General features: G+C 46.0%; 6 protein-coding genes and 1 long non-coding RNA gene across 10 annotated transcripts; 4 read left to right on the top strand and 3 right to left on the bottom strand.

Annotated features, from left to right (window-relative positions):
* Nucleotides 1-18,016: 18,016 nt before the first annotated feature.
* On the bottom strand, nucleotides 18,017-26,920 carry LOC133216351 (solute carrier family 2, facilitated glucose transporter member 3). Its single transcript, XM_061360985.1, has 10 exons — nucleotides 26,726-26,920; nucleotides 23,773-23,868; nucleotides 22,345-22,505; nucleotides 21,819-22,059; nucleotides 21,484-21,646; nucleotides 20,670-20,857; nucleotides 20,202-20,306; nucleotides 19,711-19,812; nucleotides 19,261-19,464; nucleotides 18,017-18,748 (listed from the first exon to the last, which is right to left on the bottom strand). Exons 1-10 carry the CDS (start codon nucleotides 26,738-26,740, stop codon nucleotides 18,533-18,535), a joined length of 1,491 nt encoding a protein of 496 aa, XP_061216969.1. The 5' UTR covers nucleotides 26,741-26,920; the 3' UTR covers nucleotides 18,017-18,532.
* An 18,763-nt stretch (nucleotides 26,921-45,683) lies between these two features.
* Nucleotides 45,684-52,391, bottom strand: LOC133216388 (uncharacterized). The gene is made up of 3 exons (XR_009726631.1): nucleotides 51,607-52,391; nucleotides 49,879-50,202; nucleotides 45,684-45,822 (listed from the first exon to the last, which is right to left on the bottom strand). It is a non-coding gene; the product is annotated as an uncharacterized LOC133216388 (long non-coding RNA).
* Nucleotides 52,392-57,566: 5,175 nt separating this feature from the next.
* FOXJ2 (forkhead box J2) lies at nucleotides 57,567-85,423 on the top strand. Of its 2 annotated transcripts, none has more exons than XM_061360943.1 (11): nucleotides 57,567-59,492; nucleotides 74,123-74,475; nucleotides 75,003-75,077; nucleotides 76,756-76,824; nucleotides 77,188-77,328; nucleotides 77,762-77,960; nucleotides 79,417-79,743; nucleotides 80,145-80,246; nucleotides 80,700-80,900; nucleotides 81,752-81,850; nucleotides 82,949-85,423. In XM_061360943.1, exons 2-11 carry the CDS (start codon nucleotides 74,143-74,145, stop codon nucleotides 83,035-83,037), a joined length of 1,635 nt encoding a protein of 544 aa, XP_061216927.1. In that variant the 5' UTR covers nucleotides 57,567-59,492; nucleotides 74,123-74,142; the 3' UTR covers nucleotides 83,038-85,423. The 2 variants fall into 2 exon arrangements, with proteins under 2 accessions (XP_061216927.1, XP_061216935.1); XM_061360951.1 differs by having other exon boundaries at nucleotides 57,570-59,492; nucleotides 77,765-77,960.
* A 941-nt stretch (nucleotides 85,424-86,364) lies between these two features.
* On the bottom strand, nucleotides 86,365-90,684 carry C3AR1 (complement C3a receptor 1). Its single transcript, XM_061360966.1, has 2 exons — nucleotides 89,459-90,684; nucleotides 86,365-87,885 (listed from the first exon to the last, which is right to left on the bottom strand). The coding sequence occupies exon 2, from the start codon at nucleotides 87,876-87,878 to the stop codon at nucleotides 86,760-86,762; it is 1,119 nt and encodes a 372-aa protein (XP_061216950.1). The 5' UTR covers nucleotides 87,879-87,885; nucleotides 89,459-90,684; the 3' UTR covers nucleotides 86,365-86,759.
* Nucleotides 90,685-93,622: 2,938 nt separating this feature from the next.
* On the top strand, nucleotides 93,623-97,717 carry NECAP1 (NECAP endocytosis associated 1). Its single transcript, XM_061360978.1, has 8 exons — nucleotides 93,623-93,883; nucleotides 95,133-95,233; nucleotides 95,384-95,488; nucleotides 95,900-95,981; nucleotides 96,365-96,473; nucleotides 96,556-96,742; nucleotides 97,189-97,282; nucleotides 97,403-97,717. The coding sequence occupies exons 1-8, from the start codon at nucleotides 93,786-93,788 to the stop codon at nucleotides 97,449-97,451; spliced, it is 825 nt and encodes a 274-aa protein (XP_061216962.1). The 5' UTR covers nucleotides 93,623-93,785; the 3' UTR covers nucleotides 97,452-97,717.
* Nucleotides 97,718-111,894: 14,177 nt separating this feature from the next.
* On the top strand, nucleotides 111,895-120,559 carry LOC133216280 (C-type lectin domain family 4 member A-like). The gene is made up of 6 exons (XM_061360879.1): nucleotides 111,895-112,762; nucleotides 115,917-116,033; nucleotides 117,729-117,821; nucleotides 118,723-118,874; nucleotides 119,100-119,218; nucleotides 119,936-120,559. The coding sequence occupies exons 1-6, from the start codon at nucleotides 112,696-112,698 to the stop codon at nucleotides 120,078-120,080; spliced, it is 693 nt and encodes a 230-aa protein (XP_061216863.1). The 5' UTR covers nucleotides 111,895-112,695; the 3' UTR covers nucleotides 120,081-120,559.
* A 6,161-nt stretch (nucleotides 120,560-126,720) lies between these two features.
* On the top strand, nucleotides 126,721-132,824 carry LOC133216291 (C-type lectin domain family 6 member A-like). 3 transcript variants are annotated; one of them, XM_061360895.1, is made up of 6 exons: nucleotides 126,721-128,046; nucleotides 128,917-129,003; nucleotides 130,066-130,158; nucleotides 131,335-131,486; nucleotides 131,712-131,842; nucleotides 132,121-132,824. In XM_061360895.1, the coding sequence occupies exons 1-6, from the start codon at nucleotides 127,998-128,000 to the stop codon at nucleotides 132,278-132,280; spliced, it is 672 nt and encodes a 223-aa protein (XP_061216879.1). In that variant the 5' UTR covers nucleotides 126,721-127,997; the 3' UTR covers nucleotides 132,281-132,824. The 3 variants fall into 3 exon arrangements, with proteins under 3 accessions (XP_061216879.1, XP_061216887.1, XP_061216873.1); XM_061360889.1 differs by having other exon boundaries at nucleotides 126,724-128,046; nucleotides 128,908-129,003; XM_061360903.1 differs by lacking the exon at nucleotides 128,917-129,003 and having other exon boundaries at nucleotides 126,723-128,046.
* Nucleotides 132,825-140,830: the final 8,006 nt, after the last annotated feature.

Genomic DNA, 140,830 nt, shown 5'->3' with positions numbered 1-140,830 from the left:
GTGCACAGCAGGAGCCACAGAAGTGCTGCTGAGCTGTAGTCTGGTTTGGGTTGTAGTTGGGAGTCTGGGGGTTTGAGGCAGAGCATGTTTTATGGGGTAATGTCATGGCATTCATGTTTCAGAGCAGCCCTGTGCTTTGGCATGTCAAGATTTACTTGTATGACCTATCAGTTGCTCTAAAAAATTGTTACTGATAATTACACTGCAGGTGAGTCTAAGCTTTGGAAGGAGAACTGGGGGGTGGGAGTGGATGACAATCATCTACAGGGATTATCACCTAAAGGTGAGGTACCTGGGAAACATACATGCTGCTAACATACATGCTGCTGGTGTGCTGCCACATAACCAGCCATGTTTCCATGCAACAGACAGGGTAACACAGAGTCAGCTCTCTTCAGTGAGGCTACACTTGGGCTGTGTTCCCCTTTGGGTGCTGTGCTGTAGCAGGAATGAGCAGTCCCAGGAGTAAGGAAGCAATTCAGGACCCAAAGGTAATCAGTTTGGGGGATGTAATACTAATTGGGAATACAACAGAGTGAAGGCCAGTGGCCTGTGGAAATCTGAGCGTGAAAATAAAACCCCAGACAACCCTGGGGAGTTTTTAAAAGGTTGTGATGTTCCTTTGGGACCCAGGTGAAGAGGTATCTTTTGCTCACACTAGAAAAGGGGTGGAGAAAAAGCACAACACCAAGCTCTGCCTTCAGCGGCAGCCCTGCCAGCATCCCCTTCAGGCACTTTCTTCTCCAACACAGCAGAAGGTGACATTCATATTGTAGAACGTCATAATGTGACCTTGCACTAGGGCCTGACTTGAAGTGTGCAAGGATGGCAGTAGGAGAATCCAATGGGCCATGGTCCCTGTGAGACAAGGCTTTGGCTTGGGTATAAGCTCAGCAGGTCTCCTGTGTCATACAGAGTTTGGGATGGGATTAATGCAAGTTTAGTCACTGCCCAGGATAACATGTCTCAAACCTCCACACCTTCCCCAAAGCTTTGTCCGCAGGGCTATATGTCTTGAAGAAAACTTAAGGCAGGGGAAGGACAGCAGCATGAAGCAGGGCTTGAAGAATGACTCTTTAAGGAGCAATGCGGAAGAGCAAAGGGGAAGCAGAGAAGTGGGGAAGAGCAGGAAGAATGGGCTGAAATATCAGGGAAAAGGTAATAGAATCCCAAAAGCATGAGGGAGTATAACGCTAGGTCACTCTCAGCTCTGTAGACAGGCAGACTCTGAAACACATGACATGAGGCAGAAGAAGCTACAGGAAAAACAGGGCCATCAGAAAGTGGGGCCATGAGGCAGAAGGTAGGACCAGGCGATGTTCAGGGACACAAGAAAGGGCTTGAGGTATGAGAGAGAACCCAAAGTTGGCCAGGTAATGCAAGCCCATCTCCATTCACACTTTGTGTTTATGGAAAGGCTACATCTGATGTGCTACTCTGCTACCCTCAGTCTAGCTGAGCTAGCTGTGTTTTGCATGCCCACCATTTCTCCCTGGCTGTGGTACTTAAAAGGTCATGAGCATTTAGGAGTTTGCCCCAAGCCCTTTATGCAGGTAGCTCTGAATGGCAACTGACAATAAATTCCAGCAGTTGATGCTCTGTGAAAAGCGTGTATTTTTACCATATTTCTCTTTGGGTTCATGTGAAAAATCTCATTCTGCAAATAATCAGGCATCCTAATTTCTACTCTGCAGGATGTGAGTAACTTTGTGCAGGCAGAGGCTGATTGCTCATATCCTGTGGGGCAACTGTAATCTAGCCTACATGGATGGTAAAATACAGCCTTGAAGGTGTTGCTTTCATAACCCAGTGAAAGTACAACTATGGTGTGCTTATTGCAAACGTTAAAGGTCACCCATTATCTCCCAGCACAGTCAGCTCCCTTACCAGTGGTGGTTGTTGAAACTTGACAGCGCTGAATTTATCAAATCTAGTACAATTTCTGTGGGAACATGATGCAACTACATGGCTGAAAAACTGCTGTGGTGCAGCTGGAGACAGTCCAGGCCCTTTAGGAAGCTCTCACTTAAAAAGAACCACAGCCATGAAGTATGTCATGCCTGTGTGCAGAAACTCAGTGAGAAATATGTGGCAATACAATATTTATCCTTCTTCCTGTCTCTCCAGCAGTGACCATCAACCCAACTGTAGCTCTGCACTTTTATTTGACAATGTCAAGATTTCATTTAGGCGGGCATGAACTTTTCTCACCAACTTCCTAGGGCCATCACTTTGCTCATTAAAATACCCAGGTGCAAGGAAGGGAGGTGGTTTGCTCAAGATCACTCAGCACCCAGCAGGAGAATGAAATGCAAGCTTTCCCTGCTCAAAGACCCTGCTCTGACCAGGAGATGGCAGTGCTAGCCTTTCTGGCTGAAGGCGGTAAGCTTTCTGGCTAACCACCCACCACAGCCCGCAGTTCCAGTTCGACCCCTGCATGCCAAGCACCACCCTAGGATAAGACCAGATGATTTACCTTGTTCTGTTCGTGAAACTTTTACCCTGATTGTCCCTTCTTCCGATGAGGTTCCAATCAGGCCAAAAGCCTGACCAATAATAAATAATAAAATGCACATTAGTACAACATGTTGTGCTCCTGAAATACCCATCCACCTACATCAGTCCCCTCCTTGCTCCTGTTTTCCCCTGCCTCACATATCAGACCCATCAGAAGTGCGTAGATGCTCCAAACAAGTGCTGTGTCATGCAGTATTGCTGTCTGCCTTTAACCAGCAGCCTCAGCACTTCACGTGCATATCCTATATATTTGCAAGCACACAGATGTTTCTCATCAGCTGCTGTCAAGCTCTGCTTTATCCACAGGATAAAGATGTCCAGAGCATGCCAAGTCCTGTATCTAGCTGCTGAATCATAGAATCTTTAAATAGTTGGGGTTGGAAAGGATCTTAAGATCATCAAGTTCCAACCCCCCTGCTTTGGGCAAGGACACCTCACACTAAACCATCTCACCCAAGGCTCTGTCCAACCTGGCCTTGAACACTGCCAGGGATGGAGCATTCACAGCCTCCTTGGGCAACCCATTCCAGTGCCTCACCACCCTTACAGTAAAGAACTTCTTCCTTATATCCAATCTAAATTTCCCGTTTAAGTTTGAACCCATTAGCCCTTATGAAATGAAACTAGCTTTCAGTATGCCCCTTACTCTAAAGATACTCTCATTTTTTTGTTCATCCCTACCACCTTACTATGCTTGGCAGCCATCTCTTTGTACCCACAGAGCACTGTTAGATGGGCATGTTTTGGATGGAGCATGGTGACAAAAAGCAGACTGCTGGGCAACAGCAAGTGCTGAGGTGTGCACACTCTTGGAGGGTATAGGCTAGAGTTTATTTACCTCTCCTGCCTCACAGCAGCCTGCTCCCAATCCACCCTGCAGTCATGATTCCTTGATTAAAAAAGTGGGGTCTCCAATTGGACAACTAATAACTTGCTAACACTACTTGGTGGCCACTCCACCTTGCCATCCTTCAGCTCCCCTCACAGCCATGCTGCTCTCAAGGATTCGCTCCTGCTTTTCAATCACTTTTGCCTTCAGAGACCTGGCCACTCATCACTTCATACTTCTTCCCCCTCCTTATCACACACAGCTTCCTCCTTTCCTTTAACTGCTAGCAATACTACCAGCAAGTGACAAGTCTGTGATAATCCTCCTGGCTAGTTCACTATGGTGGCCACCTCCTGCCTGCTCCAGGACACCATTCTGGAGTCACCTGCTGTCTCTGCCAGGCCTCCTGCTGCATCACCTCTCAGTGCTTCACTCCATTCCATCTTTCCTTGGCTTCCTCTTGTTCTGTTCCCTAAACATCACCTTCAATTTCAATTCAACCTTGACCCTCACCCACCAGTGCCACACTGTCTCTCCCGAGTCTGGACAGCCCTGAGACAGTGGAAAATGCTCTCTGGGCTTTGGGAATGCATTGTCCCTTGGCACGGACAGCCTCCTTGTTGTACACATACATGTAATACCAGGGAAGGAAGGTAGCTGGCTGCTTGTGTCCCAGAAATCCATAGTTCCAGTTCTGCCATCCGTCACTCTTCCACTGACTTTCAGCATCAGAGTTACAAGAAGACAGCAACAGAGCCTCAACAGCTGTCTGCCCTGGCCTAACATCTTGGTGGTTACAGGAAGATTAGGAAGGAAAGACAGCATCTTCAAAACATTTTGTTGTGCAGGGAGTCTAGAAATTTTGGACAAAAGCTATCCTGGCTAAGGAAGGAGCTCCACAATGAATTCAAATGCAAAAGGTGTGTATGCAAGAGGTGGAAAAACCTGGATATGCATGAAAAAGGACAAAAGTACTGCTTGGGTACTAAAGGACAAAATCAGACAGGTCTCTGATGCAGCAAAAACTTGAATGGGACAGGATGGGGGACAAGAGGGATTCTGTCATTATATTAGTGGGCACTCCAGGAAAAACACAGGTCTACTGAGGAACGGGGGACAAACTAGATGCCTCAGCCTTAGAAGAGGCTGAGGTACTCAAAGCCATCCTTGTAACAGCCTGGAGAAACAAAGCTTGCTTCCATTATCACCAAACATATCATAATGGTCTGGAAATTTGGAAGACAACCAGGAGTGGAGCAGAAAGAGGCTCAGTACTTCTCAGGCTGAATATATCACAGTGCATGCAATTAGACAGTATACTCTTCAAGGGTGCCGGGATATACCCAGAGCTGCTGAAAGAATTTCCTGATGTGATTATGAGACTGCAGTCCTTCATTTGTCATCCCTGGCAGCTGGAAAAAGAGTAATATGCCCAACAGCATAGAAAGCAAGCAGGATGACTCCAGGAACTCCATTCAAGTTCTGACCAGCCACCCTTATCTCAGTACCATGTCCTCTTGACACCCAGTGCTAAATGTGCAAAGGGCAAGAATGTAATCAGGAAAGGTTGATACCAGTTTACCAAGGGCAGACTGACTGCCTTTTAAAATGAAAAGACTATCTGTATGGATTAGGGAAGTGTGGCTGATATACTTTGATGTGAATTACACTGTAGGTACCATTCTGCACAGCATGCTGATTTGGAAGGCACCAGAAGTATGGCAGCAAATCACTACTTGGCATACCAGGAAATGGGAAGTTGTAAAATACTCCAGTGAAGGTGAATCACACCACCAGTAGACTAACTCTTGCTAATTCCATGCTGGTGTCCTGATAACATGACAGCGCCCTGAGCAACCCATCACCCTCTTCAACACCCTGACACAGGGTAGAATACACCAAAAAGACGAAGACTGGCACCTACACCAGCTGATTGTCCATTAAAATACTCTGGAGCACTGAAGGTTGAACTGGAGGCAGGTGGTCTATACAAAGCCATAACCAACTGGCCAAATATTATTAGGAGATTTCCCCCAGACTTTCCATGAGCAATATCTGCAAATGGAAGAAGCATTCCACATCTATTGCCACTATATACTTCTGATATTCTGCTGATGTACATCCACTAAATGATTTTCTGGAACATGTAATTTGTAGAGATTTATCTGTCCATGAAACATTTGGCAGCTCCAGAAGGCGAGAGGATATGTCAATGGAGAATTCATAACCAGGGAGACAGATTGAGGAAGAAAGTCTTCATACTAGCTTTAGCTCATGCATAATAGTTATGGGTTACGCCTTAACAAAAAATCCAGCAGTGCACCTATCTCGGAACAAGCTGCTGGGCCCAGAAGCCTGTTCTGGTACAGTGGTGGCAATGGTGGGACAGCCAGCAGGATGCTTCAGTGTAGAAGGCAGGAATTAAGAGAGTAGGTCATACAGGTTGACAAACATTTCCTGTGTATGAGGGTGTGGAACAGGCTAGAGCAATACTAGAAGTGGGTCAGATGCTGTGAGGTAGAAGGGAAAAGTGCAGCCTGCCAGTATCTGCAGGTTAGTATGGATCTGGAATGGCTGAAGACAGGACACCATAGTAGCTACTGCCCTGACCCATGTGTCATGGTGCTTCACAGAATAAGGCAGTGCTGTTTCCTCACGGCAAAGAAGTCCTATGTTCAGATTTCTGTTCCAGTCTGCTGAGAATGAGTTGCTGACATTAAAAGTACAGACAGGAAATACGAAGAAGAGGGAGCTTATTGCTCCTAGTTCTAGAGGGGTCAAGGTAGACTGGAAAACCACAGGTAGCAGGCCCATTTTAGAGGAACAGCTGATTTTAAAGGCAAGTAGGAAGAAGGGGACAGAGCAGGATGATGAGAAAGTCTAGTCCAGGTACAGACCTCCACAGAGTTCACTGATAAATCCCCACCACCCGTCCCTTTCACGCTTCCCTTCCAGAGAGACAATTGTTCTTCACAATGAGCACAGACCTAGCTATTGAGAACACGTGTCCAGTCCCTCCTCTCCCCTTGAGACTCTGTTCCTTCTCTGCCCATGGGACTACTGGTCACACCACACACACCTACAGTATTGAACCCTAACAGTGCAGTGTTGGCAATGAGGCTGGGAGGGATGGTAATGGGGTACATGCAGCTGGTCTTTATGTCTTTCAGTGGGATTGATTCATCTGTCTTCTCACTTACCTCTACCAAGAGGACATTGGCAATTCTCAGTCTCCAGGGTTTTGTAAGGAGAGGAAAACAGTTCTCAGGGTTTTATACCTGTCTGTCAAGATTTCACCATGAATAGAGGGGGAAAACAAGCAAGACATAAATTCAGATGACGTTATTTAAAAAACTCAGAGACATAGGACATATGGTTTATGCACAGAAACATCTTCTATCCCAACTACCTTGGCCTGCACTTTTAATGCCCTATCTTGAGCATGTTATCAAACTTACTGTATGTGTGCAAAGTATTCACACCCACAAACCACACATTAGATGTTCTATATCTCAGAAGAAAGACCCGGCTGCTAATACAAGTCTCAACTGGGGTTTGTAGTGCTGGTGCGAAGCCACGTCAAACATGGTTTTCATAGCTGTGGTCAAAAACCTGCCCAGGAGCACTGACAGCCAGGGAGCAGAGGGACCTTTGGCTCTCACACCTTCCCAGTCACCCAGCACCTCCTACAGCCTTTTTCACTGGCACCAGGGACAGTACAAGCTCCTTCTTCTGTGACCCTCTTTAACCACTTTCCCTCCCATGCCAGGCAACCTAGGTGGAGGATGAACCACAACCTGTGCTATGTCTCCACAGTGTCCTTGGGGTTGGGGCACAAGCAAATACACCCAGTGTCTGCGTGTCTGGTGCCAAGTGAATACGTTTGGGTGTGACCATTCCTATGCTCATTTTGGCCGCTAGTTCAGCAAGGACTTCCAGGGAACTGAGGTGTGTCCTGCCTGCTCTCCTGCCCCACTTCGGGTTGCAGTGAATGGTTCCGGCTCTGGAGAGGTCTTGGCATTTCCAGGCCAAAGTCCCATCTTTCCCTCCCTCCCAACCTTCTCAGCAGAGTTAACTGTACTCCACTTTAAAAGTGTTACTAGTTCAGCCTGAGCCTTCTCTTGGCAGGAAAAATATGCTCCCTCAGCTCAGCTAACAAAAGGTTTAGTCCCATCCAACAAAAAACCCTGAAACTATGCTTTCATGAGCTACTACTGTGCACTAAATCTTTGCTAAAGCTTAATTTCTAGCAAAGGCTAATGTTTGTGATTTAACTGCTCTACCCTCACACACACAGGAAGTGAGGAGGTGAACTCCCATACCCAAGGACAAGTGGCGTTCTCTCTCTTCACTTCTACTTCTGTTTGCTTGTTTGTTTTCTTTCTGTTTGGGGTTTTTCCCAATTACCCTTGAAATCAGACTTGCTCACACAGCAAAATTGCCCTTGACAACGTATTTGGAAATACTGAAGCCTTCCACAAATACAAGTTTTAAACTTGTTTTGCTGTTGTGATCAAAGCATGACAGCACTCACGACTACCTATGAGATATGTATGACCAGTGTAAAAATTATTCTTGCATCAGAATAAGAAAAAAGTCAAGTGACTGTTCAAGGCCAGGTTGAACAGGCCTGTGGGTGACATGGTTTAGTGTGAGGTGTCCCTGCCCAAGGCAGGGGGGTTGGAACCAGATGATCTTAAGGTCCTTTCCAACCCTAACTATTCTATAATTCTATGACTGTGTAATGCTGCTGCATCACTCACAGAAAGTTTTGTCTATAGCATGAAACAAGGAAGCTGGAAAATATTTCTTTCAAGGCCGCTGCAGTCAGTTTCTCTGAGATGGATGAGCCTCAGCAGATTTCAGAGCAGTGGTGGTATCTGTCCAAAATGGGCTTTGCTGACATTGCTCGTGGCTCATTCTGTTTGTCAGGACCTTGTCTTGCATTGCCTAACAGTTCAGAATATACCTTTGGTTTGTGCTCATGGAAAGGCTGCTTCTGATAGCCCTGTGAAGAAGGACTTGAGAGTGCTGAGGCCAGCTATAAGGAAGAAGTTCTTTACTTGTAAGGGTGGTCAGGTAGTGGCACAGGTTGCCCAAGGAAGTTGTGAATGCTCCATCCCTGACAGTGTTCAAGGCCAGGCTGGACAGAGACTTGGGTGACATGGTTTAGTGTGAGGTGTCTCTGCCCATGGCAGGGGGGGTGGAACTGGATGATATTAAGGTCCTTTCCAACCCAAACCACTCTATGATATGCTACTCTGCTAACTTCAGTCTAGCTGAGCCAGCTGTGTTTTGCATGTCCATCAGCTCTCCCTGGCTGTAGCACTCAATGGGTGTTTTAACCCAAATTTTGTGCTCCAAGAGCTGAGGCCTTGCTCCAGGGGAGGCTGTGGCTCTGACATAGCTGTTGTTTCAGCTGCAAAGGTTCTCACATGCGTTCGTGGTGGAGGAGATACCTGCATTTCCCTTTTCCTTTCCCCAGGAACTGATGAGCTCTTGCCTGTGAGGCATAAGCTATGAGGCTGCGATAAGGCTTTGTGTTATTTTGCATGTATCTCAAGGTTCTGTACTTCCATGTGGCTGTCACCTTCCTACAGCATGTTGTTTTCAGTCTCTCCCTTCCTCAGTCTCTCAGCTGCTTCTGTCTCAGGCCCAGTTCCACCTCCTCACCCTTATGAATGCCTCACTTTTCTTCCAGATCTTGCATCTCATTTCTCCTTTCCTTGCAGGGCAGCAGCCCACCATTCTCTTTTTACCCATTGCTTCAATGCATCCTCATAATCTTCACTGTTCCCCTTCTGCATTCAGCCTCACATACAGGCTATTCTACACATCATAAACTTCTTCAGCCACACTGCTGCATCCATATCCTTCCACACCTCCACCACTGCTCCCAGCTTTCCTTCCTTCCTGGTTCATTATCCCTATGCCTTCCTCACTGGAAAATTATTTCAGTGAGACTCAAAGCAGAGCTATGAGTTTAAGACATGGGACCTGATGAAATCCATCCACGGGTCCTGAAGGAGCTGGCGAATGAAGTTGCTAAGCCACTGCCCACCATATTTGAAAAATCATGGCAGTCAGGTGAAGTTCCCGACAACTGGAAAAAGGGAAATATAACCCCCATTTTGAAGAAGGGGGAAATGGATGACCCGGGGAATTACAGACCAGTCAGTCTCACCTCTGTGCCTGGCAAAATCTTGGAGCAGATTCTCCTGGAAGGCATGCTAAGGCACATGAAAAACAACAAGGTGCTTGGTGACAGCCAGCGTGGCTTCACTAAGGGGAAATCCTGCCTGACCAATTTGGTGGCCTTCTATGATGGGGCTATGGAACTGATGGACAGTGGTAGAGCAGTTGATGTCATCTACCTGGACTTGTGTAAAGCGTTCGACACTGTCCCACATGACATCCTTGTCTCTAAATTGGAGAGGCATCAATTTGATGGATGGACCACTCAAACGACAAAGAACTGGCTGGATGGCCGCACACAAAGAGTTGTGGTCAATGGCTCAATGTCCAGCTGGAGACCAGTAATGAGTGGTGTCCCTCAGGGACCAGTGTTGGGACCGGTCTTGTTTAACATCTTCGTCAGTGACATGGACAGTGGGATTGAGTGCGCCCTCAGCAAGTTTGCCGATGACACCAAGCTGTGTGGTTCAGTTGATACGCTGGAGGGAAGGAATGCCATCCAGAGGGACCTTGACACGCTTGTGAGGTGGGCTGATGCCAACCTCATGAAGGTCAACCATGACAAGTGTAAGGTCCTACACCTGGGTTGCAGCAATCCCAGGCACAGATACAGGTTGGGCAGAGAAGAGATTCAGAGCAGCCCTGAGGAGAAGGACTTGGGGGTGTTGGCTGATGAGAAACTGAACATGAGCCGGCTGCAGTGTGCGCTTGCAGCCCAGAAAGCCAACTGTATCCTGGGCTGCATCAAAAGGAGTGTGACCAGCAGGTGGAAGGAGGTGATCCTGCCCCTTTATTCTGCTCTCGTGAGACCTCACTTGAAGTATTGTGTGCAGTTCTGGTGTCCTCAACATAAAAAGGACATGGAACTGTTGGAACAAGTCCAGAGAAGGGCCACAAGGATGATCAGGGGACTGGAGCACCTCCCATATGAAGATCAGCTGAGAAAGCTGGGGCTGTTCAGCCTGGAGAAGAGAAGGCTGCGTGGAGACCTCATAGCAGCCTTCCAGTATCTGAAGGGGGCCTATAAGGAAGCCAGAGAGGGACTTTTCATCAGGGACTGTAGCAATAGGACAAGGGGTTACAGGTTCAAACTTAAACAGGGGAAGCTTAGATTGGATATAAGGAAGAAGTTCTTTCCTGTTAGGGTGGTGAGGCACTTGAATGGGTTGCCCAGGGAGGTTATGAATGCTCCATCCCTGGCAGCATTCAAGTCTTGGTCGGACAGAACCTTGGGTGGCATGGTTTAGTGTGAGGTGTCCCTGCCCATGGCAGGGGGGTTGGAACTAGATGATGTTAAGGTCCTTTCCAACCCTAACTATTGTATGAGTCTATGATTCTCTGGCATGTCACTAAGAGCTTTGAGCCGTATCAGAGAAAGCACTTTGAGAAAATAAGTAAATCAGAGGGGAACAAAGATAATCCAGACCCCATATTATTTAATATATGAATATAGGTTAAAAACAAGATAATATGCAGTCTGGATGGCAGGAATATAAAGGAAGCAATAAACATCTGAGTTTGTTCGTGGGGGAAAAGACTTGTTGATGGAAAGCAAATTTGTTCATGATGGAGAAAAACCCAAACAAAACCCAAAGAAGGATGAACCAGAGACCAGAGCAGAGATTAAAGACTGGGTGATGTCTGATCAATGAGGCTGATCATTGTATGGATGACCAGTGCCTCGTTCAGTACTTACAATGGTCCCACACTACATGCCACAGTGACTGCTTCACCAATATGACTGCCTTACAAAAGTCCATGTGACTTCCTGCTAAACAAAAAATGGCTGTGCAGTGCAAGCAGAAAAGAGACTTATCAGGTCAGTCATGTGTCTGTCCGGCACCCTGAAGCTGCGCTTTGTGGAGAAGGAAAAGATAGTTCTTGTAAACACCATGTACTTTAGAGGGGTATATAACAGAAACAGGGTTTGACACAGCGAGTGAATTGTTTTCAGTTATACAGCCTGCCTACACTGGGTATGGCATACATCTAAGTAGCATCAATTATATTCTCTTATTTAATTGCAAAAAGCTTTTCCTTTTGAAGCTTCCTTACAGTTTTCAAAGCTAACAATGTCTAAAACAAAACTCATTCTCCGACCAGAAGGTTCTCACAAAAACTACACAAAACATAAATTGAGGGCTCAGTGAATCGTGTTCTTTGGCTCTGAATGATTCTGGTCTCCAGTTTCTCTTTCGACAGGAACCCCTATGTGCTAGAGTTCAGTCTGACCTAGATACGCTGCTCAGTTTGGATGGCTAGGTTCTATGTTTTCTTCAGCTCAGCCAGAGTTGAAAAACAATCACTGCAGCTCTGCCCAGAGCGCTCCCCAGCCCTGAGGTTGGTTGCATAGCAAACTTGGCAAAACACAGGCATAAGCTAGGAACAGGCAGCAGTCAGTAGTGCCAGCAAGCCAGCACTGGCTCCATGTTATGCTGAACTTTTTCAGACTTTACATTATGCCCTACTGTTTCCTGGTTGCTTTACGTAGTCTGCTGACTCTGCGGTGTATTGATCCCATTCTTCCTCTAGGGTACTTAGGATTCTGTCATCTTTCCTTCCTCTTGCTTCCCTCCATCCTCTTCCTCTGGATATTTTACCGCTTTACTTTTCGATGAGCTGTTCTCAGTTTCTGCCTGCAGAACACAGGTACAGACTCCTTGGGCTTGTAAGATGGCTGTAGGACAGGAAAAGGAGTGCACTAGAACAAGAGCTTGTTGCCTCACAGCAATAGGTGGGAGCATAGTACTCCTCAGGCAAGAGACGAGTACCTGGGCAAGAGCACCCCACAGACCAGCCAGTGGGACAGGAACGTCACAGCCCCTAAAGTAAGGGAGCAATTGTGGGGACTGGCCTTGCTTCATGCAGTGAGATTTCCACTTTACCACCCTGCTGCCTTCAGACATCCAGTACTGAGTGTACGCAGGCAAGATTTTCAAGGATGATTATTAATGCCATTTACCAAACTGAGGGAACAACGTGTCATTTACAAAGGGGAATAGGCCCCTCTTCACCTTCATGGCAGAAAAGTTCGGGATGGCTCTTGGAAGTGGACGGGGCAGAAGCCTTGGGTGTTTCAACTCTGGGCAGAATTCCTAACTTCCAGCCATTTCTCCTGTTACCAAGAAAAACTCGGAAATGGTTTAGATACAAACAAAAGCCAGAGAAGCACATATTTTAAGTGTAAAAACTCCTAAGGAATAATAGTAAAGGAACTTATGAAGGTGACATGGTATGAAGGGGGGAGGGGAGATAACTGAGCCTGTTGGGGACAAGCCCAAGAGAAACATGCTAGGGCTTGAAGGATGGTGTACTACGGAGGATTCTCAATCTATTGCTTCATTTGAGGGATAGTTGTTTAAACCCTGTCCCGCAGGGGAAAAAGGATATTAGGGCGAGAGTCAACAGAGCTCACTCACAGAGCTTTAGGTTAGACTCAGAGTGCGAGGGGGTTATAGCTGGGTCTGAACTAGTGGGGCATTGTTCTAGTATTAATGAAGAACAGAAGGCCTCCCGCCTCTCAAGGGTGCCACTAGTGTGCTCTGCTCGCTCCCTGAAATGCTTGTACACCAATGCACGCAGCAGGCATAAACAGGAGGAGTTAGAAGTCTGTGTGCGGTCTAAAGGTTATGATCTGGTGGCAGTTACAGAGACATGATGGGACAGCTCACATGACTGGAATGTGGTCATGGATGGCTATGTCCTTTTTAGGAAAGATAGGTCAGCAAAGCGAGGTGATGGAGTTGCTCTTTATGTGAGAGAGCGACTCGAATGTATTGAGTTCTGTCCAGGGGCAGATGAGGATCAAGTGGAAAGCCTGTGGGTATGAATTAAGGGACTGGCTGGTACCGGTGACACAGTTGTGGGGGTCTATTATAGACCTCCTGATCAGGACGAAGGAGTTGATGAGGCCTTCTACAGGCAGCTGAAAGCAGCCTCACAACTACGTGCCTTGGTCCTCATGGGGGATTTTAACTACCCCAATATTTGCTGGAAGACTCACACAGCCAATCATTCACAGTCTAGGAGGTTCCTCCAGTGCATTGATGATAACTTCTTAATGCAAATGGTGGACAAACCAACTAGGAGAGGAGCGTTGCTGGATCTAGTACTCACCAACAAGGAGGGTCTGGTTGAAGTGTGATGGTCAGTGGCAGCCTTGGCTGTAGTGACCATGAGATGGTGGAGTTTAGGATCCTGTGTGGGAGGAATAGAACACCTCGCAAGGCCACAATTCTGGATTTCCGAAGGGCCAACTTTGGCCTCTTCAATCAATTGCTAAGGGAAGTTTCATGGGAAAGGTTATTAGGTAGTAAAGGGGCTCGAGATAGTTGGTCGGCATTCAAGGACCACTTCTTCCAAGCTCAGGATCAGAGTGTCCCAATGGGTAGGAAATCAAGTAAGGGAGCTAGGAGACCAGCGTGGTTAAACAAGGAATTGCTGGGCAAACTCATGTGAAAAAAGAGAATCTATGGATTATGGAAGGAGGGGCTGACCACTTGGGAGGAATATAGGACAGTTGTTAGAGGATGTAGGGAGGCAATTAGGACAGCTAAGGCCTCCTTGGAACTCAATCTTGCTAGTTGGGTTAAGGACAATAGAAAGGGCTTCTTCAAATACATAGCAAATAAAACTAACACAAGAGGAATACAGGCCCACTGCTGAACGAGGTGGGTGCCCTGGAGACAGAGGATTTAAAGAAGGCAAAGGTGCTGAATGCCTTCTTTGCCTCTGTCTTTACTCCTGCAGACTCTCCCTGGAGGCCCAAGATCCCTGTAACCCCAGAAGGAGTCAGGACAAAGGAGGAGTTTGCTTTGGTAGATGAGGATTGGGTTAGGGATCAGTTAAGCAGTCTGGACATCTATAAATCGATGGGTCCAGGTGGAACGCACCCATGGGTGCTGAGGGAGCTGGCGGAGGTCATTGCTAGGCCACTCTCCATCATCTTTGGTAAGTTGTGGGAAACAGGAGAGGTGCCTGAGGATTGGAGGATGGCAAATGTCACACCAGTCTATAAGAAGGGCAAGAAGGAGGACCCAGGTAGTTATAGATGGGTCAGCCTTACCTCCATCCCTGGAAAGGTGATGGAACAACTTATTACTGACACCATCTCTGGACATATCAAGGATGAGGGGGTCATTAAGAGCAGCCAACATGGTTTTACCAAGGGGAAGTCATATTTGACCAACCTTATAGGCTTCTATGAGGAAGTAACTAGGTGGATGGATGATGGTAGAGCAGTGGATGTGGGTTTTCTTGATTTCAGTAGGACATTTGATACTGTCTCCCACAGCATTCTCATAGATAAGCTAAGGAAGTGTGGGCTTGATGATCAGGTAGTGAGGTGGATCAAGAGCTGGTTGAAGGGAAGAATGCAGAGTTGTAGTCAACGGGGCAGAATCGAGCTGGAGGTCTGTGATAAGTGGAGTCCCTCAGGGGTTGGTCCTGGGACCAGTGCTGTTTAATGTTTTCATCAACAACCTGGATGAGGGAACTGAGTGTACTCTCAGCAAGTCTGCTGATGACACTAAACTGGGAGGAGTGTCTGACACACCAGAAGGCTGTGCTGCCATTCAGCGAGACCTGGACAGGCTGGAGAGTTGGGCAGGGGGAAATTTGATTAAATTCAACAAGGGCAAGTGTAGAGTCCTGCATCTGGGGAAGAACAACCCCATGTACCAGTACAGGTTGGGGGCTGACCTGCTGGAAAGTAGTGAAGGGGAAAGGGACCTGGGGGTCCTGGTGGATAGGAGGATGACCATGAGCCAGCAATGTGCCCTTGTGGCCAAGAAGGCAAATGGCATCCTAGGGTGCATTAGAAAGGGTGTGGATTACTGCATCCAGTTCTAGGCCCCTCAGTTCAAGAAGGGCAGGGAACTGCTTGAAAGAGTCCAGCGCAGAGCCACAAAGATGATTAAGGGATGGAACACCTCCCTTATGAGGAGAGGCTGAAGGAGCTGGGTCTCTTCAGCTTGGAGTAGACTGAGGGGTGACCTCATCAGTGTTTACAAATATGTAAAGGGTGAGTGTCAGGATGATGGAGCTAGGCTTTTTTCAGTGATAGGACAAGGGGCAATGGGTGTAAACTGGAGCATAGGAGGTTCCATGTGAACATCAGGAAAAACTTTTTTACTGTGAGAATGACAGAGCACTGGAACAGGTTGCCCTGGGGGGTTGTGGAGTCTCTCTCCTACGCTGGAGATATTCAAGGCCCACCTGGACAAGTTCCTGTGTGATGTACTCTAGGTTATCCTGCTCTTGCAGGGGGGTTGGACTAGATGATCTTCTGAGGTCCCTTCCAACCCTTGGGATTCTGTGACATGCATGGACAAGTTGGGGGCATTCCAGGACATACTGACACTGTGATAAAGGAGAAGGAAACTGAGAAGAACTACAGGGTAAAGGTAAAATCCAAACCAAATAATTAATTATATAGTTTTTATTTTAAAAACAGGAAACAAACACATTAATAAGCATATAAAACCCATCAGAAATATTCACAATGCTGTTACAGAAAAAGAAAATAACAAAGAGATATCATGTGAGAAAGACCTAAGCTTTTCAGTCCAAGCCAACATACATCTCTGATGCAAAGTATGGAATGCTCTTATGCACAGCTGTAGGGGGAGTTTCCTAACATATAGATGCCCGTATAGAAATCTTATGTCTGGAAGTGCTGGAGGGTCACAGGAAGGGCATATAAGTCCATATGAGGAGCTATGAAAGTTGGGAAAGATGTCATATATAATACTTCCAAGATTGAGTATCTGGCACGGAAGCCTGATAGAAAGCTAGGAGAAACAGGATGTAACAGGGCTGCATTTTGCAAAGCTGAAGTGTTTCAAATGAAATCACAGGAAATATTTTACAGCAGCAAATATACTAATCTTTGCAACCCTTTCTCATTAAGGGTAGAAACATCATCACTATAGTTACTGATAAAATGCCAGATACACACCCCCAAAATACACATCAATGTATTTACCTCTCTGACCTGCTCTAAAGCAATATGTTTTCAAGAAAGCTTGGTTTAGCCACACAACTACAGTTTTGCTGTTCCTGCCCTTCTGGGCCTTTCTTCCTTTACCTACTTCGGAATCCGTGGGCCTACAGGACATGAGGTTGCAGGTAGACCTGAGTTTGATCAAGTCTGAGAAAGCAGATGATCCTGGATCCAGAGTTTAAATTGGACCCACCTCTGTGCTACCTTTAGCCAGTTTGTGCAGGTCTGGACAGACATGGACCTGGAGTCTCTCTTGACAGAACACTGCAGTTAGAAAGGCAAAGCTCCCACCCCTTGACTGCAAGGATACCGTAGGTACCACTTCCTGCTTGCCTGAACTGAACTGTGCTAGCCTGGCAGCAAGGTTAGGTGAATACGTAATTGCCTACCAGTAGAACAAGCAGAGAGACCAGTATTTACTAATGTACAGTTACCATCTGCCATATCCCTTTTTAAAACAGAGGCACTTTTACAGAACAGTACACATCTACACAGCACACTGCACACTGGTGGGCACCACAACATCATGCAGGTCTTCCAGAGAGGATAGATGGGGCAAAACCACTTAGCCTGCAATCAACCAGTACACTTAACACTACAGACCTTCCACACTGCTGAGCTAGCAAATTCCAGTAGCTTTGTTCTCCAGTCCTGCATCTCTACCTTTATGAGCTTACACATGCTATAACTGACCATGCCTGTGTCCAGAAGGGTCAATGCTACCTATACCTCTGTTTAATACTTCGATGAACAACTGCTAAGAAAATATAGCTTTAAAAAGTAATTTTTATCCTCAGCCTCTTTTAAGTAAAAATTTGCAATTTTCAGACCTTCTGACCTACTAGAATACAGCAGAGAAGCAAAAAGAAAATAAAAATTAAGAGAACTGAGGAAAAGTTACTTTCAGATTTGCAATCAGCACTATCAACCAACCCATAAAATGCTTAACCACGACTTAAAATATAAACTAAACTAATAAAATTCATTTGCTGCAATACCACTTTCCAGTCAAGACTTGGAAACGGTATTTAAAATTGCCACCCCAAAAAAAATCCCAATTAAGAGGGATTTCAGTGAACAAACATACCTCTTCCTGCTAGTACGCAACCTCTTGCATTTCCTCCCAGAGGGCACAAATACCATGTTAGCGTTACGTGCAGAACTGGCTGTTGTACATACCATCCAAAATGCCCAATTTCCTGTTTAGTACCACATTTCTCCTTCAGTCTTACTGCACCTCAAGTCTATAGCATCTTGTTAGATTAGCTATTTCTCTTCAACATCTTCAATTTCAGTATCTGTACACTTTTGTACACCATTAAAAAAATAAAATATTTACAAAGTGACATACAAATAAATAAACTTAAGTATGCTTTCAGTCTGTCTATACAACAACAAAAAAAAAAAGCAGGAAAAATATGCATGTAACTTGGTCCCCTTTTTCCTGAGGCTGAAAAAAAGTGCACACTGGATAGGAAAAAGCAAGTAGATGGCTTTTTGGTAGGCTTGTTAAGTTCCAGTGTAACACTGCACACACACACACACGCACACACACACAGAGAATAGACTCAAAGGGCCAGGGACCTGCTTAGTGGCTCACTTCAACTCACTAAAAAAATAGGAACTAGATTCAAATATATAATGGTCACTGCGTGCTTAAGTATTAACCCCAAATAGCAATTAAAGGTGAGAAAAGAAAAAAAATAATATCACCAGCTCTTCTCTGCTCCCCCAATGTTTGTGACAGGGAAGATGAAATTATTTTTCCAAGTGCCAGGTGCCTTCCAGTACTTGAAAATGGGACCACCACCATCAGCTTTGCTTAATACTTGTAAGCCTGGTGAAATAGGTGGGTATATGGGCACAAAGAAGAAAATAGCAGCAACTGAAGGGGGGGAGGTTAATGTCCCAGTTCTCATGGTTCTCTTTGCCAATTCCTTTTGTGACTCTTTAAAGCATACAAGAGTCAAAGGGGTGTGTCATGAATCTCAGGCGACTTGTTTGTTAGGTTGTATGCTGTTCAGCTCCACCATGGGGTTCTTCTCTACAGGTGATGTGGGGCTGGCTTCTGCTCGTCCTTCAAAGCCCCTGGAGATATCCTCAAAAGTCCTACCCTTGGTCTCCGGCACTTTGAAGAATGTGAAGATAAAGAAGATGACCAGGAAAACAAGGAAGATGAGGAAGACATAGGGGCCACACAGTTTCTGCAGGGAGGACAAAAGCGGGAGGTTTTAATTTGAAAAACTCATAAACCCAAATACATTTGCTCTTAACAGGTCAAAATTACAGCACCTTTCATCAATGGCCTCACTAGCTTTTTGGTCAACACAGCATTTTTCAAAATGAAATCAAGTTCTTGTGGACTTCTGAAATGCTTTAATGTGCCTGGGGGTGATCAAAATTTAGTCTTTTAAAGGGAAAGCCCTGATGCGATGTTTAAGAAGGCTCTTGCAACTATTTGGATGCCATAAGCAGTTAAGACGGTAGAATATAAGATGAGCCATCCCACTCAACCTTCGGTAACAATTAGAACACAGAATCAGGGACCTCAGGAACACTGACCAATTTTCTGCTCAAAGTAGGGACAACATCAAGGAGAAATCAGATTAGGGGTCATGTAATCATCTTTTTAAGTCTCCAAGGATGGAGATTGCACCACCTCTCTGGACAGCTATTTCAATGCTGCAGCACTGTGTTTCACAAACTGGGTCCTTACCTCTGCATAGGGAAAAAGCATTCCCACCAAGAAATTGGAAGTCCAGTTGGAACAACCGGCCACTGCCATGGCTGCAGGCCGTGGGCCTTGGCTGAAGAGTTCTGCCACAATGAACCATGGGATAGGGCCAGGGCCAATCTCAAAAAGAGCCACAAAGCCAAAAGTGGCAATGATGCTGATGTATCTGATCCATCCCACAGCGTCCTGTAAGGGAATAAAAAGTGATCAGCTGCAATTCCAGACAAACATGGCACAGCACAATGCCATCTCTAGTGTCACAACTTTCTCAGCTGCAGTGTAAGCACAGTTAGGAAGTTGCACTCTCCACCGCAAACTCAGCTCTAACCTCAAGTGTACCTGCCCACAGGGCAGAATTACAGCCCAAAGCAGATGTGTAATCTCATAGGTCCCCAGCTGAGGTCAACCTGAACAAGAGCACCGATTACTCACCTTCAGAGCTAAAGCGATGGTCATAACAGCAGCACACACAGCCATGCCACCCAAGCCAATCAAATGAAGAGTCCTGCGCCCTGCACGCTCCACCAGGAACAGCTGGAAATGGCAGGAGGAAATACAAAGAAACAAACACAAACCCATAACATTGGCAGAAAGAGCAGAGGAGGCTCCTTTGCTAGCATGCCCTACTCCTCTTCCCTTCATCTGCCTGCAGCCCTCAGTGCAGGTCACCAGGCTGCTCCATCTTTGTCACAAAGTATTTCCTCCCTGGTTCTTGCTTTCTCTCATCCCCATGCACTCCTTTTCACTCTCTCTTTCTTCTAGAAGGGTAACAATACTTCTTTCTCCCCACCCTCACAATGCTTTTAACACATTCTTTTCTTTGGTCTTATAGGCCACAGCCTGGCTATTTGTCTTCAGACACATCTCCCAAAAACGCCCAGGCAGACAAGTTACCTCTTGCCATAAGGCCTTGTTCCACTTACCGACACAACAGTGAAGACTGTGTTTACGACGCCAGCTCCAATAGTGGCATACACAGGCTGTGTGATACCAGCTCTTTCAAAAATCCCTGTAGAATAATAGAATACCTGGGAAGAGAAGCAAAAATTGGACAGTGTCACTATTCCATGTTTTGGGTGCATATCCCTCATTCGCTGCCCAGCAGCTTGCAGGCCCGACAGAGAGTTCTTAAGCACTCCACAGTATGAAACAGGATGTTTCCAGTCAAAGTCTATTCATTTGGTGAAAGGCTGCAATGTCTTGACAGGGGGTGTGAGGCAAAAGTGAAAGCAAATATAATCTCCACCTTAGCAATCTCTGCAATATCACAAAACTGGGACCTCCAGACAAGGCACAAAGAGGTTTCTGGAAGAACAGATCAACACTAGCAGCAAGTGCAAGGGAAGCCAGAGATAAGAGAGGCCCAGCAGACGGACGGGAAAATAACTCACAGCATTGATGCCTGAGAGCTGTTGGGAGAGCTGCAGCATGATGGCAATGATAATGGCTTGACGGTAGCTTGGAGAACGGAAGAGCTCTGGCACAGTTGCTTTCTTTTCCTGGGACATTTTGGTACTCTCTTCTTTCATCTCCCGGATGTCTTGAGACACATCTTGTGTACCACGGAGCTTCTGAAGAACTGGAGGGAGGGATCAAAAACCATGTACAACACACCTGCAGGCAGTAGGTCCCCATCCTGCTATTTCAGAGGGCACACTGGGAATACTGGACCACCTGCTAGTCAGTGTTTGGGCCTGCTATGTGGGAAAGACTGAAGCTCTACCTGCAGCTTTACTCACCTTTTCAACCCAGACAGAGGCCAGGATGCTGTGATCAGCATGGAAATCAAGCCCTGCTCATGTTGCTTGATCTCCAGGCTTACATTTGATCCCCAGTTCTGTTCACACACTTGCCAGAACTGACTCCAGCCCTCTGTGGTAGGAAACACCCTCCAAATTCCTTGTTAAGTACCAGCCTTTGAGAAGGATCTGAGAGAGCTGAAGAAGGCCCTGCTACATCCCACCAGGCCAGGTGCCACTCCTCACGTCTTAGTCCCACCTGAAGTGTCTGTTAAGATGCCAGGTTTCCCACACTTTCTGGCACTGGTGCAACCCAAAGGATGGGAGGGTAGGCCAGGCCTGGTGCCCTCCAAGAGTCACACCCTGATCCATCACGGGCTCCAGAGCCAGTCCTCGCCTCCCACCCAAGTTCAGTGCAGGCTGGGAGCCAGAATACAGCCCTGCCCCTTCAGAGTTGAGTTCTTACCTGCTTGAGCTTTCTCTTCCTCCATCTTGTTGATCAATAGGAAGCGGGGACTCTCAGGGCAGAAAAGAAGAGCCACACACTGCAGAAGCGCTGGGAGGACCGTGAACCCCAAAAGCAGTGGCCAAAGTGGTTCTGTCCCCATGATTTCCTCCAGGCCAAAGATCTGCACCAAGAATTGGAGAGAAATAGTGATTGCAGTGCAATAGTGAAATGCAGCTCCTCACCCCCACACCAGTAAGGATGACAGGACCACACATCACACCTGATGGCAAGCACAGCCCACCTCCCCTCCTCCTCTCCCCTGAGGGCAGCAGAACAGGTTATGTCAAGCCTACCTGGGCCACCAGGATGCCCACAACAATGCCCAGCTGGTTGAGGGTGCCAAAGGCTCCGCGGAGGCTGGTGGGCGAGACCTCACTGATGTACATGGGCACAAAGCCAGTGCAGAGACCACAGAAGACACCAATAACAAAGCGGCCAATAATCAGCATCTCCACTGCCTTTGCCATCTTGGAGAAGGCCATGAAAGTACCACCAACAAAGGCCAAGATGTTCACCAATAACATGGAGTTCCTCCTGCAGGGTAAAGATGTCAAGACTGAGCTTAAACTGGTAATATAGTAGGGAAACAAAATCACTGGGAGGTGGGTAAACCTACCCATGACTCTGTTCCTTATCTCAGGGGTAGAAGGAGAACAGAGTAATTCCCATTCAGCAACTCTCTTGGCCTGCAACCCTTTCTTTTTGCAGCCCACACGTTCTTTTTTCTTCCTTTTCTCTAAGCTCTGCCCTCTCCCTCCCACCACTTCACTGTAGAAGGGAAAGATTCCCTAACGGCTTGGATCCTTGGCCCCAACTTACCTGCCAAATCTGTTGACAAACAGGCTGACTGAGAAGGAGCCGATCATACCTCCTACTGAGAAGATGGCCACAGAAAGGGACCAGAGAGAGGTGAGGAGCTCTGAGGAGGGAGGCTTCCCACTCCGTTCTGACAGGGTTCCATTGAAGAAGCCCCGGATGATCTGCAACAGAAACCAGGTGAGGATAGAGTTGTAATCCAGTGGGAGGCATTTTGCACTGGGGATGTGGGGGGAGGTGGAGAGATTACTGCTGAGGTCTTCCTTCTGTTTGCATGGAAGCAAGCAGCAAGGACGGACCCTAAAACTTCAATAGGCAGCAACAAGTCATACAAGGGGAAGATCAAGAAGCAGAAAGAACTTTCATTCAGAAGCTCAGTAGACAGGTAGCAGTCTGATGGGGAACACTGATTTGGGGAGGGGGCAGTGTTTATTAAGGAAAACAGGCTGATCTGCTGAACGTTTCTGGATTACATGAGTCACTGGTGGTGTTTGGGAGGGGATGCAAGACAGTTGGGAATGAGGAGGAGCATGAAAACATGACCAGAGATTACAAGGGAACATTTCTGGCAGCAGACAGGCTTTCTGGTATGGAAACAGTTTAAGAATGTTTCACTGAGGTAAGCCTGAAAAACTGGAGCCTTATGTAAAACAATCCTCCATTGTTCCACAGGGATGTGACAGGGCCATGCTGCTGATTTTCAATGCATCCTTTTTGATAATGAGATCAATTCTGTAAGGGCTGAGGGTAGCATGGCCCCAGAGTGCCTGTCCCCAGCAGATGGCAGCAGGACATTAGTTAGGGAGGACCCCCCCCAGCCACCCCCCCGGTGATGTGACATCTATTCCCGGAGACAGGGTGGATGTGGTACTGGTGACTCAGTTCCTGAGAGAGAGGAACCATCTTACAGTCACAAGAAAACCACATCTCTCATTTTCTTCATCTCTTCTTTCTTAGACTGAAGTCATGAGATGATTTGGTCAGTGTGTGCAAGTCACAACCCTTCTACAAGCACTGAATCTACACTTAACACAAGGAATGAATAAACAAAAGAAAGGAGCCTGAGATGGTCCCTGAGATAAACTAAACTAGAACTGTAATCCCTACTAGCCCTCAACTGTTTCCTGCATGCTCTCTTTACAGTTCTTTCTGCCATGGCTGCTTTGTTCCAACTTAAAACTGAAGCAGCTCATATTCCTCCACACACCTAATACAGCCATAGCAGGAAATGGCAAACGGAGCCCTCCTGCCCCCTCTGTACTCCTATTTAAAAGGATAAATGTCTCTGCTTGCTCTCTCTCCTCCGCCAGACTTTTCCCTTCCTGTTCGTTGTTGTAGTTGAGAAGGCTTTGAACGTCTTCCTGACTTCATAAACCAAATTATTAGCTGCTTAGGAGGCAACTTCAGTCCTTTCTACATCTCCCCTCTCACCTTCTCAGGAGCATTGATGACACCAGTGTTGTACCCAAACTGGAGAGATCCAATGGCAGCAATGGTAACTGCATAGACAAGGGGTACTGTGATTTTCTGTGGAAAGGGGAGAGAAAACAATTATTTTGTTAGTTTGTTTAATCATGCTTTCTACATGACTTGAGTTTCTCTTCAGCATGAACAGCAGCTGCAGCTCATAGACGGCACATGCAAGTGCACCAACAGCAAGGAATGGACTTTAATCCAGCAAGGGTGGGTACCAGAGACCCTGGAAAGGGAGATGCAACTGTATAGCAGGAAAAAGCTCTGTAACCAGAAGAGTGCAGGCCTGTCAGGACCTCCCTTTTATCCTCCTGACCTTCATCAGCTATTCTCAGCTCATTAGCAATGAATAACACCAGTGGCTGTTATTTTGGGTTGATCTGCTTTACGAAAAGCTTTTGCTGATCTCTGGCATGTCATGAAACAAGGGTCTAACTCTTCCCCTGCCAGCTGACAAGTTCCCATAAACGGAGTCTCTGATCTGCCCATGAGCTGTACTGGCAGTCACTCCTAATAGTTAAAACATGCACTCTTCAGCAACAGGCCTGCCTTTTGCAGGCTAGAGCTTCCCAGCCCTGCCCCAGGGCACCTGGCACAGCAGCCTGTCTCACAGAGGTGGCAGCATTTGGTGCCAGCCTCACTGTTTTGTTTTTCTTGAAGCTGGAGCAATACTTGGTATTTTAAATGAAGCGCAGCCCCTGGAATTTGAGCATATGTGAATCTCTGTTTATCAAAATGAAACCCCACTGAGCCCTCAGAGCTATAGAGGAAGCATAAAGGTCCAACTTCTTAAGTACCACAGAGCAAGAAATCCGAGTGTCAGTGAAAAGCATCTGACATTCCCTATGTTTTTAAAGCTTCTGGCATTTAAGCTGGCTCTCTGCTAGGGAGGCGTGGGGGAGCAGGTGACTCAGGAGTTGGCACAACTTGGAGAGATCGTGTTTCTTTCTCAGGAGGGACTGCAAGGCTTTGCCAGAAATATTGACAGTCCATTTTCCAAGGCTCCCCAGTTATTGTCCTATGGCTGGCAGAGGGGTCTGCTGTCACAGCTCTTTGAGTCTCTCTTCTCCCAGCTGAGCTCTAGGAGCAGTGGCTCCCAAGATAGACCAAAACCTTGTACAATAAACAGCCTTCTGCCTAGTGCTCATGCAACCTTTACCTATCTTGCAAGCCAAGCCAGCTCTTCTGGCCTGCACAACCGTCACGCAGCTACCAGTTAGGCCCCAGTAAACAGCAACTGGGGAAATTACTCTCAGGCTTGCTTTCCCCCACCCACATCATTAAATGTCTCAGGCTCCCTCTCTGATAAGGTTAGTGATGGAAACAAAGGGGGCAAAGGCCTTTTCTCGCAGGGGGCAGGCAGATGATTCCCAAGGGTAAAGCCCACTCCCCTCATTTTTGTCTCAAGGCGATTTGGCACAGAATCACAGCTCTTTCAAAGCCCCTGGATGCCTGTAAAAGGACATCAAGCTATCTGAGCACTTTCAGGACACCAGGCCAGGTCATCCCTAGTCAGCAGGCACAGCAGAGCTGAGGACGAAACCCAGCTCTCCAGATCTTCAACACAGTGACTCAACATAAGAGCATCATTCCCCCTAGGGCTTTGCCTTTTCATGGCTTGCAGTGGTCATAGCCTTTTTTCTTCTGGGTGCAGCAGGGGTCATAGTACCCCTTACCTACATGGTATATATATAAGCTATAAGGAGGTTAGTTGTTCTACCCTCTTTCATACTCCTGGCTGTTGCCTGCTATTCATCCACCACGTAGGCATCACATGGCCTGACCCATTCCCTCCAGTGAGCCAGCCCATGATCTAATGTATGGATTGTTTGTTACTGCAGGAAGCACCTCACTTCCCAAAAGACAAACAGAGAGCTCAGAAATAGTACAGCTACACCCATCCTATCCAAAAGCTTCAGGCTAAGGTCTATACACCACCAAGGAATTCGAATCTCCACCTCTCCCCTGTAACCACAGGCATCAGCAGTATTCATTACCCAGGACATGTTCCTCACCAGCACCCCCTCCTTCACTGGAACCTCCGAGCAGTTGCAACTTGTTGAGCCCCATTACCGCGGCCTCACAGCCCTCCTCTGAGCGACCTTGATCAAACGCTCTCCTCTCCTCTGCCTCCTCATGCTACCCGCATGTCCCGTCAATATGGCGATGAGGGCCACGGGCATCCCCGGGTGGCTGTAATCCCCCGGCATCCCGCCTCGGATCCAGCCAGGCATTTGCCCTCTCTCGCCCCTTATGCCTGCCCGCTTCTCTCCCCTGATGCGTTCAAACACACGCAGTCATTAGCTCACTGCACTGGTGCACGCCTCGCTCGTAGCTTGCGGGTGAGCGATGACACCAACAAAAGCTCTCCAAAGAGGGGGGGGAAAGGACATGCTGTTTCTTTTTGAAATTTGAAAATGCCTTTATAAGCAAATACCACCATCACAAAAAAAAAAATAATAAAAGCCAACAGAAATGCAAGCGCCGCTAGCAGTAATCCCCGCTTTGCTTTTAGCATCATGAACGCCGGGACGAACGAGCGCTGCCCTGCCAACAGAGTAAGCCTCGTGATCAGTCGCTACGGATGCCGGCATCATGGGGATTATCAGGCCACACGCACGAAAACACATCCATCCTGCGACCCGCACACAGCCCCTCCCGAGCAGGGCACCCCCCCAGCCCCTTCCTGCGGACGGGGCTTTTCCCATCCACCCTCTCCAGAGCCGCCGTAGCACCCTGCCACCACCGGCATCCATCTTCACTACGGCCGACAGACACCCGGCAGCAGCGATGCACCCTTACCAGTCGCGACAGAATCGCTCCCTCCCCGTCCCTCCGCGGAAGAGGAGCCGAGCGGCGGCTGCGGGAAGAGAAGAAAGCAGCACAGCTCCGCGCTCCCTTCCTCACGTACCTTTTTAGCATCCATCGCCGGCAACGGACTGCTGAGCGGCTGCCGCTGCTCCACCTAACGGACCGTGCGAGGAGCCGGCCGCGCCCACGCTCCGAGCCCACGGCTCTCCCCTACCGGCACCCGCGGATTTAAGGCCTCCGTTGGGCGAGGGGTGGTGGGAGGGGCGGGGGGCGGAGCTCCGGCACCCCCGGAGCACCTGGGAAACAGCGCACGCAGGAGCCCACCCGGGCACCTCCCAGCAACTCCCCGGCACCCGCTGCGCTCGCACCGCGTCCTGACCCGCAACAGTCGTGCGTGCTGAGCAGCCCAGCTGCCATGGTGGGCAGCGGCGGGGGGGCGGCGGGAGGCAGGACCCAGCGCGTGGGGGGAAGCGGTTACCGCTCTACGGTGCCCCATGCGTGTCAGCGAGGGGCAGGGTGCGGGGGCTGTGCGTGGCGGGACCAGAGCTGCTACCGACCCGCAGCTGGAAGAGCAGGGCCGGCAGCGACGGCGCAGCGAGAGCCGCGCAAACGGCACGGACGGAGGGAGCCAAATGCTGTGCTCTGAGGATGCTCATCCCAGCTCCTGCAGATGGGAATGACGCACGGTCATGGAGAACTGGGTTTGGGGGATTTTATATATGCATATGTATATATGTATAAATATCTATTTTCGTCCTACAAAGCTAAAATCAACAGGGTCAAAGCTGAACTTGTGATCCCACAGCTCCATTTAGTCCCAAACTTGAGCCCTTCCAATCAAACTGTGTGTGCTGCGCACATTCGTTTGCTCCCCACGTTCATTTGGTGCCCGTCCTTCAAGTCAAACGCTTGCAAACCTCACAGGAGAGTACCGAAGTGCTTTGAATCTCAGGCAAAAATCTCTGTGAGACAACGAAGAGTCTTCACTGCCAAGTGTTTTGGCCTCAGAAAATGGCAACAGCTCAGAGCCGGGCTGTGGGCAAGAGTGGGGGGAGACAGGTATCTTATGCCTTTTTCTGAAGGTGACTTTTGCCATCACTTCAGTCACTAGGAGCGACCACGTTTTCATTTAAATCTTGCTGTTTATTTTGCCTGGTCAAAAGGGGTTGGCGCTTTCCCTCACTACCTTCGCTGTATTTATATATTGTTGTTAAAATATTCCAACAGAAAAAAATACAGTTGTATAGAGGGGCAAGGGAAGCCTGCATAGTCCCCTTCTTTAGGCTACGTGACAAAAGCTCGTTTGCACACCCTCAAAGGAGCACAGGGAAACAATGGCAGGAGGAGGACCCCAAATAACACCCTGCCCCAGCTACTCCCGGGCCTATCGCAAGAGCCATCAGCACATCAAAGGCTCATTTTCACACGCCCGGAGGAGAATGGGGGCCACAATGCCAGATGGCAATCCAAATTAAGGACTGAGAGGAAGGGACCCCCTGCCTCAGCCCGCCCCTCCCAGGACTCCCCCAGGGAGAGCCATCAGCTCCATTGTCCAGGTGTGAAGCCCATCACTAAGAGTCAAAGGATGGAGCACCTTCAGACTGGAGGAAAAACAGGGTGCGGCATAAGGGAGCACTGGACACATGGCAGGATGAAGGGGAGGAACATTTTGGGATTGCACGGGATTTACTATGGGATATCGGGGGGGGGGGGGGCATCAAAGGGGAGAGGGGAAAAATAGGAACAGTTGCATGTAAACTGTTGGCTGGCCAGCACATGGGTGCAGCCTTGCGCCACACTTTTTTAGTACAGTTTGCCTGTTAAAGTCTACCTCTTCCTGGGTGATGCACTCTCTATTTGTGGGCTCTAGGGGTCCATAGAGGTAAGCCCCACTGGTGTGTGTGTGTCTAAGAGGGAGGCCATGGCAGGTTGGCTACTGGAGGGACCAGGGGAGTCCTAGCCAGCTGTGCATGCCCTTGTGTGTGTGTGCATCTGTACAGCAACAGGAGTGGGACTGCAACCTCGAGGTCTCATATGCCTAGGTACCAGCAACTGGGAAAACTGGGATCTGGGGGCAGACTGAGTGTCTTAGCCCAGCTCCTGGAAGGATTCACCTTATTCACATGTATATATGTGTGTGTATATATATATATATATATACACACACATGTATATTTCCCTGTATAGGACCTCCATCCTGCTCAGTCTAGGAGGGAAACAGGATGAGGACATTCATGCCATTTGTGTAAGTGCTCTGTGTGTCTGTACATCTGTGTGGCAACCAGGTATATGCCTAGTGCATATGTGTGCTTTCATGCGTGTGCCCACAGGGAATACATGCTCAGCCTTGCTACAGTTGCACCTGGGAACAAGGAGCTGTGGCAGCATTCCCTCTGCCAGGCTGTTGGATCCGGCCCTGATTTCCTAACACACTTTTCTTTTTTCCTAGCTTATTTTCCATTTATTTGCAAGCACAGCAAACTCCACCTCGAATCCAGTCTCCCAGCTCTCTCAAACGCTGCCTGCCATTAGCTCTGGAAATAAGAATCTACTGGTTAGTGTGGGAAGTTGCCATATTTGGGGAGGTTCTAAGTATACCCAGACTTCAGAGGCAGTCTTTGGACTGTACATTCTTCTGACAGAGCCTCATGTCTAGTTTATTCTTGACCCACATGACCCTGTTGCAAGTGCTGAGCAATTCAAACTTGAAGATTAGATTAAACACATACGTAGCTACCAGTCCAACTTAGAAACAATACGAGTTTAGCTGAAAATTAAATCTCTAACACGTGATGCAGAACACAGCTGGTGGCGCTTCTTTATCTTTACAGAGGCAGCAGAGTAAACAGCAGTAAAAAAGAGACACAGGCTCAAAATGCATCACTAGAACCCAAATCTTCCTAAGGAATGTTGGGAAAATACCCCAGCCTCCCATTTCAGGGAGTTTTGTCCCAGTTTGAATTAACCTGCTGATGTTCAAAGATTTAGAATTTAAGTTTGCATCACAGCCTGTTCTTCCTAAGTATCAGTTTTGTTTCTGCCCTAGGACATGCCCCTGCCTCCCACACCACAGATAATCACAGGTCAGCTGTTGGGGGAAGTACCTTAAGGCGTCCTTAGCAGAACTTTCTGATACTGCAAGTAAAACTATCTACTTCTCCTTTTATTAATATAATACTTGTGTATTATGCAAAGTGCATTCACTGCACTAGGATGGAGGCCCATTGCAGGCTGGCAGTGGCTGGTCAGACATAAGATTTCTAAGGGAATGGTGAGGCAGAACTGGTCCCAGGTAGCACTTAGTGCTGGCTGCCCCGCATGAAACACCAGTATCCTAACCACGGAGCTCTGGGGATTGGGAAAGGCTCATCTTTCCCTTAAAAAGCTTTCTCCTTTTCAGCTTTGAGAACACCTGCATGTCTAAACTAGTGCATGCCAAGTAACGTTTCCTTTCCAGTGCAAACATTTTCTGAGGATTTAATCACAGAATGCCTATCTAGCATTAAGCAAGAGCCTAACAATAGGCAAGCCTGTTCTTATCTTCATTTATCTCTCAGAGACTTGAGCTAGCAAGTGACCCCACAGAAGCACCTTGCTGCGGCTTTTTGTGAGTGTTAGTGGAGCTCCGACAGGTACAGTTCTCTGGCAAACACATTTAATATACAAAAAAACCTTGGCTCAAGGGACAAATGAGGAGAAAGCAGAAGAAATTCGGTGCTAAAAAAAATAAATAAATATTTTTTGATCCCATCCATGCCTCCACAATCTAATGGGAACAGAGACTGATCAACAGGGATTGATCAACCACCAGTCTGCTGTCCAAGCTGCTAGCAAGCTGCATTTCACCTTACACTAGCTTTATTCCAGGCTCTCTTTTTCCCCTCCAAGTTTAGCAAATCCTTTCTCATGTTTCTTATTATTTCGCGTGAAGAACAAATTCTTCAGAGATAAGAGCAGCAGGGACCAGGAGGATTATTATGTAGTGTTTGCCTTGAGAGATTATTTTGTGCTTTTCTGTTTGTTGTGTTTATAACAAAAGAGCATTCAGAACAAAGGAGAGAGAATGAGAGCCAGCAGGGGCCAGATGCTTCCCCCACAAGCAATGAGTAATTTTTATTGTTGAGAGAAGCTAAGAAGGAGTGGGGGAAAAGGAGAGAAGATAAAAGAGAGGAACAAGATGATGGCTGGGGAGTAGGCTGGCCCACAGACAGGAGGTTAAGAGAGTGAGAAGAGAACCAATGGAGAGACAGAAAGCAAAACCGATAAGAAAATAATGAGGCGAAGACAGGAAGCACTAAAACAGATTAGAAGGGCAAGGCAGAGGAACAGGAGAGAAAAGGAAGGAAAAAATAGCAGCAAAGTATCAGAGGAAAACGGACAACAGGAGAATAGATGGGAAAGATGAACAGAGAGCTGCAGGAGGAAATTGCAGAATTACCTAACTAAGAGAGCACAGGCACAGGTCTGAAGCGATCATCTGCCATGATGAGATCAGGTTGGAGTTAATGTCTCTAAAAACTTCCCTAATTAACCCTAATTAATCAAATCACTGATGTCAAAAGTTTTAAATTACTAACAATGGCCTGCTAAGGGGAAGAGATGTGGCAGCCCCCAGAAAGTAATCTAAGTTTATTAGTCCCACTTTCTATAGCACTACAAGCCTTGCCTTCTTTTGCTCTGATTGGGAAGAGACTCCTGCCCAGCATGAGCCAGGAGCCTACTTTTTTTTTCCTGATTGATGTTGCCTGGGCAACCAGACTTTCTAGCAAAGAGAGGAGCAATATATGTGTGCATTTGCCCTTTTCTTGTGCTATCTGTTTATATTGTTCTATTCTAATGTTGGTCCACATCAGTAATGAAGCCTGTGCATGTGACTCACAAACAATGCTGTAAATATATTGTTTCTGTAAGCAACTGACCTTCTTACTATGTCTGAGTTTCTGCCTCCTCTTCCCTGGGACGTACAGGCAACAGGTGAACTACAACTGAAACAACCCTAAAGCCCACGTCGCAGTCCTGGACTAGGATGCTGCAGCACCTGGGGACGTGGAGGCAGCAGCAGAGCTGTGACGGGAGCTCAGGTGTGAGCTGGCCAGAGGCTGCAGGGCAGGAGTGAGAGGCTATGGCCGAAATATCTGTGGTGAGGGTTTTTTATATATCAGCCACTACATGTCACTGTGGCTTTCTTCCCCCTGAGCAAGAAACTGAAACTGAAGGCAGTGTAAGAAAACAAGCTGGCTAATGAAGTCCAATTACAAACCATCAGCACGAGCAGATAAAACCAAAATTGTACCAAGGAGTAAAACTACAAAGAGAATTTTCTAGCAAAGTCCCGAGGATCAGCACAGCAATAGCAAAATACACTCAGTTCAGGAGAGTGGTTGGGCTGGGGGTCAGTTCATGAAGAGGCCTGGAGAGGAACAGAAGGTATGGGATAGCGGAAATTAGGGTTGCTGCTCAGCTGAGTCCTCAGATGACTCTTCCCACCTCTTCCCAGGGCAGAATAGCACATGCATAAGGAGTAGGTTGTTTCTGATGAGTCTTTACAAAACTGATCTCTACTTCATAGTTCTGAAGAAAATACTGTGCTCAGGTGGAAAACGTTGCTTCTCAGGGAGAAAAAAGTGTTTATCTGGAAGACATAAAACCAACAAACACCCGTCTTCGGTATGTGCAGGGCACTGCTCCAGCTGGACAAAAGGATGATGAGGTTGACAAATGCAGCCTATGTTCCCTAGCTGCTTAATCAGCTGCAGCATTTCAGTCACACAGATAGGGATCAGAAAGCAGAGGCTTCCTCACAGCAGCATTTTATGCCTAGCCTGGTCAATCCAGCACCAGTGGAATAGGCGCTGGGGCATGCCTCCTGCTAGCACGTGGAGCCAGTCTGGGCCTGCACACCATGCCATGGGGTGCAGGCTTTTCACCAGTGTAAGCCACCTTATCTGATGTCCCCATTTAGGCATACTTCTCACACCCCAACATTAATGAGAGAAAACTACATGCACAGCCAGCACACACAGATGTAGAGTTGAATCCACCCACTATACATACACACTGCCCACTAAAATACACTCATTAGACATATATATGTATATTGACACGGCAGATCAGACACAAACACACTGGCACATAAGCAGGCACAAGCAGAGTGCCGATCTACAGGCGCCGCTTCTGGGGGCATTTCTCATCAAGCCATATTCTGCTTCCAGGCACCGGGCCCAAATCACACTGCATTTTCCAGCAGTGTGTGACAGGTTGTAACCTGGGGCAGGGGGCAGCAGGGACTGTGAAAATGACTCACTGAGATCACATGTGATAACACACGATGAGCACAGCCACTGTAGAATGAGAAAGAAGGGGATGTGAAGGGTGCTCCAAACCACTGCACACCCATCCCAGCAGTTCTGCCCTGCTCCCCCTTGGAAGTGGGGTGCCAACAACTCAGGGTGGGCGTCTCCTCTAAGCTACAGGCTCTTCAGAAATGCAGATCCTGCATTTCCTGCTTCATGCTCTCTGTGTCTTTCCCAGCCTTCTTCCTCACCCTCCAGTGACACCACCCTGCTCATGCAAACCCATCTGGTTCTTGCATTGTGCTCCACACACACTGTCCTCCCACAGGATTATTCCTGCACCCTTGCACGGCTCACTTCCACTCCTACACACACGTGTATCTGCTTGCTGTGGCCCTCCTCACCTGTTTGAAAACCAGGGTGGTTGCATCCAGCTAGCCTAGCTGCACAAGGATGCTGTGCACGTATGCTCAGGTGTGTTTCTGAAGCTGGTCCTGGGGCCTGTATTACACCTGCATTCCTACACAAAATGCTCATATTTGAATAACTTTATCTTGTGATACATAAACAGATGATGTAATGTGTGCTATTGCATACCTGTATGAATACTAGTGTGTCTGTGATTACCAGTGCCTGAATTCATAATATTAAGATGGGTACATGTGTAATAATTTATGCCCATACATATATATTTATGTTCTTTTATTTCTGAGCATACATTTAAATAATCCAAAGCTATTCACACACATGCTACTTTGTACATACAAAGGTATGTACATATGCAGGTGTTTGTATCAGTGTATACACAATATATAGCTGTATTTTTGCATATCTGTGCTTGCTTTCATTCACGTATCTAGTATATTTGTTTATATGCATGCATTTCTGCGTACCAGTCTTCACCTGTTCCCTCCATGAAAGCCTGTATTTTTATTGCTCCTTGGACTGGACACAGTTTGTCCAAAACCAAACATTAACTTTCACATTTGCATTAGCATTCATATCAACAAAAATAAAAGCAAAGTGAAATCCAACACGGAAACTTCTGCAGGTAATTAAGGGGGGGTTTCTTCTTCGTATTTGTTGTGCAAAAAAGTTCACTCTTTGCAGAGATAAGGTCTCAAAACCCGGAAAAAGGGAGCTTGAACAGCAGAGATAAGAGTTCTGCTGAAAGCATTAAGAAACTTAGTACTATTGACCAAATCCTCTAAATGTGCTTTTCCAACAAGATGTGAAGGGCAATGCTTTTGATATTTTACATCACCATTTGCAATGTTAGTCCAGTGAGAGTCCTCCCCACAAAACACTGGTCTGAAACGGCTCTCACTGTGGCCCTGTTTCTCAATGAGGATCAGAACTGCTCTTGAGAGCTCAGGGACTCCTTCAAGGATAGGCTCAGAGGCAGAGATGGTTCAAATATCTTCAGTACTGAGACACTTCAGACCTGTGCTCCCCGGAGACAACACACACTGTGGGGCAGCTGGAAGGAAACAGGCTCTGCACTTGCTCTTTTGGTCTGGATAGTAACAGGTTCATAAAGCATCTACACCACTTGTTCCAACAGGGGCTTCACTTTTGAATGCATTTCTTCAAGGTACTGGAGCGGATTGTACAGGTATGTACTGCACAGAAAACACCATCACAGTTGGCTCTGACCCTGCTGTGTTCTGCCTGAGCAGACAGGCAGGGGACAATGGGGATGAGGCTGTCCATCCCACGTAGGGCTGAGGTGGTGTTCACAGGGGAAGGCATCACCCACCTTTCCAGGAGGGAAAGCGCTTGGCCTCAGGTCAGTGCTTCTGCACAGATTTGTTCCAGTTTAATTGACCAGGTGGGAACAGGGTGCACTTTGTTTGAAAGAGATTATACTCCTGAATTAGCTCTCCTGCCAAGTCTGTTATCGCTCTGCAAACAATGTGAGTATGGGGAAATGGACCTGGGAAAGCAGAGACTAGATGCATGAGGAAGAGTGTAGATTCCTCTGCTGATGACACAGATAAGCAGAGCTGGCCATTCCCCAGCTCAGCAATTAAGCTAAAGAAATGAGATGGCAGGTCTAGGATAGCAAGGAGCCACAGTGCAGACTAGATGCTGGCTGGTCCTTTAACCCTGGCAACTGACAGAGCTACAACAGCACTGATAAGGGGACAGATGGAAGGGAAAACCACCCACAGGGGAAGACAAGTATCCATCCAGTCTTTAAACCTGAGCTCTTCAGCCAGTGGTCTTCTTCCCACAGAGCAGCATATTGAAACATCAGTAGTTCCACTTCCACAAAACTCTGCCCTAGGCAGGGCCAGGCACCATGTCTGTATCCACTAGCTGGGTGTCTTGGTTTAGCATGTCACATAACCCTCTTCTAGCCAGCTTTTGGCACCTCCTGTATTTGTGCTTTTTCCCTGTCAGGCCATCTCTTATTTTTCCCTTCTTTCTCTTTCTCCAAGCCTCCTTCCATTTCCTTGATGTTTCTACAGCTGTCCTTTTCCCTATTGCTCTGCCTGTTTCCAAGCAATGTACATCTTCCTGTACACTCCCGTTTTGACATACATTGCCTCTTTGCTCTGCTCCTCATCAGTGGCTCCTCCTTTCCCTGGCTGCTCTCCCTCTCATCGCTCCTTCCCTCGTTATTTTTCAGTGCCTGTGCACTATACTTCTACCAGCCTCTGCAGCTGGGATCCCTGACTTCCACCTCAAAGTCCCTTGGGAAAGGATGCTATGGTCAAACACAGGGTTAAAAGCATGAGTAGGAGTGGGGAGCTGCCCTTCTCTGTCCCTGATTAGTCCCATCAGCCTTTTGGGAGACAGGAGGTGGCCAGAGGGAGCTGGGCTGCATCCTCACGTCTCTCACGTCCTCAGCATGCAGGGTGAGTGCAGCAGTCCTGCTCTCAGCAGTGCCAGTGCCAGGCAGGAGGGAGCCAGGTAAAGCAGGCAGTATCACATGTGGAAGTGTCAGAAACACAAGAATCAAAGGGGATTGACATGGTGAGCAACTGCACTTTCTTAGACAGCTCGAGCATATTCAGTGTCACTGTCCTTGTGCTCAGACATTCTGCACTCTGCTCATGTCTTCCTCCAGGCTGCAGTAAGGCTCCTTGTCCTTCCCTTCCCACAGTACAGCCAAGCCCCTCTTAGTAATCCTCACTCCTGACCCACCTGCTCACACATACATATGTGCATATCTCAGATCCCCAAGCAGCCGAATTTCTAAAGAAGTGAATACCTCACAGCAGTCAGTCCCACAGACATCCTCCCTGGAAAACTTGGGAGGTTTCCCTTGGCAGTGGAGAGAGGGAAGAGACAGACGTAACAGAATGAGCTCTTCCAGAAGTAAGAGCAAGGAGCAGACATCTCCCCTTGAGACACCCACACCCCCTCCACTCGGAAACACAGCGGGAGAATTTAGGCGGTAGAAATGAAGGAAATGCCAAAGCCCAAGAAGACTTCGCTGAGTGAGGCAGAGCACGGGAATTCAGGCGTGATGTCAGGGACTATGCCTTTGAGTCAAATGCCCCCAGCTGAAGGACTGCTGGGTTATTCCTGCTGCCGGAATACACGGTTGGAACTGACACAGAATAGAGCATTATCTTGTCAGATCCTCGGTCTTCAGGGAATTGCAGAAAAACACGTCAGGTGCCCCAAAACATGTCGCAAATGGCAAAACCCCCCTAGTACTTGAGGCATGTATGCATACACACCACTTCTGCAGCACTGCGGGATCTGGACACCTCACAGCCTTGATTTTTCACAGCACCCCACTGAAAGGAGGAGAAAGCCTTTTTCAGATGCAGAACTGAGACAAAGAGAGACTAAAAGTAGATCTGAGACTGAGATGCCACAACGCTGAGCACTGCAGCATAAACACTTTCCCAGTCCCTTAAATGGAAACCAAAAGCCTGGAAGGACAGATTAATACTGCTACTATGGATCCAAAAAGCTAGCCCCCAGGGGAGCTGCAATACAAAACAGCACATAGGAAAACAGTGAAGAGTTGGCAATTTCTTAAGTCCTCCAGTTGCCTCCAGTGGTGAGAAAGGCTTCCTGTAAAGGCATTTATACAAAAACAGACAAAGCACTACTGCATTTCATGCCATGTCTGATCCAGTGCGGATGCAAACAGTATTTTCAGATATAAAGCAATGAAAAAATTTGCATCCAGTCTATGACAGTCACCAACAGTGGTTTTTTGGGAACATGTTTTTAAGTGTAGTTGACTGAATTCTGCCCATATTCCACTTTAGATTCATACACTCCTGTATTGAAGGCTGCACTACCTGTTTGTAGAAAAGCAACCGAACAAAGGGTGCATGAACTCAGACAGGCATTGCTGTGGGCCTGAGAACCTCTCTTAAGAGAGGAGGTTGTGTACATAGTAATGGTGGGATACAGCCTGTCAGATCTACTTCTTAACTCCATCCAGTGTCCTGCCACTACAGCCACTCACCACTCCTCTTCTCCAGCTTTAACTCTCATCTGGTTTTCCTCTAATGGCAGCACATGACTGAGACAGAAAAACGGAAAAAAGAGATGAAGAAAAAAATGGAAGCAAATAAAATAAGGGAAATACCTGTCTTGCAGAAAATGAAGGACAGTCAGGGTAAAAGAAGTGAGAGAAAAACAAGACGCAGGTTAAGACAATATAAGAAAGGTGTAAAAGAAATACACATGGAAGAAAGGACAAGGATGTAATAAAAATGAAGAAAAAGGTAAACAGAACCAGAGACAGCTGATAGAGAAATACATCTGTTTCTGGTAGGTGATATTCTTCCAACTTCCAGAAAGTAACTGGCTGCAAGTTGCATGACAGTGTAGGGAAGGATGTTCTTGCAGCATTTTTGTGTGAAGCAATTAGTGCAGCACTGAGCAATGGGGGCAGAACACATGCAGCATTCCTCCACTGCATGCAGAAGGATTACCTTTTCTACGCAAAGCCCACTACTTCAGTGACTCACTGATTTTCAGGTCTTCAAAGTTTACCTTGGTCAAGAAACAACTGCACTATCCCTGATGCTAAGTGCAGGCTCTGTGTAGCTCTTTGTGTCACAGAGGTGGGGAGGACCACAACCATTCAGCCAAAACTATGCCAAAAGTTCAGGTTTCCCTGGGAATTTGGGATCCTGAGCCAAACCACCTTTAATGGGTTCGCAGATTTATCAGATAACACATTCTTCAACCTTTCAGAAGAATCACTGGATCAGAGACAGAGAAGACAATGCACCAGTCACATGAGACACTAAATCCTGAACTGACCTACAAATGCAGTGAAGCTCAAAACTCCATAAATAACATTTATCTGCAACTGATTCTTAATCAAGTGTTGATGCAAGATTTCTGGGAACACCTTACACTGTGGGGTGAAATGTAAAACACATGTCTGACCACTGCTGCCATTATCTGATATTCAGATATGTATGAATAGATGTTCATACAGCAGACCCAAGCCTCCGTGAACCCTAACCGATTCTGTGCCAGGCTCAGTGTAAGATCTGGAATCGCCTCCCCATGGCAGCCACTCCCCCAGTTCTTCCAGAGTTTACCCCACAGAGCTGAGAGTCCTGCAGAAACCCACAAATGAAACTACTGATGACATGATCTTCAGAGCCTGGAGCCAGCTCTCTGAATCCATATAATAATATGGATTATTAATAGGACTAATTAGTCCTCTTAAAGGGTCCATGTTAAATCGGGATGACTATGTATATAAACAACAGGGGATAGCCATGTCCTGAAGATCTATCTCAAGACCTACATACATAAGGGAAAAGAATCAGTAGTAACTCTGTTTTGCTGATATGGGAACCAGGACATGTAGTGATTACATGGTTTGGCCCAAGAGAAAATCTGTCATGAAGCATAAATCAAACCATAATATCCAGCAACCCAGACCAGTACTTCACCAGCTAGGCAATCCATAGTCTTCCTCTGGACTCTAAAGCAGACACCATGACACAGGCGGTTGTTGAGTCTTCTAAACAGAGCCACTGCAGTTGCTGTAAGTTCAGTGTGGTTCATGTTCATCCTAGATTTCATGCTCCTTTACTTAAAGCCTCTGGCACCAAAGAATAATTTGCTAGGAAGTGATAAAATGTCGTTATGGATCATAAACCCTCACTTGCCTGCTGGGAATGCGCACAGCCGATGCTATCGGGGGAACCTATACATGGCAGACTCTGTCCGTCTAGCCCAGGCCAGAAACAACAAAATCACCTTTAGAGTCACACTCCAACTTCTTGTACTTAGATGACTGGGAAACTGATGTTCCAGCAGGACACTCTTCCTAAACTCGGGAGAAAACCAAAGGCACCCACTGGTTGGTGCTATGCACCAAAAGAAACTGGGGTACAGCCCTGGGGATATCCCAGCATAGAACATGATAGCATTGTTGTGGCTGCTTGTGTTAATTTTGACCGAGAGGAATAAGAGTTCCTCAATACTGTGACATTCATTGCTCCTAAGCTGTTGTAGACAGGAGACAATCTGATTAAAGAGAGGACCACTGAAGAATACATACCAAAAATGCAACCTGCTCTTCCATCCCTATAGCCTGTTCTCCACACTGGAGTATTCAGAAGGCTAACCCAACCCATGCTGGCTTGCAGTGCAGTAAAGGACCTGCCTAGACTGCAGTCACACAGAATCCACATGGCATGGTGAAATATCACACATCTTTTCCTGTCTCTAATTTTGGCTCCCTAATCACCTCATACCTGGCTGGACGCGCTGCAAACTGCTGTGGTGCAGCAGGTTTATACATGCTCAGCACGCTCTGCCAGGCAGCGGGTGCGGGTGTTGAATCTGCCCGGCCCCTTCCGCTGGTCAGTTTTCAGGGTGCCCCGAAGACAACAGGGAGGTCAGTTTGTGTTGGCTGACAAACACACCCGGCTCTCAGGCAATAAACCGTGCCCATGCTCCCCAGCAGATACCAGCCTTTCCAGTTCCACTCTGTTTCCTTCCCCTGCCACAGGCTCAGCTCGTGGGCAGTCGTGTTTCAACTTCCAATGAACCAGTGAGGATGTTTGAGATACCTCAGTGGGGTAACTCTACAGGTAGAGTGCCTGATATGGGGACATTTTCTCTTCCAAATTCCCATTTAGGCTGGCTTGTAAGGCAGATAAGCTATTGCTGCTGCTCCACAGCAAGTTACCCTCCTCTTCTGTTGCCTCTGTACCCTTTTGTGTCATCCTTTAAGCAGAGAGGCATAACAAGAATAGGAGCAAGTGCACACATACACAGGAGTTGGGCATTTGTGGCAGTGGCAGTAGCCCACATGGAGCAGATATGGATCTTATCCATGCAGGGAGGACCTTACAATTGCCCTGACTTTACTCTGGCTCTTCCCCAGCAGGAAAGATGCTGCAAATTCTGCAAACAATCAATGGCATTCAAGTAACGTGTTCCCCCCACTCTGTGCTCCCTGTATCCCCACCTTGCCTGTAGCTTTGGAACCCCACCAGAGATGCCCCACTTTGTGACCCACCACATGCAATCTGTCAGCCTCCACCAGCGTGAAATTAAGATGTACCCACAGCATTGTAAGTGATAATAAATCTAACTGCCTTTCAAAGAGAACAGGAGAATATACATCACCTATCCTACCCACTGCACGAATCGCATGAACATAAGCTATTACAGCCTGAAAAACTGGATACAGCTTAAACACAGCAATCCAACACAGACAAGCCTGTATATGCTCACCCCTGTGTCAATCCCTACCTTACAACAGCTCTTCCACAAGCCTCTTTCCTTTGGGGCTCCCTCTGCCTGCAGCATCCCTGGGTTACACACCCAGGTAATCCTTGCGGAGGACTTCTGCTACCTTTTGAAATCTTTGCCCTCACCCTGTGCCCTATGACACTTTCTTCAGCTGCCTTCCTAATTCTCTGACATGTAATTACCCTCCCACTTTCCTCAGGGCAACACCTCCTGCTCTGGGGACTCTGATACCGGTGTCCCCCTGCGCAAGGCTTCCAGCCTCAGCTGAACTGGCTTGATCTCCATCCTCCACACAGCCTACCAGTCTCACCTGCCTTCACTAGGGAGCACAGGCAGCTGAAAGGCAGCACAGCGGAAGGAGGAGCCACATCTGGATCGAAACCTTAGCTGTGCTGTCTGCAGGACTCTGCAACTCTCTGCTTCCAGATTTTCTTTCATTCTAAAGAACAGAGGGGCTGATGTCTTTATACTTGCCCCCTATGAAAGCCATTGGCTGCCCAGCCACAAATACCGCGATCAGACCTACAGGGTGTCCCCTCCTTTCCCCTTTCACTTGTTCCTTACTTCCTTTACCTATGCTCTCCTTCTTCCCCTCTCATCTCCAAAAGGCTGGAATAAAAGTGCTGCCAAGGGGATATCCCTGTCACAGCAAGAGCCAGCATGCCAGCACCCACCCAGGACCAGTGATCCTGGGCAGGTGTGGGTCTGCAGCATCTGCAAGGTCCTTTCCTTGCACCCCATAGGGGCTGGAGGGACAAAGACACAAACTCTGCAGGGCCAGGCTGGCTCCATGAGCAGGCTGCAGCAGTTCCGTGGTGCCTCTGGGCTTGCCACAGGGCACAGTGCAATCCCTCTCACCTCACCATCTCATCTGTTTCTAGGAAGCTTGGAAATGACACAAGGCACTTCCTCCCCTTTAAACCTTGATGGCTGTCTTCCATTCACAGGTGTCCTCACTTGCTCCATCTGGGACAAAGGTTCTGCCTTCAGGTATACAACAACGTTAGGTATAGAACTTTAGGTGTACAGCAACTTGAAGGGCTACTCTGGCTCATGATTTTGGTAAAAGGCTGACATTTTTCCTTTCAGACAAGGAGTGTCTGTGTCTGTGACCGTGCTAAAACATCCTGAGCTCTCCCAGTGATGCTTCCTTTGACTCCGTCATGGGCCACATAAGCACAGCAACTGTTTGTCATTCTTCTGCTGTGCATTGGATCATTTTAGGCTTTTTATCTGCATTTGATAAAGTGTAGGTCACAAATGGGCAGCTTTTCAGAAGTGTAAACAAATTCATCTTGTAGTTTTTCATATGAGTCATCTCATCTTAGATCTGTTACAAAAAATCCTTATCAGCCTGTTTCACAAAGAACGCTTGATTTGATAGCTACATGACCCGTTTCTGGTGTGTGTTGTTTCAAAGCTCTGTGCTTCTCTTCCTGACTAAAAATGGGTTTGGAAGCAGGGTTCTTATTACTGATTGAGGTAATTTTTATTTTCTATGAAAACAGATACAGGGACAGCCATAGCAGAATAATGGTCCCACTGAGATGAACGCTGGTTTATTTCCCCTTGTAAATAAGTATGGCTAGATTCAATGACAACATGAGCCACTGCAGCCAGTAAGGCCTTAGATCAAGGAAATCTTCCTGGGCATCTTAGCATCTCTCCAGACAAAGTCAGCCTTCATATGTCATTAACTCTTTACTCAGGACACCATGTTAAGGACTGCACAGAGAAACTACAACAGCAGTGGCAACTGATATTCCCAATATTTTACAAGGGTCAGAGTTATTTAACGCCCATGCCCTATGATGAGGGTCACTCATGTCAGACCTGGAAATAGACTTCAAGCTTTCTCATTCTGTAATCCCATTATCACCTGTTCCCCACCTCCACAGCAGCAGGAATCCCTGCCCCTTCTTAGGTTCTCTCCTACATCAGCATCCCTGCTGCCAAAGCTCCGAGACAGGTAAAGTGATGGGAATGTGCAACAGGATCCCCCAGCCTTCCCTTCTCACACATCTGCCCTGTACTTCCTGTCCTGCAATGAGTCCCCTTTCTCACTCAAGCTTCTGTGCTATGCTCTGTACCCAGCATTGCCCATTTCCTGCACATCCTCTCTTGCACATTGCACATCCCCCTTGCCCTTGCCACACTGACCTTCTGCATCATCTCCTCTCCATCATCTGTCTCCTCTCCAGACTCATTTTTTCCAACATCTACCCCCTCCTCTTTGTTTTGGACGTAATCAAGGCTGAGTTGATGGTGTGATGTTAGCCACAAAGGATAATCTGGTCATTTAATCAATTTAATATGGACACAGCAGACCGGCTTTAAGTCATGTTAACTGGATCAAGTTAGAATCTAAGAGGTGTACACTGACTCCTAATTGAAGCCATAAATCTGTGTTTCTTTGTGTACCTCTCAGTTTTTATCGGTTTCTGACATGCTTTCCAGAAGTCTCTCGGGTTTTTTTCTGGCCATCATCTTTTGGAACCTGTCTCTTTTTTCCTCCCTTTCTGCCCCAAAGAGGATCCTTTACACAATGTCTTCATCACCCTAAACAGGACACAAGTCTTGCTTTTCCCTTCAGACTCAACTACTCACAAGGTATTTTTTAACCCACTCTCAGGTGAATCACATGGCTTTTCTCATTTAGCTGCTTTCCCTTTGCATGTGTTTAATATGTACTTTCTTCTCACTATAGGTTTATTGTCCCTGCCTCTAATTCAAAGACAATATTTTTTTAATAGAAGAACAAAGAACTTATTTTCTATCTTAGATATGGATAAGGTGAGGCCAAGAGCCAGGAGGACCGTGCTGATCGTACAGGGAAGCAGAGAGGGCACAGAGACTAGAATACAAGGCTGGAATGAAAGCATGAATGCAAAAGGTTACAGATAGGGCTGAATAACAGCTAACATCAGGAACAATGAGGAGGCCTGATCCCACCTTCCCAGGGCTGCCTGTGGTATCCAGGACAAGGCAAGTGGTAGCAAAATCTGGATTGCGTAATGGGAGCCAACCTATTCCAGCACTCCCCTCCATCGGCCAGAGCCCGGGGACACCAAACAGGGAGGGCTGTGGTGAGGACAGGGCGCTCCCTCCTGCCCTGCAAGACAAGGGAACCACCATGATTGACAAACCTGTCTCTGTTAGCTGAACCACAGCATTCTCGTCTGAGGTTGAAGATGGCTGAATTATTGAATCACAGACTCACAGAATGCTTTGGGGTGGAAAGCACATTAAAACTCACCCAGTTCCAACCCCCTGCCATGGGCAGGGACACCTTCCACTAGACCAGGTTGCTCTAAGCCCTGTCCAACCTGGCCTTGAGCACTGCCAGGGGTGGGGTGGCCACATACTGGGGAACTTTAGCTAAAGTCTAGATACTTATTTTGTGTTACTCATTCAACTTTAAGATCAATTAGTCTTTTACATCTTTAAATGCACACTAATACACTGCAACACTCTTGTCTCCTTATGACACCTAACCATTTCCTCCACTGGACTGGCTTTTCTTTCCTTGATGCTGTTAAAAAGAGGATACAAGCTACAAGAAAATGATAAACAGGAAGCCTTAAAAGGCCAGACCACTTACAAAACAACACGTAGGCACACGTATCCATAATGCATTGTGGATAACGCAAAATAGCATGACAAAGTTTATTTAGCTGTATCCTTTTGCACTTAAAGAAATACTGATGTATGATCTTGTTTTAACAGGCATGAAGAGCTTGGCCTGCTCTCCAGATGTGCACAGATCTGTAAAATTTCCTAGAGCTTTTCTGTTGACAATACAATATAGAAAACACTATTATTTGGCTACAGCAGGGCTCTCGCTGTTTTGTTGCAGAGGATCTGCAATGAACGTCATGTCTGTGGCATGTGTATTGAAGTTTCCTGATTTCCTTCCTGTGCCCTAGGACTGCTGGCTTACAGCCAAGTCTCATTTTTCCTAAGGTTCCCCAGCTCTAGATCTTTTTGCAATTTAAAATTCCCTTTGTCTTGGTTTTAATTCCAAGTTTTAGATAGGTTCCCTGGGGTACTTAAATCCTAGCAAGCATTCCTTCCAACACACATTTACTCCCCAAGCCTTCCATCTGCACCCCACTCTCTGATGCTCATCATGGAGCTTCCCAGCTGCCCTCCCAGTCATTCCACGCACTGCCTCTCCTCGCCCCAGCTCTCCCACCCACTCCCTGTTTTCCTTTCTCCGTTTCCCTCACCAGTCTCCCTTCCTTTCTCCTCCTTTCCTCCTTCCTTTCTCTTCCTTTTCGTGTTCCCTGAATGACTCTGAGGCTGCCAGGACTAGGCAGATGAGCTGGCCCCTGTCTCTTGAACTAGCTAACTTAGCCGAATTATTAGCTACATGAGCTGTGTGCGTTACAGTGAAGCCCTCTTTCCAAGCTCCCCTCTGCCATTCCTGGAAAAGAGGGCCACTTTTAGGGATTCAGTTTCCAGCTGTCTGACGCTGTGAGCCCAGCCAGAGCAAACGGGAGGTGTTCGGGAGCACCCGAACAGTTATTTATGATGTAAAAATGCGCCTGTTGCCCCTGGAAACCGGCTCTCCCGCTCGTCTCAGGGGTTGCTAAGCGATGCGCTTGTGCCTGGGGGCAGGGGGCTAAAGATGCGGCAGCACTTCTCTTAGGAGGAACCTGTTGCAAAATGGAAGGGCAGGGACAGGCAGGACCGCTGCCGCTTCGTGAGAGCGGCTACGGAGGGGATGGCTGACTTATCGCAATGTTTAACTGACAGCTATGCAGCCCTGCACCCCTGGCTCCTCGGGGCTCTCCCGAAGCCTGCTCGCGTACCTCAACGCCTGTCCTGAGTTCACCCTTAGCTATTTTTGTTTCTGGGTCACCGAGAACACATCTGCAATAGTCAGCAGCAGCTGACTGCAGAGCGGGTTGGCGCATCCATGCTCCTCTTCATCGGGAGCACACGCCACATCACACAGCAGCGCTCCGCCACTGCCCCCAGCTGCACATACCCCACCATCTGCGTGCCTGGTGACGACAAAATCACGCCGGCTTGTTTTGTTCTCTTTATCCTTTCCTTTTTGGTAGGCAGGCTGTGCAGACGCCCCTGCAAACCTGCCAGGCAGGGAAGCAGTAGGAATTGAGCAGTCGCTGCAGAATCCTGCCGCGCTCAGACGGATTTCTGTTGCCATCTGGTGGCAACCGAAGAGCACCTAGAAATGGAGAATAAACGTCGAGATCTGCGCCTCCGCTACTAAGTCAGGCTCGTTTTCCTCCATTTATTCCACAGGCGTTTACTCTGGCCACATCACAATTCCGTCACTGTAGAAGGGAGCGAGGGAGACCGTTAATGATACTAGATTATTTAATTATTTATTATTTAATCCAGTCTAGATTCCAGATCATTCCTTGCATGGCAAGCTTTCTCCATGGTTTTCAAGTCAACACGAGCAGTTTTCTTGACTGTTCCATGTGCTGTAGTCAAGACTCTGTCCTAGCCTCTGAAGCCTGCAGTTTAGCTCACCCTAAATTAGAGATCCTCACTCTAGCCCCAAGAGCCACTGAATGAATCATCCACAGTGGGTCAGTTAATGAGCATAAAATTACCAACCTCGCCTGCCTGTTGCAGAAATCACCTTAAAGGATTGCACCCCTATTTACCAATGCACATACACACCACCAGCCAGCCTCAGATTCCCTCTCTAGCCAAGGGACCCATCACTGGCTTAGGGGCAGAGGCCTCATGGAAGACAGAGATCTCAGATGGTATGCCCCGGCACATTCCTTTCATGGGCACTACTGCAGCTTCTGCTGAAGCCCGGCTTAAACTGCAGCGCAAGAGTTTCTGCAGGTAGCCACAAATTCACCCTCTTGTCATCACTTTATCCTCTGGCAGAGAATTATTCCCTTCCCATTTAAGAAGGGCACCAAACCCAAAGACTGCATGGACAATTCAGAAGCAGGGCGTCCTGATGCCATTTGACTGTAGTCCTTTGGTTTTTGTTCTCATTTACACTTAGCTCTTTTTTGGAGCCCTAACTTTGTGTCTTCCTCCATGCCACCCTTGCTCTTGCCCCCGTTCCCTGCGCCAGCCTGCTGGAACTACCCAACCTCGTTCATGACCATCTTGCACAAACTCCAGCAAACTGCCTTTACCAGTCAGGCACGCAGTCCCCTGTGAATTTCCAAGTCTGGTGTTCCCAGAGGCAGGGATGACTCATGACATTTTGTCACACCCAGTAACGCAGATGATGAAATCCCAGGAGCAGCCGGCCACACTCCAGCTCCATGTGGATGTCGGTGCTCCTGACTCCTGCCTCTTAGGCCAGAAGCAGGTCTTTATTCACTCCAAACTATTTTGTGACAGTGATTATTTGGTTACACAACCACACTAGTAAATGAAACAGTGGCTGGAAGTGATCCCCAGCACTGAAATATGATATTTAAAGTTTTATTGTCAGCCAACTAGCAGTCTTCCAAACAGTTCTGTGCATGGTTCAGGAGTAAGCACATGGCAAGGAACGGTCCAGAAGTCAGTCTGCATGCAGCCAGCCTGTGCTGGTGGGCAAGAAAGTTTAACAGCATGGCTACTCCGTGCCTGTTAGCCTCAGAACCAGGGAAGAGTTCTGTTTAATTGAGTACCACAGAGTCAGCCTTTCTCTCTGAGCGGGCACTGAGCCAATTTATAGACACTTTGTTCACTTTTCATACTTCCCAATTACTTTAGGCTCTCTGCATGGTACCAAAATCATCTGGGGCAGGGATTAATGCAGATTAGGTCCAAAGTTATCTTTCATTGGCGTGTCACGTAATGCTCGATTCACCATGATGGCAGAGACAAGTTTACTGATTTTGTTTGTCTGCTTTGGGCTTTGTTTGTTTGGTTTGGTTTTGGTTTAAACTGCATTGCCTTTTTGCATTGCTCTGCCACAGAGCTGTGCTTTACCACACGACTCCCATTGATTAGATTCCAGTCACAAAGACTCCAATCAGAGCCAAAGCCAATGCTGGTTTGAAACAAAGCCAGGTTACTCTGAACACTAACACAGGATTCATGTATTCCCAGAGCTTCATCTTCAGATCCCCATGTTCTTTCTGAGCTGGAAAGGACAGCTCACTTAAATCTTGTGCTGCCTATCAAGAACTGAACAGGAGTGCTGGGAAATACAAGTACTTCTTTCATTGTATTCCTGAGCTACTGGCTTGCATGTGTAAGATACCACTACAAAGCTACAGTTGGGGAAGCATAGACTTTCTAAACCCAATAGGAAGCAAATGCTAAGTCTTCCAGGCCAGAACCAGTCATTTTGAGTATATGGCTCCTCATCTTGCTGACAGTAATTCTTCCAGGGGCTGCAGGCTAACTCAGCTCTGAATATTTTGCATCATCACCAAGTACATGTCATAACTGCAGCAGTGCCATTTTAAGCAACCCAGAGCAGAACTGCTGGCTCATACTATTCTTAAGAAGGGCTAAGGACAATTCACATTAAGATTTCAAAGCTTACAGATTGAACCAAGCCTACTGGTGTTCAGGGACTCTGCAAGCGTTTACTACTAATTTGTTATCAAGTAATCTCTCTCCCTCACACAGACTCCTTAAGCAGAAGACAGTATTTCAGGACAGCAGCCATTTGAAAATCCTTTGAAAAACCTTACAAGAGCCTTTGAAAATAGTTCTTTTCCCTTCTATTCATCCTTTGTCTTCTCAGATATTTGAGTCAAAAATATTTTGATTACGCACAGGAATGCAGTTATCCCAGTTCCCTCCCTGGACAGGTCATCTGATGCTGTCTGTCCCTATAAACCAACAACTTCAAAACACAATTAGCAATACTGTCACAAAGTCCTTCAAGTAATTAAGACCATTTCTGGCCAATGGTAACATTACTTGAAGGACTATGTTGTGGTTTCCAGCATGGACTGATCAAAAACCTTTGACAGTTCAGGGAAGAAACTGAATTAAGTTCGGTGGCTGTTTCCTTTTCCTGTTTCCACTCTACCACCTTAGGCTGAGTGGAAGTATAGGACAGCAAATGGCTATGAAAAGAAACATAGGTCAACTCCCTTCTTCAGCTCTGTACCTTCATTTTAAACTGAGTTATGTTTCAGTGTGACTCATACACCTTTGAGACATCATTCACTACAGTCTCTCCTGGGCATCAGTCACCTACCAGATAATTTGGTGTCCTCAGCCAGGATGCTCCACCTCACAGCATCTCAACAGCTTTAGGAGCATAACCCTAAGAAATACCCCTGTCCCAACTATACTGCCATTGAGAACAGCACAAGATACTTGTGGGAGCTTTCTGAAAGCTAGTGAAGTATTTGGCTCTACCACTTCCTTCGGCAATGAATTTACCAGTGTAATGTCATGATCTGGAAAAGCGTTTCCTCATTTTCACTCCCCCGTTTCATTGAATGGTCCCTTGTTCTCAGATTGTGATACAGGAAGAACAGAAGCTCCAAGACTACTTTTTCTACTCCAGCAATTACTTTATAAATTATCTGTCCACTTTCATATCTCTCCTTTTCAAAACAGCAATCTCAGTTTTTCCAGTTCCTCTCTCTGAGTCCTTACATGCATTAATAGCTCATGTCATCATTTCCTGAAGTCTCCTCTTTAAGGGCAGACATCCATGTTCTCCCTGGAGCATTCAGGTAAGATTGTCCACACCATGGACATCACACAATGTGCGATGAAATCTCATGTCTATGATTGATGTAGAGTTAATTTAAACCCCAGGAGTAACATCAGCCCTTGCCATTGCACTGTTGATACAGAATTTCAGTTACTGTGTGCTGTTCACATGCCTTCCCTGTTTAGGTCTGCCCAAAGTACTCCAGAAACCTCTCTAATACAGTTACTCTGAGTACCTTTGTTTTCTGTAGAGGTTGTTGCTTTGCTGTTCACTTTTTTTCCTCTTACCAGATGAACAACAAAGAAACACAACACAGGACACATGATAAATCCCTAAGAGATTCTGCTTTTAACCTTTTGCCATGAAAATTAATTGCTCAGTTCCACCCTTTGCTTGCTGCTTATAGGACACCTCTTGTTTAAAACCAGTTCTCATCTTACACTGTGCTGCTTAATGCTTGAAATTCTTACACAGTTTTTGTTTGCACAGTTTAGGGGAAGCCAATTTTGAAAGTCCCTACTTAGTTCTGATTTTTTTTTTCCTACTGTTCAGCCTGACTTGGGCCACTTTATACATATTCAGTCTTAAAGTAGTAGCATCCTTCCAATTAAAAGCTCCTTTCCCTACCTGTTGCTTACCACCAGGTGTGTTTCTGGCCAGATCCCCTCTCAGTCTCCGTTTTCCTAGGCAAAGCTTTTAAGACCAAAGTTCTGGTGATAGTGTCTTCATTCTCTAGAAAGTCCTAGAGGCCATTCTTACATCTGTTTCACTTTGAACTAATTATTACTGAGAATGAATGATCAGAATTCCTAACAATATTCTATACAAGATTTTTAAAATAGAAAATGCTCTTGATACTTTCCTGGATCCCATTTACCTTTTAGCAGTTCATTGTGTGTGACCAGCTAATGCTCAAAGATCCTTTTCCTCCTTCTCTTTCATTTCCAGGAACTGAGTTCCCAGAGGGAATAAATAAATAAATGAATGTATGTTAGTCCCTATATTCATGGCACTAAATTCTGCATACCTGAATCTCATCCAAGATTTCATTTCATCCAAATCTCAGAGGTCTTTCAGTATTCATTTATAATATCCTATCATTCTGTCCTTGTGCCATGAGCAAATTTCATCCAAATGCTCTTTTTATTTATGCCAAGGCCATGAATTCAAATATGAAGCAATATAAGGCCCCAAAGTGACCTACATTAGTAATCGCTTTTCCCTGTCAGGATTCTGCCTTTGTGGAGCAGCCTCAAATGCCTTTAAAACTCTACATATATCAGATTAAATGTTTCTCTTTTATTAACTTCTTTATTGACACATCCAGAAAACTGAGGAGGGGATTTATGAGATACTCGTTGCTTAAATAATTCATCTTGGTTATCATAGTCTTCCAGGTGCTTTGACACATTTTTAATTACCATTCTGACCAGCTTTCAAGAAACAGATAAAAACTTCACTATTCTATTTCCCTGCTTCATCCCTAGCACCTTTTATTTAATTGCAGTTACAGTCCATACTGTCTCTCTTGATGCTCTGGTACCATGACATCTTTCTCTGAGAAACCACATATTTCCAAACCCAAGAATGCAGGTGCCCAACTACTTCTCACTTGAAGTTCTCTGGAATTCTTGGAGGTATGCCATATTATGGTTTAAATTATTAGTTTGGTCCAACATTTCTCCTTAGGAGAGCTCAATCTCAAAAAGCTGCTTCATTGTAAAAACCAGATTGTTCACAGGATAAGAATATAAAAGCCTCCTACACCCTCAAACCTGAAGGTAGCTATGAAAATGCAAACTCTTTCTTCATTGTTCCCTTAACCTCCCTTGATTCCAACACATCCAGTAACTCTTTCACAGCCGTCCTGGACTTTCATTTATACTTTCCATCAATTTCATTGTTTGCTCTGTGACTTCCCATTCTAGCTTCCCTCCTAATTATTACATGCTGCAAATTCAAGATTCTGCCTACTGTAAATTTTGAAGAACCTCTTGCCTGACTCCCAGCTTCTCAGAAATTATAACTGAAGTCACATGGGCATCCTAGTTTTCTTTTGATCCTCAGGAATGCTTGTCATCTGAGACTATTATTGCTGATATCATAGGTATCTGCAGCACTTCTAAGGATTTTAATATTTTACTATTAACTCTGATGTCTACTTCTCAGTCAGAATGCAACAGCATGAACTGCTCATTAGTTTGAGCTACTGCGATCAAACCTTACATCCTGTCTGCACTTTCATAGCATCAGCTTTTGAAGTGGTAGACAGCCTGCTAATCAGACTTTTGTGTGTCAGTGTCTGCCAAGTGTAGTGGCTCTTTGAAAAGCAAGTTGAGATGGTTCTACATTTACCGTCTCACGGCAACTTCTATCCTCACTTAAGGAAGGCAGAGCTTTCCTTGCTGTCAGCCCTGGGATGTGACCACAGCTTTTCTCTCCTGGCACCATTGCCTAATATGAAGACCCAAACTCTGAAGCAGAACCCAGGGGTTTCCTTTAAGGACAGTTACTAATTGATCCCGTGTTTTTTTCACTATGACTATCTGAAACTTAGAATACAATTTTGTCAATTCGGTACAGAAAGAAGCAATATCCAGCTTCCTCTCTTACAGCTATTCTTTTAATTCTGCAGGGTTAACAGGCAAGGAAAGCAGTAAAAATCATCTCAGCCCGCCAAGCCAGAAGGTCAGAATGCACCTAAGCATCTTAACTGCTGAGTAAGAAGGTACCTTTTCGCATACAGCTTTTTAGCAGGGAATCACTAAAAACCATGCTCCACTGTTTTTTGTATTCATTGAACCTGTCTAACATAACATGTAAGAGTGCCTCTGAGCTGTTGGGCCTTAGAATCTGACATTGATTATAATTTTGTCTAACTACTGAAACATCTTATTTGTAAGTACTTCATAATCCTTAACATAGGAATACTACATAAACCTTCTGAGTTAGGAAAGTTCAGTTATCACAAAAATAATTTTCTCATGGAAAACTTTTTAGATGTTTTACACTGAAAGAAAACCAGCGTGAACTGAAAATGCACTTAGAACAAATTCACTTCTTTTACTGACATCCCCTTCTCTGCCCAAGAAAGCTCCTTTGTTTCATCCAAGTCTGCTAGAATAAAGCACAGCAGAACAGGCCACAGAAAACACTTCAGAAGACCTCAAAGCACTGGGCAGCCAGGAATCCCATCCCCAGCTGTCCCCTGCTCTCTAGCCTTATAAGCACCAAAATCACACAGAAGTCTGCATTTAAGTATGATTTCCATCACCTCTGACTTCACACTCCAAACTTTTCAGCTTGAATGGAAGCTCCAGAACAAGATTCCTGTGTCTGATTTTCCCCCACTAGTCTAGAAAATATCGCTCATGGGGCCTATTCAGAGCACATCTCAGCCACAAGGAACCCATAGGAAAGGACGGGCAGACCAAGCATGTCATGGTTAAAACATTTTCCCCAGCTTGTGGGAGATGTGGATCCCAAATCCTGCTCCCCACGTTGCTTTCTATCAGAGATACCACAGTCTGAACATGCAATTAAATATTTTCCTGTAAGTATTTGTCATTTTGCATCTCCCTGGTATCTCACATATACTGATTGAATGTCATGAAGACAGGAGTTTATAATCCACCTATTTTTGTCTCCATTAATATTTAATCATTCACACAAAGAGTTTCAAGAAAAAAAAAGGCTTAAAGAAGCAACTGCCTCCAACTATACAAAGCTGGTAACAAGCATTTACCTACAATATGCTAGAACATCTCTTTCAAATAGGGCATTCAACCTTGGGCAGATGCAGAAGGAGCAGCCTCCTTCTGCTCATGATCCTTGGGAATGAGCCCCACTCTGCTCTGGTACTTATCTACAGCCACTACACCTGTCTGAAAGACTGAGGGTGAAGCAGGTGCCAGATTTAAACATTTGCTATAGAGCTACAGTAAGAATAAAAGTCCATTGCAGAGATATAAAAAAACAAGAACTCCTGTAGAGTTCACGAAAATAAGAGACCAAACACAGGAGAAAGACTTTATTTTTGTCCTTGCAGAGGGAAGGTCACAGTACACACTAGATTTAAAAGGCGTAAGAGAACCAGAATGAAAAGAGACATTACAAATTAGGGGGAAAGCATCAGTTAGAACTTGTGCTTTATCAATCATCAAAGAATCCAACTGTGAGACCAAAACTGATAAGCAACCAGGCTTTGTTAGTTCTGTAATTCACACAACTGCTTCAAAGCACATTAAAGTGCAGCAGTAGTCTGAAAAATTACTACCGCAACCAAGCCGATGGCTTGGAGCCTACACAGTCAGGCCTGGAAGGCACAAAGACCAAACCATCAGTCACTGAGAAATGGAGACTAGGTCTCCCCTCCTTTTGCAAAAGAGTTTCTGTATGGAAATTCCTATTAACGTCCTGCCTTAGGCTTCTGCAGGCTTCAGGGAAAGCCTCCTATAGTTGCAGGTCCTTCTTGAAAGCAGGGCTGGGCCCACGGCAGAGACAAGATAGTCCATGTAAAACTGCTTCTGTGGGTGGTGACAGAGAAGGGCTTCTGTATACCTGAAGCATTCCACTATCTTTCCCAGCGACTGACACCTCTGAAGCAGGGATGACTTTTTATTTTTTCATGTAACCTGGCACAGGTACATTTGCACACTCCTTTAGCAGTCACAGTTGCAACTGAACACACTCTGAGCTCGAGTGGACCCTAGGTGGGGAAAGGATACACTTCACCCTGTGAATTCAGCCACAGCTGCTGCGCAAATGTCTCAAATCAAATTCAGTGGCTCCTTTTACTCCCATTTACAGCGGCACGACCGCCAAGTATGACAGCAAGAGGGATACTACGCTCCCCTGCGTTACCACCACCACACACCCAAGGGCTGCACGCTATGCTTGAACCGAGCACGCCAATGCCTGGCGCTGGGCACAGTCCCGCTCCACCCGCAAACGTAACGGACGCTGCGTGAAACTGCAGGAGACAACACGCAGACACCTTCTGCCATTTTACACGCGCGCTCCCCACATGTAGGGAGGAACCGGCTACGAGGCGACTCCGAAGCGAAGCAGCCCTGCGCCGCTGCGACATGACATGCGCGGCTGCAAGCCACGGCCCGACACCGCCATCCCGGCCGCGCATGCGCTGGCGCCAGCCGAAGGACACGGACACCCGGCGTGGGCCGCGGCGCTCTCCGGAAGCCGTCGGCCCCGGACAGGAAGTGACTGGTGCGCAGTGACAAACAGCCCCGCCGCGGGGGCCCGCGGCCCGCGCTCCGCTCCAGCCGGCCGCGCGGCCCTTTATGACTCATCTGACTGACACGCTGGGGGTGACCAATGGGAGCTGCTCCTCCCTTCCCTCTGGCCCGCCTTCTCTCAGGCAGAGGCCAATCAGAAGGACGAATTCTCCCCCGCCGCCGTCGCCCTTTGATGGACGTTTGCAAGAGCCAACCCAGCAGCGGGCTGCGGGACACCCCTGCCCCCGTTTCCCGCCAATGAGCGCTGTAGAACGAAGGAGCTAGCGGACCCCGCCAGCTGCCCCCGTCCCAGCACACCAGCCGCCGCTCTTGCCCCTCTGCCCGTGGGAGCCGTGCTCCCTGTCCCGTGGGCCGGGACAGGCTCGGCGGCGCGTCCCCGCAGCGCCTGGGCTCCCCGCCACACGTTCTCAGGCTGGATGCGACACGGGGCGGGGAGGAGCCGCCCGGGCGCTGCGTGCGGGGGCTCCTCGCGCTCTTAAGGTGGCCCCATGCCCTTTCTGGCGGCCCGGCCGCGGCGGGAGGGACAGCAGCTTGTGGGGCGCCCGCGCCGCCGGCGGGAGCGGCTGGCCTGGGGCAGGGTCAAGAAACGAATCCTCATACGGTAGCGGCGGCCACATTGCTTCAGGCGGCAACCGCCTGGAGGGAGGGCGGCGCAGGGGGTGCTCGGTGGCTTCACTGTCCCAGCAGGCTTCCGGGGCAGGGGGTGGCCCGGGGAGAGCGACCCGCTTTGACGTTCGCTTGAGAGGGCCGGGAGGAAGAGGAGGTCTGTGCTGGGTTAATGTTGCGGGAGATAAGAGCCTGTCACATGAGCCTGGGTGCTGTGGAGACCGGGCGCAATCACACCGAGGGGAAGGCAGCTGGAGAACAAGTGTCTGCCGTCACAGGTGTCCGAGGCCGGGCCACCAAGCACGTCGTGCCCGAACTCCCGTACCGAGCAGGCCCGGGTGGTGTGATAGAGATGAAGGGTACACATGCTTGCTTGTAGTCAGTCTAAACCTGTGTTCTGAGAGCCTGCCTTTAACTACGAGTTTCAGCCTCCTGATCATTGCATGGGGCTACCCTGAAAAGGGGGCAGATAGGTCATTTCCTTACAGTACACTGATAAATGATTCAGGGAACATAACATGAGCAACTAAATTTGTATATAAACACAAACATATAAAGGAAAGATTTTGCTGGTTAAAAAGAGATCTTGGAAAAAAAGCCACAAACCAACCACCAAACCCTGCTCAAGGAGAAAAACACATTAGAATACTTGTATGTTACTGAGATTACTGTGGTGCCTGTTTACTACTAATTACAAATGGAACAGTTCTTCAGCTAGGAAGTGAACGCCTTCCCAAATACCATCAGTTTCAATGTCAAATAGACAAGTACTAAGAATTCAGTCATGCACAAATCCAATGGCATCCTGAGAAACTGAGAAGAATAAAATGCATTGAAACTAATATAAAAAGTTATGTGGTGACTAGTTTACTTTTTTCCCCATGTCTCCATCTGCTATTCTCTATCTTATTCTTGGCTTGCAAAGGCTTTGGGATTAGGTTCTCTGAATGCTAAATATGATAATGGATCGTGAGCCATCCACGTGTGTATTTCTGCAGTACTGATTCTTTGACTTGCCTCCGTATGTCTTCTTGTGGTTGTTGGATGGCATTTTTGTATTTACATTCTTTCAAGTAGTGGAATAAATTAGTTAGATCATATATTCATTTGGGAGAGAGAATCCTGAAAACCAAAAGGAAAAATAAATAGGGAACACACATTGGATGCCTGGCACATGCCAAATCCAACCACAGTTTTCTAACACCTCTGCAGTTGGCTATAGATCAAAGAAGTCACAGATGCCACCCATCAGTGCCTTCCAGCACAATGATTCTTCTGCCTTGTCTGTCAGTAGAGTTAAGAGAAACCTGTGCACAGTACGGACACAAATCCTAGCTAGAGAGGAACTGGAAAGCTTGGTGTGTGAATAGCAGGGAGGCCCAAAGACCACCTAGCCCAAACAGAAGTCAAAGGAGTGGCAGAAGGCCAAGAGAACTGGAGCTGAGATGTTTATTCAGGACTGGAAGGAGGTTCAGAGAAAGGACAGAATAGCACACAGCTCTGATGTGAATGTGTGAGGGAGTGAGATGGTTGTTGGCCCTTGGTAATGATTAGGAACACTATAATGGGATCTGCAATGAGATAATATGAATAATATGGGAAAAGGGGCAGAAACCCCTCCTTGACAGAACAGGTAATAGCATAAGAAGAGCTACGGACAGAGCTGCTAGCATAGAAGCAGAGAAAGGTTTGGTGTAGAAGAAGAGAACATAGCATCCAGAGAGATTGGAGATTGAGGTGCATTCTTGTGACTTCTTGAAATAAAGGCATGGGACACTGGTACAGCTTTTGACCTGTTGAAGGAACGCAAATGTGAAACAAACTACCCACTGAAAGAAGAGATTAGGGTGGTTTTGAGATAGCTTGGGGTAGGACCCCTACGAGAGGGTGTTTCATGGTAATGCATTTTGAATTTCCGTGTAAAAGTGGCCTGCCTACAACACTGGCCTCATGTAGGGGGATCTCAGGCAGTGCCTGTTCCTTCTTACACACACATTTTGGAGCATTCGATCTATTTATTTTACTTCACTGGAGAGAACCTTTTAATGTTGTAAAATGATGGTTGCCTTGGTCTGTCCCTAAGATCAGCCTTGAAACATACCAAGAGGAGACTCCCAGTTTTTAGCCAACTGGGTAACAGTGGAACAATTAATATGGGTTTTGGTATGGTTTTACCTGGTTGTAACATATCTGAGAGGTAGCAATGGGTTGTGATGGAAACACCTCCCAAGATCCGGGATGTTACTTCCGTACTTTATTGGCAAATACAAAGAGTGAACAAAGAATACCAGGGATGGACTGTGGAATTTTCTGGGGAGCGAAAGAGCCTCTGAGCAGACTGGTCTGGAGCAGGGTACAACCACTATGCCTTACGTGAACAGAGATCACCCTCGGTGGCTAGCCCGATCCTGCCGCGCCCGGTCCTAGGCCCAGACCCAAGCAGCCATTCGGGAGCTACACCGGGCCGGAGAAGATGACCGGGTGAGCGGCTGCTGCAGGGGTAGCCCAGCAGCTGCCGCTGCCAACTGGGGGACGGCAAGAGGCTGCTGCTGGCAGCGCCCAAGGCGCAAGGGTCCCCCGGCCGGCGGCCATCTTCGGGGTGATTCGAAACCCCGGGCCGAGGTAGGCGCAAGGGAGGCCGGGGAAGGCCGCGGTCCCAGCTGGTGCTCACGGGCTGCCAGACTCTCCGAGCAGAGCCTGGCTCTCACTTCCAGAGGGCAGAAAGGCGCGGCCCCTGCTGGGCAGCCGCAGGGCTCCAGGCCGGCGCCTCCTTAACCCGGGGAGGCGGGGGCGGCCGCGGCCGGGGGGGAGCCGGGGGAGGCGGGGCGGAGGCCGGGGAGGAGCCGGGGCCTGCAGTGGAGCCGCAGCCAGGAGCGGGAGCGGCGGGGCCTGGAGGGATTCAGCGCCGTCCGGCTGGGGTCCCTCTCACCGGAACCCGGGGAGCCCCCCGGGGAGGAAGCAGAGGCCCGGCGGAAGGCGGCGGAGGTGGCCGCTTATCCCCGCGAGCTGCCGCGGTATCCCGTGGTAGCCGGGCCCGGGCAAGAGGAGCTAGGGCCTGGGGGGGAAGCCAGGGACAACCTCCGGGCAGCCGGGGTGGGGGGACACCTCTGTAGCCTGCAGGGGTGGGAGAGAGACCCTGCCCGCCGCCCCCTGCCCAACCGCAGCCGGGAAGGGACACCCCGTTAGGCAGCCCCGCTCACGGCGGCGGGGAACACCCCGGCGGCCCCTCGCCGGCCCCGCCTCGCTGGCAGGCCGGGGCGCACCCGCCTGCCAGCCCCCTTCCCTGCAGCTGGTGGGGAGCTTAACACTTGCCCCCATCCCCACTAACGAGCCAAGGGTGGGCAGAGGTCCCCGGCACTAAGCCCTCATAACTATCTAGAATCGGGTCTGCTCTTTCTCTCTGTGGAGTAGAGCCTGCTGGAGCTCCCTCAATACCTGTTTTGTGGAGAGGTGTTCTCGGACCCCAGTTTCTGCGGGTTTTCAGAGCAACCTTTACCACCTACTCCTCCCTGCTACTGAGGAAATTCTTCCCCCAAGCAGAGGAGGAGACAGTCCTTCCCCAGACCAGCTAGTTAACAGGGCACCGAAGAAACCCCTTATGCCCAAGAGAGGCAGTCCCGAAGACGGAAATAATCAGGAGCTCCTGATACTCCCTAGTAATTTTGATTATTTATATCTGCTTAGCGGGCAACAGAAAAAGCAAATCGGGAGAGAAAGCAGAGGCAGGTTTAGATAGTCTTCTTCCCTTTTCCAGTTGCTGTTAACCACTGGAGATAAAGGTAATTTCCAATACTGACCTCATCTTCCTCCATCCCAAGGAAGATCCCTCATCCTCTAATCCCAAGAGGTTTTCTTCAGATATCCTGTGCAAGGAGAGAGAACGCACCTCCCAGTTCCAGGGAAAGAAAAAGGCAAATTTTGCTAATAATATCCACGGAGATAGCAAGATTTAAATTTTTTTTTTCCAGAGAAACAGATCTGTCCACACTTAAGGACAAGGTGCACCTAGAGGAAGGAGAAGAGAGGTTTACAGGTAGGGACATTGGAGAAACTGATCTCTCAGATAATCTGAGAATCAGTGAAAAGGCTGTCTTCCAGGGAACACCGCTTTAGTAGTTAGCTGCCAGAGGGGAGAGAAGATCTCCATCCTGGGATAAAACCAGCAGGTTTAGGGGACTGACAATCCCAAACAGATCGTTTTAATACTGAAGATCCTGATTTCATCCACAATCCCTTCGCCCTCAAAATATTTCTTGAAGAAGCTCCTGGAATAGCTGACAGCAACGCTCTGAGGATGGGTCTCAGAGAAGGAGTGTGAAGGGCAGCACCGCAGAAACCAGCACTGAAGATAATCCACCTCCCACCAGAAAATCTTCCAGAGTGAGTGACCACATTATATCACCTCTATTCCTAGCAGTCCTTGTATTTTTGCCTTCTCTTGTTTTCCATATCTCTTCTCACTGTATCTGCTTTCCTTTTAATCTTTTCTGTGTCTTGTTTCCCAGCCTCTCCCCAGGCTTCTTTTTTTCTGTGTGTCTTTCTTCATCTCTCTCATTTAGCTCCCTTATATGCTATATGGAATTGACCTGATTCTTTCCCTCGCTGTGTAGCTTACATGAGACCTTATCCCTGTTTAATTGTAAGAAACCTCTCTGCTCTTTCCATTTTACTTTCTTTCGCTGGTGTATTCATACTAGACTCGGCCGTTACCATCACCAATGTGAAATTAGTTTCTGTCATTTAGGGGTCATTGAGAAGGATAATCCTAGCCAAAAGGCTTTGAGGAGGCAGAAGCAGTGATTTCTAGTGCTGCTGTCAAAGGATGCACTGGTGGGGTTGGAGTGTCAGTTGTTCTCCATGTGGGTCCTGCTATGCTGTGGGAATAAAATCCTTGTGTGGTGCAGACCTCGCTGTGCTTGGGGGCTGAACATTCAGATTCCAGTGCTAGTACTCTGAGATGTGTGCCTTAATGTACCTAATGGTTGTGGGATGAATTCTGGAAAGAGTGCCCTTGAGACTGGGTTCTGTGGTGTCCAGGGGCCTGGGAATGAAAATCATGACAGTGCTGGTGGAAGGTGCTCTTAAAGCCAGAAGAAGCCATTCCATTGCCGTTAGTCTTCACGTGTGTTTTATGTTGTGTTCAGGGGCTAGAAATATTAATTCTAATGCTAGTGAGCCAAGCTGGCTGCTTTTTGTAAATGAGGCAGTTAATTTCCAATCACAAATGAGTATTCTCACATTAACATAGTGATTTCTTGAGAAATCAAGTCCAAGAGAGACTTTGTCTCAGATGAAGCCAAAGCAGATTCCTGTAGCTGAAGAATCATGCCTAAGGATATCTCACCTGACATATTCTTGTTTCTGTTCTCCAGTGAGATAGCAGTGAGAAAATACAAGATCAAAGGGTCCTTGGCCAGGACGGGAACCCTTTTGGAATCCATTTGGGAGCACAGTGGTTAACAGGGAGTCCCTGAATAAGGAACTCCTTGGTGTAATTTGCTAGCAAGATCAGACAAAAGATGCCAAAGTGATTCCCCATTTTGGCAGAGAATTTTGACAGTTATCCATAGCTTCAGAAGGTGCCTTTCTCTGAGGGTAGGCTGAACCATGAAGTGTACATATGTTCTGGGGGTACTGTTAGATGCCCTCCTACCTGTTGCCCTATAGTTATGCAATCAGCCTGTTTTTGAGTGCAGCTGTGTTATCTAGCACAAGGGAGGAGATAACTGAGGCATATTGGCCTTTGTACATTCAAGGGGGGGGACTGACTTTTTATACTTCTGGGGTTAATTTACCTTGTTCTGTCCCCCTTTCTCACAGTAATGACTTGACATTTTTCAAGTGCTTTTGGCTCTGGTGGATGCCAGGGCACTTCACAGAATATTTATGCCAGCCTTACAGAATTCTGCTCTCTCACAAGGAGTAACTTTCTATATAATAAATGGGTTGGTTTGGTTTGGGGTATTTTTTTCTTCATTATTCATGATAAAGAGTAAGATTTTTGTATTAGCTGCCTGATCTTTATGTGTTCATGACAGACATAAGGCTGAAAGTCATGTGCTGTAGAGTGATTGTTATTTATTTGTTAATTGCTGACAGGGCAGTTGGTGCTGACTCGGACCACAAAATTAAGATGATCTCTGTTCTGATGATCTCATAGTCTAAAACACAGCAATACAAAAGCTAGGACAAACTGATAAATTTAAGGAGGTGTATAATTTTTAGACAGCATAGGTGTTTAATGGGATCGTGATATTTCCATCAAATGTTTATCACAGGTGAAAATGCAGTTTCCTCTGAAGTGGAATACTGCAGCTGTTCTGCACCATTTATACAAAAGTATCCATACAAAAAAAAAGGAAGAGTATTATTTGTCTTCATAAAAGTGCAAGGTACTCAATAGACACATTTAAATGAAAGTATTATATCTTTAAGCGTTTACATTAAGCATATTAAACCTGAAAACCTAAAATTAGACTTTAATAACCACATTTGGGTACCTCAGTAAATAGTAAATTCTCCTAAATGCCCATGAATGTAGAGTTGACTTCAACAGGAGCAATGAAGCCTTTAACACTGAAGTAAAGAGACAGTGACACGTATATGGGTTTGTAAATTTAAATTTGCACATGCATGCTTCCAAAAGTTGGCTTTTTAAGTTGAAGCACTCTCATCCTGTCCTATGGGCACTCTGTTCCCATCTGGGAACTGTGAGGGTGGCATTTTTCAGGTCAGGCAATTAAGTGAAAAGAAATGAGAAGGTCTGGAGAGTTATGGGAAAAGGATTACGTTACTGCAAGATCATGAGGTTATATTAATGTTTAAATATGCATTCTGTAAGTTCTTGGATTTTTTTCTTGGAATCTGGTTCTTTAGGCAAGTTTCTAGGGTAGAATAAAGATTCACAAAAGTTGGAATTAAATACAGTAAGCAGTTTGAGGTTGGACATAATTCCCCAGTCTGAGACAGGATTGTGGCTACTGTAGTTTTTTGAAGGGTTTTCTTTGGGTTGTATTATTATTATTATATTTTATTTTATTATGTTTCCCCTACAAAAATGGAGCCAAATGCTGGTGTCTGAAGAAGTTTTTTCTTACTGCAGAGGTCAAGGTATCTTCGCTTGCTACCTCCTCCCCTAAACTTCAGCTGACTTTCTTATAGTGGATGACTCAGTCTGTATCACAGTTAGGATCTTTGGCCCTTTCCTTCAGTATCAGAAAGGAGGTATGGTTAATGGCAACTGTGATATGGACAGCTGTCCCTCAAGAGCAGGACTGAGCTGATTATCTCGTTTCACACAGCTGTCAGGAATTACATCTCAGTCATTAGCAACCAAAAGATGAAATAGTTTGGACTCATTTTTCCATTTGCTTCTCCCAACCTTGGGTAGAATTGTAACCAGCAACTTTCACAAAGAACCCTCTGTGTTTTGTAGTACTCCATTTACAGAATCTGTTACTGAGTGGTGCTGCTTCAGAATTGAAACTTTAAAATACATTGGTTCTAGCATTTTTAGTCTGGAAGACAAGTTTGAAAAGACGAGTAGTGCCTAGATTAATGGACAGCCAAAAATAGTATCTCTGAAGTTTTTGAACTCCCCAGTGGTGTTAACTCTGAGGCCTGAAGAAAGGCATTTAAATCTCTGTATTGCTGGCTCTTGCACATTGTGTTAACTTTAGCAAAAATATCCAGTTGATATATTCAACCCCCAAATGTTTATCATCTTGGTAGGAGTCAGTATTGCTGCTTGCTATGTATTCCGCTGTTTTTGTTTTCTCATTCCTTCTAAGGAATGTATGAGCTTAAAAACCTGTAATACATTTCTGTTCACTCATCTTTTCACTTTTAAAGGAAATCTGTGTATGTGTGCTACGGTGAGCAAGCATGCTGCAGTATGTTTTCACAATTAAGGCAAATTTTCATTTTAAGTTTGAAATGAAAATGCAGAATATTGGGAATGTTTCAGTATTCAGAGACCTCACAGCATTTAATGTTGTGTCTGTGGTGCTTTGAAAAGATTTGGTCTAGGCCGTTGTTTTATTGTTCTTTGACCTGCCTCATCCTCTACTCAATTCTGTTATGAACTTCGGAGTTGGTGTCACAGATTTTGCTGGTTTCTGTCCTTTATGAACCCTTTCCTGAACCCTGTCCTGGGCTTCCTAGCATCGTATCACAGCCAAGTTCCTCTCCTGCACCTTTAAGGCCCAGCATATTTCCACCCCGCCTACTTCTTCACTCTCATTTCCTCCTACATCCCACTCCTCCTCCCAGCTCTCTGTACTGCTGTTTGCATCTCATTTTCCGTGCTGTCCCTTTGGCATGCTATCCTGTGGTCCTATAAGCCGAAAACGCTGCTTCCTTCCTCATCAAGCATGCATCCTTCATCTCCTCTCTAGGATTCTTCACTGACATGAATCCTTTTTTACTAAATCTTACAGGCCCTACTTTTACTTTCACACCTGCATTTTGACCTGTTCTTGGTTTGGCTTTCATTAGGTTACATGCTTGTGGACACACAGACGATTTTTTTGGCTGAGGTTACATCAAGAAACCTGTTCTTTTTTCCATAATAAATAGAATTTTGTTCCTCTGAATATCCAGTTGTGCTAGGCTGGGGAATGGCACTTTTCTCATTCATTCTCTCACCATCCTTTTTCCCCTGCCCTCTTCCCCTTCTCATGAACAGCTGGATTTTAGTTGGTTAGAACAAAAATCGCTTCTGTGACATTCTCTAGTCCTTCCAGCACTTCAGGATCTTGGTTTTGAGAATTGGGGTGAACAGCTAGTGCAAGGCCCAGTGCCTCATTCCTCATCTTTCTGAGCTGGTCACTTTACTTGATGTGAAGAAATCAGGGAATGTGTGGGGTTTTTTATGTGTAAGAGAGGCTGAGTAATGAGGGAGAGATGACGAATGACAGCTTTTATACCTTGAGGAAAAAAAAATTACTTTTTTAGTTTTTACAATTAGCAATTCAAATTTTGTTTATGCTCTCTGCTATATAAAGACTGTGGCTGGTTATAGCACAAATATGTAATTACTGTTGAAAGTTCAAAAGTTCAAATCTGAATAACTCGGGAGGGATCTGAACTCTTTGTGGTCACCAATTAAATGAGTAAAGTTTCTGAATTCTTATTTTCCCCAAAAAACCCTGTCGTTGAGTAAAACTAAAGCAATTCTCCCTCCCCATCAGAAATTTGCAGAGAAAAATAAGCTGCTAAAATAGTTACCTCTGAAATTCCCTTTATCTCTATCTGAACAAAGCAGACAAGCTTTGAAAGCAGAGAATGGGTCTGGGGTTTGAGACCTGTGTTCTCTGCATGGTTCTGCTACTCCTTTGCTGTCTGACCTTGGGCTTCGTGCTTCTCCATGCATGGCTTCCTATTTATCCTGAAATAGGGTATTGATCCTTTTTAAGGGGTACAAAGTATAAGGATGAAAACCCTTTGTAAAGGCTGGCTGTTCTTTTTGCTGTTGATTACCTTAATTACAGTGCGATACTGAACTCAAAACCTCTGTATGCCACTTCTTGTGGCATTAAGAAACAGTAAAAGCATGATGCCTGGATTAATTTTTGTTTCATTGAAGGACCTGTGACTCTAAAACTGAAAGATCCTGTACCTGTCTTCAGCGTAGAACTGTTTTTTAAGTTGACTTAAGTATAGATATTCTAACTCCCTTGAAGCTTCTCTTAAGTTCTCTAATGACCTTTTCTTGGCCAGGGTCTCTATTCCATCTTCATCCTTCTTGGCTTCCCTGCTGTTTTTGACACTTGATCATGCCCAGTCTTGTCCTCCTTTGACTTATGTGTCAGTATTTTCCTGGTTTCCCTCCTACTGTTCTAGTAATTCAGTAGCTCCTGCACTAATTTATTTATCTTCCTCCATTTTTTTTTCCTTTTAAAATTAGATACAAAGCCCCACCTCTGGTATCTTGTTTCTTTTCTTTACCTCCTTCATGCCAGTGACATTCAATTATGCAACTTGGCATACTACCTTAACAGCTTTTTTGAATGATTTGCTGCAAGTTTAAGACTGCTGAGACCAAGATGGAACTCCAGAAAGCTCCTTTGAGATTTCCCTTTGTTTCCTGCTTTCCTCTGTGAGCATCCACAGTTGGGCCTATAACATGGGGTTTCTTGCACTCTTCTTGCTCTTTGTATACAGAATAGGGATGACTTACAGATTCATGGCCTGAATCTCCAGTTTCTTTCTTAGTCTCTTTGGGTAACCCTTATGCTTTCTCCTTCATTTACCATCTTGTTTACTGATAGCTGTTCTTGCTGGTCTCTCACAACTGTGTTACCTTCTTGTCTTCTTAAAAACACAGTGACTGAAGCTATGCTCCTAGCATGTTTTGTCAACATGTTGCTGCCTCCTCCTTGACAAGCCTGTTCTTTGGCTATCATCCACCACATAAGCTTTCAGCTTCTTGTACTCACTGTAAGGGGTCTTCACATTTATATTTCTGCCCTGTTTGTTGCTGTGTCTTATTGTTTTGTCCTTTCCTTTGCCAGCAACACAAGCACGACATCGTGCTTTTCCGTTTCTTGCATGAGCATCTCTTCACATTCATCTTCAGCTGACTCATACCTTGATACATATAGAAAAATTGCCAGCCAGTAGAGGCCAGACATACTGGAAACCACTTATTTTTATGTTTTAAAATCATTTGAAAGGTCTAACTAACTCAGAGATAGTTTGTCACGTACCTTCCTCCCCCTGGCTTCTGTTGTAAAGAAGGATGATTACTAAAGTAACTAAAAATTACTGTAAGCGAAGACACAACATCTCAAAGACTAGAAAGATAAGGGTTAAAGTGGAATAATATTTATTTGCAGCTGCAAGTTGGCAAGCGGTGTGGAAGAAAGCATCTTCTTTCAGTATCTTTAAGGAAATGAACAGAAGATTTAGTTTCAGGATGATACACAAAATGGAGTGTTTTAGGAGTAGGATGCAGAAAGCCAAGTAGCAATAGTAGTGTTTTAAGACAGAAGAAACTGTTAATGAGGGTGTGTTCCTTGCTATTGTGGTTCTGAATCCTCTTGACTTTCAAGGTTGGTACAGACATTTACCAGTTGTGAGCCTGGCTAGGGATTGTCAGGTGTTTGTCTCCTGGAAAACAGTTCATTCTGTTTAGTTCAGAATAACAACTAACAGAATAGTGAAAAGGAATTGTGTTAAAACTGTGGTTGAGACCTAATTTATGAACTTCACACAGTATTACTTAAGTCTTCTGATCATTATCCAGCTTCAATTTCAGCTGTGTGTTGCTTCCAGACTCCTCTTTAACAAGCTTTTCTGCAGTGCTTTGGTAATTTTAACTCTGGCAGTATGTGCTGTATGTACGTTTTGGCCACATGGGGCTAATCTGCACTTGATACAAATTTCCTTGTTTTCTGTGAATTCAGTACATAGTTTTTGTTGGTGCTTGATACCTATTTCCACAAGTGGGACAGAATGGGTTGTGGCTCCTTTCAGCAACTATTGCAGAGTTGATATTGACTAATCTGTTTTCGGTGGTTCAGCCTTTGTTGAACAGGTTTTGACCACTTGCAGTCAGATTTTCATTTTCACTATGCCTGGCTAGCATTCATTTAGCCCGGGGAGCTCTCTTACATAGAAGCTTTATAGTATTACTATTATTAAACTGCAAGGTTAGCTGTCATTTTCCCCTAATAGACTCATTTTTTAAATAGGAAAAATAATACGGTTTTTATGTATAAGTGCATACATGTATTCCTTTAACCTGGGTTTCTGTACCAGTCTTTGCAATGATGGAAAGATCTTCTGAGCAAGATATTCTACATGCTGATCTACTTCTAATGTTTAATTTCAGAGACAGTCTGGGTATAGTATCAGTGTTTGCATATTCTGTACTGAAGGCTTACCTACTGGATGTGATTCTGACAGGCTATTAAAATTGCAATCCTTCTCCTCAACCTGGGTGCTCCCAAAGAGCTGGGAGAAATACCTTCTCTTGGATACAGTTTCTGTCCTGCAGGCTTCCTGGTTTCCATGTGAGAATTTTGTTCCAGATAAGTGCTCATAAATTTGAATTATTCCAAAGCCAGTACCCGATACCTTTCTCAGTGTAAGAGTGATTGTTCTGTTAATGTTCTTAAAGAATATGCTGAAGATTTCTCTTGCCTGCCTTGGCATAAGTTTTAAATTGCAGTTCCTACCTCCAATGGTAGAATACTACATAGTGGTACTGAGGATGGAGGGATGCTGCAGAGATGTTTCTGCTGTACTGATGTATTTTCATTATGCTTCTTCAAAGTGCTTGGTTTACTTCTTATTTCAAATCTGTTATTGGGAGGGTTGTCATGGGGCATTTGGCTTATTATTACAATAAATATAGTAGACTTATTATAAAGAAAATAATGCTCAAAAGTATTTTAGGCATACCAGTATTCTCAGTATCATTTGCTGTTTCTTTTGACAGGTGTTATGTATTCCCCACTTCCACTTACGCCATTAATAAGCAAACTAATCTTAACTTTGAACACATATTTTCAGACTGTCTGAGGGGTCTTTGCAATGTTTGTGTAGGATTTCTCACTGCATTTTTGCTGCATGCTTACATAGCAGACAACAAAAATACTTGATTAGTTGGTCTTACTAAAAGCTGGCAAGGGACTAGCTGTGCTTAATCATAGCCTTTTATGTCTGTAAAGATACTGTCTGCCTTGACATGAGCATATTTTAGACTTTGGCTGTAATGCCATCTGTTAATAAGTTTAAATAAGCAGTTCAGGTTTTGTAAACTATACCATTTTGCCAGTAGTTTCATACAAAGCTAGAACATAATTGCTTTTCAAATTGGTTCCTGACACACTTCCAACATGGGGATTTTGGTGACTTTATAGGCCCCACAAGACTTCATCCTTCGTTAGTACCAAGTATGCGTGCATAATCAGTGCTCTTCGTTCACGAAATTCAAACCAAAAAATTATATGCTGTTCATGCACCTTTCACAACATGGAGGGAATCAAAAGCTCCTAAGTTAAAATACGCTGTTGTGATATTTATGTTATTAATAACTATTATGAAAACAAATTTGTTTTATTTTTCCTTGAGACTTATGTGATCCTTGTTGCTGAGATTTGTTTGAGAAAAACCATAGCTGTATAACAACTCTAATAAAAGAAATGGTCCAGTAATTTATATTAAGCTGTGCATGGCCTCAAAGTTTTCGTCTTCCTCTAACTGATGTTTTTCAGTACCATCTTAGTTAGTTATGGTGTAACTTGTAACAAATTTCCAGTTCAGGGTGCCCTAAATGCAGTACCACTTGTGTTCTTTTACACGACATAGCATTGACCATTCAAAGACATTGTCTTGCGCACCAGGTAATTTTGAGCAGGGGTATAGTCGGACCAGTGTGACATAGGCACAGATTGTGATTGTATTCATATAGGTGATACCACATTGTGTGTTCTTAGGTGACAGTAACTTCCTTTCGTTTAATTCTTTTTTCCTTTGTGATTCGCGACTAGCAAGAGCGTACTGGGGAAAGGCTTTTCAGCTTGCTTCTAAAGAAGGGAATGGTGTCTGTAGGGTATGATTTCTCTTACATCTTTGCCCCAGGGACTGTTTTCCTTCCTTTCAGGTGGCACTGCAGACAGAAATGTACTTTCAGACTGCAGTGCTTTTCTTCTGGTTTGCTGATACACTGATGTGACACCTACCACTCCTTCCAGGTTAAGTTTCATTTTATGAACAATACCCAGCAGCTTCTGTCTCCCTTCTGTGTTCGATTCCAGAAACAAATATTTCCTGAAGGCTTCTCACAAGTAGTTTCCAAAGTGATGCATAACCATTTCAGACTATGCAGGTAATCAGTATCCTTTTTTTCTGTTTTCTTACATGAAACTAATATCTCTCAGTGAGAATGTTTGCTTGGAGAAGATATGAGTGTTTTGTTCCTGCCCTCTTAGTTCACATCTTATTTTTGAGGGAAAGCACATGACTTAAAATGGCAAGTGTCTCTTCCTGCCAGAGTTAGCAAAATTGATTCTTTCCCTCTCTCTGTATTGGTATAAGAATACAGGTTTCTTGCATGTGTAATTTACACATGTATGTCAACATTACCTTTTTCCATCAAAGAAGAAGCCATCCATTTCTCCATGCATGTGGTATTCTTATGTTTTACTTCCTTACTCTTTGAGGCATTTTCTTCAAATTGGCATCATATTCACCTTTCTCCTTCTGGAAGGTTACAGTCAAATGGTGGTTTTTTGCCAGTTTGGGCTTGAGGTGTTTTATTTGTTAAATACTGCAGAAGCTAGGTATATCTCTGAGTGTATTGGTTCTATATTGTTAGATCACTGGATTCAGACACCTAGATAGAAGTGGCCTTATTTTTATAGTGTTCTGCAGCAATGCCTCTCACTGCTTGGTAGCCTGTTGCACATTTCTTCCTTCTCAAAGTTTGAGTCTCCTTTGAATGTTTGCCAGTAGTATTTCATTGGGTTGGAGTAGGAGCAAATAAAGCAACAGGGAAAGTAAATATAGAAAAGTAAATGTACAGATTTATTCTAGAACAGGCATCTTCTGTAGGCTGTGCACAGTGTTATTTCATTCATTGTATGACTCTCTACTTTATTCATAACTGATTATGACTGGCCAGCCTTTGAGTTCAGCCTTAGAGAATATTTCAAGCTATAAATGTTTATTAACTGCATTCAGAATGACCCTTAGAGTGCCATTTCCCACATTTCATACATATTTCAGTATTGATACATAAGTAGCAGTGACCTTGGATAAGATTTGACTGGCTTAGAGCAAGCATTTGCAGAATATTAGGGCAGGCAAAGTACAGATTTCTTCAGTCCTGCTGCAGGGATATTACTAGCTCATAGACCCAAGGCTGGCTTGCATTTTCAGCGTGAGGTTTGATTTGCTTCTTGCAGATATTCAAAGTAAGGCAATAGCTTTCCTGGAACACAGTAGTGAAGTATTACTAGTCCCAAGTGAATTGGTGGTTATTAAAAGGTGTTCAATGCTAGGATTTTATTTTATATATTTTTCTTATTAATCAGACAGCTTGTCATCCATCTAATTGTAGTTTTGGGTCAGTGCTTGGCTGTCATGTTTGCATCTCTCTGACCTGTCTTGGTCAACTTGGGGTTGCACTGGAACTAGTTAGTGCTTGAGAAGACTCTGTAGCCAATTTCCAGCTGTTGATGGTGGTTATGACTTGGCTACCTTACCCTTGGCTTGTAAAGTCAGCAAAATACATATACAAATACCACTTACCATGTAAAGTGGGAGGTTATGAATTCTGGTCTTTGACTTTCTTTTTACTTCTTCAAAGTTAATTCTGGCTTGCTAATGCGGTAGGATTTTTCTTAAACACCCTTGATTTCAGTTCAGTGTGTTTGGTAGTCATTAGTGGTTTGGGGTTATTTTTTTCCCTTTGTTGAGTAGGATCATAAGAGAAGAGTTTGAAAGAAGATTTGCCAGGCAATAAACTGGGAAGGGAAAGTTGGAAGACTCATGAGTTGTTCTGGTTTGGCTGTGGTCTCATTTTATCATACCATTAAGTAGTGTCAAGTGTGCTGCTTGGATCAGGTGAAAGACATATGCAGCATGAAGTCTAGCAAGCATTACTCTTAGAGTAGGTATTATTTCAAATAATTTAATAGCTAACTACACCAAATGATTTTTGTACCGAGAAGTGGTGAATGCTCCATCCCTGGCAGTGTTCAAAGCCAGGTTGGACAGAGCCTTGGGCAACATGCTCTGCTGTGAGGTGCCCCTGCCCATGGCAGAGGGGTTGAAACTAGGAAATACTAAGGGCCTTTCTAACCCAAACCATTCTGTTGATAGTGTCCTGGAAGTGCTGCTACCTTACCTAAGGTTTAACTGTGGCTGACTATTACAAGATCACATATTGCCAGAATACAGACTTAGAAATCCAGTATCATGATCAATTACAAACTTGGAAAAAAACCCACCTTATTCCGCTGCTTTGAAATTTCCCATATGATTCCTATTGGCTCTGAGTCTTCACTTTCTGTCCTAAATTACTGTCTAGCTTGTATGTTCTTAAAGAGCTGCTGTATTTTACTGAAAAGTAGTTGTTTCACTACTGGGTGGTCAGTGCACGTGTATAAACAGGATTTTTTTATTTAAGATTTTGGAGTTTTGTCATTGAAGATTTTTATAAAGCAGGGAATGAGAATGCTCAGCTGCTTAATATGGGTGTAATATGACCCAGTTCTAACCTTGCTTCCCTCCCTGACAAGTGTATTTTACACAAGTACACAAAATCTGGTGTATTTGACAATGGGGGTGTTGCTTATTGACCCTACGTTTCACTGCACAGCCAATCACCCCAAAAGCTCTAGTGACATAACCTGGGCAAATCTGAAGCTCTGTGCAAACTGCAGTGCTTTCTTCTGCTGCTTGAATTTTTCTGGTGTTTCAAATTGGTATCGTAATCTGACATAGGCTTTTATAACCTATTGTCTTGATTTCTGTGCTTGTATTAAAAGGGGGGGGGGGCGGAGTGGGAAATTTGTATTTAGTTTACTTTGGATTTGTATTGTTAGTGCAGTGATACTTCATTATGGTTTCAACATGCATATGATAAGCAGCAGTAATTTGTTCTCTGATTGCACTGTGGAAATTAAAATTTATATGAGGCAGACTTACAAAATTAAGCGTTCAACTGATAATTTAGTTCATGTTTGTTTTCTCCCAGACCTATTACTTTCAGTGAGGACTGTACCTGTAAACTTACCATGCAAATGTAACTGTGTTTCAATGACATGGATACATCAGTGGTCTGTCCATCCCGCACTGGATAAAAATACATTGGTGCTTTTCCCTTGTATAATTCAAGAGGGAATAGTGCTGCTTGCTGTTTTCTTTTTTAATTTAAAATGTTTGAGACTAAATCAGCCAAAAAGAGCAATTATATTCAATAAGCACCAACTTGAGGAGGGTGGATAATGGAAAGCCTTTTTCAGCTCTGATGGTCTAGTTAGCTGTGTAGCAAGTAGTCATTGCTATGGTATGTGAAAGTGTGGCAGATGAGTAGATAGGTAAGTTAGTAGCAGTTGGGCTTTTCCTTTCCTCCACAGGCAGAAAAATGTTTCCACTATAGATGCTGTAGTGCTGCAATTTTACTTCTCAGTCTGCGGGTGCACATGAGCGTGAGTGATAATGTTAGCTATGCAGTTAAGAGGTGTTTTCTGAGCCCAGGGCTTTGAAGCCACTGCTTGTGGCAGTTGAGGGATGGATTTTGTTTGTGGTTTGAGCCTTAAGAGGTGTGATTAGCATGTGCATGAAAATTAAAGGTTTCGTGCAGACATGCGTGTTGGAGTGTAGATTCTTGTGCGCTTTTGTTTTGCAAGAGCACTTCAGTGCAGAAGTGCAAGGTATAATGCATATGGTTGTGGGGGAAGAACAGGGAGCTTCTGTGTCAAAATGCTGGGAGCATCTGTCTCTGGATCTGTGCATCCACACTGTGCTATTGTCAAATACCTATTTTTAGAATGAGTACCTAATTGGTATTCATGCAGATGAGTGTCTCCCTGTCTCATCTGATCCACTCCTCTGAGTGATGCACTTGGTAGGAGGTGTCTGCTGATGAATCTTTCCTAAGCAGAGTGTGTTCATGTCTGTCAGTTCTCTCTTGCTGTGTTTCATTTGTTACATGAGTGTGTGTGTAAGTGTATGGGTTTGTGCATTTACCTTTTGTATGCACTAGCATGGTCAAAGTATCGCCTAATTCTCTACAAAGATTAATTTCAAAATGAAAGATGCAGAACTTGCAGCCCTTCAAGACATGATTCTTCTTGTTATGCAAAGAATAAATGCAGAGGAGTGCAGGTTGTGACCATGGAAACTTAGCTACCTCAGTCCAGACTTAAAGGGATTGCTCCTGGTATAGTGATGAGTAAGAGTGATGATCTTTCTCCCGCCTTGACTACTACAAAAGACAGCATACAAGTTTATGTGCTAAGTGTGCAAGTTCATGCAAGTTCATGCAGCTAAATATTTTCTTCATATAAAATAATTAGTAAGTAGAAAATCCTGAATGCAAGTGCTAGCCATGTTGGACAGGTGTGTTTTATAAGGGGAAATATATAATATTTATGAAAGGAAAGATCCAGAGTCTGTTTATACGCTGTGGCAAACTTGTTGTGTGACTTTGGACAAGTAAGTTTTTATTGTGTCTCAGGGAAAAATACTTGCTTGTTATATTGTGAATTAAGTGAGACTTAATCAAATTATATGTATATTTAGGAAAAATAGGTTATGGTAGGCAAAGCTTTAACTATTATGAGCTTAATATAGTCTGTTCCACCTCAACATGGTAGATGTAATTATCTATATATAGTATTATGCATGATCTTGGTGTTTTAAAATGATATGTAATCCTAGCTCTAAGGAGTAGGATTCATTATGTCACCTAAGGCAAAAAGAGAGGCTAGGCTTTAGATGGAAATTAATTTATCTTCAAATTAAGATAGTCACAATCCCGAGTTTCCAGATGATTTAATTAAATTGTGGTTTTGTATATGGCATGAAGGAGTATTCCCTTTTAGCTATGATTTTCCTCTTACCTGACACAGTAAACCTACTGGATTATAGGTAATCCTTGTGATGAAGGGTCCCAAGGTCATATCACTTACGTGGTAAAAGAGTGAATCTGATACAGCTGCTGAAAAGGCTCCACGTCCTTTGAGGAGATCTTAGTTCTTTATCTGGGAATAGTTGGGATGCTCTGGTTAAGACTGTTCTAGCAGTGTTAACCATCAGCACTGTCCCAGCTGCTGAGAACAAGGATGGTCCTCCCAGACACACAGTCATAGTTAGTTTGGATGATTCTTTCTGGCTGAGAATAAGGTATGTGAAGTAGGATGATCTTCACACTGGTATTTGTGATAGGGTGAGAAGCAGAGGAGGAATGCAAATGGATGTTTCTGTTCTTAAGGTTCACGTTGTTTATATCTCACAGGTTCCTTTCTCTTTCCTTTCTTTTCTCCTTACAGATACTCCTGCTTCCAGCACCATGGCCTCTGACCTGGAAAGCAGCCTCACTTCTATAGACTGGCTCCCACAGCTTACTTTAAGGGCTACTATTGAAAAATTAGGGGGTTCTTCACAAGCAGGACCTCCAGGGACTGCCCGAAAGTGTCCCCCGGGCTCACCAACTGATCCCAATGCAACCCTGAGTAAGGATGAGGCTGCAGTGCACCAAGATGGGAAGCCACGTTACAGCTATGCCACTTTGATTACATATGCCATCAACTCGTCACCTGCCAAGAAGATGACACTTAGCGAGATCTACCGTTGGATCTGTGACAACTTTCCCTATTACAAAAATGCTGGTATTGGTTGGAAGGTGAGGGCTTGCATTGCTGAGGTACCCTTTTTATCTAATTACAATAATTATTTTCTTAATTCTGTGCAACTATCCTCATTGAGCAAAATATAAAGACGGATGTGAAACTAAGTTGACCAACTGGAGAAAATGCAGAGCCAGACGTTCTTGTTTTCTCCAAGAATTTTGTTGGATGTATGTCATGGCCTCTAAGAAGGAGTGTGCAAAACCCCGCCACAACCAACCAAGAAAACCAAAACCACCACCGCCCTCTCCTAAAACCTACATCAATACCAATCTCTGCATCACACTGATAGTATTTTTCACTGCACCTTCTGTAGATGTATGCATGGTTCAGCCCCATATTCATCCTAATCCATCCCTTTCCTTTACGCAGATTCTGTTGTGCTCTCTTCTGGGCATTTGTAGTTAGCTTTGGCTTTTGGGTCTGCAGCATCCTTCTGTTTTCTGTACCTGTTCCCAGTCATACTCAGAAGGCTGTATGTTTTTGTTATAGCACTTACCTATATCTCTTACTGTCTCCTCAGAACTCTATTCGTCACAACCTCTCTCTTAATAAATGTTTCCGGAAGGTGCCTCGACCAAGAGATGATCCTGGGAAGGTAAGAAATCTGCATGCTGCTAGGCAAGTAGTTTAAAACTGCAGGGAATAAGCTGGGCTTGCCCTTTCTAACTCATGCTTGGAATTTGAAACCTAAAGTGTAGGCAGAAATGGAAGCAGTAGTAAGATTTACTGCAGTGCTTTGGCATTCACTTAAAGGGAACTTGTAAAGGGGCCTTAACAGTTTTAGCAATTATTTTTCTTACCTGTTATCTTCAGTTGACTTTAAAGATACTGGAAGAAGGGAAAAATGGGGTTGAACGTACTTTATTAGTTTTGTTTCTTTTTCTTCTTGATCTTTATGTGTAAAATGTGGGTCTAGTCTACCCTGTTCTATTATAAAAGTCTGTAGTGGCTGCTGGTGAATGGCAGGACTGTGATGTGACATCATGGGTTTAATGGAGACAAGATCCATGGAAGTGAGAGCAGAACTACTACCTATTTAGGCTGCAAAATGTTTTGTCTTGGGGGAAAAAATTCACCATAAGATAGTTCAAATTTGTAGAAATGATTTACAAGTTAAACTCAAGAATTTAGGAATCTGATGGCTAAGTAAGAACTAATAACACTCTTAGTATGTATAGATTGTAAAGGGAAATTGCTAGCAAAAACAAGGCTTGGCATCTTGGCATGCAGATATTACTGTCAAGAAAAAAACAAACCCAAAAACCAAACAAGCAGAAGGAGAAGGTGGGAACAAGAAGCTGTGTATTTAGAGAAAAAGGTTTTTTTTTTTCCTCCCCACCATCCTAAAGTTACCAGAAAGGGCCACTTGCTCAGGCCTTTTACTTCAGGTTATATTTAAAGGACTAAGTGGTGGTCAGTTGGCATCTGTAAATGGAAGTAGTAAATCTTTGAAGATCACTGCTCAAAAATACCATTGACTATATGGCTTATTCTGGGAAATCCTAACTGACTTCAGTGTACATGTCTGCAGGTGTTCAATGGCATGTTGGGCTGGGTTTGTAATGAAAACCTGTTCTGTGCTTGTCACTGATTCTTCAGATTTCAATTAGAGGCCAAGTGAGCTAAATAACACTCTATAGAGTTCTCTTTACATTTATTCAGAAAACAAGAGACATAATTAAAGACTGTTTTATGTTGAAAGGGACCTCTGGAGGTCAACACGCATCCCCATCCCACAGAGGAACAATTAGATTGGGTTATTGAGGTCCCCACTGAGTATTTAATATCTCCAGGGATGTGGATACCACAGCTGGGCACTTGTTCCAGTGGTGCACCACACCATTGTGAAGAAATTTTTCTTTATACCTGACTGTAATTTCCCTTGCTGTAACTTGCGTTTGTTGCCTTTTATTCTTGTGCTGTGCATTTTTGAGAAGAGTTTGATTGTGTGTTCTTTATAACCTACTTACACAGTTGAAGACAGTGATTAGATCCCCTTAGCCTTCTTTTGTCTTCTTGGTGTCCTGTCTCAGAGTGATGGAAGTGCAGACCATTCTGCCTTCCACCAGTAGCATCATACCTCACTATTCAGTACAAACCAGTGCAAGAAATGAATCTCTTTCCAACATGCAAGTCTCTGTTGTCTGATGTTGTGCAGGGTGGGCCTTATGGTTCTAATGTTTAGTTGTTGCTGCATTCTTTAAGTCAGTAACCTCCAGCTTCAGGATGCTTTCTCATTTAATCATATATTCATCAATGTATTTTCTTTCCAGGGCTCTTACTGGACAATAGATACGTGTCCAGATATATCTCGCAAGAGGCGGCATCCTCCAGATGATGACGTGAGTGTTGTTCTTTATAGACAGTGTGAAGCAGGAGGGGGAATTCCTTTCTTGTTCCTAGTAGTCCTTTCAGCACTGAACTATGTTATCATTTTGGGGCAGGGTGTACAGAAGGGGAGACAAAGCCTAGGACAGAATGAACTAGCATGTATGTCCTTCTGATTGGCTGTTGTTACTGCTGTTCAGTAAAGTTTAAGCTTGTTTAAAGTCCTTTATTCTGACTCTTCAGTGATTAAGGCCCAGTCCTGTTTTCTAAGCCATGAACTTCTGCAGTGGGGGTGCTGGCTTCCCATCTGCAGTTTCACTTCTCCATCTGTTTTTGATTTCTACTTCTTTCCTTTTCTTTTCCTTCCCCATCCACAGATCCCACAAGACTCCCCAGAGCAAGAGGCGAGTAAAAGCCCCCGAGGGGCTGTTCCAGTCAGCACAGAAGCCTCTTTGCCACCTGAGGCCACCCCTCAGCTGTCACTCCAGAGCAACACCTCCATTGCCAACTATAGTCAGGTGAGCAGCACAAAGGATAGAAGCCTTATAAGGGTGGGAAGAGAGGGAGAGAATAACATGAATAGAAAAGCATAATGGTGAGAGTAGAAGGAGTCATGAAAATTGTGATACAGAGGCAAAAACAAAAACAAGAAGCTGAAATTGTGAGATGGAAAATAAAGGAGGAAGTAAATTTTAACAAAGGGCTGGATGGGGATAAGGGTAAAGGCATAATGGTATGAGATAGCTGAAGGAAAGGCTGAAGCCAGTGTGCTGCAGAGGGAGGGAGGTGGTTGATTTTTCTCTAGGGAAATGGCATTTGGGAAGATTCGTTGGGAGATGAGCTAAGTGATACGGGATATCAGTGCGTGTTCACCTGTATCTAGTCTCCAGATCCCTGTCTCAACTTACAAACCCTAGTACATTCTAAAGGCCTTCCTTCTACCTTCCTTAGCAGGGTGCAGGGCCTGTGGATGTTGCCTCTACTGTAGCAGGGGGGCAGGGCCGTGAAGGGGCTGATGTGCCACCCCCACTGTACAGTGCCAACCATGACTTCAAGTTCTCCTACTCTGAGATCAACTTCCAGGATCTTAGCTGGTCCTTCCGAAACCTCTACAAATCTATGCTGGAGAAATCATCTTCCTCTCAGCATGGTGAGTAACTATATGCGTCATGTGGGGTGGGCAGGTATCTGCCCACACAGTCTTGTCCACCGATCTATCCTTGGTATCTCTCGCATCTTTCCCCATTTTTAGGAGACTGTGCAAACAGACTTTCCTTGTTTGGCATGCTGTAATTAGTTCTGCCAGCAGCACATATGAAATCTGCATGTCTTTTATCTATTGCTACCTCTAATTCTCTCAGAATAAAGGGATAATGATTTAAAAATACCTTGTATTGATACAAAAGTGAATACTAAAATGGCAGAAGGTTAGAGAAAAGCATGTTGGAGAAGTACTCACAGTGTCAGGCTAGAAACTGTGAGAGGAAGGGGATTGTTCCATGTGGAGTTTTTCTAAAAGGAGAGTGAAAATTTGTCAGTGCTCAGATGTGGTAAAGCTAGTATTGTTCAAAGCCTTGGAGAACTGAGCTTTGTGGACTGAGAGTGCAAAAGAGATCCTACGGCTCCATTCATAGCCTGCATTTCTGGGATTGAGGAAGCAGCCACAAGAGGGCAGAATGACAGTAGGAGTATGATCAGACGTCCATGGGAAACAAGAACAATCTACAGTTGCTGTTCCAACCTTTAAACACTAATACAGTATGGTATAAAAAGGAATACATTATTACCTATGCTGTCAGACATCACACAGTGCAGGCAGTTTTCTACTTTAGGAGGAGCCTCTTGACTTGTAGCTCAGTGAAATAAAAGTATGTTACTTTTACTGCTTTCATCATGCTGGCCCTCCTAGTAGAAGCCTGTTGTGTGAGGTACTGTAGAATGGACAAGCTACAAAAACGTAGAGAAGAACCTTGCCTCGGTGTGTGCCTCTGTTTGTAAAACTTAGCAGCAGTCAGGTTTTTTGTCCTCAAGTCTTCAGCTGTAAGGTAGCCTAGGAAAATTCCAGTTTTGAGGCAATTTTGAGTCAGGGTGGCAATATTCATCCTTTTGCCACATCACAGCAGTAGTAAGCTCTAAGGGTTGATTTTAAATCTAGTGAAAAACTGATGTTTGCTTGTGAGTGGTCAAGTAAGGACACTCAGAGTAGGAAATGGGTAGCTCAGGTTAGTGGCATGTAATGCCCTTTACTGTGATGTTTTGGTTTTGTTGTTTTTTTTTTTTTTTCCCCCTGGAGGTTCCACAATATAAGGGGAGAAGTATGGGTGCAAGAGAACACGGGTTACTTCGGTAAATACAGGAAAAATCCAGTGATGAATTTAAGTTCCTGACTTTGTACTAGAAGATTAAATCTTGCTGGGGCTTTGTTGTGGAGCCTTTTGTTTTGAAGAGAACCTGGAGCAACCGTGCAAGGTGATAGTTGTTAGCAGCCTGTAGAGGGCACTCCAAAAGCTTCATAAATAGCAGGATGGGCAGTGTGAAATTGGAGATGCATAATTTAAGCAGAGGTTTAACCCAGGAGGCTCTTAAAGTTCCCTTTTACTTGGCAGGTTTCTCTTCTCTCCTTGGTGACATGCAGCCTTCCAACCACAACTACTACATGTACCAGCAGCAGCAACAGCAGCAAGGCCCCTCATCAGTGGGTGCTGCTCCCCCACTCCACACTCCAACCCCAGAGGGTTGCCCATCCCAAGGGGCAAAACAGCAGGGTGGTGAAGGTTATGGCCCTCCACCAGTGATGTCCATGCACCCACCCCCAATGCAGCATGGAGGCTACCACCAGCATCAGCAACATCACCCACACTCCCACCCACAGCAGCAGCCACATCAGCACCAGCAGCAGCAGTCACAGGCTTCAATCAACAATGCTGGCTTTGGTGAGTCAGGGGCAATGGGAAGAACATTCAGGGAAAAGGGAACAGTGAAACAGTGAAGAGGCCCCAGACAGAAATTCCACAAGTGAGCTTTCCCTAAATAGTGCCTAAACTGTGTGTGGTAAAAGGGTGAAAGCAAATTATGATTGAAATCTGAGAGGGAAAATGCTTTCTTATTGATTGGAAGGAGAATACATCCACATTGGGTTTGGGATTCTGTGCAGGGATGCAGAATAAAGTCAGGGGCTAAATGAAAGGCACCATCCCTGGTCTTCCAAGTGAAAAAGTATTGCCAGTGACTGTAGCATCAGGCTCTTTGGTGAAGGAAGGCCAATCATTTTTATTAAGGGGTGGAGAGAAGGGGCAGTCTGTATTGGAATAATCTTTTCCCCATTTCATTCCAGCATTTCCCCCTGATTGGTGCTCTAACATTGATTCCCTGAAGGAAAGCTTCAAGATGGTAAACCGGCTGAACTGGTCTAGCATTGAGCATTCCCAATTCTCAGGTCAGTGTTGACTTACTGACTGGGTCTAGTGATTCAGTGACTAGGGCTGTAGTCCAGAATGTGAGTGCTGGGCCCACATCTTTGGGTTTTTTCCAATGTAACAGTGTCAGGTCCATGGGTGTCTCAGGGACTCCTCAATTCTATATGTAAAATGAGGTGTCCTTCTTCACAGGTTTTGGTAAAGACCCTGAAACTCTTGAACACTGCAGGAATTTGGGGCAGAGGCAATTAATTCATACAAGATCATCAGAAAGCTAACTCAGATTTTTCCCTTCCCATCCCTACCTGAGTCAGTGAGACACTATCCTAGATAGAGCTCTCCAGGAGTTTGGTGACAGATTCAGATCAGTGAAGTTGGGCTTGTGGGGAGAAGGTAGGATTTAAGGGTAGAAGACAGAAATCCTGCATGGAAGGCCACATTTTGAGTGCTGTCTTTGACATTGTCCTCTGCAGAGCTGATGGAGAGTCTGCGCCAGGCTGAGCGGAAGAACTGGACGCTGGATCAACATCATATTGCTAACCTCTGTGACTCTCTTAATCACTTCCTTACCCAGACTGGCCAGCTCCCTCATCTGGTTGGCCCACAGCAGCCTCCCCGAATCTCTGATTCTTGTGCCCTGAACAGTGGCAAACAGGAGCAGTCCATGAACCAAGGTAATCAGGAGGGAGACTAAAATGACATTTAATTCAAGGCCAGTTCTGTGAGTGTCCTGAACTACTTGCAGCTTTGCCAGGCAAAGTAGCAGCGAGCAACCTGGGGCTAAGCTGTTAGAGCTGGTCATAGCAACTCAGTTTCTCTGGCTTTAAAGAATTAGTATGTCCTATGGCTGTGGCCTAGGCAGGCCATTACTATGTGATGCTTATGACTGACATGCAACCTCTCCAGGCAGAAATACATTTAAGAGGTAAACCCATAAAAGAAGGAGGTGGGATGGCTTTTGTAAGGGACTAACAGAAAGGAATGGCAAGGTAAAGAGATTGCTATTCCAGATGGCAAGAGATGTAGGAGCTGTTAAGAAGAAAGCTCTTGCATCATTGTTGGGGAAATACTGGCTGGACAAGAAGTAGGAGGATTCACTCTGAATTCTGAGGAGAGATATTATGGTCTTGATAGAACTGTGATGGTGTACGTCATCTAATACAGAGTTAAATGGATGATACTGAGCCAGCTTGTGCTTCTGTATGAAAATGTTCTTCTTTTACAATAGTAGAGAAACTCCTGCTGGCTCCAGAGAGCAAGATCTCTGACCAAGCTATAGGTTGCAGTTAGGACCCAAGAGCTGAACATCTCCCACAGTATCCTGTGGGTCTGAGTGAGTTGCTCTGTTGGCTGAGCTGGCACCCAGTCAGGGCCAAGACAGCTGACCAGAACATTGACGGTTTATTTTGGTTTTGGGGGGGTTCTGGGGGTTTTAGGTTTTTTGTTTGGTTTTCTTTTTTTGTTTTTGTTTTGTTGATTTGGTTTTGGTGTTTGTTTTTTGGTTTTTTTTTTACTCCTTTTACAGTGAACTCCTATGGCCAGCCCCAGCCCCCCCATCTCTTCTCTGGGCCATCTCCTATGTACCAGATTTCCACCCAGGACTCTCCAGGATATAATCGCCCAGGTAAGGGGTGACGTTACAGGTAAGGGCTATGTAGTTCTGGTGTCCTCAATATAAGAAGCACATGGAGTTGTTGGAGCAAGTTCAGAGGAGGCCATGAGGCTGATCAGGGGCTGGAGCACCTCCCATACAAAACCAGGCTGAGAAAGCTGGGGCTATTCAAACTGGAGAAGAGAAGAATGCGTGGAAACCTCACAGCAGCCTTCCAGTCTGAAGAGGACTTACAGAGGATGCTGGAGAGGGACTCTTCATCAGGGACTGTAGTGACAGGTCAAGGGGTAATGGGTTCAAACATAAACAGGGGAAGTTCAGCTTAGATATAATGAAGTTCTTTACTGTGAGGGTGGTGAGGCATTGGCACAGGCTGCCCATAGAAGCTGTGAATGCTCCATCCCTGGCAGTGTTCAAGGCCTAGTTGGACAGAGCCTTAGGTGGCATGGTCTAGTGTGAGGTGTCCCTGCACCTGGCAGGGGGGTTGGAACTAGGTGGTCTTAAGGTCGTTTCCAACCCAAACCAGTCTATTGATTCTATGATTAAGGGGTATTATACCAGGGAACATCAAAGAGCTGGTTCCCAAGCCCTCTGTGCATTTCTCCCAAAGCACTTATTAATCAAATGGGGAGCACTGAGGGTAGAGGAGATTGGATTACAAGGGACCCTCCATTTAGGGCTCTGCCATAGCTCTGGCAAGGTTTAGGATTTCAGCGGCCTGATTTCTTTCACTTCACATAAACAGTCTTCTAGCTCAGCCTTGCCCTCAGTTGCTTGAAGGCAGCTTTACACAAGAAGCTTCTGTTGATGAAGTCATTTGTGGTCCATCAGCAGTAAGCTGTAAGGAAGGTTAAGGAGATTCAAACTTAACCTCTGAAGAAGCTGCAATGGAGACTTTCATAGCAGACCACCTACAGACATTGGTAGGTGCTGTCTGACGGAGAAAATCATGCCAGTAGTGTTCTTGCTTGTTCAGCTGTTGGAAAGGAGAAGACCCAAATCTCTTTATGCTTTCTTTTGCCCAAGGGCCCACTGTGAAAGAAGCGTGACCTTTTTTATTCTAACTGTTCTCTTTCCTTTCTGTTCTATTTTTCTGTTTGTTTTGGGCAGCTCACCATCTGGTCCCTCGGCCTCCAGGGCCTCCTCCAGGCGCCACTGAGGAAATCCCCGATGATTTTGACTGGGACTTGATCACCTAACGAGTTACAGACTTGATAGCCCGTCCTTTGTGAAGGACACGGGAGGGGAGGGAGACCTGGGGTCACTGGTGCCAGCATCACCCTCCCCAGCCTCCCTGCCTTGCCTGTATATAGATATATATTCTCTATCTCCGCCAGAGAAGCCACCGCAAGATGCTGCCGAAGATAATCCTTCCTTGCGTCCTGTTTTATCTTCTTTTTCTTCTTTTGTTTATTATTATTATTATTATTGTTATTATTATTACCAATAATTGAGCACAGCCCCCCCCTCCTCTGGTGGCCTTGGACGCATCAGATTGGCTCTTTAGTGTTACATGGTGCCCTGTGGAGGGTGGAAAGATGTGTCCTTGGTGCCACGAAAAGACCTTGGAAGGCTGAATCCTTGAGTGCATCTTTCTCTGCCTCCGTCATTTTGCGTTTAACAATCCCTCTTTCCCTTCAAGGTGGCCGGTGAATTTGTTGTATTGGCTACTGGAGTGAGAGAGCCTAGTGGACCCTGGGAGCCTGTAGTTCTGTTGTTTCGTAAATGTTGTAAAGGTCCGGGGGCTAAAGGGACACTGGGGAGGTGATCTTAGCTCTGTGAACTTTCTTGCACCAGCAGGAAAAGAAGTAGAGTTCCCAAGTACAAAAAGAGGGTAATCCCTGAGGTAGGGAGAGCTGAGGTGAGCTGGGAGGGTTGACCTGAGTTTGGAGGAAGGAGAATGTAGCAGAGAAGTTGGGTTTTGGAATGCAGTGCCATCTGTGACAAGTGAGGGAGATTTTAAGGGAATCATGACTTATTTTCTACACTGCCTTTTGTGGTCTCCAGGTGAAGCCTACATGCCCATCAGGTAAAAGATGCAGTCAGGGGTGTCACATGTGATTCAGCAAATTCTATTCCCCAGAGCTTGTAACTTCACCCCCCACCCCTTCAAGCCCTTCTTCAAAATAGTATTGAGGCTCTTGCATATGCAAATTTGGAGGTTTTCTCCCATCAGTATTTGTTCAGTTGTTTGATCCTCCAGCCCTCGGATTTCTTTGGAGACTGCTCTTGCCTGTGGTTCGAGAGTACCAGCAGCAACAGGGCTCTCGGTGGTGGTTCCCACTGTGTGAATGGGCTGTGGTGGGAAGAGTTAAGCTGCTGCTCAGAGTGGAGGTGAATGACAGGATGATGGGCAAGGGGCTGGACCCTCTGGTCAAGTAACTGGGAGGCCCTCACAAGTGTTTTTTCTAAGAGGTGCATTAGAAGAGAGGATGAAGTGAGGCAGGTTATTAAAATGAACAGCCAAAGAGTGTAGTATAGAACGGAGGAGGATGGGTCAGACCCCTTTGCAATTCAGCTGGGGAGATTGTGGAATCTAGTGTAAATCCCAAAGGATAGGTTTTGTCAGCACTTGTGAATCAGGAAGGTGGAAAAGGTGCAGGAGCAGGAGTGAGTGTTGAGATGCCTCCTCCCCAAAGCTGTGTCCTGTGTTCCCCTTTTTGCTGGTATTGGCTCCGTTCTGTCAAACCTCTTGTTTCTTCTTAATATTTTGTAAAGTCTCCCCCCAGCCCTTATTCCCTGTTCACCAGTGAAGGGAACCAGGATAGAAATAAAATATGAGGACTACTTGACAGATCTGGGGCAGGGGAGTAATAACCTCTACTCTGACTGCAGGAATGTGGGGAACTAGCATTGCTTTTTAAATTTGCTGTAGGAATAAAGCAATTGGATCTTTGTCAGGGAAGTGGACGAAGTCTCCCTGGATTGGGAGGGTGGACATTTTTGTTTCTTTTTTTTTTTTTTTCCCCCTCCCTTTTTTAAGTGTGTTTTTTGGGGGGGGAGTTCATCATTGAGTGTTTCCAAGAGAAATGAGGAATCCCAGACAACTGCAGCGTGGAGTCAGCTGTTCTCTCTGCTGCCTCAGGATGGGAATGATACAGCTCGGAAGCATGTGTGATGGGTTTCTGTGGAAAGTGGCACCGGAGACAACCAGGAGAGATGACCTCCGGTGGGTGCCAGTTAGTGCTTTGCAGAGGGTATTACTGAGAGCCGGCCCTGTGGAAGTCTGAAAACACCACTGGAAGAGAAACCAATTGTGATGGCTCCTTCTGCGTATAAAGTGCTCCTCATTTTCATATTTGCCTCATTTGCGTATTAAGTTGTGCCTCATTTGCATATGTAAATACATGCCGGTCAGTGTGCAAATCAGCCTCGTTCCTCTGCCCTGAGATAAACGTGTGTTGTTGGTGCGTGGTTCGGCCCTGGGCAGGCATGTGGAGTTCCGCAGGGTGCGCGGTGCCAGTCCCCCTCTGCAGGCCCCCCCGTGCTTTGTGTCAGTGGCCAGGAGAGAGGAGCGTGGTCTCACGAGTTTATTTTTGTGCATGCTTTCTTAATAAAAACAAAAAGTGAATGTTTATGGTTTAACCCTCTTGGTGCCAGTATTGACTTCTTTGCTAGCAGCGCCCGGCTGGTGGGCATGGTTCCCATCTACTTACATCAGAACCAGAATTTAGGGGCTAAATGAACAGTCCCCAGTGCTGTGTACTTCAAGACTTAGGATGTCTAAAGTTCCCAGGGCACAGAGAGCAGTGAGTCTCTCAACTTGTGCTTGCCAGAAGGGCAAAGAAAAATTATGCCAATGCTCAGGGACTGTTTGTCAGACCATGTGTTTAGTTTACTCCTTTAGGGAAGGACTAACACACAACAATGGTTTTGAAACCAGAGTTCCTTCGAAGTGTACTTGAGCTTTTCAGGACCAGAGAGTATCCAGACTTGGAAGACACCCCCAATTAGCCTGACAGGGCACAATTTTTTCCTCCTCTACCAGCAAGACATGAGAGCAGGTTATGAGTATACTGCAACAGGCTTATTCCCCACCTTCTTGGGGTCAGAGTGGAGGTTATTACTTCTCAATTCCAAGGCTTTACCAAATGCCTGACAGTCCAGCAGCCACCTAATCTGGTTCAGAATGAGTGCAGTTGCTCAAATTCTGCTGGTGTGTCATTTTAAAGTGCAGTAGGTACATTTGCATGTCCCTACTAAAAGGAAGATTTGGGATTCCAGTGGTAGAGGGCATGAATGAGTGCAGGCTAATGAATATAGCCATAGCATGTGCTTTTGACCAGTTACTGCCATACAGTGCTGTATTTGCCAGGACAAAGAAATATCTTGGGCATCATCTACCAGGGCATGGAAGTCAGCTCAATAAAGCTTACTGGGGCAAGTGCTCTTCTAATGCACTGCTGTAAGAAAACGTAGCACTACCCTCTAGGGAAATGTTCAGAGGAAAAACCCAACCCTCAGACCCCAAGTACATTCAAAGGAGAGGGAAAACAGGATGACAGATTCCAAGGAGACATCAAAAGTTGCTTTCATCTGCAGTTTATCAGAGACAGGAGATGTAGAATGTAGACATATGCAAATAACTCTAATGATGTTCTCCTCTAGCAATTCAGAGTTTAAACTACATGATCCCACCACAATCATCCTGCAAGCCTGCTTTCATCTTTAAAGGTTGAAGTACTACTCTGTCTCCTTCACCAGCATCTTCCCTGACATTATTACTCTTCGTACTTCAACTTCTCATCTCTATAGGATCTAAAGGGGGTTTGCTGTTGTGAGCTGAACCATCTCACTGCTTTGTGTGTGGAGCTGCAGATTAATCAAATGTGCTGGAGAAAAAAAAAAGCTGTTAAGTGGAGAGTGATTGATGTGCAGGACCATAGCGCCTATTTCTACAGCGGTGATCGGAAATCTTGCATTACACTGTGCTGCTCGTGTTCTTCTCTGCTGAAGTCTTGTTTCCGTGAAGAGAGCAAGGGATGGAACGTGTTGACTCATCAGTAAAGACACCTTCCAAGATTCCTTGTAGTGATTGTCTTGCCTTTGCCCTGAAGTCCCGACCCACAAAAACATAGACCAGGGGATTGATGCAGCTGTTGGCATACGCAAGTGCTATAGAGAGGTGATCCCAGAGGATCAATGACTGCCCCAGTTGTGTTCCCAGAATAGGTATAAGGTACAGAATCCCAACTATGTGATATGGAGCCCAGCAAATGAAGAATGCAGCTACCACAAGCACAATTGTTTTCAACATCCTGTTGTGTGGCTTGTGAAACAGTTTTGCATGTGTTCTGAAACCAATGAGGGCATAGCAAACTGCCATTGTAGCAAAGGGGAGTATGAAGCCGAAGACAGCCCTAGTGATGTTTACTGCCACTAGGGCAAATGACACAGGATAATCACCTTCATAGGCATAAACCCAGGAGTCATTACGACTGTAGTCTAACAGCGAGTATTCTTCCTGTAACTCATTTACAGGACTATCCACGTAATCTGGCATTAGGGGATCTCCAAAATTGTACCCACACTCAGTTTTGCCATCATGAGTGCTAGTCTCACGGTAGTGGAAGACAGGGCAGCAAAAAATGAAGGCCAGGATCCAAATGCCACTGCATATTAGTAATACAGATTTCATTGTTCGATGATTTTGACACCAGATAGGTTTCATCACAAGAAGGCACCGGTCAATGCTGATGGCTGTAAGTAGGAAGACGCTAGCAAACATGGTGAAGATTATGACTGATGGGATGACTTTGCAGAGGAACCAACCATACAGCCAGTGTTCATGGAGGGCCAGGTGAACAATGGAAAATGGCAAGGATAGGCAGCAAATGAAGTCAGCCACAGCAAGGTTTACGAACCAGACAATGTTCACAGACCTTTTCATTTTCAGACCAGCTACCCATATCACCAGTCCATTGCCTGGGATACCTATGATAAAAATGATGATGAAGATAGCAATGGAGACAATGGATTCTGATTCATAATGTTCAGCAGCCTGTTCATGTGAACTGCTGTTATCCAGGAGCTGAGGCATTCTGTAGCTATAAAATAGAAAGCAAATTAGTTGGCAATTCATGTCCTCCTTCCCAATTCTTCTCTGTATTTGTACAGAAGCATCTCTGAGTCAGGTGACAGTACAGAGCTGTCAGGGTACAAAGACAGTTTGTGCTAAAGACCTAACTAATCTAGCCATTATACACATTTTTCATTCTCATGGTGGCTAAGCTACATAAACCACACCATTCAAACAAGAGGGTTGTATACGCTTAAGTCCTCCTGTCACTGTCATCCCCCTTAACTGCAGTCTGGTTCCTTTTAGTCTCCAAAGTGGAGCTCTCTGTTCACATGCCCACACTGTCACCAGGTGTCTTTCCCAATCAGCTTCCAGCTTTGTATACACTTCTTCAGAAAGGTAAGTCAGCATTTAGTTCCTTTTCCCTTTAAAACAAGCGATTTCTTGGCATAACCAGTGTAATAGGTTTAGGTTAAGAAAGCAATGCTTGTCTTCAAGAAATAACCCTGCTCCACTTTCTGGGCATTATAAATAGGACAGGACACCAATCCTGTTTGCTAAGGGGTATTTTTAGGGAAGTTTCAGTAAGCACTTCCTTCTCCCTGCTTTTGTTCTGAGCTCTCAGCTAGTTCCTTGGAAAGCTAATCTTGATGAAGAGAAACACGAGAAATTAATGGTTTATGAAAAACAGGCAGAGATTTGGTTGTAGAAAGAAAAAATAAAATACTGAGCAATAGCAGCAATGTTCTTGACCATTTCAGATATAAGAAAAGGTGCCTTACTGCAAGACAAATTGAGTCACAGAATACTTCAGTAACATTTTAGAACTGTGAGAATAGTACTGGAAAAACTTTAATTGCTCATTTATTCTTGGACTTAGTAAGCTTAGAAATGAAAGAAAATCTAGCAAAGTCAAGATAGAACCGAGAAGGAGTCTGATTTTCATCCTTTAGGCATTAATAGAATTGTTTATAAAATCCCTGTTAACCTTTTCCATGTGAATGAAGACAGTTGGGTTGCTGAAAGGTCCCTAAAAGCATTACCAGAATGCAAGGGAGCTGCATAGGTAAGAACTGAATACAGCCTGCAGGAGCAACTGAGGAGGCATGAACAACCCAGACTGACTATTTTAACCTCTATTATGCCAGTACTTAAATGCCAGTCAGGGTCTGTTGTGTGCAGGACTAAGTATCAATATAATTAAAAAAAAAATAAAATCCAAATCAGCAACTGGGGCTTAACTTAAAATCCTAACAAGTCTTGCTGATATATGAAGCAACAACTTTTACAGGGGAAATTGGAGAAGAAGAACTGAATTTTGCTGCCTCCCCATATTGGCTACAGAAGATTCTGTGAAGGGGAGAGAGAGTCAAGGAACGCTGTGAAGATAGATACGAATACACATCCTACTCCATAGCAAACTGAGGGATGAATCAAGAAGAAGATCATAACCACGCTATGTTTTCAAAAGTGCTAACAGGGCTGCTATGTGGTTATGAAAATGGAAGGGGGTAACTGGAGGGGAGAGAGAAGTTTTGAGGAGTGAAGAATAAGAAAGTGAAAGGTAAAAAGGAAAGGACAATTCAGTTTATTATACCTACCCAAGTGAAGCAGGGTATGCCGGTGTGTCAGGGAGCAAGTACCATCAGTCCTGCTTCTGAAGTGACTGAAAACAGAAACTCGTATGACATTTTAGGAACTGTTTTTTTTCCTGTATGTGTGTGCTAAGTATGTTCTTTCACCATGATGGAAAGGCTTAAAATGACTCATATTTGAAGTTTTAGATGAGATCTGCTGATAACAAAACCAAAGAAGCTGTCCCAACACCATCAAAATAATTAGTGCCCTGAGTCAAAGAATCAAAGTAAGGGAATGTGAGGCACACATACTTCACTGCAGTCTCCATATGACAACCAGATCACATCTTGCCTGTTGGCATAACACTGACCTTTGCTTGATGTAATTCATAATTCCAAATCCTGCCATCAGCTGGCTGATCTGTTATCTTGTAGTCATTTCCATGTTTTATCAGATCAGCACATTCACATAGACAATACCATTTCTGGGATTCTTATCAGTTCAGATCAGCTTCTGTCCCAGCTTCAGACAGCTTAGTTTACCAAACACATAACAGTGTACTTGGCAAAAATTGGTCACGTTACAGGGATTTAAATCTGATTTCTGACCTTTCAGGGTATTTCAAGGCTTATTGTTAGCCGGGGTTTTTTTTTGTTGTTTTTTAGAAGGAACTTGACAGATGAAAAGTTAGAAGCGGTTTAACTGAAATGCTGATAGCACAAAATGTGACAAGACTATAAAAAGAACGGGCACGTAGGGCAAGGCATTTCAAATGTGCAACAGTAGGGTTCCCCCTCACCCCTCCAATCTAGGAAATCAAAACTGCTAACAGAAGTGATAAAGCTCAGACATACAGGAATCAGTCTTGCTATTTTGGTTTCAGTCTGGAAAATGAACCAGGATGGAGCAGAGTTCCGTGCCTGAGCATGTCTCTGTGAAACACAGGAATGCTGCCTCCAACACAAACAAAATCTGAAAGCAGAAACAGGAAGGCAGGCTAGGGCTGGGCTGTACCCCAGAGATGGACAGGCTGGCAGCAGCCTGCCACAAAAATTCCTCTAGCTGCATCCTATTCTCAGCTGACATCTTTCCTGGGGACTTCTCAGACCCAGGCAGAAAGTGTGTGCAGGAGGATACTCCTATTGGCTCCTGTTGGCAAAGGGACACACAGCCTTTTCCCCACCATGTGCTGGTTCTACTCAAACTACTCCTTTGCAAGAGGCCAGCTCTGATCTTCCCAGTTAAACCCTCTCCCCTACAGCCAACACTGACACAACCAGCACTTCAGCCACCTCATCCTGGACAGTAGTGAGATGATGTAGTACTTCTCTGTACAGCTTTCCAGATCAATTAGCTTTTTAAGCTGTTTGACTAGTGAAGCATTTTGCACCTCAGCAAAAAGGGCCAAGTAACAAAGACAGTCAAAGAAGATAGTGCCAGGAGGGAAAAAGGCATTTTGTTAACTTCCATAAAACGGTTACTTGGAGCAGACCAGACCTTTGACTTGTAGCTTTGATGGCAATCCCAGATCACTATGCTGCATTCTTTTTTTTCTCTTCTGGATCTATTTTCTCCTCTGAAGTGTGCTTTACTGTACATTGCTGAGTACGATCAGGTAAGCACAAGCTTTGGATACCAAGCAGGGAACCATGCTTGGCAAAATTGCACATTTATAGATCATGCATAATTAAAACGTAGCTCTTCACAATAACAGGTTTTCAGTACCGGCTGAGTGTTCAGGTCCAGCGTTTTGCCAAGGCACTTTCTGGGAAAGAAACACCATTTGTAATAGTAGTTGGACTGTTTTGTAAAAATAATCTTGAGATTAACCTTTAAGTTATCTCATGGGTTGCTCTGTGAGACTGGTTCCCCTGCACCTCCTGGGCAGAGAAGGAAAATTCCAAATATATGGTACATCCATTCCTGGACAATGCCTTTTTTTTTTTTTTCTTACATAAGCAAAACAAATGCAAAACAAAAGCCCAAATGATTCTTCTGCATGGTTTATTATGAAGCTACCTATGGATTGGCATGGACATTTTACTCTGTGCAGGCCTTTTTATTTGCACACCTCATATGACTGAACATTGTGGAGTCCCAGCTAAGATTTCTGGTACTGCTTGGTTTTCAATCATTGAAGATTTCTGTGCGGGAAGAATATGAATCCTCCATTGCTTTCATAGTCTGAGTTTAAATATGTTCTCCTTCAAGATTTCAACCTCGCTACTTAATCCTTTAAAAAACAAACAAAACAAATCCCAAAACTTTAGCTATTTTTGGCAATGCTTTGTATTTTCTAGGTCCAGAGATGCTTCTTTATAAAACAAAATGTTATGTTCTCTGGTAGTTAAGTCTCAGTGGAATTGAATGGGAGATGTATTCCTGGTGCCATAGTGCTGCTTGTGCATCTTTCCTCATATGCCTTAGAGAAGCTGGCCCTTGGCCACTCTCTCATCTGAGATTTTCTCCTTCTAGAAGAACTGTGGGAAGATAGTGTCACACTGCATGATACCACAATAAAGAGGCAGGTGAAATTTAATATTGCCAATTGTGAATTATTGAATTTGGAAAAGCAACCATAACTATACAGACTGATGTAAGTAAGTTATTAACATTCAAAGAAAAAACTTAGCAGTTACTGCAGAAAGGGCTGTGAAAAAGCAATACTAATCAAAAGGTTAAATACAACAGAAGCATTCAGTTGCTTCTTGAATACTGAATGCTGCAAAGGTCCTCAGTCTTAAAAACAATTAGAGAATCACAAATGATACAGAAAATTATGACATAACTCAGAATGGCTTCTTTTGATGGACAAGCTAAATAGATGAGAATGATTCACCTTGGGAAAGAAACATCTAGGTAGCAGTATGAGAGGCACATGAAGAAAGTGACATAAATTCTTACAGCACTAGAATTAGGACATATCAAATTATCAGGTAGAAGTTTGAAAACAAAAATATTACACTTTCTCATGTTGCACAATTAGATTCATGGCTCCAGGGATGATATGGGTAACTGAAAGTATAAATAAATTCAAGAAAAACCCAAGTAGATGAATCTACACAGAACAAAATCCTATAAAATACTGCTAACAAATGCACACAAGCTCCTGGCCCACACAAAGCCCTTGTATTAGACTGTGAAGCTAGTATAGTAGGAAAGTAATTCTGTACTGTTTCATAGGCTTTCTTTAAGCAGCTCTGCTCTTCTCCAAGGTTTGTCTCTCATTTGGCTTCTTTGCCTTAATTCTGGCAGTCTGGCAAGCAATGTAACAGCCACATATTGCAAAAGCACGGAGGCAGAGCCTTCTTTTACACTGTGGCACGTACCTGCATTGAGTATTGGTGCTATGTATTCCTACGAGCTCTTGTGCAGGGTGCATGAAATGGTTCAAATCTGTCTGCCCACCCCAGCACACAGCTTGTCAAGGCACCCCCCTCAGCTGGCAGAAGGGAAGGGGAAAAGGAAGCTGCACATTCATGTCATTCCGTATCTGTTCATGTGCTTAGCTCACACCACTCATGAGGCTTTCCTGTGTACCTACTCAAAACAGCTGTCAATACCGTTTCTGGGTATTGTCACCCCTTCCAAGTGCAAAACTTGTAATGGTTTATGCCCCATTTTCTCTTCAGTTTGTGATTTTACCAAAGGCTGCAAAAGCACTACGGGCTACACAAAACCCATTTTCACTTAAAACAGAAGCTTTAACCCAAGTCTGCAGGAAAGCAAGCCACACTGGAGAGAAGGCGCTGAGGGCACGCAGGGATCTACAAGCCCCCAGTAGATATCCATGTGGGAGCACAAACCCCAGCCCCGCGTCTTGGCACCTCCTAGCCGTGGCTTCCCAGTTCCCGGCGCGACACCAGCGCCTTTTGCTTGGTGACACCAGTGGTCCAGGAACAGCAGCCGGAACCGCCGCCGCCACCACACACACACACACCCGCGAACTGGGCTGGCGGCAAGTGCCCTTCACGGCACCCCCTACACCCAGGGCGCCTTAGCCAGCCCGGCTCCGCCCACTCCGCCCAGCTCCAGCATGGCGCCCGGCACCACTTCATCAGCCCGAACCAAACATGGCTGCTGTAGGGGAATTGCCAGGGTCCAAGATGGTGCCAGCCCCCGCTGCTGTGTCAGAATCGGCTTCAAGATGGTCGCCCCCCCCCAGCCAGCTCTTTGCTGCCAGGATCTAAGATGCCTTCCTCCACCAGTCCGACGTGCCTCGCTTCCTGCCCGGCGCCCCAGCGGCCCTAGGCGGTGTCTGCCCTCATCAAAGATGGCGGTCGGAAGCACCCTGGGTTATTAGCCTCCCACCCCTCGCTCCTCGCCTGGTCGTTGGGGTTCGTGGGCGAGATGGCGGCGGCTGAGCTGGAGTACGAGTCCGTCCTCTGCGTGAAGCCCGATGTCAACGTCTACCGCATCCCGCCACGAACTTCCAACCGCGGGTACAGGTGAGAGAGCGTGCGGCAGCTAGGATCGCCCTGCCTCGGCACGGCACGGTCCATCCAGCCCCTGCCCGCGGGGACGGGGCCTCAGGCCGGAGAGCACGGCAGCCGCGGGTTGGGCCTGGGCCTCCGGGCAAAGGTGTCCTGGCCACGAGTGGGGCCTTCGTGAAGCCGTGGCCTGCGGCCGCAAGCAAATCAGGCCTATTCCCTGCGGCTTTACTTAGTGCCCGGCGGCCGCCGCTTTGGGGACATACCGGGTTGAGTTGCCGGTTGTCTGCTCCTAACAGCAGGAGCCTTTGCTCCGTGCTGTGGAAGAGCAAGGGCTGCTCGTGTGGAGGAGGTGAGGGCACCTGAGCAGCTTGTTTCTCCAACCTTAGCTCCTAATATGCCCAGTTCCCTGGGATGTAATGTGATATAATGGCACATTGAATTTGGCCTGCTGGCTCTCACAGCAGCAGGGAGGAAGCCAAGTGTTAAGCATGATTTTTTTAAGAAGAGATTGCAGGACCATGAGTTAGAAATGCTTTCTGTCATGGACTGGAACCAGTGCAGTGTGGCTTTGTAAGCTGTGCCCACAGACTTCCTGGAGAACGGACAGGGCTTGTGCTCTGGGGAGCTGATGGGTGTCGGTGGTACTCAAGGCTTTGGCAGGCTGTTGCTGCTAACAAATATAGATATTTGTTTTCAGTTGTAAAATCCTGTAGGTTGGGGATTTTCTCTCTTTTTTCCTTTTTTTCCCTTCACAACAGTCTGTAGCAAAGAGTTTGATGGGATAATCAAGATGATTGTGTGTATGATGATTTATATTGTAAGCTAGCTGCCTCTAGGTTCAAGTACTTAATACTATTTTACAACAATAGGGTAGAATAATGGAGTCATTTTTCAGCATGCTGTTAATTAATTTTTGTGGTCTTCCTGATGCTCACAAGTCACTTATTAGTTGGTTTTGGCTTTACTGTCCTAAGCGAATGTCTTGAGTTTGTCTTGCCTCTTCTGCAAGTTTATGAAGGTAAAGACAGAGATGTCCTCTGGACTGTATCTATTTCCGTTTACTTAGAGGAAAGAGAGGCCAGTCAGAGCCAAGTGTGTCAGTTGGCAGCAACAGAGAGGAGCTAAGACCCTCTATATTGTTTGGGGAGAGAAGTGGAATAAAGCAGCTGCACATGTTAAAGGTTTGGGAGCGGAGGCTTTTGATAAGATGGTTGGGTAGAAGTGAAGGGGTTGACAGTCAGTGAACAGTTGCTTTTCTTGTCAGGGCATCTGACTGGAAACTGGACCATCCGGACTGGACAGGACGGCTTCGTGTCACTTCCAAAGGCAAAACTGCATACATAAAACTGGAGGATAAGGTTTCAGGTAAGGGAAAAGCTGTGGCTTGGCAAGACTGCGACCATGATTGCTGCTTATGAGCCTGTGCTTCTAAGCCTGCTCAGAGCTGTGCATGGCAGCCATGGCCATGGTTTACCACAGGGTTCCTCTTTTTAACACCTAGTTCTTTGTGTGCAGGAGAACTCTTCGCCCAGGCTCCTATAGATCAATACCCTGGCATTGCAGTAGAGACTGTGACAGATTCCAGCCGCTATTTTGTCATTCGAATTCAGGATGGGACTGGTGAGTTGGGGGATTATGTATGTGCCAGGTGTTAGGGGTGGAGGAGACTTCAGCCATATGGAGCTGGATGTCTGTCAGGTGCATTAAAATGGTGTTGGAAGTGCTGAAAAGCCTGGGTAGTGTGCCTGGAGGGGTAGGGAGTAAGGTTAAAGAGGAGGGTTCTCAAATTGCAAAGATTCCAGGGCCTGGGAAGGGATGTTCAGTTTCTGAGACTACCATGTGGGAAGAAGGGTGCATCCTGAAGGCTAGGAACCATGAACTGCTGTGAGCTGCTGGTGTCCAGCTGCAGGTGTGTCAGAGGGAGGTAGCACAGGGTGGTTTAGGAGAAGCAGGAGGATTATGGAGTGAATGAACACAAGACCGGAGTTGCAGGCAGGGCACCTCCAATGACGACTCCTATCTCCTTGCTAGGACGAAGTGCTTTTATAGGCATTGGCTTCACGGATCGTGGTGATGCCTTTGACTTCAACGTCTCTTTGCAAGATCACTTCAAGTGAGTTGTGCTTTTCTGGAATGCTGTTTTTCCTCTGGCCTGTAGAACGTGGTGGGTGGTGGTGTATGTTCGTTTAGCACAGGCTTCCTTGGGATGGTCGTGAAGCCCTACTATGGCTCCATCATGCAGGCTGAGTCCTGCAAGGTCAGATCTGTAAGTTCTAAGCTTAGGTCCTGTGGTGCTACAGGTGCAGTGGTAGACAGTCCCTTAGGTTTGTGGTGGTCCCAGCTTTTTGCTGAGCGATGCTGGGAGTAGGCAGGTAGCTGGTTTGACAGCACGAGGTAGATCTTTGGCAGGATGGGGAGAGGAACCAGGTATGTGTTTGTCTAAAACCCTGTTGTGCTTTGCTGCAGGATCTTATGTCTTTCTCTTGTGTTTTTTAGGTGGGTGAAGCAGGAGTCTGAGATCTCCAAGGAGTCCCAGGAAGCTGAAACACGTCCCAAATTAGACTTGGGGTTTAAGGAAGGGCAGACCATCAAATTGAACATTGGGGTAAGCAGCCCAGTTTACCCTCCTTCTTTCTTTGGATATGCTAGTGGAGACTTTTCCTGACTTGTCCTTTCTTTTTATACAGAACATGACAACAAAGAAAGGAGGAGCAGCCAAGCCCCGTGTCTCTGGATCAGGGGGCCTAAGCCTGCTGCCACCTCCACCAGGAGGCAAAATTGCTGTCCCTCCTGTACCTCCACCTTCTTCCACAGCCATTGCTAACCACGTCACACCTCCACCTGTGCTGAAATCCAGTAACATGAGCAGTGCAGGTAAATACTAGCATAGAGCCAACAGTTTGTCAGACACTAGTAAGTGCATAGAGGGGACCCCCAATATCTGAAGGGGGCCTACAAGAATGCTGGAGAGGGACTCTTCATTGGGGACTGTAACAACAGGACAAGGGATGGTGGATTGAAGAGTTCTTGAAAATGATGTACCTCCATAGTGTGAGCTGGAGGCTCTGCGCACATTCAGCAAAAGGAGCTGCCGTTACAACAAAAACCTTAAAAAGCCTAACTTCCTTTTTCTAGAGGGCAGGCTGGAGTCCCTTTTCTCTCCCTGTATCCAGCAGTTTGTATATATCAGTTTGAGCAGTTGTGATAGTTTAAATGCCTGTGGGTTTTCTACCTCATAGTTTGATTTGGCTTGTTTGTGGTTTTGTTGGTTTGTTTGTTTTGGTTTGCTCTTTTGTTTTGTTTTGTTTAATTTGCTTTAGATATTCTACTAGACTTAGATGCTCCTGCATCTGCATCCAAGGCACCAACATCAGCTACCACAGACCTCTGGGGAGACTTCAGCACTGCATCCAGGTAAACTGTGGTGAAGAGAGCTGCAGACGATAAGGGTAGTGTCCTGATGGGCACTGGAAGAGCTGTAAGTTAAGAAGTCTTATTAGATCAGCTCCTTTGATTCTTCTCTCTTTATTTCAGTGCTGTTCCAAATCAGGCTCCTCAACAGTCCAACTGGGTCCAGTTCTGAATGGTTAAAGTGGAATGGGACAAACTGATGACCAAGAGGCTCTAGAGGCACCAAATGGGATCAGAAGGGGCACAAACCAATATAGTCTTCAATCAAGAACAAGTTGGGACAATCCTTTCTTTTTAAAACAGATCTTCACTTCAGTCAAAACTGATCCCACAATGAAATCACTGAACTTAAAGAGAACATACTCACTCCTTACAAGATGGGCAAGGAGGAGAGGGGTAGCCTCATCTCTTCCACCCCCTCGGCTGTTACATGGTACACCCTAGCTCTTTTTGCCCATTTTTTTCATACAGGGAAAGCAGAAATCCTGAAGAAGGTGGGTACAGGAGGAGGCTGGGTAGGTGCCTCTGGGTTCCTTGTCCTTTAAATTTTCTCTGGTTAGATTGCTGCTTTTTGTGGCTGCTTTCGGTAGTGACTCAAGTCTGCAGCTTTGCCTGCAGTGCTGAGAACCGCCACATTTGGCTGCAGCATGTAAATGGAAGCTGTAAGGAGGACAGGTCTTGTCTCAACACAAAACCCTTTCTGATTAATTATATCTGTGGTGAGGAGTGAACTACTCCATGCACACACTACTTTTCTTCTTCCCTTTAGTGCAATTCTTGATAGTGCTGGATGTTTCCGTGCTCTTGTGGGAGGAGTTATGCAAGTCCTTGAGTAGGCCTGCTGCCATTGTGCTGTAGCTCCAGGTGGGCACCCCATCTTGAGGCTCCTTGTTTGACTTGCAGGTTTACTGGAGGAAATTCTCTTATTTTCACTCATCTCCTGCTCATGCAAAGGCCTCATTGTCATTGAGCTGTTTTAGACCACCAGGTAATCCCACCACTGAGCATTTCATGTTCCTGCATCGCTATCCTGAGCCCTGGCCTTGTGTTGTGACTTGGCACTGTGTTACAAGTATTGTATAACCATGCCACAGTAAGAACTATGGTGGGACAGTAGGTTACTCTTACCCTTTTCAGCTCACGCTTAGAATAAGCCCGGTCTTAAGAACTGTGGCAGCAAAATTTTCCCACTTGTGTTCTTTCATGTGGCTTTTCTGAGGCTACTTTCTAGTGATGTGAGCTGGTTATTGTAACTTGGAATTTTTTTTATTTTTAATTTTTTATTAAACTTTTAATATGCCCCAAACCCCCTCTATTTCCTCTGTGGTTTAGGGGGTTAGAAAGAGATAAAAGGCCCTCACTATCTGTTGTTCTCTTTGGGAGAGTTTCTTAAGGCTCTTTGATCTTGACACTGTTCCATCCTCAGCAGCTATGGCTGTGATCTTGGGTGTAAGTCTGCTGATTCTTGTGGGCAAAGCCCACAGGCAGGCTGGAAACATCACAGTGCCAGCTACCCTCTGTGGCAGCTGATAAGCCAAAACACTGGCTGGGAAGGCCATGTCAGCGACTCAACTGTACCAACATACTAGAACACTAGGGTTTTGGTACTTCAAGTAGAAGGCTTCTTCCTGCTTTGGTCACTCAACCAGCAGCAGCACTTTTGTAACTGGGACACACTCTGCATGCGTACTCGTGCAAGTAAATTTTTCCCTTTGGGCAAGGTCTTCCTGGTGAGGCTTTTAAAAGAAGAGTAGTTAGCTGTAGACACCATGTACTTGCAAAGGTGTCTTGTCCTTTTTGACTTCTTTTCTGCACTGAGGGCATTTTGGAGATGAAGTTTCACTTAAACCATCCCTCTGGGAAGAAAAATTCTTGAAAATAGCTCTAAAGCTGCTGTAGTTCCACTTACGGAAGTGGGGACCAGACTGCTCTTGGGTGTATTTTAAGTAGTCATTTGATTCTGATCCCCTTTCTCTCTTGGTGTTCCCCCTGCCATCCCTCCCTGCCTTCATAGTCACTCCTGCAGTCTTGTACTTCCTGCGTCTCCTGAAGCTGTGGGTGGCTGTTAATCTGCCGGCAAAGCCATGGACTCTGCTGGCTGGTTGGTTTTGGGGTTTTTTTTTGGATTTTTTTTGTTTGGTTGTTTTGGGTTTTTTTGGGGGGGTGGTGTTTGGGTTTTTTTTTTGTTTTCCCTCAAGTCATTGTGAGGTCCTGTCATTTCAACTATGTATCAATTCCCCAAACCGAGGAAGTTCATAGCACCAATTAACAACTAAGTAGGAGCCTCTTCTGTATTGTCTTAGTATTCTGGAGATAATATATTATGTATTTGAAAAGCTGAAGAAGCAAAAATTAAAGATATATGTATATAAAGCATAAGATGTACTGGTGCAAATGGTAATTAAACAAGTAATATCAGGGAAAAGAATGCTCTGAGTCTTCCAAGTTGTTGAATTGTTGTTGCTTTGGAAGCCTTTCAGATTGGAGGTCTTTATATCTCAAGCAAGATCCTAAGTAGCCTACTTACCCTTCTGCAAGTGTGCCTGCAGGGTGGACAGGAACAGCTTTAGGAGTGAATGGGTTCAGGCTGTCTTTGAGTGAAGAAGTAGGAGCATGGAAGCAGGACACAAAAATAGCCTGTGTCTTTCCAAATAACATAAAAAAACCCACAAAACAAACCCAAACAAACAACAATATGGAAACAGCCTTGACTGCAGGGGATGGTGTGATGCTTGGTAAGAATGTGGGTAAAGCTAGCAAGTGAGAAAACATAGTTGCCCTGCCATTTGGCTTTTTGAACATCAGAGACTTCTACACCCTGCAGGTGTTTTAAGAATAGGTTCTTGCCACACTTGTAAATGGGAAGCAGTCTCTGCTGACTGCAGAGGTGAGCAAGGGGAGCTGAGCAGGCCATTGATCAGGGAGCATCAAGGGCAAGTTGCTCTGGAAGGGAGAGCAAGCTGGGAAGCTGAGTCACAGCAAGACAGCAGGGGCAGTGGCCTTGCTGACAGAGGAGCAGTGCCACAGTATTTCATCAGAAAGATAGAGGAGGTCAGGATGAGGATTTAGATCAATAGAGTCTGGCCAGGTGATGGGCATGGCTGCACTACCTCAGGCAGGAGTTAAGGGTGAGAGCCTTAACTGAGATAAGCTTGCCAGCAAACCTTGCTGAGATTTCTCAAAGCCAGATGCCAGTATTATCCCTGTGTCCCCATGTCTTTCTTCAGTGAGGCCTGCTAGAACACAACAGCTTGGTGTGACTTGTGTAAATCCTCTCCTCCTTGATGACCATCAGGAAGAGCCTTTCCATCTGCATGGGGAGAAGTTGGCTGTGATGGTAAGGTACTGGTGAAATTACTTGGCCTGTGACTTCACTGACTGAATCTTCTCATCTCTTCTTGCACTTTCTGTTGCCAGTGGTTTCTTCTAACATAGCAAAAGCCAGTATGCAGGCTGCTTGATATGTACAGTCTCTGATGTTGCAGACAATAACATTCTCCAGGTAAAGGAAAAGGCCAGGCCTTTGATATGGATCAGCAGATCAAACTTGAGCAGTATCTCCTGAGCACCGATTATGTTCCACATAATAGATCTGCTGGTTTACTTGGGCAGCTAGGAAGGGCTGTCCCTTGGTCTAAGAGGAGCAATGGTCAAAGGAGGAGAAAAGTTCATGCCAGCTGGGAAGCAGACTAACATGTAGAAAGGGTAAAGAAACAAGTATCAAACAGAAAATCCCATTTTGTCTGGGTATTGGTTGTCTCTTCTTCTCCAAGAGCTGTTGAGGTGGGATGTGAGCATTTCTTCCCCTCCCCCCATTAATTCTGTTCTGTGTTCTGCAGCTTGAAAGTCTACTATAGTAACTACTACAGCTGTGCAGTAGCTACTACAGCCATACAATCTGGATTGCAGGCACAGACTCGCTAGCTTTAACAAAGCCTTGGTACTGTGTGTGGGCTCCTGAAGTAATTGAGAGGAAGAGATACCATTGGAGAAAATAAAAAACCAAACAAGAAACCAAAAACCCTGAAGTCTTCCTGAGATTTGGTGATGGGGGAACACGATCTGAACCTGAACTCACCCTGTTAAATCAGCATAAATCTACAAAGCTCCATCAGGGAGCACAACTAGGCTGTCATGCGTAAAAATGAAGCACTGGGGCCTGTGTAGCCAACACACACTGTAATGCATTAAGGTCGAGGCATTCTACTGAGTGCTCATTGTTATGTGAAAAACAGGTTCCGAGTCTAGAGACTGTGTTGGGTCTCTTTCTTCCAAGTTAATAGGTTTGTCCATGTAATAGTCAAGAAAAGCACATTGCAGGATGAAGTTTGTCTTAATTTTGCCAGCTGCCATTAGCTACAGCAGTGTGCCCTCCAGAGTTGGGGCTCTGAAAGACACTTGAAAGTGCCTCTGAGCATGGGAAGATCAATCAGCAGCAGCTGGTACATGTAGTGGCTCTTGACCAGAGCCGTGTTATGCCATCTGTCACTGCTGGCAGTTTGTGGTGTTCTTCCTGCATCACTTGTGTTTGGGGCAGGCCAGGCAGGTAACTTGCAATGGCCTGCTTTCCCAGGTGTCATAGGATGGCAGCTCCTGCATGTTGAGGCGAAGGCATCTGGCTTGCTTAGGAGACCAGATTGAAGAGAACATTCCCTGAAGGAGGGAACTGCCTGTAACTTGCAGCCTTTGTGTAAAGTCTTGTGGTTTAGGGATGTGAAGAGGCATGGTGCTCCCCAGCCCTCCTAGCCTGGCCTGCAAGTCTCGCTGGATTGCTGATGCCTGCGACCAGGGCTTGCAAGCTCAGTGTCATCCATGATCACATGCTGCCATCTGCTGCTGAATCCCCTTTGGTGAGGGGCTTGTGGCAATCCCTGGACTCAGCCACCAACCATCTCCAGGGACTGCCTGGTCCTCCAAGCATTTGGAAGGTGGGTATACAGGCAACCGTTTTGTGGCACGTGGGCTAGCACTGATTCTTTGGCTCTCTGAAGAGAAGTTGCAACTGGCATCTGTCAGCAAGAGCATGCTGAATCCTGCAGTGACTTCTGGGCAGGGGAGAGCTGTGTCTGGGAGGGACATGGACAAATGCTGGACCTGAGTATGGAATAAGCCACAAAGCAGAACTTCAGCATCTGGAGGTGTTCTCAGGAGCATATGAGATAGGGAAAGGAAGAAGTGTCTTGACTTTAGCATGCAGGAGACATGAAGGAGGTAGGCAACCATAACATGCCAGAACAAGAACTTTGGTGGGTCTGATTTAAAACGGATCAGAACAGCTTAGCATGACAACAGAGTTTGTATGGGCTTTTATTGAATGCTTCCTTTAGCCCAGTAGCAGCTTTGCCTTCATGCCCACCAGTACCATAGCTTGTAATTCAAATGCTTTCCTGAATGACGACCCCAGTCAAGTTTACAGAAGCACAATTTAAAGATTTTTATTTTCTTCATCTCTCTTGACAGGTTGGCAGTAATGGAGCTGATGCTTCCAAGTGTAACCACGTTCTGCTATCCTAATCCCTGCTGCTTCATTGCCTTCATGCACAGACAGCATAGTGTAGGGCTTGGAATCAAGATGTCTCAGAGGAGGCACATATCTCATTTTGTGGTCTGCCAGTGCGCATGCGTGTGTGTACATAGGTTGTCTTCAGTTTAGCTCATAGGAGCTGAACTCCTAGTCTTTTTTAAAGTGTAGTCTAAGCACTTGTCCATAAGCGCTGATCATGGTGTTAAGCAAACTGTTCTAAGATGTGTGGAGGTGTTAACATCAGTAGTACTAAACAAACCATCACTTTGGTTAGCTGTCAGGGGCAAGGAACTGGATTCCAGTACCAAGAGGAAAGGGATAGGAAAGCATTTTCTTTGGAGAATATGTGCTAAGGTGCTATAGATGCAGCACCATAGACTCTATGTCTGGCCCAGAGTCAGGGACTGCTGTCACTAATAGGTAAAGCTGAAGTCAGTATCATGGATATGTGTACAAAGTATGCTTGGACACTGCTGCTGCAGATTTTGGGGTAGGAGAACATGAAAAGTCCTTAAGCAAAATGTTCCATACAGAAATAGGTTACTGTAAGCAGAGAACCTGCCGTGAGTAGCCTGGTCTAGCTTCGCAAGTAGTCCTGCTTTGTGCAAGGTTTGAACAAGATACCTACAGCATAAACTATTTCCTAGCACAACTTTTGTGCTAGGCTCTGGTGAGGTGGGTCCTGCAATGGGCTGGCAATCTGGTGAGATGGCTGACGTCCACGGTTGGTAGGTGGTGGGGAGCACTGACGGTGATCCTTCAGCTCTGGGAGGGCAGAGGCTGTCCAACGACCGGCAGGGTGTGCTGTGCCTGCCTACTCTTAAAATGCTGAATATGCAGATAACTGTGAATGAGAGGCAGAGTCTAAGAGGCAGGGCCACGGTGCCACAGGCCAGCGTGAGTGAGTCAGCAAGGAGTACTTCGCCCTCTGCATCAGTTGCTGCTGTTCTGCAGGGAGGCAGCAGCAGGGCCCTTCCTACTCTGAGTCAGTGCTGGCTCTGTGCTGGAGGCTGCCACCCAGGAGTGCCTCTTGTCTGCCCTTTGCTTTACTGTGCAGATGCTGACTTTAGCATGGTAAAAGCGAGTGATGTGGTTACCTGGGCAGTGTGCCCTTCAAAACCAAAAGTGATTGTGTTGATGTCTGTGTCTTGAGGAGGCTGCTGTGTGTAGTTGAACCCAATAGCTAGAGTACTTGCTGCCTGGCATTAAAACCTCACCAGCGCATTTCAGTGGTGCAGTGCCAGGGAGTGCCTGGCTGAGTTGGCTGTACTCCCTGGGTTTCATTCAGCTTTATCCAGTTGTTTCCAGATGGGGTTTGCCTTGTCCCATCCTGACTGGACATGCCTGATGGCTGCATGGGCTCTGGAGGCAGGTTGGTGTCCCTTGCCCTGATGCTGGCTGGCGAAAGCATAGCACGCAATGGGTGCAGAGGCTCCAAACGGCATGCAGGGCCTCCTTGGCTTTAGGGCACAGGGTAGAGAACAAGGCAGGCTATTTACAATCCTCCTGCCAAATCTACCCTTGGGGCTAGGAGCAGCGTGAGGGTCTGGGAGGTTTCTCGTGCAGTTCCAGTGCCATCTGGTGGGACGGTCTGACCAGTGCAGCTCTCCCGAAAGCCTCTCTCTGAGAAGGCTTTACTGCACCCCCCTCGTGGATGGAGCGGATAAACGGAAACAGCTTGAAATCAAACCAGCGTAGTCCTCAAGTTATCGCATGGGTCTGGGAGACCTTACCTTATACCTTCCATGCTTGCCTGGCCACTGGGGTTGTTTTCTACTTTTGTGCTTTTCTTCCCACTCCGCCTGAACCCCCTTAAAAAGGGAGATGAAGTGCATTCACCTCACTGAGCAGAGGTGTAGCCAAACTGAATCCAAGACCACTGTGGTCTTGTACAGAACTAACAAAGAAGCAAGAAGGATTGCTTCTGTGGGGAGGTATTATGTGGCTACAGCTATGTAGTTATGTAAGTCCTATGAATAAGTCCATGTAAGTCCTATGTTCCTGCTCTGCCAAGACAAACTTAACAGCCCTGCCTCTGAAACAGGCCCCAGGGTCTGATGAGGACTTGGATATGGCCCAGGTTTGGAGTCAGATGTGCACCTGGGGCAAGCAAACGCAGTATCTGGATCTGATCTCCAACAGTTTCTGGCTTTGACACTTGTGGCTCAGATCCAAAAGAGGAAGGGGGTGAAGGTGCAGTGTTCCCAGTACTAGCATAGAACAAAGCTGTGAGATAATGCATCTGAAGTTGTCCTCTCTTGGCTTTGTTTGCATAATCTGTCAATTAGGGGAAATAAATAAAACATGTCTCTTCTGAAGAAACAATCCTGGGTTAATGCTATAGGTAAAGAAATGGGTTGGGGATTCTTGTCTGTTTGAAAGTTTCCTGGATGCTGTTCTCCCTTCTCTTATTTCTTCCCTTACTGAGGTATTTTGGGAGCCTATCTTCACAGGTGAGCGCATGACTTTGCCTTTCTGAAGCTGATTGGGTTTGAACTCCCTCAGGTCAGATAGCCTGGGACATGGTCTGGAATGCTCGAACAGCCCTTGCTAAAACTTGGCAGAGATGTGAGCAGAGGAGGAATGCACAAACCCTTTTATCTGGAGGAACACTTCTTTCTCATCTCTCCTACTTTTGTTTCCTTCCACCCTATTCTGCATGGGACTGTAACTAGTATTTTGGGGAGTTGCCGGTCTCTGTCAAAGTGCTCCAGTGTTACTCTGGCTGGTTTTGCTCAGAGGACAGTGTTGCTGCTGACTCAGGCCTGCTTATGGTGAAGTGCTGCTCCGGCCAGAACTTCTGTGGCTTTGCAATGCTACCTTCTGTTTCATCCATCCCTCTCTCTGCTCCTGTCTCCTTTTTACACTCTCCTTTCAGTTCTTCCTTTTTTCCTCTTCACCTCTGGATGCTCAGGTGTCCTTTTCTCTGAGCTTTCACAGATCCATGTAACCCATTTCTTCCTAGGTCTCCTAGTATAGCTGTATGGCTCCCTGGTTCACTTTCTGTCATCAGCAGGAGTACCTGTCTTCCAGAAGAGGTCTCTTCTCCCTGCAGCTCTGGCCAGTATTGTCAGCCTTGCATGAGAATGGGTATGATGCCGGGTAGGATCCCATACCTAATGTGTAGGATGCCTTTCTCTCCAGTCCCAGTGGGCTGTGGTGCTTCATCATTGTCCCCTGCAGCTGGGGGAATTCAGCTCCTGCAGTGAGAACTTCAGCATCCTGTCCTAACCAGTTCCTTGCAGCAGGATACACAGTGGGATCTCTTATTGCTAGATCCTCTCTAACCAGCCAAATTCCTCAGGAGTTCTAAAGAAGATCCCTTTGATTACATATGTGGTATCCCTTACTGATTACTCAGTGTCAGGCCTTGGGGCCCCATTCTCCATGCTTTAATGCATTTTTATGCTCTTCTCTTAGCTGTAAAGGCTCTGCTCTTCATGGCCTTTGTACCTAGGAGAGGAGCAAGGTGGTGTGGAGAGAGAAGACCAAGAGGGCAGCATGCATTCACTTCTGATGCTCTTCTCACCCAGGTGCAGGGACAAAAAGCCAGGGTTGGGTTTAAGCTTTATCTGGGTGAGCTGGAGAATTGTGATAGCTAGAGGGTGCCATAAGAGCAGGTGATGCAGAGCTGTTGTAGTGGGCACCTATGGTCAAGATAAGACCAGAGCAGAGAGTTTTATGAAAGGAATGCATGTGAGCTGTGCTTGAATAAGTCTTTTGAGAAGATCTCGTGTTATCAATGCTCCATTCAAGAAACTGAACAAAACCACACATAAGGCTGAGTGATGATAAATGCTTGGTTACATGAATGACAGTAACCTGAGAAAATACAGTTTGGCTAGAAAAATTTCCTCCTGCTTCCTCCCCATTTCTGTCTTTCTGCCTTTTTTGCTGTCTGCTCTTCTTTCCAGAATGCAGCAAGCTGCCTGCCCTGTGTCTGTGCTTCTGCCACAGATGGCAGAAGACTGCTACCTGAAAGACTGCTCTTCTACCAAAGGTCACCCCACTGTCAGCCCAGCTGGCTGGGGAAAATGAAACCTGCTCAGAGGATGAGAACCACATCAGCAACAGCCTTCATGCTGTTGGCTGCAGAACCTGAAGCTGTACTCTCCACACCTGCCCAACCTTCACCTGCTATATGCTTCGGACAAATGTCAGTGCCTAAAGAGTAAAAACAGGGCATACATACAAATTGTTCTGCTTTAATGCTTTGCCCCATGTCAAATGTTATCAGAATAGGAGCTTGCTGACTAGGGTGTGGTTACTTTGCCTTAAGTAAACTCTCAGTGCATTTCTCTCACATTATTTTGTGACATGTTCCACCTTTAAGCCAAGTAAGGTTTCAGGATGCCCAGCATCCTGGATAAAGGAGTTTATTGCCCTAAGCTGTGTTTGTGAAGAACCACCTTCCTTCAGTAACTGACCCCTTTTATCGCCCACAGTTCTTGTATTAAAAGAAACAGAACTGACTCAGTCCTCACTCAGCCTTTCCTTGATGGTTCTGTAAACCTCTGTGTCTTCCCATCTTCAGCGTAGAACTGTCCTATCTCTATTGTTCTTTATGCAACAGTCATGCTACACCATTTTTTTCACCCTTGTCTTTCTCTGAGCCTTTTCTGGACCTGCTGTATGCTTCTTCAGATGGTTTGAGTTATGAGGACATAACAATACAGTGCCATAACAATATTTTCTGTTTCATTCTTTGTGCCTTTTTCACTGTGCCTGGTGTTTAATTTGCTGGTCACTCTTCCTCAGATCAGGTTTTCTCACCCAACTGTTACAGTCCGAGTTATATTTTCTTTACATGTTCAATAGTAACCTCCGAACCCACTATTTTATGTGTGAAGTTAGTGCTGATTTTCCTAAAGGGCTTTGCTTCATTACCCACTTCCCTAAAGAGCATTGCTTACATACACAGGACTCTGCCCTTTTACCACTCTGCTGCTTGGTCTCATCTTTCTGCAGTTCTTTGCAACTGGCTCTTGAATAACTGCCCTGATCAGTTTGGTTATTGGTTGGTTTGATTGGTATTTGATTGATTTATATGGTATTTGATTGACAAAAATCATTAGCAGATTTTGTCATATCATTTCTCTTCACCATATTGTTTAAGGAAATGTTAGTGTGTATCCTGTTACAGACCTGGTAGAGCTCTGTAGGCGCTCTCCCTCCACTGTGGGAATTGACCATTAATTCCTACTCACCTTTTCTGTCTGCTTACCATGAAAAGATCTTTCTTCTTATCCCATGGCTGTTCACTTCCCTTAGAAGTGTTTGCTGAGGAACTCAACAGACAGCTAGATTATCCCCGTGCATGATTATTGATCTCTTCAAAGAACTACAAGGGGCAGAATTTCCTTGCAAGTCTTACATTGGCTCTTCCCAAAGTACATCATACTTATACACATTTCTATTCATTGCAATTTCTATTAACTTGGCCACTACAGATGTCAAAGCTTTAGCTTCCTAAATCTCCCTAGACTTCTCTCCTCCCCACACTTTGATATATTCCTTGCCATCCTGTGATTTGCTGATTAAAAGGTAATTTAAGGTGAGAGGCCTCCCACTGCTATTAGCAACTGTTTCCCCCTGAGTTTCTTGGGAACCCCTGGGACCATTTTATCCAGACCTATTAATTCCGTACCTTTTGTTTTGGATAGGTCCTTTGGTTTAGTCTCCCACAAAACAGGGGGTTTATGTAGGAATTTCTCCAGTTTCTTGCGCTGTCACAGATTAATTACTTTAGCTTTGTTTTGATCTCCTTGTTCTCTCTGACTGCTTCTTTTGCACCCTGCTCTTCAGCTGTCCTCAAAGCTTGTGGAAAGGTTTCTGCTTTCATTAGCTGTAGGAAAGGATTTATTACTAGCTCTGATGCCTTCTGCTAGTGTTTTTCAGTCTCCTTTTTTTAACCTTTGCTTTCTTGTGCTTTAACACTTACTGGAGGTTATGATCACTTCAGTGTTCCTCGTTCGAATGCAAGGTCAGCTTGTTGAAGAATGAATGCTGATAATCCCTTTGCCATGACTTTTTAGCCACGTCAGCTTCCTTTTGCCTTTTCTCAAATCTTCTAAAGAGGTACTAGGTATTGGCTTTGGGCTGCCAATGTGATGTCTCTGTATAACCTCCATACCACTTGTGATGACTAAATCTGCTCAGCTGCCCTTTCCGTATTCTGGCTGGCTTATAGCAAGTGTCTCATTTCCCTGCAGCTTCCCCCACAGCTGTGCTCAACTTCAAAAGGGGATTTTTATTTTCTAGGAATGTATGGGATCCCAGCTTTAGGATTCAAGTCCTCGTTTCTGCTTATGAGCTTTATTTTAACTCACCTGCTTCAGCTTGATTTTGAAAGAAGGTGTGTGCAATGGTGCTGTCTCCTGCTGTTACATAGAATCATAGAATAGTTAGGGTTGGAAAGGACCTTAAGATCATCAAGTTCCAACCCCCCTGCCATGGGCAGGGACACCTCACACTAAACTGTATCACCCAAGGCCTCGTCCAACCTGGCCTTGAACACTGCCAGGGATGGAGCATTCACAGCCTCCTTGGGCAACCTATTCCAGTGCCTCACCACCCTAACAGGAAAGAATTTCCTCCTTATATCCAATCTAAACTTCCCCTGTTTAAGTTTTAACCCATTACCCCTTGTCCTATCACTACAGTCCCTAATGAAGAGTCCCTCCCCAGCATCCCTATAGGCCCCCTTCAGATACTGGAAGGCTGCTATGAGGTCTCCACACAGCCTTCTCTTCTCCAGGCTGAACAGCCCCAACTTTCTCAGCCTATCTTCATACAGGAGGTGCTCCAGTCCCCTGATCATTCTCATGGCCCTCCTCTGGACTTGTCCCAACAGTTCCATGTCCTTTTTATGTTGAGGACACCAGAACTGTACACAATACTCCAAGTGAGGACCTCTTTACTAAATTGGGTGAAACTGGCTGTGAGGTGAAAGGCTTGCAGATACTGCTTTACCCAAACTTCATCAACAGGTAGGGGAAAAAGAGTGCTAGTGCCTCTGCTGCTTTCTGTTTGGGTCAGCTAGCCAAATGGTACCCACACAGCTTGCAGAGCAACCAACTAAAGGCAGCAGCTGGAGCATAAGGAACGGAAAACAGGACTGTTGTGTTGAGCAAATACACTAGGAGCTGGGTCTTGTAAAGTATGTGGGAATTCAGAGAGTGGGAGGTACCTGGCAGTGCTAAGTAGGGTTTAGATGAAAGATATCTGTGGGGAAATACATGTATTGTGGGAGGACAAGGGTGTTCTGCATGGGGTGGAACACAGGCGGAAGGGGAAAGGAGGACCTGAGGAACAGCAGAGGGAATGCAAGGACATAAAGTGCGAGGTTCTATTTATTTCTTTTTAAGCAAGGTTTACCTTTTCTCCCACTGTTTTCAGCCCCACAACTAACTGCCTGACTCAGTTCTCCATTTACATGCCATCAGTGCGTATGAAATTTAAAGCACAAATTTTACTCTTAGGAATACTACCTCACTGTTGTTGCGCAAGGGCTCAGCATTTGTATCCCATGGAAGTATTATTCAGGGTCGAATTTTGACAGCAAGCAACAAGTCTGATGGCTGAGATGAAAGAATTGAGCTGTCTCCTGATGTCTGAGCATAATCGAGTGTGTTCTAATAAAATCAACAGCTAGATCCTGAATTTGCATTCGAAATGCCTCAGCTGTGTTTGGAGATGTTTCAGTGGCAAAAAGCTCATGAATATACACTGTGACTTCCTTCTTTATCTGCTGATTGTGTTTCCTGTATTTCTTCATGGTGGAAAGCTTGAAACCCTGCAGGGGAGTAAGCCTTTTCCCCTGTTGGGGTTTGGTTGGCCAGAACAGGCGGGAAGCACACAGGAGATTGCTGTGACTGAAATCTCAGTTTGAGGCATAACTAGGTTTCAGCAAACACTTTGGGAACCTTCATTCCTGTGAGAAGGCCAAGCCTGAAGACAACAGAAAGCGCTGGTAGGATGCTGGAAAGAAAAGCAGGTAGCATGCATCTTCTCAAGGGAGCAGGCTTCTGTCTTGTAACTGTTCTGTAAAAGTTACTGTCTTTGCACACAACACAAAAGGAGAAGTGAAGTCAGCTCAGTGCACATGAGGCATGAGGAGGCCCCTTGCTAAAGAAATCCAGCTACATATGCCTTGTTCCATTCAGGGGCAGATTCTGCATAATCTGACAGACATGCATTACTTCCCTTCCTTGCCCCTTACCTTCTGCCGCATTGTCCTCCTCTACTGTCTGATGCATATTCTTCCTTGCACTGTCCTACCTCACCTCCAGCTCAGCCCTGTGTGCCCTCTGTGCTAGCTCCCTGCATGTCCTGCAAGCATCTCAAGTCAGGAAGGAAGAAATTCCACCTAGGCAAACTAACCAAGCAAAGCTTTCTCCTCCTTCCTTCTGGTTGTTTTGGAAACATTACGGTAGCTTTTCAATACTTAGAGGGGGCTTATAAGAAAGATGGAGATTTTTTTTACCCCCCACCTGTAGTGACAGGCCAAGGGGCATAGGTTTTAAACTGAAAGAAGCTAGATTTAGGTTACCTATAAGGAATAAGTTCTTTATGATGAAGATGATGAGACACTGGCACAGGTTGCCCAGAGAAGCTGTGGCTGCCCCATCTCTGGCAGTGTTCAAGGCCAGGTTGGATGTGGCTTGGAGCAACCTGGCCCAGTGGAAGGCGTCTCTGCCCATGGCAGGGGTTGGAACTGGATGAGCTTTAAGGTCCCTCCTAACCAAAGCTGTTTTGTGATTCCTGAGGCCTATCTGCTGACTGAACCATTTTTCTCCAGGGTACCCTGACTCACTGGCATTTCCTCTCAAAAGCCTTTCTGATTCAGCGTGCAGCTCAGCAGCCATTTCCCTTAAATGTCTCCTTTAAACATCTGCCCCAGCTTGAAGTCAGACTAAGCAGTAGTCTGACATTTTCCTCAAGGTAGTATCAGAGGCCTTTACCAGAAAGCAGAAAGGGGAGATAAAAGATGGTGTTGGAGAAAAAAAATATAAACTATCCCTTTTCAGCCTCAGAAATGGAGCCTGACTCCCTGAAGCAAACACTGATCTGTGGTAGAAAGGGGTCTGCGTGTGCTCTTCCCAACAACCTTTCAAACCAGCAACACCATTTTACTTCTTGTTTTTCCTACTTTTGTTCTTCTCCCCAACTCTGGCCTCATTCTTCTCTGTTTCTGCTTGAATATATCAAACTTCTGATTATTTCTATTCCTGTGTCTAAGGCTGAGATTTCCCAGAGGCAGTTCCTCTTTTGTGATTTGTTCTATTGCCAACCGGGGCTTACGTCCCAGGATGGGACATAGCATGCAATATTTGATGTAGCAAACACATCTTAACCACAAATGACAAGTGAGGGCAGAATGCATTTTATACATGGATGTGCCACAGCTTAAACCGGGCTAAGATCTGGGATAGCTGCAAACCTAAGAGCAATGGTAGAATTACTAACAGACTAAGAAAGTCATGAAGATAAGGGGAGAGAGTTAAAAAAGGAAGGATGGAAAATGAAAAACAAACTAAGAGATCTTAAAAAGGAAACCTATCAGCTGAGAATCTGACATGGGGAAGTAAGAATGCGACTTCCTTTTCAGTTGTTAGTTTCTCATTTTTCTTTTCTCTCTCAGAAGTTTCCATACTGTCAGGTCTGATGTCCTGGGCTAAGAAACAAAGCATTTTTGAATTCCCAGGAATTCTTAGGTTATCACCAGTACTTCCAGTGTTCAGCACAGCCTTCTTTGACAGACAGAAGGTGGAGGAGCAGATGGGAAAGGCTCAGTGACTTATTGGTGTCTCCCTCTGGAATCAGGCACCTAAAAGACCCACGTTTTACGTGGCAAAACTAAGGACAGGGCCAGTGATCACACTGTGATTAAATGGCATCAGAAATCACTTATGCTGAGGTGAAGTTCCAGAATACATCACCAGCTGCAGTGGTCAAAGGTAAGGATGGGTTATTCAGGGGAAGGGGGCTGAAAAACAGGGAACAGAGACTGATTTCTGTGACTCTGCTTCCTAGCTGGTCTTGACAAAGAAAGGGTTGATAAAAATGAGTTGTTTACCAGTACATGAGCAGGAGACTGGAGGAATGTTGCATGTTATGTAGTCTTGAATGAGAGAGTAATTTTTGGACAAATGCTGAGTACCAATAGAGACTCTGATTTATTGCAAACAATCTGATCTGCCACAAGGGTTGAGTGGCTCCTGGGGCAGCAAATGACAGTAAATAAGCCCAAGCCCTGGCTGCTACTGCTCTTGCCTCTGGGAGAGTAAGGCTACAGATTCCTGCCCATGAAAAGAGCAGTAGTAGAGAACCAACATGCCTCCTTATAGTAGAACAGTCAGTTGTCCTCTTCAGCTTTGTGAGAGGTGGCACTGAATGCAGAAACTTCTATTGTCCATTGTTCTTGGCTGAGAACTGAGCCCTTGGAGAAGAGAGAGAACTGAAGTTACAAGTTAAAATGGGCTTGAAGAAAACACGCTAAAAGATCCAGAGAAAGAATTATCTAAGATCTGTGGAAAGATCCACTTTTGTGATTTGATGTCTACCACTCCTGAAAAATAATTAACACATCGAACAAACAAATTTTCATGGCTATTAAAAGTCTTGGCTGTAAAATGGTGCCTTTTCTGGGCTTTGTGCAAATTTAAGTCATGTTCTGATGAGTATGTATTCTGTAATCATTATGCCACGCACAGGAACACATAGAGATGTTCCATGTGTGGCTCATTTCTTCCACCCTTAGATACAGGACCCCACACAATAGCAGGTTTCAGAGGGGTTAAAGTATGTGTGTGTAAATGAATGAATGAATGAATAAATAATAGTTTATTGCTGCTAAGGATATTAACATGCCTATTTACCGCTTTATCTTAGTTTTATAATTCCAAACAGAGCAGGCATCAGCTCCAGGATATTTCCTTCCTGCTCTGAGGCATGAGTCATGGAAATAAAGAATGTACATACTCCTGACTGACTTCAAAGTTCACTGTTTTCAATGCACTAAGATGAGCTGGTTCTGGTTACAGCTGGCATTCCCATCACGGTGAGCTGGGGATGGTGGAAGTTCTTAACTGAGCTATGACCTATTCCAAAGAACCTTATTGAACCGTGTTTCCTTGAGCTGCTGATGCTGCTCATGCTATAGGTTTGGGTGTGTAGCTTTGAATTCAAAGAAACCACCAGTAGTACCACTGCATGCAGTGCTAATATCTCTCACACACCTTCATGGTATGCTCATAAGATGAGAGTTATGATTGAAAATTGTTGAAAGACTGAGGGAGTCTTGCTGCTCTGTAGTCCTGAGTGCTTATTCTGGCTATGCAGGCTCCATGTTGGTATTGGCCGAGCATACCTGGGTTTTCCCATTTTGTAGCCTCTTCCAGTTGGGCTCTAGATATACTGAAATTGGCAGGCATTGGAAGATAGAGAGGAGAAGGTAGCAGCTAATCAACATATAATCTGTGGCAGGAGATGGCAGAGAGTACAGGGCGGAGTTTCACACCACAGTGCAGTTAGGGTTCCTGTATTTCCAACTGGGTTACATGTGCCTAGCAGATGTTGGAGTTACATGCTGAATAATCAGCATATACTTATCAGGTTTGTTGTGCTGTGATCATGCTGGACATACTGCAAGCATGCAGGCTAACTGGAGGAAGCATTTTGCAAGAAGATTAGCCCACTGAGTATGCAAAGATCTACTGCAGTTCAGTTGTGTTGGTGAGATGCATACACACTGCAGTGTTCTCTCTGCCACCTGGGTGTGAGGGGTGCACAGAATGAACAGTCAATCTGTAGATATGCAGCACGTTGAAAAATCATTTGGGCTGCTCAGATCTACTGTCTGAAGTAGGTGGCTGGACTCCAGATCATGACCAGGGTCCTTGTTTTCCCTACAGACAAAAGCTCTGGCTAGAAAAATATGGTTTGGCCAGGGAAATCTGGGTCTTGTAGGTCTCTGAATGTTTTCTGAGAATGAAAGATGATGCTTTTTGCCCTGCTGTAGCAATTGCCCCAAGCCTTTGGGAAGCAGTCAGAGGGCTTCCCCAAACAGCAAGTTTCTGGGAGTCTTGCTTACTAAGCATGGGTGGCAGGCACGTGTGGCCCCTGGCAGACTTAAGTTTCATGCTGAACAATGGATGAGGGCTCTCTAAAGCTTGTTAACTGCAGTCTCTCACAAAACTTATTTACTCCTGTCCTGCACTGAGTGCTCTTCTTTCTTTACCTTCCTGTTTTCCCTGGCTTGTGTACCTGCCACAACCTGGAAAAGCCTCCTAACAAGTATTTGCTTCTCCTTCCCTTTCACCTCCTGCCTGCTCCCAAAACCTCTTCAGTTCTGGCAGTATCCCTCTAGAGAAAAGCCAAGCCCTGGCAAGTCTGAATCTGAGCTGGATACTTCACTGAGGCTGCTGGACACAGCCCTCTGTTGTGCTCAGGCATCCAGCCTAGCACAGCCTAGTTTTACTGCAGCAGGTCAGTGAACCATGGGTCAAGAAGCAGGCATAGAAGGGGCAGGGTGTGTGTGTGTGTGTGTGTGTGTGTGTGTGTGTGTGTTTTGGTTTTTTTAAATCTTCCAGTGATTCTGTGGCATCAGAGCTTTGCATGTTTCTTGTCTCCTGTGCTCATTTGGCTTACACCAACCTTCTACACGGGAAGGCCAAAAAGCTATGAAGGAACTGAAGCAGGCATAAAGAGTTTTCTGGGGAGAAGTAAGCATGAAACCTTCATGTGAACGTCTCAAGTATCATGGGCAGATTAATGCTGTATTCAGCAACTTTGGGCTTAATCTAGAGAGATGTGGTTTCAGTGCAGATTTTGAGGCTTCGTGAAGACCTCTTCCCCAACAGCAGCAGTTAACAACCCTTAGCTCATTAGCTGGTCTGGGGCTGTGAACACTGTGAACTGCAGAAACCACAGAGGTCCCCTGCTCTGTCCCAGGCTGCCCTTCTCCCATGCTGTGTAACTTCCACATCAGAGATGACTTAGCATTTTTTTTTGGAGTAGCTCCCCCTTAAATTGTTATACACCGTTGGTATGCGGACTGACTGAGGCACAGTTGACTGTGGTGTTGTGTTTGGTGTGTTCCTTCACTTCTAGTACCTCCTGAAACAAAGAAGCAACAGCACCATCCCCAGAAATACCCCCTATGGCTCCCGTGGCTGATCTCACTGCTGCTCCTCCTGCTGTGCATTGCCCTTCTTGCTGTTCTCCTTGGTGAGTATGTGTAGGCTGGTTGTGGGAGAAAGGTCTAGGGGAAGTGCTCCAAGAAAAGCAAAGAAATCAGAGTCCAGAGGGGAATATCTTCTAACTGGGAGACAGCTTTTACTAGGGAGCTGCCTTGTCATGAGAAAGGATGCAAGAACCAACATTTGGATTCAGAAAACCTGCATGTTGAATATTTGAAAGGTATGTTTAGGAGCAAAATCTTTGCTGGCTACTTAAACATTGGGGATTGAAGGGTGCAGTTGCGCCATGGCACAAATCAGCCAAACCAGGTGTTTGGTTTGCAGGAGCAAGGACTACCACAGCATTATGCCGTATGGTTCTGTTATACCCATCCTCTTAGAATGACAGAGTTAGGTGGGAAGCAGCTTCTGGGGGTCTCTAGACTAGTTGAAGCATGGCCATCTTCAGGATTTCAGAGGGTTTTGGGCTTTCTGTAAGGTCTCACTTTGCATGTGTCTGCATGTATCTCCCAAACCTTCCACTGTTTACCCTGAGGCCTCTTCAGTGTTCCCAGATCAAGGATCAATCATCATTTTTGCTATGATTGCACATCCCCATCTTGCAGAGCCTCTTTGGAAATGCGGAACAACTCTCTACCTTCACACCACAAAGAAAGACCTTAATTGCATTAATGAAAGGGGTGAGGAAGAAATGGAGATGGCAGCAGAAGTGTACAGGCAGCTGAACCTGCGCTTGAGCTCTTTAAGGGGCTGGCACACACTTCATGTCCTAATGCAAAAAATGGCTTTTCACAGTCCTGGCACCTCCAGGAGTCTTACAGTATACTAGAGTAATTAATGAAGTTACACTTGCACACACAGTCTGTGGAGATTGCAACCACTGTTTCATTCTCATTTTCTATGAAAGATCATTCATGGCATGTTTGTACAAATGGTCAGTAAAGATGATGGATTCTGGAAGAGGTATGTTGTAAGGATAAATTGGTGCCCTTCCTTTTGCTGTCATTAGTTCCTGAGTCATGGAAGTTAGTGCGATAGGTGTCAGCAGGCCACATCAACAACCCAAAGGACTTACCACCAACTGGAACATTCAGGGATATTGACTGGAAACTGATCAGGGTGTGATAAGTAATACATATGTCTATTATGTAAATGCTTGTGGTTGGATGGAATCAATTCCAGTCTATTCGTCATCTCAGTGATGTCCTTCCAGTGGTCCTTCTGCTCTCTGACATGGAAGATTGTCTCTTTCTGGCTGGGAAGGCAGCCGTACCACTTGTTTGGGCCAGTTTTCTCAGAGCTGTGGACCAGGGATCCACCAACCCCACTCCTTCAGCTCCACAGCATCCCAGGGGGACCTGATGTCAACTGCTCGGGGCTGGGACAGACTCTGTTGACAAACAGCTATGGCCACAAGGTGCTGTTCGGGTGGGTCTCAGGCTTCTCTAGCTTTATGGCCAGGTCATCCCAGCTAATCCTTGTCAGTCAGTGGTGGGGAGGAGTCCTTGTGGGCAGCTGTGGGATGCTGAGAGCAGAAATGCCTTTCCCCTTTGCTGAGAGGATGGCAGTTACCACTTGTGAAATGGAAAGAGACAGCCCAAGGAGCGGTGATGCTGGGGCAGTGCTTGGTGGGGAAATGAAGAAACAAGAGTGAAGCCCAGAGATGCTGTGTGAGGAGGTGGGACGAAGGAGTAATCCTGCTGCCTTTCCTCTCCCTTTCCAGTCGCTCCCTTCTCCCATAGTGGTGATCAGCCCCCAGCCTTTAAGCAGAAATTCAAGGAGTGGTCGTGTGATTCGGCAGCGCCGGGAGGCAAAGGTCAGTAGCGCTGGCAGAGGTGCAGGACAGGAACAGTCAATGATGGGGTCTGCTCTGACAGCAAGTGACAGTGGGAGCAGACTCCGGAGAGGCAGACTCCTGTGGAGAGAGGTGGGGGGAAAAAGGATTTCTTGCTAATGGCTTATGGAAAGTAGAGGGACATGTTAATGATGTCCTGGAGGACAGGGTGGCTGTGAACACTGCCACAACAAAAGGGACAGCGTACGGTGGCACAGGAAAGGTTAACAAGGGAGCAGTAATAAAAGTGCAGCTCTAGTCACATAAAAAAGTGCTATCCCCTGTCCCCTGTGTCGAAAGGCCTCATGCAAAAGGAGAAGACAAACCAGACCACTAAAAGTGACTTTGTTGAGACTGGATTACTATGGATTTGTGTACACAAAGCTTACTGGTCACGCCTCAAAGCAATGGCAAGAAATATCTGTACTACCCTTGTTTTTTCAAACACTTTCTATCAGGATAAGTGATTTAAGGAGAACATGAGCAGCCTTCCAGTACTTAAAGGTGGCCTACAAGAAATGTGGAGAGGAACATTTTACAAAGGACAGTAGTGACAGAACAAGGGGAATGGGTTTAAGGTAAAGGGGAGATTTTAGATATTAAGAAGAAATTCTTTGTTGTGAGGGTGGGGTGATGCTGGAACAGGTTGCCCAGAGAAGTTGCCCTGGCAGTGTTCAAGGCCAGGTTGGATGGGGCTTGGAGCAACCTGGTCTAGTGGAAGGTGTCCCTGCCCATGGCAGGGGGTTGGAACTGAATGAGTTTTAAGGTCCCTTCCAACCCAACCCAATCTGGGATTCTATGACTGTCCCTGGAGAACAGAGATCCTTGTAATTGCCATCTCTTTTGTTCTTAGCATTCACCTCTGCAGTTTCTCCCCCCACAGAGGAGGGCTGGGCATGCTGCCCAAAGGGCTGGAAACGCTTCCAAGGAAGCTGCTACTACCTCTCAGGTGATGTGATGTCCTGGGCCGATAGCGAGCAGAACTGCACTGGGATGGGCTCTCACCTGGTGGTGATCAACAGCAAAGCAGAGCAGGTATGTGCAGGGCTGAGAGGGGGGCACAGCAGCCAGAGCCCCAGTGCCAGCACGGGAGGGGACTCAGTCCCTCTTTGTCCTGCAAGGGAGGGGGGACGGATGTCTTTTGTGCATCCCTTCAGCACCGGCTCCCTTCTGCCACCAGCCCCACTCCACAGGGACTCCTGCCACCTCCCTCTGCTCAGTCCTGTATCTCATGGACATTGCACTCTCCCTCATTTCCAGGATTTCCTCTCTAAGGAGGTTAAAAAGCCTTCAAGAGGAGAGAATCACTACATTGGTCTGAGTGCACAGATGGGCCAGTGGCACTGGGTGGACCAGACTCCATTTAATGTGACAGCAGCGTGAGTATTCCCAGATGAGAGAGTGCTTGGTGTGGCTTCTGTAGTGCGAGAAACTAGAGGAGATGTGAGGGTGTCTGCTGGTACATGAGAGGGAAGTGAGACAATTCCTGATGGGAGGTCCATGAGGAGCAGGAGAGGGCTGTATAGGACACTAGGTTCACATGGCCCTATCAATGCTGGTTATTGGTTATTAACTAACCATCTGTGATGTGGCCATCAATGCTGTAGGTACAAAAGAAGCTGCATCTTGCCAGTAGGAAGAACCCTTCAGAGATGACCTGCCTTGTCTGACCTCCGTAGTGCTCCCACCATGCCTATGCACATATACATGTACATAAGCATGCCAGTGCTCTGGTGCTGTGGAAGTGATGGGGCACATGGAGAGATCAGCAGGGCTGTCCTTGCTGTGTCTTCTTCTGAAGGACAAACTTGCCAGAGAGGCAGAAACACGCTTCTGCTGGGTGTGAAGAAGTGATGAGCAGCTTCCCCTATCAGGACTGGGCAGGGCCTGTTGTGTTTTCTGTAGGAAGAAGGCAAGTTTCCATATGAAACTGGTGCCAGCGGGATATCTGAGTGGGAGGAAGAGCACTGCTTCTGCCCATGAATCAGCATCTGGAATTTTTCTCTCTCCCCTCCAAGCCTTGTATCCCACTGTGGCCTTTTCCAGCAGCGCTCTACAGGGTATGCTGGGGAGTAACATGCCTGTCTCTATCTCAGGTTCTGGCGCGAAGGTGAACCAAGTAATCCAGATTATGAGAAGTGCGCTGTAATCCATCGGACTTCGGGAGCACTCAACAACTGGAATGATGTCCAATGTAACAGTCATAATAGAATATGTGAAGCTGCAGCAATAATTGTGTGATGGAGATAACCTGATCCTGAGTAAAACTGGGAGATGAGCAATGAGCTGGTAACAGGGCTGTGTTGGGAGGGGTGGGGAACTCTGGAGCCTTCATCTTCGCTGTGTTGGGTGGGATGGTGTGACTGGAAGTGATATTACCCTGTGTCCAGCATCCCCAGTGCATACAATGGCTCAGGGAATACATGAAGGCTCAGGGTCATCAGAGCAGGTCCTGGGCTTTTATGTCCTCTTCTCTCTGGATGGGTCCAGCAGCCACTGGCTGAAAAGAGATTGAGTTCTCCAGGAAAAAGACACAGGAACGTAAAACAGATGTTCAGACCTGCAATTTCCTTTGTCTCCTTGGGCAGAGGTGCCTGCGTTTTGTTGAGTCACACAGAGAATGACCTCCAGGTGCACTGGTTTTGCTGAACAATTACTGAATTCTTATGCAAGAGAAAATACAGTATCAGACCAATGAAAAAGGCTCTGTGCAGTGTGTATCTTTCTCTTTCCCTCACTAAGCTGCAGGTGTTTTGTGTAATCATAGAATCACAGGATGGTTTGGGTTGGAAGGGACCTTAAATCTCACCCAGTTCCAACCCCCTTCCACAGGCAGGGACACCTTCCACTAGACCAGGTTGCTCCAAGCCCCGTCCAACCTGGCCTTGAACACTGCCAGGGCAACTTCTCTGGGCAACCTGTTCCAGCATCACCCCACCCTCACAATGAAGAATTTCTTCTTAATATCTAAAATCTCCCCTTTTATCTTAAACCCATTCCCACTTGTTCTGTCACTACAGTCCAGCCTGGCCTTGAACACTGTGGCGGATTGGGAAGCCACAGCTTCTCTGGGCAACCTGTGCCAGTGCCTCACCACCCTCACAGGGAAGAATTTCTTCCTAACATCTGATCTAAGCCCCCCCTTTTTCAGCATAAAGCAAGTCCACCTTGTCCTGTCCCCACATGCCCTATAAAAAGTCCCCCTCCAGATTTCTTGTAGGCTCCTTTAGCTACTGGAAGGCTGCTACAAGGTCTTCATGGAACCTTCTCTTCTCCAGGCAGAACAACTCCAACTCTCTCAGCCTCTCTTCACGGGAGAGGTGCTCCAACACTGACAATCTTTGCAACCCTCCTCTAGATGTACTCCCATGGGAGGAGCAATCCACACCACCTTCCCCAGCCACTTCCTTATAAGCACTATGGGGACCTTATCTCCTCCCACAGTATGTAGGGGTTTTGTTTGGGCAGGACCAGAATCAAAAGATGTTGCTGTGACAGGATACAGCCTTATGCAACTACTGCAGCAGAAGTTGCACCCACCCAATGAGAGTAAACCCCTCAGAGGGAACGTGGCTACACAGTTCCATTGCAAACAGCCAAAGCTATGGAGGGGACTGGCTACAGGAAACCAGTTCTAGGGGTATTATGAATATTGGGGTTGAACTTTAAGGTCCCTTCCAACCTAAACCATTGTATGATTCTATGATTTGTTTCCATGGTGGAAAGTCTTGCTCCAGAAAGTAACAGGAGCTTGTGCCAGGAGTCTCACCAAGGTCAGGCCATTCTCCAACCAAGTGTGAGGAGCTGTCCCCAGCAGTAAAATGACTGGGGCCTTCAGTGTCACCTCGAGGAATAAGTCTCTCTTCCCAGCTTGGAGCTGATCCCAAGCTTACCCGATGCACCAGCCCCCCTGGGAAGCTAAAGCCCAGTGGTCCCTGTAAGGACCTACCTGTCCAGGCCAGACCATGCTGCAGAAGAGGCAGGAAAGGGCAGGGCTGCTGCACATAAGGTCCCTTCCAAAAGTGTGTTGCCTATTGAATCGCCTTCATGTCTGTTGTGGTTTAAGCCCAGCCAGCAACCCAGAGCCACGCAGCCACTCACTCACTCTGCCTCCTTCCTCCCACTGCTCCCTGAGGGATGGGGAGGAGAATCGGAAGAATGTAACTCCCACGGATTGAGATAAGAACAGCCCAGTAACTAAGGTATAACACAAACTACTGCTGCTAACACCGATAATCATAATGATAATGGAAATAACAAGGGAAGAGAATACAACTGCTCACCACCCTCCAACCGATACCCAGCCTGACCCAAGCAGCAATCTAGCCCTTCCGGGTAACTGCCCCCAGGTTATATAGTGGGCATGATGTGCTCTGGTATGGAATACCTCTTTGGCTACTTTGGGTCAGGCGTCCTATCTCTGCTTCCTCCCAGCTTCCCCTCCTCCCTGGCAGAGCAGGAGACTCACAAAGTCCTTGGTCAGAGTAAACATTACTGAGCAGCAGCTAAAAACATCGGTGTTATCAGTGCTGTTCCCAGGCTGAAAGTCAGAAACACAGCACTGCACTAGCTAAGAAGGAGAAAAATGACTGCTACTGCTGAACCTGGGACAATGTCCTACTGCAGACCATATGCCACCATGGATCCCACCTTTTCTCCACCCATTACCACTTCCTGGGCCCTGGGCCCCACTTCTGTTTGCCTTAGGAAACATCACCTGCCTAACCTTTCCCAACTAACCGGTGCCAGCTCCTCACAAAGCCTTGGTGGGAATCTGGCTGTGCGACTCTGTCCTACCTATAAAAGTGAATCCTCCCTCTGTGCCCAAAAGAGAGGGGAGAACTTGTAATGGAGGCAAGGTGATCAGATTTGGCTTCCTAAGCTTACTAATGGGAGTAGTTCTATGAATGGCTGTGGGTGGTGGCAGGAGCTGCTGAATCCCATAGCTCAGCAGAGGCAAGGCTGCTGCAGCTCTGTGTCCCCAGCTCCAGATGGTAGTGAGACTGAGCATGTATGTACAATATGTACATATATAGATACATATGGAAGAAAAAGGAAGTACGCATACAAGCAACCACAGAGGTCAGCACAGACAGAAAGCACTGACACAAACACAAACAGCACGAGCAGCCTGATTCTGGATGAATGCCTGCTAGCAGAAAAAAAATATATGTTTACACATATACAGTACAGACCTCTCCAACTGCAGAGGTTAGTCATTAATCCATACCAGATGACAGAGTTCTCTGGTAACGTCACTGAGCCTGGCCCCATGGAGGCAGCAGACTTCCCTGTGAGTCAAGTCGGGTTGGGTTGACATATCGGCCCCCTGTTCCTCTCAGGATGGAGTCACCAATCACAACCACTCTTTTTTCCTAGTAGATTTGGTGTTCCAGAGTTTGAGGGTTCCGGGTGAGAGAAACAAGACACGATAGAGAACTAACATGGGAAAATATAGAGATACTAACAGATGCAGTGAAAGATACTTGTGATGTTTGGTTATCTCACCAACCCCAAGGACCCTGTGATGACGATCAGGAAACCAGCTCTGAGGATCATCATCCCAGTTCAAGGTGGCAGGCTCAACCTTAGCGGGTGTCCCCGTGGAGGCAATGTTGCCCTGGGTGGTCCGAAGGTCTGCCTCCCTGCACTGCATGAGGCTTGGGCTTTTATACTGACAAAAATGCCCACTCATTCTGACATTAGCAGGGGGCCAGCCTGTGTCGGAAGAAGTGGCCAGCAGTATCTAGAAAGGTCTCCAAGGGTTGGGGCTTTTCTGGGGAGCAGCCAAAGCAGGACTCTCCAGGGAGGAGCCAAAGCGGACAAACATTACTCTTCTATCTTTGTGTGTTTCACCACGGACCACTATCTATTGTCCCTGACACATTTGGTCCTGACACAAGGTCTGACTCACCCATGGCGACTCCTCTAACTTGGATGATCCCTTATCTACTTTGTCATATTCCTCGTTTTCCTGATCCTCAAGTACCAGGGCCTCAAATCTGTTGCGGAGGGGTACTTGGGAAGGTGACAAGATGGGGGGTAATAAATATGCCATGTACTCTAAAGAGTAATCTGCTTCCAAGCTCCCCTGTCTCTTAGGTCGCTGGTGACAAGATGGTAATGGATCCTTAATTTCTTTTGGCTCATGTGGCTGGCTTGCTTCTCTCAAGTACGGCTCCATCAGCGAATCTCCTCCTCAGATTCCCTTGGTCATTCCACCTCTTCTGATGGCTCTGCCACCATGCAGAGCAAAGCATCAACCTGGTCACATCTTAGACAGCCCCCATCTAACATCGCCAACAGGCTCTGGCACTCACAACAGCCAGATGCCCGGGCAGCTACGTGTTTATAAGGGACCTCTGTCTGGGTTGCCACATCCTTTCTGAGAGAACTTTGTCTTTTTGCCTTCTGCTGAGAGGATGCCGTCCTAGAGCACCTTCTCTATGCCCACTGGCTGAGCTCACCTCTGAAGCTTGCTGCCCATATAAACCGCTGCACAAGCTGCCACACCACACTCTGTTCACCCACTCTGTTCCCTGCGCTCCCCATGTGGTGTTTTATCCACCCAGGAAAGGTGCCTGATGTATTTCCCCTAGTTCATGTTCCATTGATCTTCTCTATGTCCATGTTGTGCTTGTTAACTTATGTCTATATTGCAAGGGGGTGTGAAAGTAGATTGAAGGTTCTCTAGTGCCTCTTCTAGGAGTGCACTTGTTATAACCAAGTACCACTGTCTTCAGTGGCGCAGGGGCAGGAATCCCTACAGTTCTGTACTGCAAGGTGTCACCCTGTTGCCACAGCATGCTGATCTGACATGTATATCTGTGAAGTGAAATAACCAAGGGTCACTCATGAAGCTCTTCATGACTGGAGCAGATAGAAAACAGCTGAGAATCTTTACTTACAGAACTGTGGAAAGACCCACAGGAATACTGAGGTCACTGATGCATGCTCTCCTCAAGCATGCTGCTCATGTTTATGAAGCAGGAAAGATAAATAGGTTCCTGCCATTTTGGAAATAAAAGGTATTTGCAACGATTCCAGAGCTTCCCACTGAGAAGATAAAATCTCCCATCACTGGTCCTAGCTGCCTGGCACCAGGACTATTAAGGAGTTTCTGTGCAGTCCAGCGCAGAGTTTCGCTACTGTCACCACTTTGTGACTCTGTCCCTGAGTGGGACAGAGCTATTTGTCATCTGAGCATTGTGAGCTCAGCTGTTGATTTCCTGGGTGCAGTAGCTTGGTTTGTGATGCTGAAAAGAAAGTCATTTGCTTTCTCTCTGCTTTAGACCCTGTGCAAACACCAGAGTGAATTCATGTGAATTCATTGCACATTCCTTCATCTTTGTCAAATGGGCTGGAGAGCAATGACTGCTAAAACAGGAATGTTAGTGTAAACAAGTGTGTGAATTGAATACCAGAAACTATCTGAGAGGGCATTTGCCCCAAACTCATTTGCCATGGAATTAGGAAAAGTCTTTTAAGAGAGACAATAATTGGTCCAAAAACAAGGTTTAGAAGAAGCAAGAACATTTTTAGCAAAGAGAAAGAAGCAGGAAGGAAGCGACAGTCAACATCTGGTTTGGCAGTCACCCTGCAGCCTGTCTATGGCAGAGCATCCTCCCTGTTGAATACAGTGGGCAGCCTGCATTCCTGGCAGTAAGGGTGCAATATATACAGACCCACAACTTCAGTATGTGTATGTGACCTTGTGCTTTCTCACTCGCCTGTGGGTAGTGGCTGTAGGAAGTGGCATGGATACACATGTACCCTACACCTCCAGTAGGAAGTGCGTAAGAACAGGGAAATCACTGCTCTTAGAAAAGAGGAACGTGGGAAGTTGCACAAGTAATCATGAGAATGTGTGTGTATGTGGGGTTTAGAGCTTTGGGGGATTAGTTACTTAAAGACATTTAGAAATTTGTATCTGTTTGTTGACATTTTGTGTCTGGTATTGTGCTTTATCTGGGTTGCTGATGCTGATCCTGAATATACAGGTAACAGTTTGCCAGTTAATTACATGTGATGAATTAATTGGTAAACTGCTTAGATCCATCCTGACTAGATTTAAACCACATGAACTAAGCACATTTTCCTTCTGACAGTTTTACACCCTCTTCACCTACCTTACTGATCAGTCAAAGTCAGCTCCCTGCCTGTATGCACAAAATCAAGTGTATTTTAAAGCAATGGCAAATAAAATTGAGACAAAGGGGCACAAAATCACAAAATGGAATATAGAAACCTTTAGAATTCATTTTAAGTAATGTTAAGTTTGATGGCTTTGTAACAGTAGCAATGGAAAATTACTGAGGTGCAGGATACATAGAGAAAAAAATAGAGTACAGGTAGAGAACATACTGAGAATTCTCACAAGATAAATCATTATAGTTGACATAGTTTTAAGAAAAACAGTCTAGAAGAACAGGACACAGGGATAAGGAGGATCTGGGAACTGCAGGTGTTCAGGATGGGCTACAGTTAAACTAACTGATAAGTAGGAGGATAGGAGGATTATTATGTCTCTGGTGCTAACGAACCAATTAAACTGGTATGAGCATCTACTGCGCGTGCTCCAAAGGCTGCCAGAAGTGATGAAGATTGTTGGAAGAAGTAAACGACCCTCGGAGACCACCAGCACAATTCTGTACGCATGCGGGGAACTCTCTGGAAAATGATGTAATCCATACATAGCCTCATGAATATGTATGCATGCCCAGGGACTATATAAGGATGGCTTGCGTAGCAATACGGGGACACATGTTAGGCGGAGCTATCCCCCGTGTCTCCCGGCGCCGCAATAAAGAATACCTGCTTGTCAGCTTGAAAACTTTGTTGGCAAGTTTGTGCCTGGAGTTTTCTCCGAACCAAATGCGTTCCCGTTTTTTAACATCTGTGGTACATTTCAGAGCTGTTCTCCAGCATGATGGCTGGGAACTTTTAAATATGTCATGTGAGGATCTCGCTGCGCTGTGAATCCAGTAGCTTATGCCTTCTAGCAGCTTATAGTTTCTATGACAGTACCAGCAAGTGCATGTATGGACCATCTTTCCAGTGTAACATAGCTGTTGGATGGTTTGATCCTGCTCGCAGCCTGCTGTGCATGAACAAACATACTCGGAGGGTATCTTCTACACACAATTTAGGGTTGTTCTCATTTGCAGCTGGTTTTGTGTCCTGCTCTTTTGAGACTTCAACTGATACACTTGTGCTATTCCATCCATTCCTTCCTCAGTGCATCCATTCATGACTTTCACAGGGAGAAGGTGCTGATGGAGCATGGAAGAGCAAAGGCTGTCTACCTACCTGAGTCCATTCAGAGTACAATGAGATCCAGTAGGGATTCTTTATCCTTATGGGTATTCTTAGGGACAAAACATGCAAGGTTTTGAATCAAGTTGCCTTGAGCAGTGCTAGAACCACCAGCTATGGCTGTGCCTTTTGTTGTTGTGACCAAGTAAAACTTCGAGATCTGTAATGCACAGGGATTCTGACACCACCTGGTGATCCTTTCTGACCTCCAGCTCCGTGGTGACAGGTCATATGCAATGCCTCCACTCAAAGCTCTATCCTCTTTTCCCAAGGAATTAGTTAACAACAGTGTTGTCAAGTTCTTCGTTGTGCTCTGGGTAACTGGGCTCAGGCTTCACATAGGGACTTGCCCAAACTGAGTCACAGATATGTTTTCTTACCATGTTTTGATTCCCTTTTGCAGGACATTGTGAGTCGGTTTAGCTCCTTGCAACCGAATGCCAGCAGCATAGGTGTTTTCACACACATATTCGCTTGCCAGGAAAGAATAAATAACGAAGGTGTAAGTCCAGTAGCATGTCCTATGAAATGGCTTCAGTATGTGCAAAAGGCGGTCGTTTGAGCCGGGTTGGTACTACCCTTCATCTGTTTTCATTTCCTTCTGTAAGCTTCTGTGTTGCAAGGAGCACCTTGTGAAACATCCTGGCAGAGAAACTACGACAATTCCCCCATCTCCATGTGCTGTGGGGAACACCCAGGCTACAGCTTTTTCTGCGTACCGGATTAGAGGCTGTGAAGGTTCTTCACCAGTGTGTGAACTACCCTAGTGCAGTCTTCTGTGCAGGAGGAAGGTCGGATTTGTGGCCACACTGGTAATGTGGACTCTTGAGGAAGAGTGATACCATGGTAGAGATAATGAATCACCACGGGAGAGTCAGTCCTGGAACTGCAGGTAACCACAAAGCCTTCCTTTCTGTCCTGCTGTGGATGGAAGAGGTGGGAGACAAAAAGCTGGGATAGATAATGGGCTTGGTACAGTGGCTGGCCTCAGAGCAACAGATGAGGGAACTGGGGAGTGCCCAGGCTGGGAGCAATGACCTTTTTCCCAGAGCCAGGGGGAATGAAAGTCCAGGCAGACTATGGTCTGCCATCCTCTTCAGTGCTTTTATCTGCAAATGATGGGACTGAAGAGTGCTATCGTATTATCATTATCCAGGTAGAACTTTCTGCATCAAGCTAGGTACAAGTCACTACTCCCATCTCTGGTGTCTCTAAGAACCAAGTGAGGGCTTTCCCAGGAGCTTCAAAGTGGCTGTTTTCCCTGTGGAAACAATCTCTTCTGTGTGTCTGCCTCTGCAAATGCTGAGCTGGACAGTCACTCCTTCGAGTGAATATATACTATTATGTAAAAGGCCTTGGGGATAGAGCCAAAATAAAGATGGCTGAGAAGCTCTAAAGAGAGATGAAGAAGAGGGAGGAATAAAAAGAGCATCCAGTGCAAGAGAGAAGTAATGAGGGCAACAAGGAAGATGTGTTGAAGAAAAAGGAAATGTGACAGGACACAAGAAAAGAGGAGTGCAGTTTGGGAAAAGTACAGGTGGGACTGGTGATAAACAGGGGAATAAAAGCAGCTTCAGGGCAGTCCCTGTGTTGCCCTACTCTGTGGGTCTGACCCACTGCTAATGATGGGCAACAGGACCTGTTTGCATCATATGTGTTCTCCCCAGCAGGTTGTTGGGATATGGAGCCAACTGGGTTATCGTGCCCCCGCCTCTGGGCTGGGGGATTCCCATTCACACCTTGTGTTTTTCAGCCTCAGCAGAAGAGAGACACTGCTCCCGGCTGAACCCCTGGGTCTTCATTGCTTCTGGCCTTGCCATCAAAACCGCCATTGTAACCATCTGCCTTGGTGGGTTCCAGGCCCTGTTAATTCCCCTGGGATGAAGGAGGCAGTTGACTGCCTTTTGTCAGTTGGAAAACCAATACCCTAGCCTTTCTGCCTGCGGGCATTTATGCCCTTTGCCAAAGCAGCCTGTTCTGCTGCCCCCCTCCCACCTCTGTCCTCTTACTCAGGGAGCAGGGTCCCTTCAACAGTTCAGGTTTGTTCCCTGGCAGGGCCTTCCCACTGCTCCTCTCACTTTCCCTCCTGCCTTAGTAAAGCCAGTCCTGGACAAAACCAGCTCTCACCAAGAGCTGAGAAGTCTCTTTAGTGTCAGGGGGCATCTGAGCAGGTTCCCTGAAGGCCAGCTCTTGGATGCTGGTTCTCCCGAGCTGTTCTCTCTCTCAGAGCTCCTTGTGACAATATTGAAACCAAGGAGCCAGTGTGATATTCTGGGAAATACTGGTACCAGGCTGCCCATATTTTAGCAGGGTGGGGGGGAATCCATCAAAATGCTCCAGCCACACTGCCTGACGGGCCACAAGGGAAATCCTTTGCTTGCACAGTCCTGGAGTTTCACACTGCTCTGTGATGACTCTTCTGTGGTTTTTCTTAACTCCCTAAGGTGAGGCGTTAATGCTGAACAGTGTTAAGGCCTTCTTGATGAGGGTAAAAGTGGTGCTCTAACGCTGCAGTGCCTGGGAAGATTTACCAGGGAATTTGTATTAATATTCCACCATTATTAAGTTTATCCCATGACTTCTTTGACCCTTTCATGGCCTCATCCTCAAAGGATGTCTAAGCTGATTTTGTCAGCTGGGAAAATTTGAGTCTCTCAGCCAGCAGAGGCGAGAGCGGCTCACCCAGTCGGCGACTGCTCAAATGAAGGGGTGACCACTAGAGGGAGAAACGGCCTGCTGTTTCTCGTCTCCTTTCTCATCCGCTTTTCTCATCTCACTCAATACCCATTTTTGAGGCTGTTAACAGAGAGTCTCCGTGGTACAGCCAGAAGGCGGAGGATAGGACAGGTTATTCATGGATGAGGACAAAAAGATGACAGTATCACTTTCTTTCTCTTTCTTCTTTTCCCAGTTGTTTTCCTTCATGGAGACTATGGCCAGTACATGACTCTGGTCCAGAACGCTACAGAGTGGCGCTGCATCCCCAGCATATCTGGAGGCACAGGTGAGTGATGCTAAGAGCTTCCTAAGCAACTCTAAGAAACTCACAAAACTTTACTCTGGTTTCAGTTAGCCTTTGAGTTTGGGAATGTGATTGTCAGGCAGAGCTGGACTGTTGTAAAGAAGGTAGCTTGAGAATTGAGGAAAGACAATGCTGTATTGCCAGTTTTCTTAGGATGCTGTAGAAACCTGTTCTGGACCAGTGGAAGAGTGTGGCTTCTTCCAGACTTACTTCTGGCTATTCTTCCTACTCTTCTCCTCTCACTGGCCCTCACACAACTCCTCAACTGCTATTCCAGTTCACTAATCTAGCTGGAAGTGCTCCATCCCTTTGTAAGGGCTGATTCAATCCATCTCCTCTCCCTGTGCTGGCTCACTGCCTGTTCACACAAGCATCATGTTCAGTGTGAGGGACAGAGGTAGCAGGGATAAGAGGATGTTGTTATGCAGGTTAGGGTTGGAATAGTTAGGGTTGGAACTATATGATGTTAAGGTCCTTTCCAACCCTAACTATTCTATGATTCTGTGGTTCTATGAAGTTAGAGTAATGGAGAGCTGGGCTGCAATCACACATGAAATGACAACAATGGCAAGTGCTTGAATTCCTGCAGTGCAAATTCCCCCAACTCAGTTTGGGGTCTGTTCTCATGTAGCCTCATGATTTGAGAGAACATATCTGTGTATTTCTGATCCATGATGTAGCTTTCTGGCTATAAGGCAGATCTCTAGGAAAGCCTGGCTAGTCTAAGGAACTGCCTGTGGTGGCAGCAAGGCTGTCAGAGCAGTTCATTGTACATGTCTGTCAGTCTGCATGAGTTGAGAGCTAAACACTTGGACACTTCTCTGATGGAAGTGTTCCCAGAGGAACATGAGCCGAGTACTTCTCATCTTGCTTCCTCAAGAATGGCAAGGCAGAAACTGTGTCTCTCACCAATAAGAGGTTGCATGGACACTGCAGAACAGATAGAGAGAGGGAAAGAAGCTTCAGGCAGGGGCCTTGAGGCAGAAACCTGTCAGGCTGTTTACAGCTTTACACGTGGAGCATGGAAGAGAGCGTTTACCCTCTGTCCAGACTAAAGGTGTGGTTCAAACCCCTCTCCCAACATCTGGGACCTTTCATTGAGCTCATGGAGCTGAAGGACAGCAGGTCTTGTTTGAAAGCAGGATTTTCCCCCCACAGAGGAGGGCTGGGCATGCTGCCCGAAGGGCTGGAAACGCTTCCAAGGAAGCTGCTACTACCTCTCAGGTGATGCGATGTCCTGGGCCGATAGCGAGCAGAACTGCACTGGGATGGGCTCTCACCTGGCGGTGATCAACAGCAAAGCAGAGCAGGTATGTGCAGGGCTGAGAGGGGGGCACAGCAGCCAGAGCCCCAGTGCCAGCACGGGAGGGGACTCAGTCCCTCTTTGTCCTGCAAGGGAGGGGGGACGGATGTCCTTTGTGCATCCCTTCAGCAGCGGCTCCCTTCTGCCACCAGCCCCACTCCACAGGGACTCCTGCCACCTCCCTCTGCTTACTCCTGTATCTCATGGACATTGCACTCTCCCTCATTTCCAGGATTTCCTCTTCAACTTGGCAAAAGGAGTATTTTCTAATGCCTATGAAACAAAATACTACATAGGCTTAACTGCTTACAAAACCGGGCAATGGCAGTGGGTGGATCAGACTCCATACGATATGACAACCACGTGAGTATCCTGGGGATGTGAGGAAGGTTCCTGTATGTAGTTCACAGCCCTCAGTCTAAGTGGCCAACACACTGTGTAATGCAGGTATGTGCCAGAGGGGGATTTCTGTCTCCAACTGCATTGTAAGTCAGAAAACAACTACTTTTCCAGTCAAAACTATGACTCCTGATCTCTCTTACAGTAAACTTCCCCTTTCTCTTCCACAACTGTTTGGGGTGACCTCAACCCCGCCGTCAGGCATGCAAATACATTCCCAATAGAGGAACTTTCTTTTACAGGTTCTGGAAACCTGGGGAACCCAATTTACTCTTTGCAGAAAAATGTGCTGCAATTCACGTCAAGGGAAAGAGAGACCCCAACACTTACAGTAACTGGAATAACGTCCTGTGCTTCACAAGTTGCTATCGAATTTGTGAACTGCCAGTCAAATCTGTCTGAGGAAGGAAACTCCACTTTGGTTGAAGGAGCTGAAGGAGCACCGGTGAGAAAGGGCAGCTCACACAATACCTGATGAAAAGCTGGCCTGAGCTCACACAAATGCTTTGTCTTGCCATGCAGGGTGAGCAAGGCTGCTACAGAATCTCAGATCTGAAGGACATCAGTTCCCAGCCTGTGCCCCTGCATCTCTTTCCAAGATGGAGATCAGTCCTGGATGAAAATGCTCAGGCTGATGTTAAGGACCTACTGTGCCCCTTTTCACTGTCCTCCTTCACAGATGAGTGCCCTGATCCTCCAGTACTTTCCTTGACTCCTTGTCCAGTCAATGATGTGGAAAAGGCCCTCTCTGTTCCATGGAAGGATACTGGTCCTAAGAGTCACTGGAGCAGAATTTGAAAGAAGAGCATGCAGTGGAGCATCCCTGGCCCACCCCTGAAGGGATCAGTTATTCATGGTTCACTTTTAATGTTTCCTTCTTCCTTCAGCAGGTTCTGTGTTGATAAGTTAAAAACCCCATAGCAGTAAATGTTAAATCCGTTCAATGCATGAGGCTGTCTTCTGACAAGTCCCATCACTCTACAAACCTAGCCTCCTCCCTGCATGAGGGTTCTAACTTTTCAGTATGTTTGGTACCTCCAGGTGAGAATATTACTGTGAGTGTGCTGGAGTGGCCAGGAGCAGGAAAAATCCAGTGTTCATCTGCAGAGCATCTGAGAAAGGCTCTGAACACTTGCGGAGAATCAGGGAAGCAACAGAGCAGGCTGTGCAGTAGTCAGTGCTAACAACTTTTTGCTCAGCTTACAGCAGAAAGGAGATGGATTTTGGAGATCTTACTGAGATGTGGCAGGAGTAAGCTTGACAATGAAAGGGAGAGGAAGCAATCAAATATCACATGAAGGATAAAAGCCAGAGTTTCCCCAGGAGGGATTTATAATGTGAGAAAAAGGTAGAAGACCCCTATAAGAGGCATCACTGTAAACCAAACACACAGAAGTCTTGAGCAAGTGCTCTGCTTCCCTCAAATGCCCCACACCTCTGTCTGTATATTCTTCCTTTTCATCAATGATATCCATGCTTCTTGAGGAGCTGGGAGTTTCCAGTTTGTGACTAAAAATACAACCTGAAAAGGCAGTTATGATTTTTTTTTTAATTCATCTAAAATCTGAGCACAAATTTGTGTCATTTTCGTAAGAAGTGATTTGCCAGGTTTCTGTTTTAGCCATGGCACCAAAAGCTTGGCTTTTACAAGGTCTTGGCCTCCTATTTTCTAAAGTTGCTGGGATCTTTTCACAATGGAGCAAACTTTGTTGTCCTGTCCAACATGGCAGCAAACAAAAACATTGCAATGGACTTCTCTTTTCAGTTTCACCCAGCTCATTTATGGAAACCACAGCAGCAGGGTTTTGAGGAAGAAGATTAGATAAGAGGAAGATATGAGGATAGATTAGATATGAGGAAGAAGGGTTAGATAAGACACACAGTGACTAATGTACTACAGAAAATCTTAGAGGCAGCTGCAGTTCTAGCTCCTGGGAGGGCAGAGCAAAGCTCACACCGTAAGACTGGTTTGCAAGAAGATGTAACTAGCTAGAAACAGTCTCTGTGTCCCAGATTTGGAACACAGTTGTTCCTGAGATGTCCTGACAAAAGGGGGATCTTGGGAGATGATACTGGGTTTTCCTGCAGAATCACTGAAGGGAAGTTCCTCCAGTTCCTGTATGTTCCTGTATGCAGACACATGCACACACAGAGTCTGAACCCATTCTTTTATATTAGTTGTAAAATACAGTAAATGCATGTCCCTTCTTTGTGTGTCCACTGTTGAAGGATAGGTGGTGAAACTCTGGGTAAGAGTTTCAGTCCTGCCTGTGAGCAAAGCCAATGCCCTTGACTAGTCCATCCCAATAGTAGCACTCAGGTTTTAGGCAGGGATAGATTCCACACACAGTACATGTTTGCACAGATATAGAATAAAGCAAGAACCTTCCTCTTCTATGGATTTATCTGACAGATGTACCTTTCTTCAGCTTATGAGAAACAGGCCTTAAGTCTCAAGTTTGTCTGGATTCAGGATGCTGCATGTGTCACAGCAAGACAATACAAGACTGTATGTCAGGTATAGCGCTTTCAGAAAGCTTCAGGGCAATCCCTGCATTGAGCCACGAGGTTGGCTGGAAAGGACAAAAAGTTTATCAGATTATCATACTTCATGATAACATCTGCAGTCCTTGTTTTCAGGTGGACACCCTGGCCACATCCCAACCGCCTGTTTGAACAAGACCTAGATGCTCACCACTCCTTGGCACATTAGTTTTCCCTTTGGAAAGGAGCTCAGGTCTGAGGATAGGAAAGGAGCCATAGTGGCATTCACTTCTGAGGACACTTATACTGAAAACATGGTCTGACTGCAGAAAAAAAACAAGTAAAACTGTGGTGGTTCAAACTTGAGCTAGCTTCTGGTTTTCCTCAAGTTGGGAAAACATCAGAAGAGCCATATTGGAAAGACATCCTATGAATATACCTCATTTCTCTGCATATTGCCTCTTTTTTTGCAGGGGAAAGCACAGCCAGTTCTCCCCACTCCCTCAATCTTGCTCTTCAAGCCTTAGAAATTCCCCAGTGGGAATCTTGTTATGGAGTAAGTGGTGCCATGCCCTGTTGGTTTTGCCCATCTGCTCAGATACCAGCCCAGGTAGAAAGGGAAGTTGTTTCCCTTTCTGCTGCTGGCAAGCACTACATCTATTGATGGCATCATCAGCATAAGATGGAAAGAAGTGTCAGGCATTACCAGGGAAAGAAAGAAAAGCAAAAGTGTGAAAGAGACAGGACTGCATTCTACTTTCAGAAAACATCTCAGCACACTTGCTGTGGGCAGTCTTGCACAGTCTTCCATGCTAAGTTAATGCAGCAACACTTTCTGCTCTCTGCAGTTTGATATCCATTCAGAAGATATAGAAAAGGACAAGAAGAAGAAAAATAAAAGGAGAAAAAACCCTTTTTTGTTCACTTCTGTAGATAGCCCTGTGTGCTCTGTCAATGCTACATGCAAAGTGCCATGGGTCATCTCCCTCAAGAGGACCCTTGCTGGTTCATCTTCCTTTCTTTCTGTGCTGGGTGTTGGGAAGCCATTCTACTGCACACCACTGTTCACATAGTCAGAGAAGGAAGGAAAACCGAGGGTAGTGGGTGAGGTTGGGATGAGTGTGCTGAGGGACAGATCAATGTCATCATTTCCTCCTGCCTGAAAAATGGCTGATGTGGAAGCCGTATAATATGGCTACACTGCAGAGCCAAAGCATTATGAGTCATTCCAAAACTGAGAGGCTGTTTCGTAGCTCTGAAAAGCAAGTGGTGGCTTCCTGTTTCTAGAGCACTGTTGGTTTTGCTGAGGTTTCTGGCCATCCCTCCACAGCTACTGATGTCACCAAAGAGTTATTAAAGCAAATGTAAGCAGTGGATGAAAACTGTACCAGATGCTATTGCACTCTTAATGGGAGTGTATCAACCCTGCTCTTGGTAGTTCCAAACAATGGAGTTATTGATGACTTGTATCCACATGAGAACAAGCACCTGTACTGTCTACACAAGCATTCAAGTACTCTACAGAAAACAAACATAATTCCATGAGGGAAGCTCTTGTCTGTGCCAAACCAATGCATGTACTGCAAGTGCAACCCTGTTCTGTCAACATGCCTACCCATGCCTGTGGACTAGGCTAGAAGTTCAGGCACTTCTGGCAGGAAGCAGGCAGTATGTATCACTACAAGGCAGTCTGTGTAGTTCTAGCTCTCCTGCAACTGATACGTAGCAAGGCAACCACAGAGCCACCATTGCCATTTATATTTCTTCTGGCAAAGCCCTATGAGCAGGAGAACATCCCATATTTCTGCTGGGCATGTGGGTTGAGTGGTGGTAGAACACTGCTGGCTCCATGCAGGTGCAACAGTGCTGGCATGGTGCAGAGCACAGGAGACTTCAGTCATCCCAATGGTGTCCCAGAACAGCTGAGTTATTGAAGCCCATCTACCAAAGCAGTACAGAGCTGAGGCACTAACCTGCTGCTGTGGTTCCCTTTTGGATCTCCTAGACAGACCCTTGTTAAGTGGAAGTTTCTTAAAAGTGGCCTTTAGATACTCTCTTTGTTGGGGCCACCTCTGCCCCAGGGGACAATTCTCTTCTGTAGGGAACTGAGGCCCCCATTTGCCAACCTCATGCATCATTCAGGCAGGTTTGCTGTTTGCCAGGGGTGGTATTTATGATACAGAAATATTACTGATACTTGTCCTTCCCTCAGACTATTACTCCCTGCTGCTCTTCCATGGGGGCAACAATCAACACTCCTGGAGGAGACCTGAAGCACATCAAACAGGACTACTATGGCTTATGGGACAAGGGGCAAGGGCATGAAAGCCCAAGTGATGTTCTCCTTAATCCTGCCAGTGACGGGGACGGGCCTGAGGAGGAGTGGATGGATCCTGTGGGTCAACAACTAGTTGTGCAGCTGATATTGGTGTTTTGCACTAAGAAATGCTATTTCATTATGATCCCAGTAAGAAAGGCATCCAGGCTGTAAAGTACCATTTAAAATGCTATTTATCAGAGGTAACACTAGAAAGAAAGAGTGGATAGTGTAGATAGATAATCCTATGCCCCTTCTGATGCTGGGAACCCCGAGCTGTGCAGCACTGAATGGTTCTACAATCAGGTCACAGGACACTGAGCAGATCCTATCTCATTTTGCTTCTCTGAATTCTTATAGGACTTTATTACAAAGAAAACAATTCTACTCATCTTTTCTTCTGTGCAATGAAAAGGTGTTCACATGAGTAGTTAGTTCTTGCTGCAGCCTTAGGCCCCACAAGTTCAATCCACCCAATAGCAAGCTGTTTGGCAGCTAATAGACTGATCATCTCCTTTCAGCCCAGTTCCAGCCTCTTCTTTTCTTTGTTTTTTGCCTTGTGCTCACCAAACCTCACCAGTTTGCTGAGGTTCAATACCCAGCCTCAGAGCCATAAAGGCTTTGTGTTTCCAGTGCCCGGGCAAGGCAATGCCTGTACAGGGGATGGAAGAGAGGAACAACTGCAAGAGTCTGGCAAGCCAAGAAGGGAACCTCCTTGAATGGAAAAGGAGGGAGGGGGCACGATAAGGTGAGCCATTCACATTTCAGAACAGGGGTTGGAAACATCTGGCAAGCCCTGCCAGATGAGTCCATGTCATGCACTGTTGACATGACCTGCCATGCAAACCCATGCCAAGAACAGGCAGCTGGGTGCCTTCCCAGAGCTGGGCCAGGGCTTCCCTGTGGCACAGCTGTGGGAAGAGGTTCCATATTGTGTGTTGGTGTTGGTTGGTCAGGGCAATCTTGCAGAACCTGCCAGTTGGTGGAGGACAGGCTCTGCTCCACAGCTAGGCTCCACAGGCTGAGCTGGGAAGAGTCAGACTCGTTGCCTGGGAGGTCCCTGGCTAAGGTAAGCACATCCACCCTCTTCCTGGGCTTTCTCCAGAGCAGAGAGATCCTCAACAGCTGACTGCACTCACACCTAGTGACAGTTCAGCCAACACAACCCAAGGCTCCACTTCTGGAAATGCCCCCAGCTCTCACCTGTGTGAGGACATTTACTTCCTCCCCCAGAGTTTTCCTTCTGGATCAAAACTGCCATTGATAAACAAGTCTTCTGCAGGATTTGAGGGGAGGTTGTCATGCCACCTTCTTCTCAGGGGGACATGAAGGAAATGCTGCCCTCGATGAGGCAGGTAACTAACAAGGCAAGAATGTTCAGGTGCAGCACTGATATTCATGATACTTCCAGGTATGCAGTGTCCAGCTCCTGATGACAAGTTCCGTACTGGGGGAGGACTGAAGAGGATTCATGGGGAGCAAAGCTTACCCAGCTTGGTACCAGACCTTCCACAGTGCCTGTTTTTCCTTTGCCTTCCAATGCAAACCTTACTTACCTTCCAAAATTTCATCCAGAAACAAAAAGATTCAGGGATATTCACACCAATGTTCCAACGATTACATGGGAGCAGGGTTTGGCTGCTAGTATCCTCATGAGTGATGATGTTAATATTGTGGAAAATATCAGGTCCCATTCCACCTGTCAGTATAAGAAACATCTCCTTTGTCTACAAGTATCATCCACCTCTTACTGGTGTTTTTGATCCCATCCCTCCTCATTATCTTCTTCCACCAGGAGGTTATCAAGTACTTTTGGATAATAGGCACTGACAGCAGGGCTTTCAGAAAGAGAATCAATATTGTCCCAGGAAGAAAAGTGAAAGCCATCAGGACTGAACTTCATGTTAAACTTGGTGTTTCTCCTCTTCTGGCTCCCCTCCTATGTGGTGAGGCACCTGCAAGAAACTGACTACAAAAAGAGCTCCCTTGTGACATACTGGATACCTTCCTGCATCAGCAAGGGACAGGGCAGAGACCTAGAAATACAGCCATGGGGAGAAGAAATAGTGTGCTAATTCACACCTACACCAGGATGGATTGAATGGAAACCCTAGCTATTTAATATATGCTTCCTATAACCTCAGTGAAGTGACTGGCTGATCTAAACCCTTTTTTCTGGCAGTTGAGAACAGGTCGAAATAGCCACCATGTAGAGTTTTCTGCTGTCAGTTTCAGCTGAATGTCAGGGTCCTGAGTGCACCAAAAGGCCATGAATCATATCAAACCAGTTCTGCGAATTCCTCACTGAGATCATCCATTTAAGGCTGTTTCCTTTCTTCTGCTTGTGCTGGTCAAACCGCAGGTTCTGAGCCTTGCATTCTCAGAGTAGGAATAGGCAAAAAACCAGGCCACTGAGGGCAGAGCATCTTTATGGCCACATGCATTTTAGTGCCTGCTGGATGAAAAAGGCCCCACCTCAATAATGTAAACAGACTTGGAATAAGCAGCCTGTTGGCATGGAAGCTGGACAACCTATCCAGACCAGAAGGACGAGAGAAAAAGGGCATGGTAGAGACCATAAATACCAGAGGTAGCTTGCTGTGGAGACTCATCTCCCTCCCCACACCCAGTGCTACCTGTCAGAGAAGCGCACTCTTGGTCACAAGCAGCAAAGAAGCCTGTGAGGGTACAAGACAGTGCCCACACATCATGTGGCCATCTCTGGACTCAAAGTTACAGCCAGCCACATGCTTCAGTCAGGAGGAACCTGTAGGAAGGTGATTCAGTTGGAATTTGCACTGTCATGCAAAGTCATCTGTTATGGTTTAAGCCACCTGTCACCAGGCTTTTAACACTGATGGCACTGTCTCCTGCTACTGGGGTCAAGCATTTCCTCTCAGACCACACAGGTCCCTGACTTACCCATGTCACCTTCCACAGCCCAATGACAGCCATGTCCCTCACCTCTGAAGCTGCTCCTGTTTGACACATCCTTGAACCTCTGTGAGCATTCTGAGACATCCTAAAGCACAGCTAAAAATATGTCTCCACTGTCAGTCTCTAAGCTGCTTCCTCTGTTCTTCTGTATTTCCACACTGTTCTCCACGGAGCAGTTTAATCCATCATGCAGCTCAGGACCCTGTTACTTGTATTTGATGGGCTGTGGGAATTTCAGGGAGCTCCGTTTCAAAACCACATGTGTTGGAAAAATGCTTCTTTATGAGGTAGCTTAAGATTAATCCCTTGGCTACACTTAAATTTTTGTGGGATAATTTCCTCTCTTTTGCAGTCACACATGTATGTTTATTTCAAACAATGAGGCATTCAAGTACACTATTTAATCCCACATTGGTCATGGGATTGCTTTTGGACTCCCAGGAGCTGGATCTAAGTTTAGAAACTGTACCCCCCACACATACCTTTTACATTCTGCAGAAGCAGCAACACCTTTTGGCTGATTCTGTGCCTGGTCCTATATTTTCCCATGTAAGGAACGGCAGTAGGCCATGCACCACAGCTCTCTTATGTTTTAGGTACATTTATCAGCCATTACATGAGCTGGACCATATTCTGTTTTGCTTGGGTTTATTCACAGCCAATTTGGTGAAGCCATATCCCTTACCAATACCAAAGACCATGCACCTGTCGGTGACACCCAGCACTGCTCTGTTATACCTCTTGGTCATCCTATTTAACTTTGTGCCTTCCATTGCTTATGGTCATCTCAATCAACCACATGTCAACTTACTATACGAAGGCTGTAGCATAGTCATAGTCTGTCTACACCAGTGCCCACATCGGCATTCTATGGATCACAGAGTTGCCACAGTTTGCATTTCAGTTTCATCTGTGTAGAGGATCTTGACTCCACTGATTTACGGGAGAACAGTGATGTACCCAGTCCCATTGAATTCAATACTCCAAGCAGCTCCCAAAGAAATCATCAAGATGGTCAGTGTATTGAGCTCAAAGTCAGCAATACTGAGCCTCCTTAGGACCCAGAGGAAGACATAGGTCCAAAGACGCAAGTAGGTGACGTACATGTTAACCACACAATGGAAGAGTCCCAATCTGGTGTTCTATCAGCTTCTGACCTCCTGGGCTCTTACTCCACCACGACCTTTGAACCCAAATACTAGCCATGCTGGACA

Source organism: Neopsephotus bourkii, unplaced genomic scaffold, assembly GCF_033783945.1.
Source record: "Neopsephotus bourkii isolate Nb327-2 ecotype Australia unplaced genomic scaffold, CSIRO-AGI_Nbou_v1 NB_107, whole genome shotgun sequence".
In the NCBI taxonomy this organism is placed as follows: Eukaryota; Metazoa; Chordata; class Aves; order Psittaciformes; family Psittacidae; genus Neopsephotus; species Neopsephotus bourkii.
The sequence above is the reverse complement of the archived record's forward strand: the minus strand, read 5'-3'. Positions and strand labels throughout refer to the sequence as shown.

Bases quoted from the DNA above. Each gene is read 5' to 3' on its own strand.
- FOXJ2 (XM_061360943.1), top strand. From the start codon at position 74,143: ATGGCCTCTGACCTGGAAAGCAGCCTCACTTCTATAGACTGGCTCCCA. The intron at 77,961-79,416 runs GTGAGTAACTAT...TTTACTTGGCAG, and splicing joins ATCATCTTCCTCTCAGCATG to GTTTCTCTTCTCTCCTTGGT. The intron at 80,901-81,751 runs GTAATCAGGAGG...CTCCTTTTACAG, and splicing joins GGAGCAGTCCATGAACCAAG to TGAACTCCTATGGCCAGCCC.
- C3AR1 (XM_061360966.1), bottom strand. From the start codon at position 87,878: ATGCCTCAGCTCCTGGATAACAGCAGTTCACATGAACAGGCTGCTGAA.
- LOC133216351 (XM_061360985.1), bottom strand. The intron at 22,060-22,344 runs GTAAGTTGGGGC...TTTACCCTGCAG, and splicing joins TTTGTCAACAGATTTGGCAG to GAGGAACTCCATGTTATTGG. The intron at 18,749-19,260 runs GTAAGGACCCAG...TCCTCCCTGCAG, and splicing joins TGCTTTTTCCCTATGCAGAG to AAACTGTGTGGCCCCTATGT.
- NECAP1 (XM_061360978.1), top strand. From the start codon at position 93,786: ATGGCGGCGGCTGAGCTGGAGTACGAGTCCGTCCTCTGCGTGAAGCCC. The intron at 93,884-95,132 runs GTGAGAGAGCGT...TTTTCTTGTCAG, and splicing joins ACTTCCAACCGCGGGTACAG to GGCATCTGACTGGAAACTGG. The intron at 97,283-97,402 runs GTAAACTGTGGT...TCTTTATTTCAG, and splicing joins GACTTCAGCACTGCATCCAG to TGCTGTTCCAAATCAGGCTC.
- LOC133216291 (XM_061360889.1), top strand. From the start codon at position 127,998: ATGGTAGAGATAATGAATCACCACGGGAGAGTCAGTCCTGGAACTGCA. The intron at 130,159-131,334 runs GTGAGTGATGCT...TTCCCCCCACAG, and splicing joins CAGCATATCTGGAGGCACAG to AGGAGGGCTGGGCATGCTGC. The intron at 131,487-131,711 runs GTATGTGCAGGG...CCTCATTTCCAG, and splicing joins TCAACAGCAAAGCAGAGCAG to GATTTCCTCTTCAACTTGGC.
- LOC133216280 (XM_061360879.1), top strand. From the start codon at position 112,696: ATGGCATCAGAAATCACTTATGCTGAGGTGAAGTTCCAGAATACATCA. The intron at 116,034-117,728 runs GTGAGTATGTGT...CTCCCTTTCCAG, and splicing joins CCTTCTTGCTGTTCTCCTTG to TCGCTCCCTTCTCCCATAGT. The intron at 119,219-119,935 runs GTGAGTATTCCC...TCTCTATCTCAG, and splicing joins CCATTTAATGTGACAGCAGC to GTTCTGGCGCGAAGGTGAAC.